Genomic DNA, 121076 nt, shown 5'->3' with positions numbered 1-121076 from the left:
CAAGCCGGCTACTTTCCTGTGCCTAGTGCGGAGATCGTGGACAAGGTCCACGATGTCCGCACTAGCCCAGGCGGGTGCCCGCCTCTTGCGGTCCCGGGCAAGCTCCCGGGAGCCTCCAGCCTGGTCCCGGGAAGAGGGGGAGGGCTGGGAGGCATCGGGTGGGTGGCTCGATCCGTGCCAGGTGCAGGGTCTGCTGGCTGGGTGCTGGCAAGCTTGCACCTGGCACGGGTACCGTAGCCAGCCCGTGCCCCTTTAAGGGGTCCGGGGCCGGGAGGGGGGCATAGAGTTTCCCTGGTGTTGGCCAGAGTGGCCACCAGGGAAAGCTGGGGAGGGCTAGCCTCCCACTAGTTCGCATTAAGGGTCTACACAGCCCTTAATTCGAACTAGCTAGTTCGAACTAGGCTTAATCCTCGTAAAATGAGGTTTTCCTAGTTCGAACTAAGCGCTCTGCTAGTTAGAATTAAATTCGAACTAGCAGAGCGCTAGAGCAGTGCCTATTAAAGTTAGTTCGAGCTAACGTCCGTTAGTTCGAACTAACTTTGTAGTGTAGACATACCCAAACAGAGCTCAAGCAAGTGCCCTCTGCCCACACCATTCTCAGCAACCAGCTGCCCCTGTCTTCACTTTCCCCGCTTATAGGCCCCACCTATAGGCAGGCTGAGCTGCTCCAGTGACTGCCGTCCTTGTCTCTGAGCCATTGCCTAATGATCCAGGGTCCTATAGCTGGGAGATTCCTGCCCCAGCCTCCTTCTGGACTGTCTCAGGCCACAGGTAGGTGCAGGGCCAATCACAGGCAGGGCTGGAATAGTGCAAAGCAACAAGAGCCAATAGGCGAATCCTGCCCATCACTTCCTTCTTAAGAAACCAACCCATTAAACCCCTGTGACACTAAGGCAGCCAACTTACCTCCATCTCCACTCTCTTGCCAACCCTAGCTGCTGCATCCTTGCCTGTCTGTGCCTTTCTCCTCTGCACCCAGCTTCTGCCTCTCCAGGGTGCCAGCTCAGCTCCCAGGATGGCCCTGACGCAGTGAAATGAGGCAGCTCTCTGATAACGCAGGCTGGGGCTCTCATGGGGCTGGAGTTTCAGCCACTAGAGAAATTAAATCTCCACTTCCAATGAAAGGAGACTCTCCATCAGTCACTGACTCCTCAGTGGGAAAGTCTCCTTCCTAAACCACCAATCTCTTCACAGCCTGGGTGGCATCAAACCTACATGAGAGGGCTGTAGTGTCTATGTGGGTCATTCCTTAACTAGCTGCAGTCCCGCCCCCTCCCACCTTGGCCAGAACAGCGCGTCTGCCATACACTACACTTCACCTACTGCTGAGGTTGCCTAAGAGGGGTGCCTATCATTCTGTGCTTGCACTTCTATGCTGGACATTACGGTACCTCCTGGAAGGTGGCGGAGTTCAGTCTGGCTAAGGCCTCACTACTGTGGGAGGAGAAGCCCAGGGAATTACCAAGGGACCTAGTGTGGGGCAGGAGCAGGGGGTAGGTCCCACCCCTCACTTTGGTGGCAGGAGCAGAGCAACTCAGCAGCCCACTGCCCTCCACTCCCTTGAAGCCGTCTCACTCGGGGAGCGGAGCCACCTGGGGCCGGGTCGCTGCATGTTCTGCTGCCGCAGTGACACAGAGCGACCCGGCTAGGAGACGGCGATGGAGCGGAGCAGGCTGCTGTGTGTGTCACTCCTCTTTCTGCAGCTTCCTCCGCCACAGTGAGTGCCCAGGGCTGCCCCTGCTGCTGGCCCCAGGCCCCCCAGGTGATCCCCTGCATTGCCCTGACCCCCAGGGGCTAACCTCCATATGGGAGACTATCCATTGGACAACTGGGGTGCCACCATGGGCCCCTCAAAGCCCGTGGCCCAGAGCAACTGCCCCGAACTGTCTTATGGGAGGGACAGCACAAAGGCTATCAGTATGTCAGGGATTATAAGGAAAGGGATAGAAAATAATCACCATGTCACTATATAAATCCACAGAACACCTGACCCCAGAATACTCTGGCCAGTTTGGGTGACACATCTCAAAAAGCAGGCAGTGGAGCAGGAAAAGATTAAGAAAATGCAGGTGTCACCAAGGTATGGGAAGAGGACACAAGGGAGGGTGAGGCAGTGACTTAACAAATGCTTGTTGCAAGACATTCACACATTGGGCAACAGTAACTTGAGACCATTGCTCCTTGTTCTGCCCTCGGTCACTATTGTGAACAGCCTTTCGCCATCCTCTTTGGAAACTCCCTTCAGGAAGTTGAAGGCTGCTGTCAAATCCCCCCTCACTCTTTGCTTCTGCAGACTAAACAGACCCAAATCCCTCAGCCTCTCCTCATAAGTCATATGCTCCAGCCCCCTAATCATTTTGGTGGCCCTTCACTGAACCCTCTCCAATGTGTCCACATACTTCCTTAAGTTGGGGGCCCAAAATTGGACACAATACTCCAGATGTGGCCTCACCAGAGTCAAAAAAAGAGGAATAATGACATCTCTGGATCTGCTGGCAATGCTCCTCTTAATGCAACCTAATATGCCATTAGCCTTCTTGGCTACAAGGACACACTGTTGACTCATATCCAGCTTCTAGTCCACTGTAATCCTGATACCCTTTACTACAGAACTGCTACTTAGCCGGTTGGTCCCCACCCTGTAAGAATGTTTGGGAGTCTTCCGTCTCAAGTGCAGGACTCCACACTCGTCCTTGTTGAACCTCATCAGATTTCTTTTGGTCCAATCCTCTAATTTGTCTGGACCCTATCTCTGCCCTCCAGTGTATCTACCTCTCCCCCTAGCTTAGTGTCATCCACAAACTTGATGAGGGTGCAATCTATCCCCTCATCCAGGTCATTAATAAAGATGTTAAACAAAACTGGTGCTAGAACTGATCCTTGGTGCACTCCGCTAGATACCGAAAGTCGAAAGAACAGAGGGTTTTTTCCAACCATGGTAAACGTCTTTCTATGAGGAAGAAGCCTTTTTCCAAACAAGCTTTTTCAGAAAAAGGCAAGTGGGGACATGGAAGAGAGTGGTTTTTTGACAGAAGAGGCCTCCAGGAAAAAGCACGGGTGCCCTGGTAGCCATTCTGTCCACCATAATCACAACTGAAATGTGAGATAGTGTCCAATCAATGTGGACACTATCTTTCAAAAAAGATCAGTTTTGTGTTGCGCTTTTGCTGTGTAGATGCACTCTTTCAAAAAAATGATTTTCTGGAAGATGTCCCTGAATTTGGCTCATGTGTCCTCTGTGCCTGGCTTGCTGATGCCAGGTGTAGGCAGGTGGACCCAACAGGCTGTAGGATCTGCGACTACAGGTCTGTGGGTTGGGAGTGTTCCTGCTGGGAAGGCAGAGACAGGGCAGGGCATGAGATTGACTTGAGTCCAGTTAATCTTCTCTGGGGTCAGTGGAGATCCTGGGACGTTAAGGGGACCATATCTCAACTCCTGACCCAGCCAAGTTCATTCCTCACCTTGGGTCCCTGTTTGTCCTCCTGGAGCTGCAGGGTATATGACTCCTGGACCAGGGGAGATTAGGAGCTGACAGGAGAATTCTGATGGAGCTCCCTCTCCTTCCCTTCCATTAGAGCTCAGCACGGTTCCCCAAAGCAGGGAGCTGGTGGCATAGTTGTGACTCTCCAAGGGCTGGGGAGGGGATTTACCAGGTCTACACACTGCTGCTCTGCTAGAGGTAAGGAAACCCAGCAGGGAAATGGGACTCAGTAGAAAAGTGTCACTGACAAGAAGCCAGGCAATGGGACTACTGAAGAAATGACCCACTTCCCATCTGAGACTGTCCCTCATCAGGTAATGGGAGCCCTGTTGAAACTCCCCAGATCCTCTGAGATTGGCCCAAGTTGGAGGATGAGTCTGTCTCCTTCTGTCCTACATCATTTAGAATCAACCCCCCACCCCCAGCACTAAGGACACTCCACCCACTGTAGGGAGCCCTGCTATTCTGTGTGGCCAAAGATGCAACCCCATGGGACTGGAAGAACACAGCCAGCAAACCCAGAGAGAGAAATCTGACAAGAAGCTGCTAAGAAAGAGCTGTTATGGGGAGATGGGAAGGGGAGGAGGGGGAGGCGGAGAGAGAATGGAGGCAGAGATTCCTCCTACAATGTGATGAGGAGGAGGTCTGGCAGTGGAGCTCAGTGAGGAAGAAGAGTTCATCTCGGGGGGGGCTAGTTGCTATTAATCCTCCCTTTCCCTGGGGGCATCCAAGTCTCTTACAGCCCCTTGTTCTCTTGATACAGGAGGACATCCCAGCCATGGCGACACACCAGCTCCACTCCATCTGAGCCTGTCACCATGCGATGCTACAAGGGCTGTGCCTTTTCTGGTGCTTCTGATGGGGGGTAGAACCCCACCCTGGGTGCAGAGGGGTTAGCAAGCAGGCCTGGGCTGCTGGGATCCCACCTCCACTGCCTCTGCAGAGTTTGGTCCAGCTGGAGGAAATGTTTCAAAGGGATCCTGTCATGGGGCATATGTTCCCGCACGCTAGTTCAGAAACAAAAGGGGTAAGCCAGGCACTGCCAGCCACTGCTGAGAGCAGCTGAGAGAACCAAGGGGCTGGGAAGTAGACTGGCAGAATGGCTAAAGAGCAGGTAGGAGAAAGGAACTTGGGTCAGCAGACTGCTTAGAGCCATCCAGGGACAGACCGCAGAAAGGGGCTGTCATAATCAGGAGTGCTGACCAGCACCTGGGGAATAAAGGGTTAACTCATGTACCTAGCCAAGGTGTCAGGCAGTCAGCCAATAACAAAGCAGGTAGGAATTTCAAACTGGAAGAGAGGGGTTTTCTCTCTGTCTCTTCTTTGTCTGAGGGCAGAGCAGTTTCTCCCAGGTATTAAGGGAGATGGGAGACACTTTCTCTCCAAGAACGGACTTCTTAAAATGTATAAGTAGGGAAAAGTTTCGATAGTCCATCAGGGTTTATTGTTTTCCTTGTTTGCAGGGTTGGAAATGATGTCTGAGCTTGCTCATTGGGGGGTTGTTTTGTTTTTTTGTCTCTTTTGTAAGTAAGTCTTACAACCCAGGGATTTTCCATCAATAGCTATATCAAATGGTGGCTCTTTCCATCTAGCCAACTTACTGTGCTTGCAACTGTAGTTTTGTTTTGATAATAAAAGATTGTGGGTTTTTTTATATTAACCAGTATTGGTTGATTGTGGTGTCCTTAGGACTAAGGGCCTAGTTCAGTGTTTCTTAAACAGTGCTGTGCCGCAAGGCAGTCCAGAGTTCTGAACAGAATTCAAAATGGCCGCCTTTAAAGGCGCCTTTAACTTTCCCCCCAACCCTTTTTCCCCCAACCTTTTTTTTTCCTTGACAAAAAATCCTTAGTGTTCCTCATTAAAAAAATATATTGTTTGGTGTTCCTCAGTCTTAAAAAGTTTAAGAAACATTGGCCCAGTTACAAGGGCAGAGTCCATTGCTGTCTGTGGATTCCCTCTGTTTTTCCCAACTCCAAGAAAACAGAGGTTGGAGCAGGGGGGAGCGGATTTCCTAAGTGATCCCTTCCCTGATTTTCTTGGAATTACTTGGGTGATGACCATGGGTCCCCCAAAATCTGGGTTTTAGGATTTTGTGGGGGGTAGTTTTTGTACCAGAGCCTATAGAAGCAAGCTGGGGACAGCTGCCCCTCCAGTCACCCAGTTCTGAAGGCCGGGAGAGATCATAGACATTCTTTTCATGTTTGCAAAGTCTGCCTGGATGGAGATTGGAGGACTAAAGAAAAGGCCATGGCCAGAAAACCCAAATGTACTGTGACCCTACTTGTGACTTTCCTGCACTTGCCTCGCTTCCCCCTTTTGAAGTGGGACTCCCAGTATAAGAAATGCTCTAGCACGGCCAGGAGTTCTTAGCAGACCCTGTCCCACAACTTCCATGGAAGTGGCTGTAGATTCTCAGGAAAATGGATCATATTATATATCTGTCTGGATGGAGACTGGAGGCCCAAAAAGGATGTCATGGTCAGAAAAACTCAGATGCAAGGTACATCTGTCAGCATTGCTTGCATTAAGTGGCCATATACTTCTTTGTACAAGGAAATCTTTTACTTACCTAGGAATAAGAATATTGGGTCTACGAGCTACTTGTATCACCCAGAATTTATACAATCTTCTACTAACTCTGCTGCCTCCTCCTTAATTTCCTGGAATAGCAAAAATTAAACTTAGTCTCCAAGAAATGCTGTGTCAGTGCAAAATTCTTTGTCCTGGGAGTATGGCCAGCCTCAGGAGGACCAACATCAGAAGCCAAATAAAAACTCATGAGACTGGCTTAATATCATGAGAAAGAAGGAGAAATAAACTTTCTGAGCCTTGGGGACACGCACAGGCCGGGTTTTCAGCCTTTTCTCTGCAAGCCTGAGGATTTGAAACACTTTTTACATGAAAGCTGAGGATGTGTCTATGCTCCAGACTCTAAGCTGACATCACTGTGCCAACAGAGCCCCCTCTCAGGGTATGTCTACACTGCAACACTATTTCAAAATAACTAGCGCTATTCTGAAAAAACTTAGTCCACATCTACACAACAGGCAGTTATTTCAAAAGAGTGCCAAAATAGTGTCAAGCTGGAGGACTTTCTACTCTGACTCCTGTAACCCTCTGACTCCTGTAACCCTCATTGTATGAGAAATAAAGGAAGTCAGAGGAAAAGTGCTCTGTTTTGAAATGTGCTGTGTAGATGCTCCCTATTTCAGACCTAACTCAATTTGTGTAGCTTATTTTGAATTAAGAGCTGCAGTGTAGAGACACCCTTAGATGCAGCTGACACCCACAGAAGGAGTTTTTCTGTGGCAAATAACACCCCCTCCCCAAACAAAGGCCTCTCAGACTCAGAGCTTGGGGAGTCATGCTGAGCAGTCAGAGAAGTGGCTTTCAGAGACCATAATTCAGAGACATGGGTTAGAGCTGGGGTCAGGAGTCCAAGAGCGAGCAAAAGGCAGGTCTCATTGACTCAGACTTTAAGGGCAGAAGGAACCATCATGATTATCTGGTCTGATCTCCTGCACGTTGCAGGCCACAGAACCTCATCCATCCTCTCCTGTCCTAGTCTCTGGCTGAGTTACTGATGTCCTCAAATCATGATTTAAAGATGTCAAGTTAGGTAGAATTCCCCATTTACACTCGCTGAAGCCAGCAAGTGACTGTTACAGAGAAAGGCAACCTTGCCCATAAAACTCCCAAGATCTCTGCAAATCTGACTCATTTAAAATTCCTTCCCAACCCCAACCATGGGGTCAGTCAGAGCATGAATATATTGGCAACATCCACCAGCCAAACACTTCGGAAATAATTCTCTGCAGTAACTCAGAATAGAAAGAAAGAAAGAAAGAAAGAAAGAAAGAAAGAAAGAAAGAAAGAAAGAAAGAAAGAAAGAAAGAAGTATATGGAGACACAGGGAACAGATGGGCTGTGTCCAGACTCAGGGGTTTTTTCGGGAAAAGTAGCCTTTTCCCGAAAAAACTTCCCCTGCGTCCAGACTCAAGCCGCATTCTTTCGAAATTATTTCGAAAGAACGCGGCTTTTCTTTTGATGGCGGTAAACCTCAATTTACGAGGAAGAACACCTTCTTTCGAAAGTTCCTCTTTCGAAAGAAGGCGTTCTTCAATGTAAATAGGGCTTCCTCGAAAGAGAGCATCCAGACTCGCTGGGTGCTCTCTTTCGAAAAAGCGGATTGCTCTTTCGAAAGATCCGCCTGCAGTCTAGACGCGATCTTTCAAAAGAGGCTCTTTCGAAAGATGCTTTCGAAAGAGCCTCTTTCGAAAGAAGCCTGCAGTCTAGACATAGCCATGGATAGAAGGGTGTATGTGGGGACATAGATTAGTATATGAGCACTGACAGACAGAAGGTTTCTGGTGGCTTTCCATGTCTATACCTTGATGCCTCTGACTCACGCGCTGATGTGGCTTTGCACAAAGCAAACCTGGAAATGGCATGTTCCCAGGCTGAGGACTCTACTGTGATTGATTCTGCTGGCAGGATGGTTAGACAGTGAAACCACATCATTGCTGTCATTTGGCAAACAGACACCATGGTGAAGCAAAAAGGGGTGCACTCCCCCACCACAAGTTCCCTCCTCTCTAACCCAGCAAACACCCAGATGCCAGTGCACCATCCATGTGTCTGACAGTTGACTGCTGTGCTGGCAGCAGCACCACACAGCCAGGTGTGGTGGAGAGGCAGGTGGGCTCAGTGATTAGAGCACTGCACTCACCCTAGAGAGAGCTTCATTCAGATCCATGCTCTGCCACAGACTCATTTAACCAGGTTTCTCTGTGCCTCAGTTTCCCTTCTGTACCCCTGGGAGTATAGACGGTTTCCCAAGGCCAGAGGAATTTGCAAGGGACTCAAATGTGAGGGACAGAGTAACCCCTGAGCTACTATTTATCTGATCACACTCTGTGGGGAGAGTGTACTGCAGTAAAAGACAAAGGAGAGGGAGCGGGAGGACTTCATAGGGGTTGCTGTCTCCCCAGACTCAGAGCTGGCCCCAGCATTGCACCAGGGCCAGGGGGGCTGTGGTGCAGGGTGGAGGTGCTCTGCCCTCGATTCAGGGCTGGCCCTAGTGACACAGTAGGGGGCGCTGTGGTGCAGGGTGGAGGTGCTCTGCCCTCGATGGATGGGCTGGCCCCAGTGCAGCACTAGCGGGGGCTGTGCTGTCTCACACATTCTGCTAGTGAAGGAGCAAGGTAAAGATCCCTGGAGTACCAGCCTATCAACATGTCTTCCTGAGGTAGGAATAAGAGATCCTCCTGAAAAGGGCTTTATTCCGGAGGATCGCGCCAGTCTAGACGCTTTTTTCCGGCTTTTCCCCAAGCCGGAAAAAAAGCGGCGGACATGTTTATTTAAATCCGCGGGGGATATTTAAATCCCCCGCGGATTTCCCTATGCTGACTTACCTGATTTGCATCCCTTTTCTGGAATTTGGGGCCAGTGTAGACGTAGCCCAGGGGTGGGGAATTTCAGACCCAAGGTTGGGATGCAGCCCCCAGCTCAGAGACTTATCCCCCAAGGCTCAGGGACACCCTCCCCCCAGCACTGGGGAGCCTGCGCTGGTGCTTAAGCCTCCTCCCCCCATATACACACACACACACACTCCCCTCCACAGGGCTGGAGCACACAAACTCTACTAGCCTGGGCCCCCCCAGGCTCTGGTGTGTGAGAGGAATGTGGAGACTTTCTTTCTCCTTCTCACTTGTGACTGATTTTTCTGTGGGTCAGTGGTCTCCCGACTCCAAAAAGGTTCCCCACTCCTGTCCTAATGGAAGCTGTGACACCTCTGGGGTTGGGGGTCAGATCTCTGTTCTTCTCATCTCTGGGGCACCCGCGTGGTACTGGGAGCTGCAGGGCTGAGCCGCTTGCCCCCTTCCTGTCAACACCTGCTCTGCTCTGCTCAGCTCAGCTCAGCTCAGCTCAGCTCGGCCTTTGACCCACACAAAAAGATAAAATGTAGGCCACTCGCCCACTGGGGTGTGTGCACAGAGGCTCGGTGCTTCCTCCTGAAGAGGAGTGAACTGATGCTTGCAGCTGCAGCCCTATGGCAGTGGTGGAGGGAAGGGGTGTGCAGTGTGTCACATGAAATTCAGCAAGGCCAGATCCGGCCCATGAGCTGTAAGTTCCCCACCCCAGTATAAATGAAGGACAACCTTTGCAGGGGATATCCAGGAACCCTGGGAAAACTTCATCTGCAGCCCTGTATTCAATGCTACCTGCTTTAATAAGTCTTGGTGGGCCCTTAATTCATCCTTTGGCAGGAAGGACCCATTGAGCATCAACTCATCCTTGAGAAGCAGAGGACGAGGTATGCACTGCCACAGTGTCAACTGCAGACTCTTCTCGGAGAGTATGAACATGGGGACCGGTATTTGTTCCCCAGCTTTGGTACCAGAGGTTATTCCTAGGTCAGTGCAGGGTTCAGAGCTGGGACCTGCTCCAGCACGGGCATCGGTACCAGAAATCGGTTAGACTTCTGTGCACTCCTGGTGCTGCAAGTCTCCAAGCAGCACACTGAGGAGGACCACTGTGAAATGGCTCCGTGGCCTGGCAGAAACCCCCACGATTCCAAAAGGGCCATTGTTGAGCTGCCGGACTCCAGTGCCCGGGATCACCCCTCTTCACAGCGTTCCCAATGGCAGAGGGTGAGGGGGATTGACACAGAGCATCCCTTCAGTACCAGCGTCTGGAAAAGTCAGATCCTGAGCCTAAGCTTGATGAGGATGAAGAGGAGGCAAAGGACCACGGTGGCCACAGCGTGGCTGATCATCCTGTTGCCAGAGATCAGTGCCATGGGGACATCTCTGGCGATGCAATGAATTGGGGGCTAGTCTTGTGACCGGCCATGTCATTGGGACCTTAGTGACCGTGCAGTCTTCCGGACTCAAGGCACCGCAAACTGGTCCACCCGGAGCCAACCAGCCAATGGGTCAATTTCTCCTGGAGACTACAGTGACAGCAGTGATGTCACTGCCGGCAGGCGCTAGTGCCTAGGACTGCTGCCCAGTGGGCTCTGTTTACATGCCAGAGCAAGGCATGTGCTGGTCCAGGGGTGGGCGCCTCTCCCAGTGCAGAAAGGGGTCTCCCCCGCAGGGATCCCGCTTGCCTGGGGGAGCTCAGGTCCCATTGTCGTGCAGAATTTTCATTTTTTCCTGCATAAAACACATTCTAGCCGCGAAGTGACGCAGTTCTGCCTTTTGCCCACCAGAGGGCGCCGTGGCACCAGAAGAAGCTGCTTCCTGAGCGCTGCCAGCAGTTCTGCTGCCACAGCGTCCTCTGGGGGCAGGAGGCAGAACTGCAACACTTCTAGGCTGACTCCAAGCCCTTTCTATTCAGTCATAGAATCATAGAATACTAGGACTGGAAGGGACCTCGAGAGGTCATCGAGTCCAGGCCCCTGCTCCCATGGCAGGACCAAATACTGTCTAGACCATCCCTGATAGAAATTTATCTCACCTACTCTTAAATATCTCCAGAGATGGGGATTCCACAACCTCCCTGGGCAATTTGTTCCAGTGTTTGACCACCCTGACAGTTAGGAACTTTTTCCTAATGTCCAACCTAAACCTCCCTTGCTGCAGTGTAAGCCCATTGCTTCTTGTTCTGTCCTCAGAGGCCAAGATGAACAAGTTTTCTCCCTCCCCCTTATGACACCCTTTTAGATACCTGAAAACTGCTATCATGTCCCTCCTCAGTCTTCTCTTTTCTAAACTAAACAAACCCAGTTCTTTCAGCCTTCCTTCATAGGTCATGTTCTCTAGACCATTAATCATTCTTGTTGCTCTTCCATCGACCCTCTCCAATTTCTCCACATCTTTCTTGAAATGCGGTGCCCAGAACTGGACACAGTACTCCAACTGAGGCCTAACCAGCGCAGAGTAGAGCAGAAGAATGACTTCTCGTGTCTTGCTCACAACTCATCTGTTAATGCATCCCAGAATCATGTTTGCTTTTTTTGCAACAGCATCACACTGCTGACTCATATCAGCTTGTGGTCCACTATAACCCCTAGATTCCTGTCTGCCATACTCCTTCCTAGACAGTTGCTTCCCATTCTATATATATGAAATTGATTGTTTCTTCCTAAGTGGAGCACTTTGCATTTGTCTTTATTAAACTTCATCCTGTTTACTTCAGATCATTTCTCCAATTTGTCCAGATCATTTTGAATTATGACCCTATTCTCCAGATTAGTCGCAACCCCTCCCAGCTTGGTATCATCTGCAAACTTAATAAGCATACTTTCTATGCCAATAGCTAAATCGTTGATGAAGATATTGAACAGAGCTGGTCCCAAAACAGACCCCTGTGGAACCCCATTTGTTATACCTTTCCAGCAGGATTGTGAACAATTAATAACTACTCTCTGAGTACGGTTATCCATCCAGTTATGCACCCACCTTATAGTAGCCCCATCTAAGTTGTATGTGCCTAGTTTATTGAGAAGAATATCATACGAGACCGTATCAAATGCCTTACTAAAGTTTAGGTATACCACATCCACCGCTTCTCCCTTATCCACAAGACTCGTTATCCTATCAAAGAAAGCTATCAGATTGGTTTGACATGATTTATTCTTTACAAATCCATGCTGGCTGTTCCCTATCACCTTGTTACCTTCCAAGTGTTTACAGATGATTTCCTTAATTACTTGCTCCATTATCTTCCCTGGCAGTGAAGTTAAACTAACTGGTCTGTAGTTTCCTGGGTTGTTCTTATTTCCCTTTTTATAAATGGGCACTAGATTTGCCCTTTTCCAGTCTTCTGGAATCTCTCTTGTCTCCCATGATTTTCCAAAGATGATAGCTAGAGGCTCAGATACCTCCTCGATCAGCTCCTTGAGTATTCTAGGATGCATTTCATCAGGCCCCAGTGACTTGCTGACATCTAACTTTTCTAGGTGGTTTCTCACTTGTTCTTTTTTTATTTTATATTCTAAACTTACCCCTTTCCCACTAGCATTCACTATGGGTATGTCTACACTACCCTCGTAGAACAAGGTGTACCGGTAGTTTGGAATAAGAATCCTAGTTCGAACCAGCAGGGTTTTAAAAATGGCGGCTCCCCGCTTATGCAAATGAAGCCCGGGAAATTCAAATCCCGGGCTTCATTTGCAAGTGCGGTATGCCTACATTACCCCACTAGTTCGAACTAGTGGGGTAGTGTAGACATACCCCTAGTTAGGCATTCCTTCAGACTTCTTGGTGAAGACCGAAACAAAGAAGTCATTAAGCATCACTGCCATTTCCAAGTTTCCTGTTGCTGTTTCTCCCTCCTCACTGACCAGTGGGCTTACCCTGTCCTTGGTCTTCCTCTTGCTTCTAATGTATTTATAAAAAGTCTTCTTGTTTCCCTTTATTCCCATAGCTAGTTTGAGCTCATTTTGTGCCTTTCCTTTCTAATCTTGCCCCTGCATTCCTGTATTGTTTGCCTATATTCGTTCTTTGTAATTTGTCCTACTTTCCATTTTTTATATGACTCCTTTTTATTTTTAGATCATGCAAGAGCTCATGGTTAATCCAAGGAGGTCTTTTGCCATATTTTCTATCTTTCTGACGCAGCAGAATAGCTTGCTTTTGGTAATGTCCCTTTGAAAAACTGCCAAGTCTCCTCAGTTGTTTTTCCCCTGAGCGTTGATTCCCATGGGACCTTACCTATCAGTTCTCTGAGCTTACCAAAATCCGCCTTCCCAAAATCCATTGTCTCTATTTTGCTGTTCTCCCTTCTACTCTTCCTTAGAATTGTGAACTCTATGATTTCATGATCACTTTCACCCAAGCTGGCTTCCATTTTAAAATCCCAACCAGTTCCTCCCTGTTTGTTAGGATCAAATCTAGAACACCTTGCCCCCTAGTAGCTTTTTCAACCTTCTGAAATAAAAAGCTGTCTCCAATGCAGTCCAAGAACTTAGTCTGTGACCCACTGTGTTATTTTCCCAACATATATCTGGATAGGTGAAGTCCCCCGTCACCACCAAATCTTGGGCTTTGGATGATATTGTTAGTTGTTTTAAAAAAGCCTCATCCACTTCTTCCACCTGGGTAGGTGGCCTGTAGTAGACTCCTAGTATGACATCACCCTTGTTTTTAATCCCTTTTAGCCTAACCCAGGATATGTCTACACTACAGCGCTATTTCAAATTAACTTAATTCGAATTAGTTAATTCTAATTAAGCTAATTCAAAATAACGCATCTAGACACAAAAACTAATTCGAAATAGTGTTTTTCTAATTCGAAATAGCGCGTCCACATTGAGTGAACCCTGAATCGAAGGTAAGGCTGGACAGAACCAGTGCCAAAAGGGAATTAGGGTCAGACTTAGTGTGTGGGGCTGCTGCCTGAGGCTAGCCGAGGGAACCTTAAAGGGACCCGACCCCCCCATCTTGGACAAACAGTTCTCAGGTTTCTCTGCTTTCTGGTCCACCTTGCTGAGGGACAGCAAAGCATTCGTGTCTCAGAGCACTCTGCTTGCCCTCACTTGGGACACCACGGCACTCTGCAACATGGAACCAGACCTGTCCCTGGGCACGCCGGTGCGTCTCGTGGGGTTGTTGCCATCAGCCCAGCTGCACTTGCTGCAGGCTGCCATCCAGGAGGTCCATCAGGGGGTTGTCAGGATCCAACAGGCCCTGAGGGAGAGCATCCACCCAGAGGAGCCCTCAGAGCCACACTAGTCCTCCCCACCGGGGCTCGTATCCCATTCCTCCCTCACGTCCTTCCACTTACCCTTCCCTAGCCCCCCCTTCCAGATGTCAAATAAAAGACACATATTTTCAAAAATATTAACTGGGTTTTTTGAACGCAATTTGGGTGATGGAATGAAACTCTGGGGAGACGGGAGAAAGGAGACGGGAGAGTGCAGGAGAAAGGGTGGAAGAGGGGAGAGGGAAAATTGGGAGGAGGGAGCTGGAAAGGGGAATCAAGGGGAAGAAGGGAGAGGGGAAACTCAGCACTCAGGACTGGGGGTCTCGCAGAGCCAACCCACCTCCCAGCAAAGGAATAAGGGATCTTTCGGAAAAGGCTTTATTTTCCGAAAGATTCCCGTCTAGACTGGTGCTTTTTGCCGGCAAAGCCCCGAGCCGGAAAAAAGCGGCAGCCATGTTTATGCAAACGAAGCGGGGAAGATTTAAATCCCTGCTTCATTTGCAATTGTGCTGTGTCTAATTTGCATCCCTTTTACGGAAAAGGGGTGCAATCTAGACACAGCCCAAGTGTATTCATTTTTAATATATAAGGCAACACCTCTTCCCTTTTTTTCCTGTCTATCCTTCCTGAGCAAGCTGTTCCCTTCCATACAAACATTCCAATAGTGTGTATTATCCCACCAAGTTTCTGTGATGCCAACAATGTCATAATTGTACTTATTTATTAGCACTTCCAGTTCTTCCTGCTTATTATCCACACTTCTCGCATTTGTATATAGGCATCCAAGATACTGATTTGACCTTGTCTCCCAGTTTTGCCCTGACCCTCTGTTCTCTCTGCCATTATAGCCCATGCTCCCTCCCATATCTGACCCATCTCCCAGGCCTCCATTTTCCTGTGAGCTTTGCTTACCTGTCCCCATCGAAACTAGTTTAAAGCCCTCCTCACTAGGTTAGCCAGTCTGTGTCCAAATAGGGTCTTCCCCCTCCTTGAAAGGTGAACGCCATCTCTGCCCAGCAGTCCTTCCTGGAATAGCATCCCGTGGTCGAGGAAGCCAAAGCCCTCCTGGCAACACCATCCTCGCAGCCAGGCAGCTGTCAGCCCTGGCCCCTATCTGCGACAGGAAGGATCAAAGAGAACACCACCTGCGCTCAAAACTCCTTCACCCGTACTCCCAGAGCCCTGTAGTCACTCTTGATCCTCTCAGTGTCACACCTGGCAGTATCATTAGTGCCCACATGGATGAGTAGCATGGGGTAGTAGTTAGAGGGCTGGATAATCCTCGACAATGCCTCCGTAACATCTCAGATACGGGCCCTCAGTGGAGAGCATACCTCCCAAGATGAAATGTCAGGGCGACAGACAGGTGCTTCCGTCACCCTCAGAAGAGAGTCTCCGACCACCACTATCTACGTTTCCTATTCTCAGTGATAGCAGCAGACCTCCCAGCCTTAGGGGTACGAGGCTTCTCCTCCTTCGTTGTAGGGGGTGATTCCTTCTCTCCTGTATAAAGAAGAGCATAATGGTTTCCTAGTACCACGGCGGGAGGGTTTGGAGCGGGGTGGAGCAGTGCCTGCTGCCAGAAGTAACCAGCTGCCAGTGTCCACCCTGAGCCGTCTCCTCCTCCACCAGCGGTGTGCCCACAGTCCTGTGTACTGGGACAGCTACCTCAGCTGTCTCATCATGAACTCAATCCAGGAACTGCTCGTGGATTCGGGTGTTCCTCAACCTAGCCACCTCCTCCTGTAGCTCTCCCACCTGCTGCCTGAGAGATTCTACCAGCAGGCACCTTTGTTAGGCACCTAGTTTTTAGTTCTAGACGCGTTAGTTCGAATTAGCTTAGTTCGAATTAACTAATTCGAACTAAGTTAGTTCGAACTAGCGCTGTTGTGTAGACGTACCCTAAGTTAGTTCGAACTAGCCCTAACATACCCTAAGTGGGAATTGCAAGCCACAGTCCCTGCAAAACCACACCAGGATCTGGGCAGAGGCATCCATGCTTAGGCGCTCTGTCTGGCTCCAGGTGCAGGTGGAGGAGACAGAAGCAGTGCTGGCACAGGAGTTGCAGATCTTCCTGACCATCGTAGGCCTCCCTCTGTCAAACTCCCCTGTCTGCAGCCCCCCGTCTGCTTTCGCCCTTGTCCCTGCTCCCACCATCCAGGCCCCAATCTGTCCCCCACTAGAGTCTCCTAAGTTCCTAACCACTGCCTGTGACTCCCTCAGTAACCTTGCATCGCCCCCTCTGCCTTAATGGGGCTCCAGAACAGGCTGCTCCTGAGGCATTCTGCAGCCTGGCTCTGCACAGGGGAGGCTCACAACTCCCTAGAAGTCCCCCCAAAAAACCTTCTTCCACCCACAGCCGGCACCCTTCCAAGTCCATGCCCAGGGTCCTCCCTTCCCCTCCCCTCCCCTCCCTTCCCCTCCCCCCCAAGCACTTGCACCACTTTCTAAGTTGTCAGATGGCTGAAACAAAAATACCAAACACCCCCGCCCCCCGAAAAAAAACCACCGGGAAAAAAATTTGAAGACTCCAAGAACCTGGATCACTGCTAGGGGTTACCAGGTAATCATTAAAAAAAAACGGTCACACTTCATGGAGGGGCGGTGGGGAGGACTGGCCAGGAAGGAAGCAGTGCTGTCCAGGAAGGGGGGGCCTGGAAACAGCTAATGGGGGGAGCAACAGGTCTGGCCAGGAGAGATGGGGGGCCAACGGGAAGCAGGGCTGGTTGGGGGGCGGAGTTGGGTGGAACGGGGCTGGCCCTGGGATATCAGAGGATGGGAGACCAGCCGGGAGGGGGCGGGGCTGTCTGGGAGTAAGGGGGGGTGGGAAGCACAGCTGGGGGGGTCAGGGCCTCAAGGATGGCCAGGAGGAAGCAGAGCTGGAGGGGGGGTGCAGCGGCGCTGGCCAGGGAGATCAGGAAGAGGAACGGGCCAACGGGAAGCAGAGCTGGGGGGGATGGTCGGGGGCCGCGGGGCTGGCCAGAAGGAAGTGGGGTGGGAAGCAGAGCTGGCGGGGGCGGGGAGAGGTGCAGCGGCGCTGGCCAGGGGAGATCAGGAAGAGGAACGGGCGGCGGGAAGCAGAGCTCGGGGGAGGTGCAGGGGGACTGGCCGGGGATGATCAGGAGGGGAAGTGGGGGAGAACCAGCTGGCTGGGAAGGGGGGGTGAGCAAATTGGCTGGCGGGGAGCGGGACTGACCTGGGCACTTGCTGTCTGTCCCATGCAGGCTCCCAGCGACGCGCGAGCAAGGAGGAGGCTTCCCCTCCTCCTCACACTCAACCAACTGAGGGCTCCCGGTGGAAATCGTGGCCCGCCTCCCAGCTGGGACTCCCACCCGCTCCCCCCGCCCACACCAGGCTTCCGTCTGGTGCGCAGCCGGAAAAATCAGCAAATACCGGCCAGTGCACGTGTCCGGTATTTTCTGATTTTTTTTACCGGACAGAGCGTGCAAATACTGACCGCTGGCAACCCTACTTCTGACAGGGGCAGGGGAAACAGCTCTGTGTCTTCGTTCAGTGAGTTATTCCAAGTTCAATATTGCTACGCCTGGCAAGGAATCTATTTGTCAAAAAACCTACCAGGATCGTAGTTTGTCTCTATTGTTACAGACAATATTTGCTGATGGATATTTTAAAATAATTGACCAAAATAACAGTAGCCCACCCCAGCAGGGAGAGGGTCCCAGACAAGCCAAAGGAGGCTTGTGCAGGCCTGGCCATGAGGGCTGGGAGCAGTCAGCCAATCCGAGCCAGGCTGAGCCCTATAAAAGGCTGCAAGGGCTGAGAGAAGCAGACTCTAGCTCCAGCTGTGGGGCAGGAGGGACCTGGCTGCTTGGTAAGCTAGAGAGGGTACCTGACATGGGCAGTGAGTGAAGGTCCAGCTGGGGAAAGCAAGGCTCAGTCCCATCCCTTCTCCCTGAGACACTGCCCCTTCCACAACCTCCTCCCCTGTGGAGCCAAACCCAGCCCCAATCCCAGGTTACTGCCCCAGCCCTCTTAGTCTATGTCTACACTGGCGGGTTCTTGTGCAAGAACTCTTGCACAAGAACATGTCCATATTGCCATGTGCTTTTGCACAAAAGCATCCATGGTAGTGTGGACACTCTTTGCGCAAGAAAGCTCTGATGGTCATTTTAGCCATAGGGCTTTCTTGCGCAAGAAACCCCTGTCACATGTCCACATTGCCTTCTTGCACAAGAGCTCCTGCACAAGAGGGCTTACACCTGTTAGAAAAGAGTGTAGCTCTTGCTCAAGAAGCCCTGTTTTCCGACACCGTACTGTAAATCTTCTTGCGCAAGAATGAATGGGCAGTGTGGACGCTCTGGTGGTTCTTGTGCAAGAATGACTGTTCTTGCACAAGAACCCACCCGTGTAGACATAGCCTTAATGTCCTCTGTCCCAGCAGGTGGCATAGCTCCCTCCCCCCCCCCCCCCGCCCCCGTCACTCTCCCGCTCTTTCCCTGGTGGCCAAAGCACCTAGGGCAGCCACACAGGCTTCCTGCACAGTTGGACAACCAAGCAGCCATGCCACAGTCCCAGACCACCTGAGTGGCTGGGGAGTCGGGCTACTGCCCAATGGCCCTGGAACTCCCAGGTGGCTAGGGAGCTGGGCTGCTGCCCCACAGACCCTGCCCTCCCAGGCAGCCAGGGAGCTGGGCTGCTGTACTGTGGCCCTGCACTTCCAGGCTGCCAGAGAAGAGCATAGGCAGTTTTGAGAAGGCAATGCCTTCCCTTGCCTACATTACACACCAGACATGACACTGGAGAGAGCAGTGCTGGGGAAAGACAGGCAGAGCTGGGGAGCTCTGACCTGACCCAACCCCCAGCCTGCAGGCCAGATTCAGGGGCCTGAGGGGATCTAGGGATGCAGGGAGGCAGCCAGAGCAGAAGGCAGCAGCAGGTCCACACCCCCTTGCCAATGATGAGTGGCCATTCAGACTAGTTTGCCCCTGTGGTAGGGGCTCGGGGATGACTGGCAGTGGTCACTGAGGCAAGGTGGGTATTCATTGGGGTTCACTGGGAGGGAGGGCCCCACAGTGCAGGGGGCACAGCTGCAAGGCAATATGGTAAAGAAAGAGCCCCATGGGCTGGAAGGGACATGGGACCTGAAGTAGCACAGAAAACAGGTAACAGAGGGTGTGTCTAGACTACATGGCTCCATCGATGGAGCCATGTAGATGAGTTTATTTAAGTTTAATACCAATGTGGACACAAGAACAAATGGATATAAGCTGGCTAGTAGGAAGTTTAGACTTGAGATTAGATGAAGGTTTCTAACCATTAGAGGAGTTAGGTTCTGGAACGGCCTTCCAAGGGAAGTAGTGGGGGCAAAAGATCTATCTGGTTTCAAGATTAAACTAGATTGGTTTATGAAGGGGATGGTTTGATGAGATAACATGATCTTGGTAACTAATTGACCATTCATTATCAGCGGGAATAGGTCAATGGAGGGATGATAGGAGTTACTATAGAGAACTTTCTGGGTATCTGGCTGATGAGTCAAAGTGCTGTCATAAGGGACCCCGTCGAGTAGGTTTGCCAGGTAGAAAACCGGACACCTGGCAACCCTACTCGACGGGGTCCCTTATGACAGCACTTTGAATTCTTGGCACCAGTGGGCACCACAGCTGAGCTGCAAGGGGAAATATCTCCAACGGCTGCCCCTGGAGTGTGCACACCCCGAATAGGAATGGACTTATGCGAGCACTCAGAGAAGGAACAGCAGCTATCAGCGGGAACAGAACTCAGACCTCTTCATTTGAGAAACATGGACTTTTTTATCTCTTCAAATAAAGCTACATTCAGATAGAAACAGGCAGATCCAATAAAATCACTCAATGAGGTTTGCAAAGGTGACTTTATTGGTTCCCAATCATGTCTGCAGGTTAATTCGTTTTTATTGACCATCAGAAAAAAGACTTTCCCACTCAATGGCCTAGCGGACACAAGCAGTCACGCAGGCTACAGCAATGGCACTGTGAACAATTCCTAACTAAGATGGCAGCAGATCCACCAAAGGGAGGGAAGATGCTTCAGCAGCCAGGGTTTGTTTAGATGCCACTAGAAAACAAAAGCAGAAGAGGAGTTAATCAGCCTCCTTCAGGCTGGGAAGAGGTCTCTGAAAGAATCCTTTGCCCTTAAAAGTTAAGGCCAAAAGGAGCATATGGGCATCTAGTCTGACTTTCTGCAGTGCATAGGCCAGAGAATTACAGTCACACTATCATCCCCATGGAGGCACCTATAGATCACCACAGAACGATTGGCGAAAAGGGCAGCCTCTGCAGAGCCACTCACCACCCAGAGAAATCTCCAGCCTTCCAGGCACTGACGACCTCAGTGATGTTCCTTGCAAAGCCCCCGCCAGGCAGCCGCAGGTCGTCGGAGATGTCGTCATTGAAGTTTCCACAGGATGCGCACAGCTTGTTAGCCAGGCTCTCGCCGACTCGCACCGTCACCTGCCCACTGGGGCTGAACAGAACCTGCACCCCCGAGGCCTGGACCACGGCCACACCGCCCTGAGACTCACTCACAGACACCGCGTCGGAGACCTTTGCCGGGAGCTGCATCGAGCGCCCGTTCACCTGGGAGACACAGATATAGGTCAGAGGAGAGCCAGGGAACATAGAATAGAGCTGGAAGAGACCTCAGGAGGTCATTAATTCCAGCCCCCTGCCCAAAGCAGGACCAGTCCCAACTACTCAGTGAATCAGAAAAGTTTGCTCTCCAGAGCACTGGCCATTGATTGGGGTGAATGAAATGGGGGCTGGAGCTGAGCCAGAGTTCACAGACAACATTACATGGCAGCAGGTTCTAGAGTCTACAGGCCCCATTATAATACTAGATCTAGAGTCCATGAGCCCCAATGCCAGGTAATGGGATCTAGTGTTTCTGGGCCACATTAAAGGTCTACACAGTTAGGAGGAGAAGTGCAGAAAACACCAAGGAGCCAATCAAGGACCAGTGCTCTGGAGAGCAAACTGTTCCAATTTGCTCAGTACCCTATGAAAGTGCAGCGATTTGCATGGACAACTTGATTGGCAAAAGTCCCTCCTGCCCTTAGTGGTACGGACCTGTGAGCAATTATGTCTCTAAGGATATGTCTACACTAGCCCCCTAGTTAAACCTGCAAGGAGGTTTAACAGATAGTTCGATTTAGGGGCTTTAATTCAAAATACCAGGTCCCTGCCGCGTGTAGACGCGGGCAGTTAGTCCAGACTTGTAAATTTCAAAAAATGGCGACTGGCCGGGAAGATGCAAATCAAGTGCGGATATTTAAATCCCAGGCTTGATTTGCAACTTTGAATGCCTACATTAGCCTCCCTAGTTTGAACTAGGGGGCTAGTGTAGACATACACCCAGAGAGAAAAGTAAAGAACTCTAGAGACCTTATGTAAATGATTTAATACCCTAATTTACACATAAATGAGAGCAGCCAATCAAGAGATAGACAAGGTGGGTGATGTAATAGGGGATCAACTTCTGTTGGTGGCAGCACAATTTCTCAGGATACACAGAGCTCTTCTCCAGGCCTGCCTAGCTCCAGGCCAGTCCCTTCTAGCAGCGGACTTTGGTTCAATACAAGATATTCCCTCACCCTGGGACCAACATGCCTATGGCAGTGCTGCAAACAGCCATTCAAGCTATCGAGTTCCGAATGGCCACCATGATACTTTGAGCAGGGGGTTGGACTCAACCTCCTGAGGTTTCTTCCAACCCTAAGATTCTATGACCATGCCTCTGACACCTCCCTCTGCTGTATTGGGTAATCATAAGGGGAAAGGATATCTCCCCATACGGACAGGTACGGCTGCAGTGGAGGGGTCTCTCCCTCAATGGTCAGGTCCTTCTCTGAAGCCAAGGTCCCCCACTGGGTCACAGTGTCCCTGCCTCTCCTCCAACCTTCCGCGTGGGACACAGCGAGGGAGGCGGAGGGGCAGAGGCTGGGAGGCAGGACTCCTGGATGGCATCCCCAGCTCTGGAAGGGGAGTGGGCTCTGGAGGGCTAGAACAGGGGGAAGTCAGGACTCCTGGGCTCTAATTCATTCTTTGCTACTGAATAATTGTTCATCCACCGCTTGCCACCCCCAGAGCCTGTACCCCACATCCTGTCAGCACAGGGGGTTCGTGCGGCTCATGAACTGGTCACCGAGCTGCCCAGATGGGCCTCGGTTATGAGGGTCAACATCCCTGTAATGTTCATCAATTCACTGGCCGCTGAATGAGCTGCCTGCCCCTTGGCCTGAGGCTGTTCTGACACGGGCCCCTCTTACCCAGGTCTCCTTGCTCCTTTTCACAGCTATGAAGGCATCTTGGAAGAAAATGTAGGCGGTCGTCCCAGCCGTGCGTCCCTCGTCACCACAGGCCCTGACCTCCACCACCAGCCTGAACCAGGAGGGGGTGCTGCTGTTGCAGAGAGACGCCAGCTCGTACGCTCCACTGGGGAGATCTCCACCAGAGGCGCCGTCGAAGGAGGTGAGCTGGCCTCCCGGGAGCAGGATGCACCGGCCCTTCTGCTTCACACAGCTGCGCACCCCCTCCTGTAGCGCACAGATCTCCTGGACAAGGCATCTGTGTGGCTTGCAGACGAGCCCGCCTGAGGCCTGGCAGGTGCATTTCTCTGAGCAAGTGCTGGAGATGACACTCTCCCCGGCCTGCAGGGAAATTCCCAACAAATTTGTTACAGCAAAGCAGTGCGAGAAAAATCCCGAGATGGGATCTACTTAAAGCTCCCTTTGATTGTTTAAATTGTGGGAGGCTGTGGAGGTCGGGGTCCCGTTACGCTGGGGGCTTACCTATCAATAGTGAGTGAGCAGAGTTATTTCGGGGGATCTTTCTTCTGCCCAAGTATCTTAGCCCAGGTGTGAACAGCCAAACTGCAAAATCCTACTCAAATTACTGTATCCCCCTCCCCCGTGAGGCTGAGCGCTACCATGTGTGCCACTGGGACCTCTGGGGGCATATCCCAAGCTGTTTTGTGCTGCAATAATCTGAGCAGAAACTGGGAATTTTAGTAATATTTTTTTAGCTCTATGTGTGCCTCAGTTTCCCTGGGTACATTGTACTTCTGTGCACTGTGTAAAGGAAAGGGAGTGGGGCATCAGACTCATATGCCTGTTGGACAGCTATATGTTAGTAACAAATGGAATAAAGTCCAGGCCTGTGAATGGAGGACCTGGAAGAGACAGTGGAAACCCCAAGACCCGGGACAGTCATCTGCACTGACCGACTACCCAGAGAAAGGAATGTAGCTACAAGGAAGCAAAGCAAAGGCCCTGAGCTGGGTGAAGAGCTGGGCTCGCAGGGGCTCTCTCCTGGGAAGAAGACAAAGGGACAGATGCACAGAGGGGAAGCGAGTTGGCAGATACTGAGGCTGCAGCGCAGGGTCAGTGGCGGGGTGGGGTGGTTGTGTCTAGCTGTGAGGGTTAACTGATGAGCCCGGGACATGCTATCATATCCCTACTGCCTGCCTGGGCTGAAAATGGACCATGATAAGCAGGCTGCTGACAGGAGGTGCAAAGGGGCAGATGCCCAGGAATCAGTGAGACAAGGGCCCAGAACTCCAGGCTGCTGCTACTGCAGAAGCGGCAATGGAGACCAGATCCACGGGCCCTTTCTGTCACAGTGGTAGCACTGCACTTCCCAGAGCAGGGCTGCCTGGGGGAGATGGGATTCTTCCCTGGCTGCCCTGAGGGCTGCCTAGCTCTCACCCTGCCCCTGGCCCCTGAGTATCTGCTCCTTATGGGAGCACTGAGAAGGGACCAACCCCCCTTGCCAGGGGCCCAGCGAGGCTCTCTGATAAGTGAATGAAGCTCCTAGACAGGAAAGGCCTCTCTCCCATTCCCCATCCTCCCAGCCTCCACTTCCCCTAACCGTCCCATGTCCCATCCCCCACTCGCTGAACCACCCAGTCTCCCATGCTAGGGGTGGACCAAAGATGGCGCCCCCTCGTGGGGAAGGGCTCCCTATCCCATTCTCCATCCACTCCAATGGATTTCCTGTGACCGGCCCAGGATATGGCATACGGTTTCATTTCCAGGTGCCAGGATCAGGCAGGGCAGGTGTTTGAAGCTCTTCTAGCCCAATGCTCTAGATGGCAGCGGATGGCAGGGGGGTGACTGAAGGCAGGGCAGCTCTAGGACACAGACACAGTCACTGGAACTCCCGCTGGGAAGCTGGGACAGTCCCAAAGCTACACAGGCAGCCAATGCAAAAAGCCTCAAGGCCGACAGCCTCCTGATACCCCAGCACCCACCTTGAGGTAGCGCCCGTCATGCAGGCAGCCGCATCCTTCCATGGACACGCACGTTTCCCCATTGAATGCGTAGCCAGCGTTGCACTGGCAGCCCTCAAAGCACTTCGCAGTGCACTGGGCAGGGGAGAACAAGCCGGCGCAGGTGAAATCGCAGGACCTTGTGCACAGCTCGTAGTGACTGTTGGCCGGGCAGGTGAAAGCTGGAGAGGCAGAAGCAAATGAGAGAGAGACAGGAAAATCTGAGGCGATGTTGGCACTGCAGCCGGTCCAGTGGCACAGCTATGGCATGGCAGCTATGCTGCTGAAACACCCTGCTGTAGATGCTTCCTGCATCTACAGAAGGGGTTCTCCCATTGGTGCAGTTAATCTGCCTCTTTGAGAGACGGTGGCTCAGTGGGTGGGAGAATTCTTCCATGGACACAGCTGTGTGGACAGCAGACTGAGGGTGACCTAGCTACCTCGCACCGGGGGTGGAATTTCTCACAGCCTGGAGCGATGTGACTAGAATAGAATCATAGAATAATAGGACTGGAAGGGACCTCGAGAGGTCATCGAGTCCAGCCCCCCGCCCTCAAGGCAGGACCAAGCTCCGTCTACACCATCCCTGACAGATGTCTATCTAACCTGTTCTTAAATATCTCCAGAGAGGGAGATTCCACCACCTCCCTTGGCAATTTATTCCAATATTTGACCACCCTGACAGTTAGGAATTTTTTCCTAATGTCCAATCTAAACCTCCCCTGCTGCACTTTAAGCCCATTACTCCTTGTCCTGTCCTCAGAAACCAAGAGGAACAAATTTTCGCCTTCCTCCTTGTGACACCCTTTTAGATATTTGAAACCCGCTATCATGTCCCCCCTTAATCTTCTTTTTTCCAAACTAAACAAGCCCAGTTCATGAAGCCTGGCTTCACAGGTCATGTTCTCTAAACCTTTAATCTTTCTTGTCGCTCTTCTCTGTACCCTTTCCAATTTCTCCACATCTTTCTTGAAATGTGGTGCCCAGAACTGGACACAGTACTCCAGCTGAGGCCTAACTAGTGCAGAGTAGAGCAATCGACTAGGCCAATCGGATTTCTAGGAGTAGTGTAGACCAGGCCTGCCTCACCCGGCCCATCCCCTGCAGTCACTCCTAAAGAGCCACTGACCCCTCAGAACGCTTGGAGAGGGGCTGTGACAGCGACACTAACTGCGCATTCAGAGGAAAACAAACTTACGGCAGAAAGAGGCCGTTCTCCAGGCTCTGACTGTGCCTCCAGCTGCCTGGCATGCGGCCACGTAGGCCTGCAGGCTCTGGCAGAGGATTTCCCTGGCTCCGTTGGCCGCACACATGTCATAGAGGCAATGGCTGAAATACTCGGCAGGGCTGACGAGCGAGTGACAGTCTTTAAAGGGACCGGCTGGAGCTTTGATCAGCCCACAGGAGCTCTCAGCCTGGTACGGCACCATCTTTGCTGCATCGCAGGCGGGGCACCTGTCCCCACAACCATGGGAGCACGTGACGCCCTCAACGGGCACCTTCCAGGCAGCCCCAAACTCATCCGCGTTCTGGGCGCTCTTCCCACTGGGAAGCAGGAAGTCGTCGTTCTTGTCGCCATTGAAGTTGCCACACAAGCCGCACACGTGTCCCTGGTAGGAGCTGGGGACGGAGACTAGGACATAATAGGACATATCGTAAAGGACTTTCGGGCCAGAAGCAGACTGGACAATGATGTTGTTCCCCTCCTGGTTGATCCAAAGTTTCCCATCATCGGTAGCCAGTGGGAGAGTGTAGAATTCCCCATCCACCTGTGCCAATGAGTGAGAAATGACTTCATCATCAGTGGGGACTCAGAAGCTGTGTTATGGACACACACACACACACACACACACACGTCACTCTAGGCTACAATGAGCGTAATCTCAGACAGGACTTACCGTGACTTTCCATTTCCTTCCCCTCTCCATGGTGACAGTGTAGCCATGAACAGAGACTCTCACCGTCCGTGCCACTGACAATTGGCCATTACCATAGATTCTATTTTCTACCAACACGGAGAAGTTGGCCAGCCCAGCGTCACTACTGCAGACTCTGGCTAAGCTGTAAGTGCAATTGCCCTGGAAATCAAAGGCCCGTCCATCGAAGGTCAGATAGTGACGATCACCAGATGCAACACATTTGCCACAGCCCTTGGCGTGGCAGCCCAGGACTCCGTTCTCCACCCTGCACTGCTCGCTGGCTCTGCACGAGGCCTCCCGGCACTCGACGGCCCCGTTGTCTTGACACCGGCACTGCTCCTGGCAGGAGGTGCTGGGGTAGAACTCCTCTCCCCTCCGGTAGTACCTGCCATGGTGCATGCAGCCGCACTGCGCGACGGGGACACACCGGTCTCCACTCAGGAGGAATCCAGCGTCACAGAAACACCCTTCGGCACAGGGGGCGTCACAGCCATCTGGCGCTGAGAGGCCGTGGCAGGTGGCAGGGCAGCCGTTCCCACAGAGCTCGTAGTGGGAGTTGCGGGGGCAGGTGGGGCCTGCAGGAAGAAGAGGAAACATGCACAGGAGGTGAGGGAAGGAAGAAATGTGCAGGTAAGTGGAGACAAATCATATCACATACAATAGCATTGTTCTGGGTGGTTGGGAGCCAGGCCTCATGGATTAGATGCTGGGAGGGGAGATGGGCCTACTGATTAGAGCAGGGGTCAGATCTCCTGTCTTGTATCCCAGGTGTGGAAGGGCGGTTGGGTCTAGAGGGTTAAAGCAGTGCAGACTGGGAGTCAGGACTCCTAGGTTCTGCCACTGGCTTCTCTCTGCCTTGCACCCGGATGGCAAAGCACTTCCAAGCCCTGGGACAAAGGTGCTGGCAAGTGGACGGGGCTCCGTTTCTTCAGCATGAGGTAAAAGCCTTGCCAAGGAAGTAACCCTTCCTGTCGGTGACCCGGAGGACATGCACATGAGCCAATTCATGAAGCAGCGTCAATTAGCGACACTTACTGCAGAAGGAGGCCGATCTCCATGGCCCCAGCGGGATGCCCCTGGCCTGGCAGGCCGCCACGTAGGCACCGATCGCGCTGCACAGGGCGTCACGGTGACCCTTGTACTGGCAGGTGTCCAAGACGCAGTCGTCGAAGAAGGGGGCGGGGTCGATGACTCTGTGGCACTCTCTGAAGGGCCCGTCCCCTGTGGTGAGGAGCCCACAGAACCGAGGGCCTTTGTAGGGTTGTTTCTCAGCTTCGCTGCAGAGAGGGCAGTTCCCGGTGCAGATGTCCGAGCACCCTGGGCTCTCCTCCACCTTCCAGCTCTCTGCGAACTGGACGGCGTTGGCCGCCCGTCTCCCGTCCCTCATGGTCAGGTCGTCACTGGCGGTTTGGTTGTTGTCGCCGCACAGGCCGCAGAGGGCGTTGGCATAGGTGCTGGGCACGGTGACCCGGACCAGGCTGTTCCAGTCAAAGGTCACCCTCAGGTCGAAGGCGGTCTTGATGAGGACGTGGGCTCCGCTGACATAGGCCTGAAGCTTCTCCTCATGGTAGAAAGGCAGATCCACAAAGACTCCGTCCACCTGGAAGAGACACGGCCGTACTGGGCTCACTTGTGAGCAAACACTGCGAGGAGAGGGGGGCACCCAGGACTCGGGCTCTTGTCCCAAGCTCTGCAGGGGGCTAGTGTGTGCTGGGATTGAGCAGGGTAGCCTGGGAGTCAGGACTCTATATTCTGTGCCTGGCTGTGCAAGGAGAGTGTGATCTCATCGCTGCAGCAGGTGCTCGAGCCAGGACTCCTGGACTGCATTCCTGGCTGTGCCAGGGGCGTGGGCTCTAGGGCCAGGAGTGTTATAGGAGGGTCGGCCCACAAACGCCATCCGTGTCGAAAAGCCCTGATGGTCGGAGCAGCCCTCCCAGAATCAACACAGCTCAGTGCCCAGGTGAAGGAGCGAGTGCTTTGGGTGCCCAGGAGGTTACCAGCTGAACTGCCCTTCCAAACCGAGCCCCAAGGAGGCGCACACGTACTTCCCAGGCGCCCGCCAGCTCAGTGTGCAGGGGAGGCCGGACTTGGCACTTCGATGGGGAGAGAAACCAGGGGCATTGGCTCAAGGGCAAGAGTTCCTGCTCCCAGCTCCCCAAGCAGCCCTGCGGCTCTCTGCCCCTACCTTGATCTTGCGGGGATGCTGCTGGCTGAGAGTGATGTTTCTGCCATACACCTCCAAGGTCACCGCCTTGGTGAAGGACACGGTCTTGCTTCCCCGGTTGTTATTCTCCACCTTGATGCTGAACGGGGTGAGCGTGGGGTCCTGGGAGCAGACCCCCACCAGTTGGTAGATGCAGGTGCCCATGAAGTCGTACTTCTTCCCATCGAAGGTGGTGTAGTGAGGGTCCCCGGAGGCCGTGCAGGTGGAGTAGCTGATTGGCTGGCAGCCCCGGACCCCGTTGACCACGGCGCATCTCTCACTGGCCTTGCAGCTGGTCTCCTGGCAAAGCACCATGCCCAGGCTGGGGTCACACCTGCACCGAGAGCGGCAGCTCTCATCGGCCCAGAACTCCTCGCTGGGTTGGTAGTAACGGCCGTTGTAGTCGCAGCCACAGCTCCCCACGGGGACGCACTGCCCGGTGCTGAGGACGTAACCGGCGTTACACTGGCAGGTCTCCACACAGGGCTCTGGGCAGGAGGCATTGGCAGTGCGGTCGGAGCAACTGGCCGGGCAGGCGTCCCCACAGGCCTCGTAATGGCTGTTGTCAGGGCAGGGCAGGACTGGGAGGGGCACAGAGAGGGGGAGATGTAACACCACAGGAAATAGACCTAAAACACTATCTTAGGGTATGTCTACACAACAGCGCTAATTCGAACTAACGCGTCTAGAACTAAAAACTAGTTTGAATTAGCGTTTTGCTAATTCGAACTGGCATGTCCACATTGAGTGGACCCTGAACCAGGCTTAAGGATGGCCGGAAGCAGTGCCGGCAGGGCATCAGAGGAGGACTTAGAGCGTGGAGATGCTGTCTCAGGCTAGCCAAGGGCTGCGCTTAAAGGGACCCGACCCCCACCCCGGACAGACAGTTCTTAGGGGTGCCCTGCTTGCAAAGCAGTCCTGGCTTGGAGTGCCCGGAGTGCCCACACTAGGCACATCACAGCACTCGGCCATCAGCCCGGCTGTACTTGCCGCAGGCTGCCATCTGGGGAGAGGGGGCAATTGGGGGGCTGCAGGAGAGCTTCCACCCCCAGAAGCCCGCAGAGCCAGCCCAGTCCTCCCCATTGGGGGCTCGTACCCCATTCCTCCCTCACCTCCTTCCACTTACCCTTCCCTAGCCCCTTTTCTTGATGTACAAAATAAAGGACAATTGTGTTCAAAAATGGAATCTGTCTTTCTTGAACAAAACTGGGGGAGACTGGGAAAAGGAGGTGGGAGAGGGGAAGAGAGAGGCTGGGAGAGGGGAGGGCAACTACAATGATCAGGGGTTGGGAACAGGTCCCATATGAAGAGAGGCTAAAGAGACTGGGACTTTTCAGCTTAGAAAAGAGGAGACGGAGGGGGGACAGGATAGAGGTCTCTAAAAGCAGGAGTTGGATGGAGAGGGTGCATACAGAAAAGTTCTTCATTAGTTCCCATAAAGAAGGACTAGAGGACACCAAAGGAAACGAATGGGTAGCAGGCTTCAAAGTAGTAAGAGAAAGTTGTTCTTCACAAAGCAAAGAGTCTACCTGTGCAACTCCTTGCTGCAGGAGGCTGTGAAGGCTACAACTAGAACAGAATTTAAAGGGACGTGAGATCAAGTCATGGAGGTTGGGTCTATGGAGTGCTATTAGCCAGGGGGTCGGAGTGGTGTCCCTGCCCAAAGTTTGTGGAAGGCTGGAGAGGAATGGCACGAGACAAATGGCTTGGTCACTGTCTTCGGTCCATCCCCTCCAAGGTCCCTAGGGTTGGCCGCTGTTGGCAGACTGGCTACTGGGCTAGACGGACCTTTGGTCTGACCCAGTATGGCCATTGTAAGCTCAGGGCTCAGGGTCGGGGGTCTCAGTGGACCCCCTTGATTTTCATGCACACCTGCTCCTGGGTGGCCAGGCTGGCAGCTCTCCTGCCCTAGATGGCCACTTTCCTGTGCCTAGTGCGGAGATCGTGGACAAAGTCCACGATGTCCGCACTAGCCCAGGCGGGTGCCCGCCTCTTGCGGTCCCGGGCAAGCTCCCGGGAGCCGCCAGCCTGGTCCCGGGAAGAGGGGGAGGGCTGGGGGGCATCGGGTGACTGGCTCGAGCCGTGCCAGGTGCAGGGTCTGCTGGCTGGGTGCTGGCAGGCTTGCACCTGGCACAGGCACCGTAGCCAGCCCGTGCCCCTTTAAGAGGTCCGGGGCCAGGAGGGGGGCAATAGAGTTTCCCTGGTGTTGGCCAGAGTGGCCACCAGGGAAATCTGGGGAGGGCTAGCCTCCCACTAGTTCGAATTAAGGAGCTATAAACCCCTTAATTCGATCTAGCTAGTTCGAACTAGGCTTAATCCTCGTAAAATGAGGATTACCTAGTTCGAACTAAGCGCTCCGCTAGTTCGAATTAAGTTCGAACTAGCGGAGCGCTAGTGTAGCGCCTATGAAAGTTAGTTTGAACTAACGTCCGTTAGTTCGAACTAACTCTTTAGTGTAGACATACCCTTAGATTCAGCAGGAGCCAGAGCCAAGTTCTAATATCACAGGCCCAATGTACTAGCAGCCACACTCAGGGAGCATCACTGGGGAGCAGCCAAGTGGGGACTGGGAGTTTGGTACCTGGGGCAGAAGAGAAGTGCCCCCTTCTTCTAGAAAGTCTAAGAACATTGGATCTCACTTGTCAAGGCTTCAGCTGGAAGCCTCACTCTTGCCAGATGCCTTGGGACAGTTAAGTAGATCCTGCTGGGGATTTACCCTGTATTTCCAGGTTATATTTTGGGTGTTTCTCCTCTTTCTATCTCTTTCTGACCCATCCCTCTCTTCCATCCAATCCACCCACAAAAGTTCCCACTATTTTTTTTCCATCCATGCAGGGAATAAATTTTATTATATGTACTAAGATCTGTGCAGATGTGCACCACCCACAGAAACACAGGCTCATCAGCTGAGAAGCATTTGAATCTCTCCAAGCACACTGCTACCCAGCAATCCATCTTCCATCCAGTCTACCCAGGCCCACTGGCAGGGGAGCAAAGGGGTCAGTTGCCCTAGGGCTCAGCGTTTCAAAAAGGCCTGGGGCTCCCAGTTCTGCCATCACTGCAATGACAGGATGGCTGCAGCCTGAGCCCCTGGGCCTTTAAATCGACACCGGAGCATCATGCAAAAGCTCTGGACAGGTCTGAGGGGTGCCTAGGAGATGAGGGGGCCTGAGCAGTGCACTGTGGGCAGCGCTGAGGACTGGCTTCCCCAGCCCATCCCCTTCTTCCCAAAGCCCCAACTCTTCTGGGAGCATGGAGCTGTGCCCCCCTCCACCTTGCCCAGGGGCCCGATAAGCCCACCTCAATCCACCCACTAAATCATTCCCCTCATGCCCAATGGTGACCCCCCCATAGGGAAGTAACCCTCCCTCCCCCCCCCCCACATTCACTGTTGAGAACAACACATATATCGGTGAGTACAACGACACAGCTGCCTCATTCAAAGGGGGGGGGTGTTTCCAAAGGGTGACAGAATATTTGACCTTGGGCATTAGACTACATGGGGGAGGATGTTATAAAATGTTCTGTGCCTCACAAGATCCCTGCCTTGTCTCCCATGACCTCCCCTGCACAGGGGGATGGAGCGGCTTTGGAGGGGGGTGGACCGGTCACGACTGACTGGAAGCTCATGTCCAGTTGGTTCTCCACTATGACCCCACATCTTTCTCACTGCCCCTGCTTCCCAGGACAGAGTCCCCTGCCTGTCAGTCTGGTTCTTGTTCCCACCTGCACCTTTTACATTTACCTGTATGAAAGCGCATGTGGTTTGCTTGCACTGCGTTTACCAAGCAATCCAGAGTGCTCTGAATCAGGAACCTGCCCTCTTCTGTATTTACCACTCCCCCAATTTTTGTGTCATCTCCAAACTTTGACTGTGTTTTCTTCTGGGCTGGGGCAGGCATGGGCATTTAAATCCAGCATTTTCACAGGGGCCTGCTCTGATGGGGCTGCACGACTGGAGGACAGCATGCCAGTCCTGCCAGGGTCCCACAGGACCCCGAGGAGTTCAATTATTGGGGGGATGACCCTGCTTCCCCCCCCCCCCATTTTGCATGCTCATCCTTATAAACCAAACCTAATCCATCAGTTTAATTTTGCTATCCATGCAATCTATCTGTCGCCCAACAATATATTGACTCCTTCTCTGATCTATTCTAGCCTAGCCTAACCTCACCAGATCTGATCTAATCTAACCTAATCTACCAAATCCAAGTCTCTAAAATCCACTCTCAGTCTCAGTAGTCTATTCTACAGATTTCTAATGCATGTGTCCCCAGAGTACCTACTTGTCAAGTCCAGTATCTACGCCTGGTACCTGCCTTGATACTTAGCCCCTCAGCATCTCCTCAAGCAGTTGAGTAAACAGCCTGGCTAGTGTAATTGCTGCCTTTGTCAATAAAGAAACCAAACCCCAGAGCTCACCACAGCCGGACGGTGTCCTCCAGTCATAGACGGTGAGGCCCTGTTTCTTGCAGATGGCAGCGTAGGCCCCCAGCGCCTGGCACAGGATTATCCTGGCTCCCCCGTTCAGACACACGTCATAGACACAGCTGTCAAAAATGTCCTCAGGGCTCACTCTAGGGTGACACTCTCTGAAGGGCCCTCCCGGTGCTTTGCTGATCAAACCGCAGTATTCGTCGCCCCCGTAGATCTGCTGCTTGCCCTCCTCGCAGGCTGGGCATTTCCCTTTGCAGTCATCCCAGCAGAAGGGGTCCCGGTCTGTGACTTTCCAGCTCCTGGCCCACTCCACGATGGAGGAGACCCTGGTGCCGGTAGGTGACATCATTTCATCTCCATGGTTTTGGTTGAAGTTCCCACAAAGGCCGCACGTGGCCCCATAATAGCTGCTGGGGAGGGTGATGATCAGGTGCCAATTCCAGTCATAGGACACCTTCAGACCGAAGTCTGTCTGCAAGACAGCACTGAGACCGCTCTGGTAGAGCTTGATTTTACCATCTTCCAGGGTCACCGGCAAGCTGCTGCTCACATCATTGATCTAGAGGTAGGAGGAAAGAGCCAACTGTTATTTCTCTTTCCCTCTCCCCCCTCACAAGTGGCACACTGCTCTGGGACAGTACAGAGGAGAGGGCCCAGAATGAGTGCTTGAGAGCTAAGGGACAAAATGTTCTGTCTCCAAGGGATCTGGCTCTGGAGTGAATTTCCAGTGCTGATTAGATAACTGTAGGAAATGATAATGATATTTGCAGCTTGAAACCCCCTCCACACACCACAAAATCCTTCCTCCAGGAGAGCTTTGTATAGCCTGAAAAGAGGAGAAACCCCTATGGATTTCATCAGGGATTTGCTCTTGTCAGTATGTGTTCTGCAGAGGATGTCTGGGTACGATTGTGGGGGCGGGGAGAGAGAATTGGTCAAAAAGTTTTCAATTATTTTCAAAATGAAAGCTTGGTTCTTCTTGGATTGTCTCTATCTATGGTAGTCAGCACCCTGCTTTGTGCATGGTCATCAATGTCTTTGTTCTTTGTGTTCAGTCACTGCAACCCTTTCTCTATTCAGCCATGGTCATCCTTGTTCAGATGTTTGGTTCTCCTCTCATTTATTGAGTGTGACCACCGGAGGCTCTGTTCATTCCATGGACATTCGTGATAGCCCTTCATTGCATTTCATTAGCACCATCCGTGTTTTTCATTCCGGCGGGTCCTTGTTGTCCTTGTTCTTCTTTGTGTCATTTCTCAACACTTTGTTGGGTTGGGCCACCTCATCCTTGTTCTCTGTGTTGTAAAGCAGGCTTTTTCTGTCCACGGCCTTCGCGTATAGCCCATCCTGCCACACAAGGCCCCTCACACAAAACCCAGATACTCAGAGGAGCATGGGAAGCACAATGCAGTTTTTGTGAATGGAATTTGACCTTACAGGCATCCTGGGACTCACAGGCACCAAAAAACAGGGAGGTGAGCATGACTAGATAGCGCTTAGCTGCAGTTACAGATAAGCCTCATTTGACCATAGCTTGACCGGTCTTAGGGGCAAGAGAAAAAGAAAACATAAGGTAATAAAACACAACTGTCTCACACTAACTATGCCCCATCTGGTCCTGTCCACGAGGGGATCACGCATACATCATGAAAATTCCTATAGGGCAGTATTGTCATACTACCTCATCACTAGCCTATCAGGCCCTGCCAAATGCAGACCCTAGCATGGCACAGACACCGAATTTTTGTATAAAAGACCCTCTACCCCTTTGTTCGACGGAGGTTCCGTATATTGAGGGCACGTGTCTTTTTTTGCCCGGCTAAAGGATTGATCACCCTGAGGCTGCCTCCCCACCCTTCAAATCAAATATATGGATGCACGAGTCCTGAGCATGCTCCGAGTTCTAGTGTGTCTTTCAGTTGTTATCGTTGCTGGATTTGTAAGTATTGCTTAAATGTATAAGTTATTGGTTTAATTAATAGTTAAATTGTGTTAAGTTTATACAATTTACACAGTGTGATTAACAGAACTTAGATACGCTTTACAGAATTACACAGTGAAATTGTGTTGTGTAGTAGTGTTGTATTTAGGTTAAGTATTTAGGTGTTAGAAATAGAAGCCCCGGAGTTGTTAAGTTGTAAAAGTACATTTATGACTAACTCCACCAGCTGCCCTAAAATAGCCATAGAGGGGCTGGCTTTGGATGGAGTTTTTATTATCATTATATTGGCTTTGGTTTTGTAATTTTCGTTAAGCAAATTAGAGTCCAGTGATTTGGTATAGTTGAATTGTAATCAAAGAAGTTTGTAATTAATTAAGTATAGCTAAGTTTAGGGTTTTCTACCCTGTAAAAGCATTGGGCAATTGCTAGTTTAAAAAAAACATTTGCTAATTGTTAGCTTTGATTAAAAAAAAAATCATTCCACTTAATAAAAATAATTTGTTTCACCATCATCCAATAGTTTTCACTGGGTAGTCAGCTTTAACCCTTGAGGATCCCATCACATCACTGAACCAAAGTGTAACACTCTATTGGATTTTGTCATCTTTACCCTGTACCGTCTCTGGTCCTCCTCATCTTTGTTCTTCTTGGTGTTCGGCTGTCATTTGCCCTGTGCTGCATCTGGTCATCACTGTCCTACACTGCGCTCCGTACATCCAAGGAACCAATTAGCCTGTGGAACTTGGAGGGATTCTGTGGCCTAGGGAGACTGGGGAAAGAGATCTAGAGGGACCAGGTGGCCAATGTGATCCTTGGAGACAAGATTGCACAGATGACTTGGTAGGGACCTAGAGCATATCACTTGAAGTCAGTTCATTTTTTTGGATGTTCAGATGCATGAGGATGTTTGGGATGGATGGATAGAAAAAGAGTTGTGTGGGTGGATAGACAGAGATGGATACAGGTGTATGGGGATGGATGGGGAGATGGTTTTATTCCAGCTGTAACTTTTCCACCCATGTGTGCATTTTGGACTCACTCTGATTTTCCCAGCTTCGTTCTTGTGGATAGAGATGTTGTGCCCGTAGACGTAGATGTTGGTCAGACGCACGTAGGACACAGCCTGGTTGCCCCCCCGGTTGTCGTTCTTCTCATTGATGGTGAAGGGCTCCAGGGTAGGGTCGCTCCCACAGTAACTGGCCAGGGTGTAGGTGCAGGTGCCTTGGAAGTCAAAGTTCAGCCCGTCGAAGGTGTGATAGTGCGGGTCCCCCCAGCCCCAGCAGGTCCCAGTGTAGTTGGGCACACACATTGCACGGCCGTTCTCGATCTTGCATGTCTCCTTGGCCCGGCACTTCAGGCCTTTGCAGGGATCTGAAAGGAGAGAAATCCCAGAATCCATGAGTGAGGGCTGGATGCCAGGCAAGCTTGGTGCAGCACAGACCCAGTTATGGTCCAGCACAAACTGGCCCAAAGACATTCAGCAGAGGGGCCAATCATGGAGGAGTCAGTGAGAGACAGTTTTCTACAGGTGAGAGGCCTAGACTACAACCCCATGCTCAGTGCCTGATGGGGGAAAAACTCTCTCGGCTTCCACAGAATCAAAGATCTGTATGGTTAAAGGGACCACAAGGCTCCTGCCATCCAAGCTCTGCCAAGAGGCAGGATGGAAGATCTGTCCAATGGGAATGAAGGAAATAGGCAGGGTAAGAACACCAGTGTTTGACCTAGATGGCAGGACAGAAGAGATTTTTTTTACCTTTTGACTGTCAAGTCCATGATCCAAATGCCAAGGATAAAATTACTTCCTTGATATGACATGTCCTGGCTCCCAACCCCCTCCTCCCACCCATATGACTCACCAGGTCCCACAGCCCACCCAGAGATACGGGCCAATCCCAGGACAACTGGCTCCCAGCCACCCTGCTCTAACCACTTGACCCCACTCTCCTCCTAGATCTAAGGACCAGACCCTTAGCCATGGTTGGGGGACTGCACACAAGTGAGAAACAAAAAAAGCCCCAAAACCAAAATACCCTCACCGATGTGACCTCCGACTGAGAAGGAGAAAGGCACGCCCCACACTCCCCTTGCACACCAGAGCCTAGGGGCCCCAGACTAGCAGATTCTCCAGCCCCGCGGGGAGAGAGTGAGGGAGCTGGAGCACCAGCATGGGCTCCCCAATGCGGGAGGGGCCCTGGATCCAGGCAAGCCTTATGTTCCCCTCCCCTGCTCTAAGTTGTGATTCCACAGCGGGTACGTCTAGACTGCAAGTATCCCGAAATAGCTACCCCACGCCCACTAGTTTGGCATCCCTATCAAGGGATCTTGAAATTGTGCTTTATTTCAAAATTTGGCAAAGCTTATTTCGATTTGAGTGTGCAGTGTAGACGTACCCAGAGACTGCTCTAATGTGCGGCTCGGTGATCGCTTCCCTTTCACTCCCTCCATTACCTTTGTTAACACACTGCATGGCCCCATCTCTCATCTCACAGCTTTCGTTGCTGGCACAGCTGTGGGGCTGGCAGGTGAGCCCTTGGGCAGGAATGCAGGTGCACTTTTCCTGGCACTCACTCCTCATAACCAGCTGCTGGGGCTGTTTGGAACAGGGGAAATAAGGCACAGCTGCATTAGGGGCAAACAGCGCTTTGGAGGGGGTAGGGCTACGTCTACACTGGCCCCTCTTCCGGAAGGGGCATGTAAATTTCAGCAGTCGTCGTAGGGAAATCCGCGGGGGATTTAAATATCCCCCGCGGCATTTAAATAAAAATGTCCGCCGCTTTTTTCCGGCTTTTAAAAAAGCCGGAAAAGAGCGTCTAGACTGGTCCCGATCCTCCGGAAAAAGTGCCCTTTTCCGGAGGCTCTTATTCTTTGAAGTAAGAATAAGAGCCTCCGGAAAAGGGCACTTTTTCCGGAGGATCGGGACCAGTCTAGACGCTCTTTTCCGGCTTTTTTAAAAGCCGGAAAAAAGCGGCGGACATTTTTATTTAAATGCCGCGGGGGATATTTAAATCCCCCGCGGATTTCCCTACGACGACTGCTGAAATTTACATGCCCCTTCCGGAAGAGGGGCCAGTGTAGACGTAGCCTAGATGTTCAGTTCTGCGTAGCCCAGACACAGGCACAGAAATCACAGCCTGGCTCTCAGCCCCCTGCTCTCACTCGCTCTTCTCCAGAGCCAGGAACCGAACTCGGGGCTGGGCTCCCAACTCCCTTGCTCTTTTCTGATCTTTGACTGTCAGGTCCCTGATCAAAAGCCAAGCTACAATCTCTGACTTCATTGGACACAGATCCACCCTCCTCCCAGAGCCAGGAGTCCTGGCTCACCACTTCCTTTTGCTTTAACCCATGAGATTCCCAGCCACCCTGCTCTAGCCACTAGATCCAACTCCCCCCGGATACAGGGATCATGGAACCAGCCTTGCCCCATCAGTGCCTTTTGTCTTTCCACTGAGATTCGGGCATTGGCCAATGGCAAGTCACAACAGTCTGGTCCCACGTGGCTGATGGGAGCAGGGCATGGAGGAGGCGAGCAGGTGGGTGTTAACACCCCTGCAGGGGGCGGTACCTTGTAATATTTCCCGTTGCTGAAGCACCCACAGCCCTGCTGGGCCACGCAGCCCTGGCCATCGAAGAGGAAGCCATCGTCGCACTGGCAGCCTTCGGCGCAGGTGATTGGGCACTTCCTGGTGTCGGTGAGCCTGGTGCAGGTGGTGCTGCACAGGTCGGCGCACACCTCGTAGTGGCTGTGGGCCGGGCAGCGCAGAGCTGAAACAGAGAGAGAAGCACTGGATGGGGGGGGAGATCTCACCCCATGGGCTGTAGGTACAGACATCCGGGAGAGGAGACGGGACGAGAGACCCAGGGCCCCCTTAGAGCGGAACTTGAAGTTGCTGGTTCCCACCCAAAGGCATCTCAGAAGTAGCCCAGTGGCCTGGCATGAGCTACCCAGAATCACTGCCCCTGCCCCAGAGGGTGAGGCATCCCGGCACTTACGGCAGAAGGAGGCGCTCCTCCAGGGCTGGATGGAGGCCCCAGCCTCCTGGCAGGCCGTCACGTAGCTGTGGATGCTCTGGCACAGGACCGGGGAGTCCCCGTTGGCCAGGCACACGTCATAAAGGCAGTTGTTGAAATACACGCTGGGGCTGACCGTGCCGTGGCAGGCGGCGAAGGGGCCGTCAGGGGCCGTGAGCACCCCGCAGTAGTGGCGCTGTTTGAAGACGTCCTTCTTCCTCTCCTCACAAACCGGGCAGCTGTTCCCACTGCATCCGTCCTCGCAGGCTGCCCCCGGGACCGGGACTTTCCAGGCCGACCCGAACGCCGCCACGTTAGGGGCCAGCCTGCCACCGGGGAGCAGGAACTCGTCGTCCCGGCGCCCGTTGTAGTTCCCGCACAAGCCACACATCTGCCCCTGGTAGTTCCCTGGGACGGTGACTCTGGCCTGGTAAACCAGGTCGTAGCTCACGGTGAGGCCGAAGTCCGTTTGCACCAGCACGTTCCCGCCGTGCTGATATGCTTGGAGCTGCCCCTCGGCCACGACCACAGGCAGGTTGTGGGAGACCCCGTCCACCTGGGAGAGACAGAGCGTTCCCTTGGGCAGGGGTAGGGGTGCTGCAGGGCTGGGTTAGGGACACAAGGGAGGGTCCCAGTGACGGCTGGGCAAATCTGTAGTGACTCCACTGAACTCAGTTACGTTAGGGCAGAGTCTGATCTCCTAGAGTCCAAGGTAAATCCTGAGTCACTTTGCTCAGTGTAAGGGGCTCAGGGCAGGATTCTGATCTCAGCTTTCTGGGGTTAATGTTGACTCATCCACTGGCTGCACTGGGGTGGGCGCTGGATTCTGGTCTCACTTTACCAGGGAAACCCAAAGGCCTGTGGTGTCAGCATGGTCACCATCAGACCCTGAGTCCTACTGGGAATTAATTGGAATGACTGACCTGTGGGACAAGTGGCCCTTGCATTGCCATGGCAGGGTTCGGCCCCATCGTCGGCAGAACTTACCATGACGAGCCCCTTCCGGTTCTGCAGCAGGGTGAGCGTGAGCCCGTAGACCTCCACGGACACCAGCCTGGTGACGGACACCCTGCCGTTGCCCCAGGGCACGTTCTCCACCTTCACGGCGAAGGAGGTCAGGTTCCCGGTGTCCGCGCAGGTCTTGGCCAGGATGTAGGTGCAGGTGCCTTGGAAGTCGAAGGCGACCCCGTCGAAGGAGATGTAGTGGGGGTCTCCGGCAGCAGTACACGTTGCGGATCCGACAGGGCGGCATTTCCGGACGCCGTTCACCAGCTTGCACTCCTCATTAGGGCGGCAGGACAGCCCCGTGCACACAACGTCTCCGCCGGCCCGGCACACACACTGCTCCTGGCACGTTGGGTGGAAGGTCTCCCCAGCCTTATAATAACGTCCCTGGTGCAGGCACCCACACTGGGACATAGGGACGCACTCGTCGCCACTCAGCACAAAGCCCTCGTCGCACACGCAGCCCTCCCAGCACTGAGCCGAGCACTGAACCGGGGCCAAGAGGCTGCTGCAGGTCGACTGGCAGCCCCGGGCGCAGACCTCGTAGTGGCTGTTTGGTGCACAGGAGACACCTGGCAGTGGAACAACCGGCGTTAGCATCCCACACAGAGGAAAGGAGACGGGGCTGGGAAACGCCACCGGGCACTGGCTGGAGGAGAGGAGCTGGGGGGGGGCAGTGTGGGACGTGTCCTGCTGTGCCCAGTCAATGTGCCCTTGCCGGCCCCTTGGCACAGGGGAGCCCCGTCTCCACGGCCCGCTCAGCTCTTGAGCTCGGGTGAGTTCCAGTGATTGGCCTGAGCTCCGGGACGGGCTCACTTCCCAGTGAGGACCTTCACGAGACCCACCCCCTAGGAAATCCTGGCCCATTTCCCATTCCCTGAGCCAGCCGCACCGAGTCAACTTCTCGCCCCCGCAGAGCCTGGGTTGGAATTCACACCCTCCAGGGGACAGACTCTGTAGTCCAGTCGCCCGCCCCTGAGCCAGCTAGTTCCCCTGTCTTAGGGCCATGTCACAGCTGATGTCCCCTGGAAAGGAGAAGCCCCACAGCCTTTCCTATGCCCACCCCGAACCTGACAGTCCCCCCTCCCTGGGCTGGGTTGGAGCCTGTTACTGCTATGGCAGAAACATCTCAAATCCCCTTCCCAGACCACCCATCAGCTCGTCTTTGCCCCAACCACACACGCCGCTTTTTCTCCCTTCAGCCCTGCAGGCGGTGCCAAGCTGCTCGCACTTACTGCAGAAGGAGCTGTTCCTCCAGGCAGAGACAGCCGCCCCGGCGGCCTGGCAGGCTGCGGCGTAGCTGGTGAGAAGCTGGCATGTCACAGCTTGTCGGCCTTGGAAGAAGCAATAGTCGTACACGCAGTCTTGGAAGTAGCCCTGCGGGTCGACTTTGCTGTGACACTCTCGGAAGGGGCCGCTCTTGTCTAGGAGGAGCCCGCACTCCTGACTTACTCCTCGTTGGCGTCTCTCCACAGCTGCTAGATCTGAGCACTCTTCCTTGGCAACCTCCGCACAGCCAGGGATATCCGCCACCTTCCAGCTCTGCCCAAAGGCCGTTGGGTTTGGGGCCAACCTGCCACCCCTCATGGTCAAGTCATCTCCCTTGTCCCCATTCAAGTTCCCGCAGAGTCCGCACAGGGCGCCGGCGTAGCTGCTTGGCGCAGAGACGGTGATCCGGCTCTGCCAGTCAAAGGTGACGGTGAGACCGAAGTCGCTCTGGATCACTGCTTCCTGCCCCCTCCGGTACATGGAGATCTTGCTGCTGTTGTGGCTGTACGGTAGGTTGGTCAGCACGCCATTCACCTGGGAGTAGGGGCCAAAGGGTCAGTGAGAACGGTTTGACACTGGGCAAGGAGCTTTGAACCTGCAGAACCTGCTTCCCTAAAGAACTTTCACAGTCGAGCTGACTGAAGAGAAACCCAGAGGGTGAATTCTGTAGTCGCTTCCACTTTGGTCAGTTTTTATTTTCCCTTTTTAAAAAAGGCTTTTAAACTATGTTTCCATTTCCTGTAGCAGGATAAAGGGGCTTGGGGTGTTTTAGAATTTGTATTGATTCCAAAACCAAACATTTGTGAAAACTGCCACCATTTTGTCCCCAGAACATCTGATTAAAATTGCTTATGCCAGTCTTCCAAATAGACCCACTGCGCCGGGACCGGGGATGGAGCGAGAAGAATAAGAGATGAGGATACACAGGGAAGGCAACAGCCGGGCTGGACCCTGGGAAAGGTGCATGTGTTGGACTGACTGTGCTCCCAGAAGGGACGGGGCCTCAGGCAGAAGCGGCAGGGACAGGAGAGCCAGACTCAGCGCCACCCTGAGCGCACCAGGCTCCCCCTGCTGTCCTAGCATGGCCTGGATTGCGCTGCAGGGCACTGCCATGGCGACTGAAAGGGCTGAGGGCTCCGGGCTCTGTGGAATCACCAGGCGCCGGGGCAGGTGCTCCCTCTGCCTGCCAACATGCTGCCTGTCAGCAGGCCTGTGGGTACAATGGCAGTGCCAGAGAAAGGTCATGAATCTGAGGGGAAATGACTTGCAAGCCATGGGGGTTGGCTTTCCCCTGAAGGGAGGATTTTGCAGCAGATTATGCAGTTTCTGAAACTTTAAAATTTAGAACAGAAAATTTTTATTTTGCTGAAAATGTTCCATTTTTCAGAGGGGAAACACCACAATGAAACATTCATTGTAGGTCAGTGGGACCTGAACTGGAATATTTCATTTTTTAACTGACCCACAAGGTTTCACTGTAAATCAGTTAAAAAGAAATGAAGAGTCTGGTCCCTGCTGTGCATTGCCTTATGGGAGTTGTAGTTCCACTCCCCATGCTCACAGACGGGCTGGGCTTCCTGTAATAGAAATCCACTGCCTTCAGCTTCTGGGGATCACATGAGCCTACTTCAGCTACAGTCCCCTGGGAACAAATGGTGTCAGGAGCTACAGCTCCTCTCAGGCAGTAGGGAATCAAGATTATGTTGAACGGTAGCTCAGCAAACTGGAGCAAAGCATTTCTCTTGGAGGGGCTTGACATGTCTGATTGACTCGAAGGCACCAGGATGTCAAAGTTCCACATTTCAGCTTTTTGCCCCACTGTGGGAGAGAGACAGATTTAGAAATGTCTGTGAGGCACACGTTCCACACCTGCCTCAGCTCAGCGAGCCAGGCCGACGGACATGGAGAAGGCCCCGTTTGGGCAACAATGCCGACACTGAGCTTGGGATGATTATCCACCTACAATTGTGTCTGGGCTGGGGGAACTAAGCTGAGCTGCCAGGTGCCCAGGGTTTGACTGGAGAGTCCACTCTGAGGGGGGACCTGGCAGTGCTCAGCTATGCTGGCCACACATGAACGGTAGGTTATCACGGGCGGGGGAAGAGGCAGCTCTTGTGGCACCGGCTCAGGTGGCCCCTTGGAGGAGCTGCAGCAAAGGACAGAGTGCAGTGCCCCCCATGAGCAGGCTACGAGATTCCCAGCAGATACGGAACATCGCCTGTGAGGGAAGGAACACGAGCTTCCTCACCAGCCAGTGCTTTCCCCAGCTGCGCGCTAAGGGCTCACCTTGGGGAGAAGAGGGCTGCTGGGCCCTGGAATGGACAGGCAGGTCACAGGGAAGCAAAAGGTTGCCGTGCAGGAGGGCTGTGTCCTAGCTCACCAGCAGGGCTGCTCATCTCACCAGGCAGCCGTCTGCAGGAGAGGTTGCAAGTCCCTTGGGGCTGCTCATGCTGGAGTTGACCGGGGAAAGCAGTAAGCAATGGGGGAGGGGCTGTATGAGAGTGCAAGGGATGGGGCCTTGGAGAAGAGGTGAGGCAGGAGCAGAACCTCAGGAGAAGAAGCAGGATGGGCAGGGCCTCAGGAGATGAGGGGGGAAGGAGTGGGAACTCAGGAGAAGAGGCGGGGCAGAGGCGAGAGTTCAGGAGAAGAGGTGGGGCACTTTTGAGGAAGATGGCAAAGGAAAACAGGTCTGAAGACCAACCAGGAAAGGGAAGAATGGTTTGATAAACTCACCAGGACTCTGCCGGGGTTTTCCCTTCTGATCACAATGTCGACCTCATAGATTTTGATTTGCACGACTTTGGTGAAGGACACGACGCGGCTGCCCCGATGATCGTTCTGAACAAGGACCTGAAAATCCACCAGGTCCTGGCTCTTGTTGCACAGCCCAGAGAACTGATACAGGCAGGTGCCCTGGAAGTCAAACTTCTTCCCATCAAAGCTGATGTAGTGGGGGTCCCCCGAAGCTGAGCAGGTTCCATAGCTTGTGGGGTAGCAGTCCTGGATGCCGTTCTGCACCTGGCACTGCTCCCCGGCCCGGCACCCTGCGACGTGGCAGCTTGCCCTCCTGGTTTGCGGGTCACAGACACAGCGTCTCGTGCAGGCACCATCTCCCCAGAACTGCTCCCCGGGCGCGTAGAGGCGGGCCTCAAACTCACACCCACATCCGGTCTGGATAATGCACCTCCCGGCATCCAGCACGAAACCCTCGTGGCACTGGCAGGTCTCCACGCAGGGCAAGGAGCAGTTCTTAGGGGCCACTCGGTCATTGCAGGTGGCAGGACACGCAGAGCCACAAGCATTATACTGGCTGTTCTCAGGGCAGGGCAGAGCTGTCAGAAGGACAGAAGGACACTGAGGTCACTGGGAATAGTGCTCCCCAGTAGCATGAAACCATTTGGTACAGGTCTGGGGGGCAGTGGGAAATTCTGCATCTAGAGCAGCCTCTTGCGGTATTCCTGGATCTGCAGTGAGCTCTAACCCATAGAACAGGGGATGTCACAGCCCCGATCCAGGGCTTGGCCCAATCTCCCTTTACAAGATAGAGGAAATGGGGCTCCCCCCTCCACTGGAGAAGGTGATTCTGCAGGCTGACAGACCTCATCATTTTCCTTTCCCTTCACCATCTCCCGTTACACGCCACTGGGACTCGCGTGAACATTCCCACCCTGCGTCTCACCTCTGAACTTCTGAGCGGCTTCTCTGTCCACTGCTTCTGCCTGCTCTGCATGCTCAAGGCATAGAGCTATAGCAGCAAACTGCCGCGTGGGACACTGCTCATACCAGCAAATGAGTTCCTATGTGGATCTAGCACCCGCCATTTCCCCAGTGCGTTAAGCTGTGATGGCAAAAGGGCTTTGCTATTTCCAGCCGGCGTCACCCATGTTCAAGAAAGATCAACTCAGCCTGGGGCAGGAGCAGAGAGGGGCTCATAGGATGGCAGGGGAACGGAGAGCCTGCTGTAAGAAGGGTAGACTAAAAGAGCTTGGCTCATTTAATGTGGCAAATGGAGGGGATGTGATCGCTCTCCATAAATACGTTGAGGCAAACACCTGAGGGGGAAGAGGCATTTAAACAAAAGATTGGCACAAGGATAAAGGAGGCCAGACCAGTGGTGGGGCAACCTGCATCCCACAGGCCACATGCAGCCCATCGGGGTTCTGTGTGTGGCCTGCGAGATGTTTTGTTTACTGTTGCCCACACGCAGGGTTGCCAAATTCCCCTGGTTTTTGTCCATGTTGGGTTTTTTCCTACTGGAATTACTAAAGTGACACACATATAAAGCAAGACTATGTGAAATGAGATGCGTGCTGATTTCACACAATATTGACAGTGAGAGCTGTGCGTTCCCTCGTCATCCAATCAAATTGCTGCTACGATTCAGTCAACATACCCAGCAAATTCTAGGTGCACAAGTGCTTTTGCAAAGCTACCCTATCCTGGGAGACTGTTTTGGTTACAACAGTCTTGTGACTCACTGAAATCAAGGAGGGCTGGTCATATGGCCACTCACTAGGCTAGGTTGTCCATCACTGGGCTAAACTGTCCATGAATCAGTTTAGACTTGAAATTAGAAGGTTTCTAACCATCCGTGCAGAGTGAGGTTCTCAAACAGATTTGTAATAGGAGCAGTTGGGTAAAGAACCTAAGTAATTTGAAGGTGGAGTTTGATAGCTTTATGAATGGGATTGTATGATGGGATAGCTGTAAGAGGAGGAACTGAATGCGATGATCCACAAAGACCCTTGTGGTCCTAAGTCGCTGTGTTTGTTGGTATAATTGAGTCTACTCTAAGGTTGTTGCTAATATTAAAATATCACAAGGGAACAAAGTCCACATTTCCATTATTATACCAGAATGTTTCTGGCATAGATCAGGCCTAAGACATCAGTTAGCCAAGCTTTGTACAGGCAGAGCTTTGACTGTCTCCTTCTTATTTCATTTCCTGTCTCTTTATTTATTTGCTTTGGCCGATTTTCAAATTCCCTCAACAGCCAAGGCTGAGGTTGGAATCTCTGCTGAAATCAAAGAATCATAGAATCATAGAACACTAGAACTCGAAGGACTCTCGAGAGGTCATCAAGTCCAGTCTCCTGCCCCCATGGCAGGACCAAGCACCATCTAAACCATCCCTAAGGGTATGTCAACACTAGCCCCCTAGTTCGAACTAGGGAGGCTAATGTAGGCATTCAAACTTGCAAATGAAGCCCGGGATTTAAATATCCCGGGCTTTATTTGCATGTTCCTGTCTGGTTGCCATTTTTAAATGCTACTAGTCTGGACTAACTGCCCACGGCTACACGTGGCAGTTAAACGGTAATTCGAACTAAGTCCTTAGTTCGAATTACCTGTTACTCCTCCTGGTTCAAACTAGGGGACTAGTGTAGACATACCCTGACAGATGTTTATCTAACCTGCTCTTAAACATTTCACAGCCTCCCTAGGCAATTTATTCCTGTCAGGAAGTTTTTCCTAATGTCCAACTCAAACCTCCCTTGCTGCAATTTATCCCACTGCTTCTTGTCCTATCCTCAGATACTGAAGAGAATCATTTTCTCTCTCCTCCTTGTAACATCTTGTTATGTGCTTGAAATCTGTTATCATGTCCCCTCTCAGTCTTCTCTTTTCCAGACTTAACAAGCCCTGTTCTTTCAATCTTCCCTCACAGGTCATGTCCTCTAGACCTTTAATCATTGTCTCCACTTATCTCCAATTTATCCACATCTTTCCTGAAATGTGGTGCCCAGAACTGGAACCATCTCATTATTGTTTATTTCTAGGTACCTAACAAACAGTGCAGCTATGAAAAGGAGACTGAGCTGTTCAACAGAAACAGCTGGGCACCACTACACAGAGGTGTGCTACAGAGTGATCAGTTCTCATGGTGCCATTCCAAAGGCATGACACACCTATCTGTGCAGTCCTACCACATCCATGCTACCCCTCCGCCTCCATATTTTCCATGCAGTTCTACAAATCTCTTTAGGCTCTTTAGACCTGGGGGTCTGTTCGACATTTACTTCAAACTCTGCTATTAAAACCTGCTGTCATTAACTCATGAGGCAGCTTCCATTTGTCACCCAGGATGTACTCACAGCACCCTGTGGGAGTCCTCCAGTCAGAGACGGCAGCGCCCTCGGCCCGGCAGGCATCGGCGTAGCTCGTCAGCGCCTGGCACAGCATCTCCTTCCGCCCGTCGTTCATGCACAGGTCATAGACACAGTTGTCCAGGTAGATTTTGGGGTCGATCATGGAGTGGCATCGGCTGAAGGGGCCGCCCGCCCCTTTGGTGATCCAGCCACAGAAGGGCTCCGCTTTGTACCTGCCAACCTGCTCCGGGGAACAGCTCTTGCACTGCCCATGGCAGTTGTCCCAGCAGAACCTGTCCCCGTCCTCCACCTTCCAGCTCCTCCCAAATTCAATGGGGCTGGCAGCCAGCACCCCGGCCGGGGTGGCAAAGTCATCTCCGGGGTCCCCATTGTAGTTGCCACAGAGGCCACACACGCTATCTGAGAAGCTGCTGGAGAGCTTCACCACCAGGTAGCTGTTCCAGTCATAGGAGACCCTCAGAGAGAAGTCAGTGTGGATGACCACAGAGCCCCCGCTCTGATACACCTTCAGTTTCCCCTCAAGCAGAGAGATGGGCAGGCGGGACCGCTGGGCATTCACCTAGGAAGGGAAACACAGGAAACGGACATTGGTTTGGGTGCCTTACCCCAAGGAATCTGGCACAGTGAGGGACTTTCTGGCCCTGCGCTGAAGTTGCTATATGCCACTGCAGTACAAGTAATAAATGATGATAGGTTGAGATTTGCAAAATTAACTAGGGGACTTTGCCACCAACAGGAGCCCAGCGGCTATGTACCTGCACACCCAAGTGAGCCATGAAATCTCCACCACAGATTTTTCCATACAAAGCCACCACATGGCTTGATATGCTCTGCTGAAGGCAGAGTAGAGAGCTGCAAAGCTGAACGATGCAGGCATGGTGAGGAATCCCAGAGCTGGTATAGAGGGCAGGGGGAGACTGTGGATCTGGATTAAAGAGCACCAGTGGAGCTGTGTGTATGTGGGGCGCCAAGCACTGGGGTTGGTCAGGACTGAGGGACATTGTAGAGCAGGGTGAGAACAGCAGGTGAATTGCTTTTCAGATCTACAAGTATGAATCTCTATAGTAAATTTTTGCAGCAGCCGTCTCTAGCAGACGTGGTTTCATGGTAGCATCACCAAATTCACCCATAAAACATGAACAGAAAACACAGTATCAGTATTCATTTTGCTCTCTTACCCTCACGAACCCTGTATCATATCGGACCACTGAGACAGTGACATTATAGACCTCAACCGTCACATGACCAACATAGGAGACACGTGTGTTGCCCCTGTTGTCATTCTTGGCCTTGATACTGAATGGCGGGAGAGTTGAGTCTGGGCCACAGGTCTTGGCGATGGTGTAGGTGCAGGTGCCCATGAAGTCGAAATTCTGCCCATCGAAGGTGTGATAATGTGGGTCCCCCTGAGCCCAGCAGGTGGATTCGGACTTAGGCACACATACTGGATAGCCATTGACAATCTGACATGTCTCTTTCTTCCTGCATTGAACAGTGCTGCAGGATGGAGTCGGGTTACCTAGAAAGATTCAACAAGGCAATTGTACAAGAACTCACTTACACCATGTACTCTGTTTGTTCGCAGTGCACTTTTACAAGTGCTAGGTGCTCTGTGCAGGGTGAGAGGGGCTGATAAACAAAGGAGAGAGGGCTGGTTCTCAGGCTATGTGCAGCCTCTTTGAATATATATGTTGTCACATCCCATTCTAAGGGGGATTTCTGGGGGAGCAGAGCTGGATTTTATATACATCCCAGAACGACTTACCGCATGCAGAAATGCCTGATGAGCCATATCCACCATACTGATTCACTCCAAAGCTCAGCAAACCAAAGGGAGAGTTCGGGTGCTGTATGGAATGTGCCCCAGTCCCTGTGCCGAAGAAGTACTGTCCATAAGAATATTCTGTGCCAGGGATCTGTCTCCACTGCACATTCTGTGTGGCTCTCTGATCAGCAGTGATCCTGGTGGACTCTGAGCTTTTCACTATGATCAGCACATGGTTCTCAAAGTCTTTCATCCCTTCAATATGGTAGGACTGGCAGTAGCTAGTGATGGGTGGGATGTTGATGAAGAATGGGTCATACGTGGATTTCCTATGTTTAGCACCAGTGAAAAAGAGAAGAACCTGGATTCCGGCGTTAGCAGAGATGTACAGTGGGTGAGAAACTCGGATTTCAAACATGACTATCTGCCCGGCTACCATATTGCGAGAAGCTGATGTGGGCCCTGACTGATAGTCAATGAGAGTGTTTTGAGAAGCAACGATGTAGGCAGTGTCAAATCTGGACTGGAAGGACACAGGAGGCACGATGTACCTGGTGCCCCAGCTGGAGACCGGCAGCAGCTGTTCAACAACATAATCACAAGCGGTGTTTTGGGCAGCACAGGTGTTCCCGCTCAAAACGGCCACATGTTCCCGAGACTCGATCTTGGTACCGGATAAATCCGCAGAGCTTTGCAGCTGCAAGGCTTGGTAGGGAGCAAGGGCTACAGTGAGTTTACTCCCAGCAGAATAGCGCTGTCCTTTGAACACCACAGCCCCTTTCAGATAAATATCTACTGAAGTGGGAGCCAGCCCTGCTATGACAGCAAACTCTCTGAAGACGTTTGAATGTTTACTAGGTGGCGTTACAATGTAATATATAGTTCCCAGCTTGTCAGTGGGGTACACGACAGTGGTATCAATGGAATTGGGTTTTGAGTTAACAGACAGGACAGAGATCTCTTTGTCAGCCCGAATCAGGATGGTGCTAGCGGATGTTGTGCTGCCAAACATCTCTACAGAGGCTGGGATCTGCACTGTCACCGTCTGTCCTGCTCCAACAGGTGTCACGCTCCGGAATGTACCCTTGTTCACCATCACAGTAACCATAGTGGAAGTGTGGTAACCAGTGACAAGCAGCTTGCAATCTGCTCTGACACTTTTGACATAGTTTTGTGTGAAGACCGTAAGGAATTCTTTGCCACGGACACTCGCTCTGCAAAGACCTGAAAGCAACAGTTTGTGGGTTAAGGAAGAAACTCAGACACCCCCCATGAACCCCATTGTCCCAATGTTCGCAGAGTAAGAGACCCTCCTCACCTACCAGAGGTGGGAGCCAAATGCTGAAGTTCTGATTCTCAGACCCTCTTGGTTCAACCTAGACCTCACATTCCATATAGACTTAAAAATAGAAACCAGCAGCCTTGTCTTCCAGACCCCTCTGCTCAGAGCTGGTACTAGGCCTAAGCAGACTAAGCAACTCCCAGATGGCTCCCATTTGCTTTTTATAATAAGAACTTGCCTTTGGGGGGGGGATGTTCTGGCCCCGGGCCCACATTGGACTATGGCTCTGCCTTTGCTGTAACCATTAGGAGGAGCATTGCCAGCAGATCCAGAGATGTCATTATTCCCCTTTATTCGGCTCTGGTGAGGCCACATCTGGAGTATTGTGTCCAGTTCTGGCCTCCCCACTACAAAAAGGATGTGGACGCATTGGAGAGGGTCCAGTGGAGGGCAACCAAAATGATTAGGGGGCTGGAGCATATGACTTATGAGGAGAGGCTGAGGGAGTTGGGTCTGTTTAGTCTGCAGAAGAGAACAGTGAGGGGGGATTTGATAGCAGCCTTCAACTTCCTGAAGGGAGGTTCCAAATAGGATGGAGAGAGGCTGTTCTCAGTAGTGACAGATGGCAGAACAAGGAGCAATGGTCTCAAGTTGCGGTGGGAGAGGTCCAGGTTGGATATTATGAAAAACTATTTCACCAGGAGAGTGGTGAAGCACTGGAATGGGTTACCTAGGGAAGTAGTGGAGTCTCCATCCCTAGAGATTTTTAAGTCTCGGCTTAACAAAGCCCTGGCTGGGTTGATTTAGTTGGGATTGGTCCTGCCTAGGGCAGGGGGCTGGACTTGATGACCTTCTGAGGTCTCTTCCAGCTCTATGGTTCTATTAGATTATTACTCTCCTCCCAGAGAAGGGAGAACCCAAAAAAGAGACCTAATGAAATATAAGTAAGGTTTGAATGAGCTCTCACTTGACAGCTAGTGATGAATTTTGGGGGAAAGTCATTGGGACCAGACTCTGTTTGCATGAACACACCCATTCTGCCTAGCTACACAGCAGACAGGGGTGTGTTGCCACAGTGATTAGTTTTGGCAGATGCTGGGTTTCAAATCACTTGATTATTGAGTGCGGGGGCAATGAAATGTTTTTCTCCTGATTGTATCAGTAAAGAGCAGCAGAAATGCACTTAGCCTGAATGCACTCCTGATTCAGGGAGTCACTTTGAACTGAACTGAACTGAACTGAACTTACTGAGCAGTAAGTTCAGAAGCCAGTTCCTAGTGGAGAGTGAGGAGGGTGAGGACAAGTGTTCCTGCCAGGTGGCATGAGCTTTGCCTAAGAGTTTTACATGCCTGTGATAAACATCCAATATTCTTTATGAAAATATGCGTGATATGAATATGATGTAACTGAGAATCTACGTTAGGCAAGGTGGCTCGTGTAAGGCATCATTGGAAAAGCTGTGTGTCTTGGTTGGAACCTGGCAGCAGAAGGTGTTAATGCAGGGCCATTGGTGATGGAAAGGTCTGAGTGACGGTGGAGTGAATGATGGCGTAATGAACAACAGCAGCAAAGTAAATAATGGTGCAACTGAATATGACCCTCTCAGTCGTATGCATACGTCATTTTTGTATCTGAACTCAAGAATATGACATTTCACAATGCTGCACTGGGTCACTCCCACTGCCGACACTTCAGAGACTACAATGAAAAAGTCAGACAGGGCTGATGGCCAATCGGCTAGTGCAATGGACCATCAATAGGCTTGGCCTTCTTGCAGATGCTCCACACTGCTATGCCCCCAAGGATGCTGTACCTGGTTAGGAGATTCTAAGCTGTATCTAGGATTGCCAAACTCTTCCAAAGGGGAAAAGGGGTCAGACAAAGGATTCCCGTCTTATGGAAATTCTATAGAAGGAGGAGGAGGAACTCAATCTTTTTACTGGCTTCATCTCTGCTCCCCATCCCAAAGAGAAACTTGAAAATATCTGGAAACAAAATGACTGTAACTGACAGGGGAAGAACTGCTGGACTCAGGTTAGAAAAGACACCTCTGGCCTGTGAAAAACTATCTGAAACAATCATTAGGGTGAGAAATTATTATGTGTAGTCATTCTTGGTAGTGAATCTAGTTTAGATTGCATGTTTTGTAATATTTTCTCAGTAATCTGCCTTGCTCTCTTTGAGACTCCTTTGACCACTTAAAATACACATTTTAAAGCTAATAAACTTATTTCTGGTTTATAGTATAACCCATTTTAAGCAATTTTTAATGGGAGGGGGGTAACAAGAGTCTGTTCATACCTTCCTCCACATTGAGGGGGGAGGTGAATTCATATAACTTGGGGTGTATATCTCCGGGAGGGGGTGAACATATGGGTGCTGGAGTAAGTCCCTTAAAATGACTCCTCCCAGAGCTAATCTCAGAGTTTATATCATTCTGCAGATGGGGTGATCCTGCCTGTGTGAATGCTGGAGGAGGTGGAGGCGCTTGGCTCAGCAAGACAGGAGCCAACAGGGCCCAGAAGGGCAGAAAAAGGGAGGCTCAGAGGTATCTTTAGCACCTCAGTTGACAGCACAGGGATCACAAGCTGTTACAATATCATTAACCTATTTAGAGATAGAGCTAACTGTGCTCCCATGAGAGCTATTTTGTTTTGCTTTGTTAAGTGGGCAATAGGGCCAAAATCACCAATCAGGAGCAAGCACCGTTTAGACCTGATGTAGGCCAGCGTTTCTGTGGAAGAGACTGCCAGCCTGCACTGGCCATGAGCTTCCCCTATCGTGTGCTCAGGTGGCTGGGTGCTGAAATCCCTGGCATCTGGCTGCAACTAAGGATGTTAACTAGCAGTTAGTTAACTAGTCGATAGGCACTTCCACATTCCTCCTTTGAAATGTACATGGGCCCCTTCAAAGGAGGAATGTGGAAATTTGAGTGCAGCCCAGGGCCAGCAGGAAGTCCCATTGACCCCGGGCTGCATGCAGGTGCCAGCTTTGAAATGCACAAGAGTCCCTAGCAGGGGCTCTAGTGCATTTCAAAGTGGCAGAGCAGCATGGAGCCTGGGGACAGTGGGGAACTCTGAGTCCCCCACTGTCCCCAGGCTCCATGCTGCACTGCCACTTTGAAATGCCACATGGAGCTGGGGTCAGCTGGGGACTCCCCAGCTAATTCCGGGCTCCAGCATGGCATTTCCGTGAACTCTGGGCGCCACATGCACAGCGCCACACAACGGTGTGGCCCTGCCATTTTGAAGTACCCTCTCTCTTCCCCCCCTCCCCCTCCCACCATTTACTGCCTCTATCTCAGAGAAGCAGCAAGGGAGGGAATTGATTAGTCAACTGATCGACTAGTCCTTAACATCCCTAGCTGGAACCTCAAGAGGCCGAGCTGGCAGCAGAAGGGGATGCTGCAAGGCCCTTGGGGATGGAGAGGGTGATGGCCTCAGGGGAGACTGGTGACTGAAGGAATGACAGCAGCAGAGTAAATGATGGTGCAATGGCGGCAGCAATGCAGAGTGAACGGCAGCAACTGTGAGCCGGTTGCCATGGCAGCTGCAGAGAAGGTGTTGCTTCACATGCGCACACCTCTGAACTCTGGTCTTCAGCTGCCATGAGTGGGGTATGGCAGAGAGAGAGGGGATTGGTTGTTAATGGGACATTTATTTACTGGACTTCTGCACCACAGGGTGAGAACAGAGGCAAGTGACATTGCCCCCAGTGTATCCTGGGATGGAAGTTTAGCTCAGTCAGAAGTGGTCAAATCATGGTTAGTTTGTTTTCCCAAATTAATGCCAGGTTCCTTTCTCCTATTTATTAAAACATTTCTCTGGTACATGTAGCCTCAGTGCTCGCAAGTAGGGAAGTGTTGCCTCTGAGAGGCACCCAGGGTAGCGTTTCATTTTCCTGGATTATTGGGTTGGGCTCAAGCTGTATGTTATTGTTAGGAGTATTGTTATTGTTCTGAATATTGAATCTGGAGCTTGCTGCTGCCAACCCCATCTGGCAGAAGGGTCACACAAGCATAAGAGAGAAAGCCCTAATACAAGCTAGACAAAAGAACGAAAAGGCTTAAGTGTGAAAAAGACCAGACCTGAAGAAAGCAACTCAGCCTCTATTGAAAACAAGGACAACGGAAGACAAACATGAAGAAAATGAAACACAAAGATATGTCACCAAACGCAAGAAAGAAAAAGACCATACGTGAAGAAGACAGAAAAGAAGGAAGATGACAACCAAACATGAAGAAACTAAAAAAAATGAAGGAGAAGAATGACTGGCAATGAACGAGAAAAAAGACTGAGCCAAAAGAATCAGAAAAAGATAAGAGTCAGCCTAAAGAAACCCAAACTTGAAGTCAACTAAGTGAGAAGGACAAAAAACATCATGAATTTGAAACAAAACATCAAATAAAAAAGGAATAAATGAACATAAAGAGGAAGCTGAGGAAGACAAAGCAAAAAGATGATAGCACAAAGAAGACTAAAAAGGAAGAGAAAAAAAATCCAAGAAAACAGTGGAAAAAACATTACATTTTTCTGTTGAAATTTTTCAAAACACAAAACAATTCAGGTTGGAGAAACCCATTCGTTTTGCAAAAAATATTTAAAAAAAATTTCAATGAGATTTTTTTTCTTTTAAGAAATCAGAAACCAGCCCTAGACCTCTCCTACTGTAACTTGAGACCATTTAATTGTTCTGCCATCCGTCACTACTGTGAACAACCTTTCTCCATCCTCATAAGAACATAAGAACAGCCATACTGGGTCAGAGCAAAGGTCCATCTAGCCCAGTACCCTGTATGCTGACAGTGGCTAATGCCAGGTGTCCCAGAGGGAGTGAATCAAACAGGTAATGATCAAGCGAACTCTCTCCTGCCATCCATCTCCACTCTCTGACAAACAGAGGCTAGGGAGACCATTCCTTACCCATCCTGGCTAATAGACATTTATGGACTTCACCTCCATGAATTTATCTTGTTCTCTTTTAAACCCTGTTATAGTCCTAGACTTCACAACCTCCTCAGGCAAGGAGTTCCACAGATTAACTATGCACTGTGTGGAGAAGAATTTCCTTTTATTTGTTTTAAACCTGCTGACCATTAGTTTCATTTGGTGGCTTCTAGTTCATATATTATGGGAACAAGTAAATAGCTTTTCCTTATTCACTTTCTCCACACCAGTCATGATTTTATATACCTCTATAATATCCCCCCTTTAGTCTCCTCTTTTCTGAGAAGAAAAGTTCCAGTATCTTTAATCTATCCTCATATGGGACCCGTTCCAAACCCCTATTCATTTTAGTTGCCCTTCTCTGAACCTTTTCTAATATCAGTATATCATTTTTGAGATGAGGAGACCACTTCTGTATGCAGTATTCAAGATGTGGGCATACCATGGATTTATATAAGGGCAATAAGATATTCTCCGTCTTATTCTTTATCCCTTTTTTAATGATTCTTAACATCCTGTTTGCTTTATTGACTGCCGCTGCACACTGCATGGAAGTCTTCAGAGAACTATCCATGGTGACTCCAAGATTTCTTTGGACCCTCCTTTCGGGAAGTTGAAGGCTGCTATCAAATCCCCCCTCACTCTTCTCTCCTAGGGTACGTCTACACTACAGCGCTAGTTCGAAATAACTTAGTTCGAATTAGTTAATTCGAACTAAGCTAATTCGAAATAACGCGTCTAGAACTAAAAACTAGTTCGAATTAGCGTTTTGCTAATTCGAACTAGCAAGTCCACATTGAGTGGACTCTGAACAGGGCTTAAGGATGGCCGGAAGCAGTGCCGGCAGGGCATCAGAGGAGGACTTAGAGCATGGAGATGCTGTCTCAGGCTAGCCGAGGGCTGCGCTTAAAGGGTCCTGACCCCCACCCCGGACACACAGTTCTAAGGGGTGCCCCGCTTGCAAAGAAGTTCTGGCTTGGAGTGCCCGGAGTACCCACACTGGGCACATCACAGCACTCGGCCATCAGACCGGCTGCACTTGCCGCAGGCTGCCATCTGGGGAGAGAGGGCAATCGGGGGGCTGCAGGAGAGCTTCCACCCCCAGAAGCCCGCAGAGCCAGCCCAGTCCTCCCCATCGGGGGCTCGTACCCCATTCCTCCCTCACCTCCTTCCACTTACCCTTCCCTAGCCCCCCTTCTTATTGATGTACAAAATAAAGATAACATTTCTTCCAACATTGACTCTGTCTTTATTGAACAAAACTGGGGGAGACTGGGAAAAGGAGGTGGGAGAGGGGAAGAGAAAGGCTGGGAGAGGGGAGGGCAACTTACATGATCAGGGGTTGGGAACAGGTCTCAGATGAAGAAAGGCTACAGAGACTGGGACTTTTCAGCTTAGAAAAGAGGAGACGGAGGGGGGACAGGATAGAGGTCTCTAAAAGCAGGGGTTGGGTGGAGAGGGTGCATTCAGAAAAGTTCTTCATGAGTTCCCATAAAGAAGGACTAGAGGACACCAAAGGAAAGGAATGGATAGCAGGCTTCAAACTAGTAAGAGAAAGTTGTTCTTGACAAAGCAAATAGTTAACCTGCAGAACTCCTTGCTGCAGGAGGCTGTGAAGGCTAGAACTAGAACAGAGTTTAAAGGGAAGTGAGATCAAGTCATGGAGCTTGGGTCCATGGAGTAGTCTTAGCCAGGGGGTAGGAGTGGTGTCCCTGCCCAAAGTTTGTGGAAGGCTGGAGAGGGATGGCACGAGACAAATGGCTTGGTCACTGTCTTCGGTCCATCCCCTCCAGAGTCCCTAGGGTTGGCCGCTGTCGGCAGACAGGCTACTGGGCTAGATGGACCTTTGGGCTGACCCAGGACGGCCATTGTAAGCTCAGGGCTCAGGGTCGGGGGTCTCAGTGGACCCCCTTGATTTTCATGCACACCTGCTCCTGGGTGGCCAGGCTGGCAGCTCTCCTGCCCTAGACGGCCACTTTCCTGTGCCTAGTGCAGAGATTGTGGACGAGGTCCACAATGTCTGCACTAGCCCAGGAAGGTGCCCGCCTCTTGCGGTCCAGGGCAAGCTCCCGGGAGCCGCCAGCCTGGTCCCGGGAAGAGAGGGTGGGCTGGGGGACATCGGGTGGGTGGCTCTGTGCCGTGCCAGGTGCAGGGTCTGCTGGCTGGGTGCTGGCAGGCTTGCACCTGGCACGGGCACCGTAGCCAGCCCGTGCCCCTTTAAGGGGTCCGGAGCCGGGAGGGGGGCATAGAGTTTCCCTGGTGTTGGCCAGAGTGGCCACCAAGGAAACCTGGGGCTACACACCCCTTAATTCGAACTAGCTAGTTCGAACTAGGCATAATCCTCGTAAAATGAGGTTTACCTAGTTCGAACTAAGCGCTCTGCTAGTTCGATTCAAATTCGAACTAGCGGAGCGCTAGTGTAGCGCCTATTAAAGTTAGTTCGAACTAACGTCCGTTAGTTCGAACTAACTTTGTAGTGTAGACATACCCCCACAGACTAAACAATCCCAAATCCCTGAGTCTCTCCTCATAAGTCATGTGCTCCAGACCCCTAATCATTTTGGTTGCCCTCCACTGGATCCTTTCCAATGAGTTCACATCCTTTCTATAATGGGGCGTGGGGGTCCTAGAACTGGACACAGTACTCCAGGTGTGGCCTCACCAGAGCTGAATAAAAGGGAATAATGACATCTCTAGATCTGCTGGCAATGCTCCTCCTAATGCAACCTAATATGCCATTTGCCTTTTTGACTACAAGGGCACACTGTTGACTCATATCTAGCTTCTCACCCACTGTAACCCCCAGGTCCTTTTCTGCAGAACTGCTACTTAGCCAGTTGGTCCCCAGCCTTGACCAATGCTTGGGATTCTTCCGTCCCAAGTGCAGCACTCTACACTTGTCCTTGTTGAACCTCATCGGATTTTTTTTGGCTCAATCATCTAATCTGTCTAGGTCACTCTGGACCCTATCCTGCCCTCCAGCGTATCTACCTCTCCCCTTAGCTTAGTGTTGGACTCCAAGACCTTTTCCACTTGGCTCATCCAGAGCCCTTGTTCAGTTCTGGGGAAACACCGAGATCCAGCGCACTCGGTTTGACTCTGGAATTCGCCACACGGGCTCCCTTATTTGGCACACAGCAAGGCTATGCTGTGTTGGTCAGACTCAAGCCTAGAGATGGGTATAGAGCAGTGGTCACCAGGCAGCAGATCGGGGGAGACAGAGGAGAAGGGTGCTGATGTCAGGGTGTCTCCCTCCCCTCACCCCTGTAATGCAGCTTTACAGAGAGGGGGCACGACAAGGCTCAGGATGGAGGGAGCTTGTGGGCAACTGCTCCCATGTCTGACCATTCCCTGATTACCTAAAGGGGCAGTGCATAGCTCTGTCACTCACACACTGTGTGCATCTGTCACAACCACATCATCTTCCACACTCACCTCACAACCCAACACATAGAATCATAGAATCATAGAACTGGAAGGGATCTCGAGAGGTCATCGAGTCCAGCCTCCCGCCCTCAAGGCAGGACCAAGCTCCGTCTACACCATCCCTGACAGATGTCTATCTAACCTGTTCTTAAATATCTCCAGAGAGGGAGATTCCACCACCTCCCTTGGCAATTTATTCCAATATTTTACCACCCTGACAGGAATTTTTTCCTAATGTCCAATCTAAACCTCCCTTACTGCACTTTAAGCCCATTACTCCTTGTCCTGTCCTCAGAAACCAAGAGGAACAAATTTTCGCCTTCCTCCTTGTGACACCCTTTTAGATATTTGAAAACCGCTATCATGTCCCCCCTTAATCTTCTTTTTTCCAAACTAAACAAGCCCAGTTCATGAAGCCTGGCTTCATAGGTCATGTTCTCTAGACCTTTAATCATTCTTGTCGCTCTTCTCTGTACCCTTTCCAATTTCTCCACATCTTTCTTGAAATGTGGCGCCCAGAACTGGACACAGTACTCCAGCTGAGGCCTAACTAGTGCAGAGTAGAGCGGCAGAATGACTTCACGAGTTTTGCTTACAACACACCTCTTGATACAACCTAGAATCATATTTGCTTTTTTTGCAACAGCAGCACACTGTTGACTCATATTCAACTTGTGGTCCATGATGACCCCTAGATACCTTTCCGCCATGCTCCTTCCTAGACAGTCGCTTCCCATCTTGTATGTATGGAACTGATTGTTCCTTCCTAAGTGGAGAACTTTGCATTTCTCTTTATTAAACTTCATCCTGTTTACCTCTGACCATTTCTCTAACTTGCTAAGGTCATTTTGAATTATGTCCCTATCCTCCAAAGAAGTTGCAACCCCACCCAGTTTGGTATCATCTGCAAACTTAATAAGCGTACTCTCTATCCCAATATCTACATCATTGATGAAGATATTGAACAGTACGGGTCCCAAAACAGACCCTTGCGGAACTCCACTTGTTATCCCTTTCCAGCAGGATTTAGCACCGTTAACAACAACTCTCTGACTACAGTTATCCAGCCAATTATGCACCCACCTTATCGTGGCCCTATCTAAGTTATATTTGCCTAGTTTATCAATAAGAATATCATGCGAGACCGTATCAAATGCCTTACTAAAGTCTAGGTATATGACATCCTTTATCCACAAGGCTCGTTATCCTATCAAAGAAAGCTAACAGATTAGTTTGGCATGACTTGTTCTTCATAAACCCATGCTGGCTATTCCCTATCACTTTATTACCTTCCAAGTGTTTGCATATGATTTCCTTAATTACCTGCTCCATTATCTTCCCTGGGACAGACGTTAAACTGACCGGTCTGTAGTTTCCTGGGTTGTTCTTATTCCCCTTTTTATAGATGGGCACAATATTTGCCCTTTTCCAGTCTTCTGGAATCTCCCCTGTCTTCCATGATTTTTCAAAGATCATAGCTAAAGGCTCAGATACCTCCTCTATCAGCTCCTTGAGTTTCCTGGGATGCATTTCATCAGGACCTAGTGACTTGCTGACTTCTAACTTTCCTAAGTGATTTTTAACTTGTTCTTCGTGTATCCTATCTTCTAAACTTACCCTCTCTCTGCTTGTATTCACTACGTTAGGCACACCTCCAGACTTCTCGGTGAAGACCGAAACAAAGAAGTCATTGAGCATCTCCGCCATTTCCAAGTTTCCTGTTACTGCTTCTCCCTCCTCACTAAGCAGTGGGCCTACCCTGTCCTTGGTCTTCCTCTTGCTTTTAATGTATTTATAAAAGGTCTTCTTGTTTCCCTTTATGCCTGTAGCTAGTTTGATCTCATTTTGTGCCTTTGCCTTTCTAATCTTGCCCCTGCATTCCCGTGTTGCTTGCCTATATTCATCCTTTGTTAGTTGTCCTAGTTTCCATTTTTTATATGACTCCTTTTTTATTTTGAGATCATGCAAGATCTCCTTGTTAAGCCAAGCTGGTCTTTTGCCATATTTTCTATCTTTCCTACACAGCGGAATTGTTTGCTTTTGGGCCCTTAACAACGTCCCTTTGAAATACTTCCAACTCTCCTCAGTTGTTTTTCCCTTCAGTCTTGCTTCCCATGGGACCTTACCTACAAGTTCTCTGAGCTTATCAAAATCTGCCTTCCTGAAATCCATTAACTCAGTTGTGCTGGTCTCCCTTCTACCTTTCCTTAAGATCATGAACTCTATTACTTCATGATCTCTGTCCCCCATACTGTCAAGTTCTCAACTAGTTCCTCCCTATTTGTTAAAATCAAATCCAGAACAGCTTCTCCTCTGGTAGCTTTTTCAACCTTCTGAAACAGAAAGTTGTCTCCAATGCAGTCCAGAAACTTATTGGACAGCCTGTGCCCCGCTGTGTTAGTTTCCCAACATATGTCTGGATAGTTGAAGTCCCGCATCACCACCAAATCTTGGGCTTTGGATAGTTTTGTTAATTGTTTAAAAAAGGCCTCATCCACCTCTTCCACCTGGCTAGGTGGCCTGTAGTAGACTCCTAGCATGACATCACCCTCATTTTTTACCCCTTTTAGCTTAACCCAGAGACTCTCTACACAGCTATCTCCTACGTTCATCTCCACTTCAGTCCAAGTGTGTACATTTTTAATATACAAGGCAACCCCTCCTCCCTTTTTTCCCTGTCTGTCCTTCCTGAGCAAGCCGTACCCTTCCATACCAACATTCCAATCATGCGTCCCATCCCACCAGGTTTCTGTAATACCAATGATATCATAGTTGTATTTATTTGTTAGCAATTCCAGTTCTTCCTGCTTATTACCCATACTTCTCGCATTTGTATATAGGCATCTAAGATACTGATTTGATCTTGCCTCCCTGTTGTGCCCTGACCCTCCTTTCTCCTTGCCATTATAGGCCGTAGTCCCCCCCATTTCCAACCCATCTCCCAGTCCCGCACATTCAGCACTTACCTGTGGGCTTTGCTCACCTGTCCCCATCGAACCTAGTTTAAAGCCCTCCTCACAAGGTTAGCCAGTCTGTGTCCCAGTGTAGATACTGTGATCAAGTCACCCCTAACCTTCACTTTGTTAAAGTGAATCAGTCGAGCTCCTTGAGCATGTCCCTAGCAGATATGATTCCAATCCTTTCATCATTTGCTCCGGTCTTCTCTGACCCTCTCCAGCTGAGCTACATCCTTCTTGAGCTGTGTACACTAGAACTGGACACAGCCAGCTGCAGAGGTGATAAAACCTCCCTATGGCTGTTGGACAGTCTCCTGTTTATCGCACAGTAGGTGAGTATGTGGGTGCAGTGAGGAGTCTAGAATCAGATCCCAAGGCAGTGGTGAGCCCAGAGCCCTGCTCTGTTGCAGCCAAGGGCGGCATTCTCACCACTAGACTGCACCAGATGGCAGAATAAGGCACTGCAGCTGCAGCTGCTTAATACTCAAGACACCCTACAAGTCAGCTGGGCTGCCTGATGGCCCATCCTGCCTGAGTGGCTGAGCAAGCCAGTGGGCCAGTTCTTACGCCTGGAATCAAGGCAGTTGGGGACTCTCTGCCTCCCTGTGCTCATCTCTTTGCAGGCCTCCTTCTGCTTTGTGCTTCTGTAGCACCCAGTCCTGTCCCAGCTCTGCTCCTTCCTTCCTGACTCCTGGTAATCTAGTTCCAGCCTCTGCTCCTGCTCCTGAGTCTGACTCTGTCTCAATGCGTGGCTCTGGCATTCAGACTCTGACTCCGGCTCTGGCCTTCAGCCCTGGTTCTCCATCTCCCCTTGGCTCTGGCACTTGCACTCCACCCCTGGGGCTGCTAAGCCTGACTGCCTGGGACCCACTCTCCTGATACCACACCACTTGCCTTCATGCTGCAGGCATATCGTCTGACTGCTACACAGCAAAGGAGGTGAATTACTAGCTTGTAACTTATTTGGAGGAGGGACTATTTTCTTCTGTGTATAGTGTAAGAGATATATAGGCCAGATATTATGAGAAATTACTATGGGATATTAAGAAAAAAATGTTTTATGAGGGAACCCAACTGATAGACAGGGACAATAATGAGACACCATCGTTGAAATGCATCGAACTCAGGCCGTGCATCAGCAGGAGAGCAAGAGAGCTGAAGTGTGAACCCCTCACCCATGGCACACACCTGGGAGGCTCACCTTTCCCTAACTCCTTTTACTCTCCCCATTCTAGGGCGAAGATGGTAATAAGTAGCATGAGATTTCATAGCAAAGACTGTGGCTACGTCTAGACTGGCATGATTTTCCAGAAGTGCTTTTAACGGAAAAGTTTTCCATTAAAAGCATTTTCAGAAAAGAGCGTCTAGATTGGCATGGATGCTTTTCCGCAAAAGCACTTTTTGCGGAAAAGCATCTGTGGCCAATCTAGACGCGCTTTTGCGCAAAAAAGCCCCGATCGCCATTTTCGCGATTGGGGCTTTTTTGTGCAAAACAAATCTCAGCTGTCTACACTGGCCCTTTTGCACAAAAGTTTCATGCAAAAGGGACTTTTGCCCGAATGAGAGCAGTATAGTATTTCCGCAAAAAGCACTGATTTCTTAGAGTAGGAAGTCAGTGCTTTTGCGGAAATTCAAGTGGCCAGTGTAGACAGCTGGCAAGTTTTTCCAGAAAAGCAGCTGATTTTCTGGAAAAACTGGCCAGTCTAGACACAGCCTGTGTGTTCCCTTCTGCTCTTAATATAAATAACAGTAAGTTACCTTGCTGAGTTTGCATTCTCACAAGGCCTCAGTAACCATATTTAGATTTCAGCTTCTTGTGATTGGGTAAAAGCGGCGAGGAGTCCTGTGGCACCTTATAGACTAACAGAAGTGTTGGAGCACAAGCTTTCGTGGGCAAAGACCCACTTCGTCAGATGCATGTCTGACGAAAAGAGATGCATCTGACGAAGTGGGTCTTTGCCCACAAAAGCTTATGCTCCAACACTTCTGTTAGTCTATAAGGTGCCACAGGACTCCTCGCCGCTTTTGCAGATTCAGACTAACATGGCTACCCCTCTGATACTTGTGTTTGGGTGAGCATGATTAACCCCACACTATGGCTACGTCTAGACTGCAGGCTTCTTTTGGAAGAGGCTTTTCTGGAAGAGATATTCCAGAAAACCTTTTTTTCAAAAGAGAGTGTCCACACTGCAAAACCATGTCTACACTCGCGGCTTCTTGTGCAAGTATGGCCGTTCTTGCGCAAGAATCTGCAGAGCATCCACACTGCCTGCCTGCTCTTGCGCAAGTAAATTTACAGTAGGGCGTGGTAAGAGGGGGCTCCTTGTGTAAGAGTTACGCTCTTTTTTGACAGGTGTAAGCCCTCTTGCGCATAGGGCAGTGTGGACGCTCAGCAGGAATTACTTGCGCAAGAAAGCCCTATGGCTAAAATGGCCATCAGAGCTTTCTTGCGCAAGAAAGCGTCCACGCTGCCATGAGCGCTCTTGCACAAAAGCACAGCGCGCACATGGCAGTGTGGACATTTTCTTACACAAGAACACTTGCGCAAGAAGCTGCGAGTGTAGACATAGCCCAAAAACACAACAAAAAAGGGATCTGCTTTTTGAAAGATAGTGTCCACATTGATTGGACACTACCTCACATTTCAGTTGTGATTATGGTAGATGGAGTGGCCACCAGGGCACCTGTGCTTTTTCCTGGAGGCCTCTTCTTTCCTCCACTCTTCCACGTCCACATACACACCTTTTTCTGAAAAAGCTTTTTTGGAAAAAGGCTGCTTCTTCATAGAATGAGGTTTACTGCTGTCAGAAAATCCCCTCCATTCTTTCCACCTTCTGTCAAAAGAATGCAATAGCAGTGTGGACATAAGTGTAGTTTTTCTGGGGGAAACTCTGCAGAGTAGGCATACCCATTATGGCCAAATAAAAAAAGCAGTCATGTAGCACTTTAAAGACTAACACTTCTTTAGATCATATTCTGAAAGTGAATTGGCATGACTCAATACAAAGGCTTTATCCTATTGGATTCTATTATATATTGGCAAACCTACTCTGTGAGGTTTCAGGTTTAAAAATCTAACTGGCACCCTGGCTAATTCATAAATTAACCCCCTTTCATATTTAAAATTGTTGGGGCACCTAAACACAACCACAGTGCAAATAATGAAAATTAATAATGGATAGGGCCATTGGCACTCTCCTGAACCACTTATTCAGGGCTAGAGAGAGTTGGAAAATTGTCAACACATGTTTTCTGTTTAAAAAAAAAATAACACACAGTTGTGAGGAAATGGAAATCTTTGCAAACAGGGGCAGCTAACAGGATGTTTCAAGAGGGTGTTCTCCAGGGCTGTGTCTAGACTGACCAGTTTTTCTGGAAAATCAGCCGCTTTTCTGGAAAATCTTCTCAGCTGTTTACACTGGCCGCTTGAATTTCCGCAAAAGCACTGACAATCTCATGTAAGATTGTCAGTGTTCTTGCGGAAATACTATGCTGCTCCCGTTCGGGCAAAAGTCCTTTTGCGCAAAACTTTTGCGCAAAAGGGCCAGTGTAAACAGCCCAGATCTGTTTTCCGCAAAAAAGTCCCGATCACGAAAATGGTAATTGGGGCTTTTTTGTGGAAAAGTGCGTCTAGATTGGCACGGATGCTTTTCTGCAAAAAGTGCTTTTGCAGAAAAGCGTCCATGCCAATCTAGACGCTCTTTTCCGAAAATGCTTTTAACAGAAAACTTTTCCGTTAAAAGCATTTCTGGAAAATCATGCCAGTCTAGCCATAGCCCAGGTGAAGGAGGAGCAAATTGAAGTAGATGGCTGTCTGTGGTGTGTGTTTGTATTTGTGGCTTACTTGCTAGATGCCTGAACTAAACTGTGTGCTGAGCTTGTGTTGGTTTGGGTTGGTTGGTTGGTTGGTTTGGAGATTCAAGCACTGAGCTGTTTGTTTGAACGACTGTGTGCTGTGGCTTGCAGTTGGAAGCTGTGAGTTTCTTAACAAGGATTTGAAATCTAGAACCCTCTGTTCATTGGTCGAGCCTTAGCCAGGGGGCGGGACTATCAGGAAGGCCAGGACTTTGAGTAAGCGACCCGGAAGCTTTGCAAGCAGGGCAGTTAACAGGGAGTTTCAAGAGGGAGTTTTGAAGGGGAGTTGGAAGGGTGTGAGGTACACTTGCCATTCTTTAATACTTTTACACTAAACTAAAAACAAAACTTCCTGGTTTAAATACAAAGCCTATCAATAACCTAAGTAGCTGTAGGAGAGAATGTAGGCAGAAGCCCAGCAGCAGAGTGGAGGCTATCCTGTTTATTGCATACAGTGTAGCATGTATACAGTGTAGCATGTATACAGTGTAGCACCCACCCTGTCCTGTGGGTGGGTGGCATATGTGTGCATTTGGTGCAAGGAGCTCCTGGACCTCAGAAACCGCGAACAGACTTTAGAGGCAAGGTTGGCTGAATTGGAGGAGCTAAGGGAGGCTGAGAGGTACATAGATGAGGCTTTCCAGGACACCGTAGAATTGTCCCAACTCTGGTCAGACAGCCCCTGTGCTGTTATGGAGGATGAATGAAAGGCTCAGGGAAGAACATTCAACTGGAGCAGAGGGAAATGATCCCATAGGTGGGACTGGAGGCTGGAGCACATGACCTATGAAGAGAGGCTGAGGGATTTGGGCTTATTTAATCTGCAGAAGAGAAGACTGAGGGGGGATTTGAGAGCAGCCTTCAACTACCTGAAGGGGGGTTCCAAAGAGGATAGAAAGAGGCTTTTCTCAGTAGTGACGGATGGCAGGACAAGGAACAATGGTCTCAAGTTACAGTACGAGAGGTCTAGGTTGGACATTAGGAAAAATTATTTCACTAGGAGGGTGGTGAAGCACTGGAATGAGTTACTAGGGAAGTGGTGGAATCTCCATCCCTACAGGTTTTTAAGTCTCGACTTGAAAAAGCTCTGGCTGGGATGATTTAGTTGGGATTGGTCCTTCTTTGGGCAGGGGGCTGGACTTGATGACCTCCTGAAGTCTCTTCCAGCCCTATGATTCTATGACCCTCCTTTCAGAGGATGTTATGGTATCCTCTTGCACTTAGGATACATCTCTGGGGGAGGGAACTCCAGTCATTAGGAAAAGGCAGGTGTTAGTAATGGGGGATTTGATCATTAGAAACATAGCTGGGTTTGTGATGACTGGGAGAACTGTATGGTGACTTGAGTGGAGGGATGGAGCAGGATTGGGAGGGCTGGCTGGTCCAGTGGGGCTGGACCATTGGAGCAAGTGGGGGAGGGCAGGATTGTAGGAGGAGGAAGGAAGTGGGGCTGGACAATCCTGCAGGGAGTGAGTGAGAAATGAAGCAAAGGGGTTTTCTTTGAGAGGCACTGGCCCAAGGGGCAGCACTGGATGATGCTGGGTGGGTGAGAAATGAATCCAAGGTGGGGGAGGGAGGGATCCCTCAAATCTGGACACTGGCCCTGGCTTTGATACTGGATGATCCTGGAGGGAGGGGGTGAGATGCAGTCCATGGGAGGGGGCAGCTGGTCAAGGGGGTGGTGCTGGAGGAGGGACTACAGAGGTGCCAGCAGGCTCAGGTAGTTGACTCCTAGTTTCATCAAAAAAGATGGGAGTAGAGTTTGAGGTGTCACCTTGAAATCTCTCACATTCAGTAGGGCCAGCCCCATTGACTGAGGCATCCCTATACTCAGCTCTTGGATGAGAATTTGCAGACCCAGCATGCCTATCTCCTACTTCCCTACCAAAAAACCATTAGCTTCTACAAGGAGAATTAGCAAAAATACCATCTGATAGGAAGCAAAACATTGCACTGTTGAAGAGCGCCTCCATATGCTTCCAGCAATGGTGAGGAAACAAGCCATGGTGATTTGGCGGCTCTCCCTTTCACTGTGCTTTTAATGACTCCAAGACTCATGACATGGGAAGAAAACAGACACAGTTTCTAATGTGACTATTGTATCTGTTTGCCAAGTCAAATAGCTCTGATTCTCAACATTGCAATGCCTCTTTGAGTCAGAGATTTTGCTTTATGCAGCAGTAGAAAAGCATGGGGGTCTGCCATAATGGCCAGATGTCAAGCACTGGCAGCTGTGGTGTGGCTGGAGGCTGTCAGGACCAGCTTCTGTTTCTCTAAATTTTGTTCCTTCGGTTTCCCGGGCAATGCCGGGTAAGTCCAGCTAGTAGTGACCACAATGTAATAAAATGTAACATCCCTGTGGTGAGAAAAACACCTCAGCAGCCCAACACTGGCATTTAATTTCAGAAAGGGGGAGATTAGCTAAACAGAAATTAAAAGGTACAGGGACAAAAGTAAAATCTTGGCAAGCTGTAAGGAAATGTTTCAAAGACACCATAATAGAGGCCCAACTTAAATGAATACCCCAAAATAAAAAATACGATAAGAGAACCAAAAAAACCAATAGTCATGTCAAACCAATCTGATAGTTTTCTTTGACAGCATAATGAGTCTTGTGGATAAGGGAGAAGCGGTGGATGTGGTATACCTAGACTTTAGTAAGGCATTTGATACGGTCTCGCATGATATTCTTAATAAACTAGATAAATACAACTTAGATGGGGCTTCTATAAGGTGGGTGCATAAATGGCTGGATAATAGTAATCAGTGTAGTTATTAATTGTTCACAATCCTGCTGGAAAGGTATAATGAATAGGGTTCCGCAGGGGTCTGTTTTGGGACCGGCTCTGTTCAATATCTTCATCAACGATTTAGATATTGGCATAGAAAGTACGCTTATTAAGTTTGCAGATGATACCAAGCTGGGAGGGGTTGTGACTGCTCTGGAGGATAGAGTCATAATTCAAAATGATCTGGACAAATTGGAGAAATGGTCTGAGGTAAACAGGATGAAGTTTACGGCAGAAAAGGATCTAGGGGTTATAGTAGATGACAAGCTGAATATGAATCAGCAGTGTGATGCTGTTGCAAAAAGCAAACATGATTCTGGGATGCATTAACAGGTGTGTTGTGAGGAAGACACAAGAAGTCATTCTTCTGCTCTATTCTGCACTGGTTAGGCCTCAGTTGGAGTATTGTGTCCAGTTGTGAGCACTGCATTTCAAGAAAGATGTGGAGAAATTGGAGAGGGTCGAGAGAAGAGCAACAAGAATGATTAAAGATCTAGAGAACATGACCTATGAAGGAAGGCTGAAAGAAATGGGTTTGTTTAGTTTAGAAAAGAGAAGACTGAGGGGGGACATGATAGCAGTTTTCAGGTATCTAAAAGGGTGTCATAAGGAGGAGGGAGAAAACTTGTTCATCTTGGCCTCTGAGGACAGAACAAGAAGCAATGGGCTTACACTGCAGCAAGGGAGGTTTAGGTTGGACATTAGGAAAAAGTTCCTAACTGTCAGGGTGGTCAAACACTGGAACAAATTGCTCAGGGAAGTTGTGGAATCCCCATCTCTGGAGATATTTAAGAGTAGGTTAGATGATTGTCTATCTGGGATGGTCTAGACAGTATTTGGTCCTGCCATGGGGGCAGGGGACTGGACTCGATGACCTCTCGAGGTCCCTTCCAGTCCTAGTATTCTATGATTCTATGAAAAGTGCCACTGTGGCTTGGCTTAACCAGGTAAAACAAGCAGACACAAATAAAAAGACATATTTTAATACATGGAAGTCAAATCCTAGTGAGGAAAATAGAAAGGAGCATAAACTTTGTCAAATTAAGTGTAAAAAATATAGTAAGAAAAGCCAGAAAGGAGTTTGAAGAGTGGCTAGCCAAAAACTCAAAGTAATAGCAAAATGTTTTTAAAAACATCGGAAACAGGAAGCCTGCTAAACAAACAGTGGGGCTCCTTGAGATGCTAAAGGAGCATTCAAAGATGATAAAATCATAGTGGAGAAGCTAAATGAATTCTTTGTTTCAGTCTACACGGCTGAGGATATTGGGAAGATTCCCAAACCTGAGCCATTCTTCTTGGGTGACAAATCTGAGAAATTGTCCCAGATTGAGGTGTCATTAGAGGAGGTTTCGGATCAAATTGATAAGTTGAAGAGTAACCAGTCACTGGGTATGTCTACACTACAGCGTTATTTCAAAATATCTTATTTCAAAATAGTTAATTCGAAATAAGTTATTTTGAAATAACGCATCTACACACAAAATGCATTTCGAAATAGCGTTTTGCTATTTCCAAATAGCACGTCCATATCGAGTGGACGCTGAATTGCATTTAAGGCCGGCCAGAATCAGGTCCGACAGGGCATCAGGTCAGGAGTTCCTTTGTGTGACTGCTGTCTGAAGCTATCTGAAGCCTCTGCTTAAAGGGCTCCCCCTCCCCCTTTCCGGACAGCCATTCTCAGCTTTCCCTGCTTGCTTGCCTACCTTGATGAGGGACAGCAAAGCATTTTGTCTCTGCGTGCTCTGATTGCCCTCGCTTGGGACACCACAGCACTCTGCAACATGGAGCCAGAGCTGCCCCTGGGCACTCTGGTGCTTCTCTTGGACGCATTGCTGCAAGCCTGGCTGCACTTTCTGCAGGTTGCCATCCGGGAGGTCTATCGGTCGGGTTGTCAGTATCCAGAAGGCCCTGCAGGAGAGCTTCCATCCTGAGGAGCACTAAAAGCTTCCCTGGTCTGCCCCACTGGGAGCTTGTGCCTCATTCCTCCCTCAGGGTATGTCTACACTACCCCGCTAGTTCGAACTAGCGGGGTAATGTAGGCATACCGCACTTGCAAATGAAGCCCGGGATTTGAATTTCCCAGGCTTCATTTGCATAAGTGGGGAGCCGCCATTTTTAAAACCCCGCTGGTTCGAACCCCGTGCAGCGCGGCTACACGGGGCATGAACTAGGTAGTTCGAACTAGGCTTCCTAGTTTGAACTACCGTTACTCCTCGTGAAATGAGGAGTAATGGTAGTTCGAACTAGGAAGCCTAGTTCAAACTACCTAGTTCGTGCCCCGTGTAGCCGCGCTGCACGGGGTTCGAACCAGCGGGGTTTTAAAAATGGCGGCTCCCCGCTTATGCAAATGAAGCCCGGGAAATTCAAATCCCGGGCTTCATTTGCAAGTGCGGTATGCCTACATTACCCCGCTAGTTCGAACTAGCGGGATAGTGTAGACATACCCTCATATCCTTCCACTTACCCCTCCACAACCCCCCCTTCCTGATGTGAAATAAAATACATGTATTTTCATGAACACAAACTCTCTTTATTTAACAAAACTGGGGGGGGGATGAAACTCTAGTGAGACTGGGGAAAGGAGGAGGGAGAGAGGAGAAGAGAGGGTGGGGGAGGGGAGGGGAAAACTAGGGAGGAGGGAGCTGGAAGGGGGAAGCAAGGGGAAAAAGGGGGAGGGGAAGCTCAGGGTTGGGGGTCTCAGCGGGCCATCTTGATTTTCATGTAAACCTGCTCCTGGGTTCGCTTGTGGCCTTTGGTGGCCAGGCTGGTAGTTATCCTGCCATAGACGGCCGTGTTCCTCCATCATGTGCGGCTATCATGGATGTTGGGGGCATCCCCCCCAAACCTGAATAAGGTCCATGATCTCCACCCTGGACCAGGAAGGTGCCCACCTTCTCTGGGCCCTGGAAGGCCCCTGGGAGCTGGCAGACTGGTCCTGGGGAGCGGTGGAGGGCTGGCTGCCAGTGGCTTGCTGGCTCATGTTTTGGGGCCACTGGATCAGGGGCAGTGATTGCTGGCTCTGGGCTGGCAGGCTTGGAGCTGGCACAGGCACTGTGGCCAGGGTCTACCCCTTTAAGGGCTCTGGGGAGGGGGGAGGGAAAGGAGTGTTCTTGGTTAAGGCTGCAGTGGCCACCAGGGCACCCTAGGAAGGCTGGAGGCCCCTTATTTCAATATAAATGTCTACACAGCACTTATTTTGAAATAGCTATTTCAAATTTGGCATTATTCCTTGTGGAATGAGGTTTACCAAATTCGAAATAAGCACTCCGCTATTTTGAATTAACTTCGAAATAGCGGATTGGCTGTGTAGACGCTAGTAAAGTTATTTCAAAATAACAGCTGTTATTTCTAAACTAGCCAATTAGCCCATTATAAGACGGGATTTTCAGGTCTCTCCTCCATGTCAGTCTTCTCTCCTGAGCCACTGGTCTCTCGCTCTGTTTCTCTCTCTCTCCTCTGCCTCCTGCCTCTCTCTCTGTCTCTCTCTTTCTTTTCTCCTCCCCCTCCTGCCTCTCACTTGGGGGACCACAGAGCCCAAATGGCCTTTTGGGCTCCGTACTCCCGGTGCTGCAGGGGGAGGGCAAAGCCCAAACAGTCGCTTGCGCCACTTGCTTCCATGCGGCAGACCAGCTGAGCGGCACAAAAGTCAGCCAAGTGCCATGGCAGGAGGCAAAGGGTGGGGGGGGAAATGATGTTCACAGCCAGGGGGCAGGGCCTGGAGGCGCTGTCATGCCACACATCACCGCCCCATCCCCTTTTCCCTCCCGCCGTGGCGCTCGGCTGACTTCTGCACCGCTCAGCCGGGCTGCCATGGGAGAGCAAACAGCTGTTTGAACCCCTCACTCCCCATGCAGCACAGGCCACACAGAGGGAACAGCCAGCATTGCAGCAACAGCGCCCCCCAGAGGGAACAGCCAGCATTACAGCAACAGCGCCCCCCAGAGGGAACAGCCAGCATTTCAGCGTTTCAGACACTGGGCTACTATATATATGATAACTTTGCTGTATAGACATACTCACTGGGACCAGTTGGCATTCACCCAAGAGTTCTGAAAGAACTCAAATGGGAAATTGCAGAACTATTAACAGTGGTTTGTAACCTATCCTTTAGATCAGCTTCCATACCTAATGACTGGAAGATAGCTAATGTGACGCCAATATTTAAAAAGGGCTCTAGAGGTGAGCCTGGCAATTACAGATCAGTAAGTCTAACATCAGTACCGGGCAAATTAGTTGAAACTATAGTAAAGAATAAAATTGTCAGACACATGGATGAATATAATTTTGGGGGGGAAAGTCAACATGGTTTCTGTAAAGGGAAATCATGCTTCGCTAATCTGCTAGAGTTCTTTGACAGGGTCAACAAACGTGTGGACAAGGGGGATACAGTGAATATAGTGTACTTAGATTTCCAGAAAGCCTTTGACAATGTCCCTGACCAAAGGCTCTTAAGTAAAGTACGTTGTCATGGGATAAGAGGGAAGGTCCTTTCGTGGACTGATAACTGGTTAAAAGACAGGAAACAAAGGTAGGAACAAATGGTAAGTTTTCTGAGTAGAGAACGGAAACTAGTGGGATCCCCCAAAGTTCTGTCTTGGGACCCATCCTATTCAACTTATTTGTAAATGATCTAGAGAAAGAGGTAAACAGTGAGGTGGCAATATTTGCAGATGATACCAAACTGCTCAAGATAGTTAAGACAAAAGCAGACTGTGAAGAGCTTCAAAAAGATCTCACCAAACTAAGTGATTGGGCAACAAAAAGGCAAATGAAATTTAATGTTGATAAATGTAAAGGAATACACATTGGAAAAAATAATCCCAACTATATATATATATACAATATGATGGGGACTAATTTAGCTACAACTACTCAAGAAAGTCATTGTGGATAGTTTTCTGAAACTATCCACTCCATGTGCAGTGGTAGTCAAAAAAAGCAAACAGAATATTAAGAATAATTAAGAAGGGATAGAGAATAAGACAGAAAATATCTTATTTCCTCCATATAAAACTATGGGATGCCCACATCTTGAATACTGCATACAGATGTGGTCTCATCTCAAAAAAGATATATTGGCATTGGAAAAGGTTCAGAGAAGGGCAATAAAAATGATTAGGGGCTTGGAACAGGTCCCATATGAAGAGAGATTAAAAAGACTTGGACTTTTCAGCTTAAAAAAGAGGAGACTGAGGGGGAATATGATAGAGGTTTATAAAATCATAACTGGTGTGGAAAAGTGACTAAGGAAAAGTTATTTTCTTATTCCCACAATATAAGAACTAGGGGTCACCAAATGAAATGAATAGGCAGAAGGTTTAAAACAAACAAAAGGAAGTTTTTCTTCACTCAGCACACAGTCAGCCTGTGGAACTCCTTGCCAGAGGATGCGGAGAAGGCTAGAACTTTAACAGGGCCCTGTCTTCCCCTCCTCACAAACAACCCATCAGACAACCCCACCCATCAGTTCTCCGGCCGCACTGAACACTCAGTAACCCATTGCTTCATTTCAATTTGTATCAGAAACAATTACACTGAAATTGGCATATTCCCAGAAAGTTCCACAAAGCTACATTTTCTGACAGAAACGTTCCATGGGAAAATTGCTGAGTAGCCCCTCCCCCCTTTTAAGTCCATAGCTAGGCACCTAGCATAGAATGTTCGATGGTATTTATGTGTTAAAGGAGCACCAGTCCCCACAGCTCAACCTGTTTAAGGATCCCAATCCTAGGACTACGTCTACACTGCACCTCTCTTGCACAAAAGCCTATGCAAATGAAGAGCAGATTAGCATATTGCCATGCTTCATTTGCATAATTAATTAGGGGCCATTTTTGCACAAGATGCTTTTGTGCGAAAAGGAGCTGTGTAGATGGCTCCTTTTTGCACAAAAAACCCCTCTTGAGCAAGAGCCGTCTACACAGCTACTTTTTGAGCAAAAGCCTCTTGTGCAATAACAGCCCCAATCAATTTTGGAAATGAAGCATGGGAATATGCTAATCTGCACTTCATTTGCATAGACTTTTGTGCAAGAGAGGTGCAGTGTAGATGTAGCCATAGTGTCAAACTTCAGACACCCAGAGCACTTTGACCCTTACTTACCACACAGCAGTGCCAGCCAGGCCCAGAGCAGCAGCATCCCCTTCATGGCCATTGCTGGAAAACATGGGGAAATGTGTCAGCTCAATGCAGGGACAAGCCAGGGCCATCAGCCTCTGAGCACACTGGAGAGGATCAGGTACCAAATGGACCACCTGCCTCCCCTGGGAAATGGGGACAGAATGGCCTGCCTGGTAGGTAGCTGAGTATGAGTCTGCCTGTGAGGAAAGTGAGGCACAGAGAGTTGAAGTGACATGAATAAAGTTGCAGAGTCAGTGACACAGCTGGGGATGGATCCCAGGAGTCCTGACTCCAGCCCTTCCTGCTGTAAACCCCACGCCCCTCCTGAATAAATACAAGAGAAGAATTTGAAACAAAGCAGCATTGGATTATTGTATCCAAAATCCAGCCTCCCATGCAAAGCAGAGGACCATGCATGGTAGGTATCGGTGCATCCATCTGTCTGAGGGAATCAAGTTGGGTCAGGGAATGTCCTTTACTGGGCCAATTTCTGTGGATGAAAGACTCAAACTTTCAAACTATGCAGCCCCAAAAAAGGTGGTCCCATCCACCAACCTCACCCACCTTGCTGTAATATCCTGGGACCAACATACCTACACACAGTAACAATATGTATCTTTTTATCCCCATTCACACCCCTCCATCGATTCCCATTCACACCCCTCTATCCACCTATCTCCCCATCCCCACCCCACCTGTGTAGCTGTGTAGCTCCCATCATCCTGAAATCTAAGCAACTTTGCTTCAATAGGGAAAGGACAAGATTATGCTCACCTGCCCCATGCACCTGGCTAGCCCAGTGCCCAGCACACACGGGTGTTATATAGTGAGAAACAGCTTGGGAAAGTAGCCAGCATTCTATGGTGACACCTATCTGAGGAGGGGCAGGTAGTAAATGCTACATTAGATCACAGCTGGCTGAATGAAAGACATTTATTCATACATTATATAAGAATGGTACAGTCAATATTTAATGTAATTATATATGAAATATGAATCAATAGTGTCACACTATGCAAAACAAAGCAAACATCATTAGCAGGAGCGTTCTGAGCAAGACATGAAAGGTAATTCTTGTACTCTAATCTGCACTGATAAGGCCTCGGCTGGGGTGTTGTGTCTAGTTCAGGGTGCCACCTTTGCGGAAAGATGAGGACAAATTGGAGAAAGTCCAGAGGACACCAACAAAATTGATCAAAGATCTAGAAAATGGGGCCTGTGAGGAAAGATTAAAATGACTGTGTCGGCTTAATCTGGAGAAAGAAAGACCAGGGTATGGGGCATGGTAGTTGTCAAGAATATAAGTGGCTGTTACAAGGAGGAGGGAGGTAATTGTTCCCATTAACCTCTGAGGACCGGACAAGGAGCAATTGACTTACATTTCAGCAAGGGCAGGGGGGTTGGCTGGACATGAGGAAAAACTTTCTAATCATCAGAATGGGTAAGCCTAGGGCAGCTGTGGAATCTCCATCATTGGAAGTTTTTAAGAGCAGGTTGAACAGACACCTGTCAGGGATGGTCCAGTTTAGGAATGGGCAAACTTTTTGACCAGAGAGCCACATCTCAGCATGGCAATTGTGTGGCAGGCTGTGAATTTTCCTGAGGGAAATTGGGGGTTGAGGTGCAGGAGGGGGTGAGGTCTCCAGGTAGGGATACGGGCCCTGGGTGGGGCCAGAGATGAGAGAATTTGGGGTTTGGAGCGCACTGCAGGCTGGAGCTGAAGGGTTTGGAGGGTGGGAGGGGGATCAGGGCAGAGGCAGGGAATTGGAGTGAATCCAGGCAGCACTTACCTCAAGCAGCTCCCAGAAGCAGCAGAGAATGCTAATGGGAGCTGCAGAGCTGGTCCTTGGTACAGGGGCAGTGTGTGAAGCTCCTCTCTGCCCCTGCTTCCAGAAGCCACACAGAGCCCTCGATCCCACTCCCTAAAGGGAGCTCAAGGGCCAGGTCTGGCAGTCGGATGCAGCCCATGGGCTGTAGTTTCCCAGTCCTGGTCTATTTTCCCTCATAGAGGTACCTAAAGTTTTCCCTTCACCAGCTGTGCTAGGCTGTGAGCAGTGATCTCCTTGGCTCTGTCCTGCTTTGGGCAGGGGTCTGAACTCAGTGCTTCCTGAGGTCTCTTCCAGCCTGAGGATTCTAGGAGTCTGGGACTCTATTGCTGAAAGCAGGTTTCCTAACCCTTCCATCATTCTTGTGGCTCTTCTCTGGACCCTCCAATTTCTCAACATCATTCTGGAGTTGAGGGCACCAGACCTGTCCAGCAGCAGCTGTCCCAGTGCCCAACACAAAGGTAAAATAACCTCGCTGCTCCTGTCTGAGACTGCCCAGTCTCTGCTGCCCAGGGTCACAACAAGTGATTGATTTTGTAGTTCTTATTTCCTGTCACCTCAACCGTGTGGTCTTTTCCTCAAGGGGAAGGTGGACCGAGAGACAAACAAATAGATGCAGTACTGTCTGTCTATCTTTCTGTCATGCCGATTTCTGCAGTGACTTGTCAAAGAGGTTATTCTGCTAATTCATAGAGTCATAGAGCTGGAAAAGACCTCAGAAGGTCATCAAGTCCAGCCCCTACCCCAAAGCAGGACCAATCCCAACTAAATCAACCCAGCCAGGGCTTTATCAAGCCGAGACTTAAACACCTCCAGGGATGGAGATTCCACCACGTCTCTAGGTAACCCATTCCAGTACTTCACTGCCCTCCTAGTGAAATAGTTTTTCCTAATGTCCAACCTAGAACTCTCCCACTGTAACTTGAGACCATTGCTCCTCATTCTGCTATCCGTCACTATTGTAAACAGCCTCTCTCTATCCTCTTTGGAACCTCCCTTCTGAAAGTTGAAGGCTGCTGTCAAATCCCCCCTCACTCTTCTCTTCTGCGACTAAACAAACCCAAATCCCTCAGTCTCTCCTCATAGGACAAGCGCTCCAGCCCCCTAATCATTTTGGTCACCCTCCGCTAGACCCTCCAATGTGTCCACATCCTTTTTATAGTGAGGGCCCCAGAACTGAACACAATACTCCAGGGCTACATCTAGATTGCATCCCTTTTTCGTAAAAGGGATGCAAATTAGACGTATCGCAATTGCTAATGAAGCGGGGATTTAAATCTCCCCCGCTTCATTAGCATAAAAATGGCTGCCGCTTTTTTTCGGCTCGGAGCTTTGCCAGAAAAAAGGGCCAGTCTAGACGCGGATCTTTCAGAAAATAAAGCCTTTTCCAAAAGATCCCTTATCCCTCTTAAAATAGGGGATAAGGGATCTTTCGGAAAAGGCTTTATTTTCCGAAAGATCCACGTCTAGACTGGCGCTTTTTTCCGGAAAAGCTCCGAGCCGAAAAAAAGCGGCAGCCATTTTATGCTAATGAAGCGGGGGAGATTTAAATCCCCGCTTCATTAGCAATTGCGATACATCTAATTTGCATTCCTTTTACGAAAAAGGGATGCAATCTAGACATAGCCCAGGTGTGGCCTTACCAGAGCCGAATAAAGGGGAATAATAACATCTCTGGATCTGTTGGCAATGCTCCTCCTAATGCGCCCTAACATGCCATTAGCCTTTTTGGCTACAAGGTTAACTGTTGACTCATATCCAGCTTCTCATTCACTGTAATCCCCAGGTCCTTTTCTGCTGAACTGCTACTTAGCCCTTTGGTCCCCAGCCTGTACCAATGCTTGGGATTCTTCTGTCCCAAGTGCAGGACTCTGCACTTGTCCTTGTTGAGCCTCATCTGATTTCTTTTGGCCTAATCCTCTAATCTGTCTAGGTCACTTCTGTACCCTATCCCTGCCCTCCAGCGTATCTACCTCTCCCCCTAGCTTAGTGTCATCCACAAACTTGCTGAGGGTGTCATCCCCTCATCCAGGTCATTAATAGAAATGTTGAACAAAACCAGCCCTAGAACTGATCCTGGGGGCACTGTGCTAGAAACCGACCGCCAACCTGACATCGAGCTGCTGATCACTACCCATTGGGCCTGACAGTCTAGCCAGCTTTCTATCTATCTCACAGTCCATTTATCTAATCCATACTTCCTTAACTTGCTGGCAAATTCATTCAATTTGATCTGAGGAAGTGGGTCTGGCCCGCGAAAGCTCATCATCTAATAAACCATCTTGTTAGTCTTTAAAGTGCTACATTGTCCTGCATTTTGCTCCTGTTAATGGAATCACTGCTGATTTACACCAGGGTGAGCAAGTGATCCCAGCAGAGTTACTCCTGCTATATGCCTCCTCCTGATCAAAACTTTTTTTTAACTGTTTGTCAGGATTGTAGGGCATGTCTATTCAGATAAGAACAAGAGTATCTCTGGGTCTACAGAGCCTGAGCCAGCCCAAGCTCAGAGACAACAATTGCTTTCTGGAGAATTGGAGCTATAAACACATTAATGCATGGAACAGCTCACCACAAGGCTAGGGTGTAAGTGGTGGAGCATCATATGTGGGAAGCCCTTTGTTTAACTTCCTTCTAGCTGGCAAACAAGAGGGAAAATATAACCAGTCAGCTGGGCTGAGGTTAGCAGATAACAGGGGAAAGTGTGATTTCCTCAGAAACAGGGGTAACATGTAGCAACTACCACACCCTACACAGCTGTACCGGGCTTGACCAGTGCACCAAGTCTCAAGTTCAGGATACCTTTGACTTCATGCTGGAAAGCCAATGAATCTCTGTATTGGATCTGCAGAGTGGACACTGCCAGAGCCCTCTGGGAGCAGAAGATAAGGAGAAGACAGCCTTCATCTGCACATTAGTATTTTCTCAGTTGGAACACATGCCTCAAGGGAAGTCTAGGGCACCAGCCACATTTCAACATCTTCTAGAGCGAGAAGAAAGTTGTGGGAGACATGAACTTACTGCAAGTCTTACTTTATTTGGAAGACCTGGTTGTATGTAGAAAGGCTTTGAAGGAGCATGAAGACAGACTTCTTGAAGTGCCTGACAGGTTGGGGGCCCATGGACTGAAATCTTCCATTGATAAGTGCCACATCTGCAAACCATTAGGGAAATATGAGTCACATTGGGTATGTCTGTACTGCGCGCTTATTTCAGAGGAAGCTATTTCAGAGTAGTATCTTCCCAAATAGCTATTTCAAAATAGCGCGTCCACACTACACATGCCCATTGATTTATGTCGAAGTAGCGCATCCGTGCTGATTGGAGGCTGAATCGCATTGAAAGCCCCCGGCCAGAAGTACCCTAAGCAGGGCCTCAGGACAGCAGTCACTTCCTGAAGCTGCTGCCTGAGGCTGGCTGAGGCTTGTGCTTAAAGGGACCCCCCTACAGCCATGTCTCAGGAGGAGGGTAGAGGAGGCTCTCAGGGCTGGGACTGGCACCTGCCTTGGGTGGTCCCACTGCCTCATGTGCGGGGTCCTCAGCACCCATAGCAAGGGGCAGGAGCAGGGGCAGGAGGGACTTGGGAAGGAGTGGGAGTGGAGAGGCATCTACTAGACTGCTCAATTGTGGCAAGCAGGTGGTCGCTGGTGGCTGTATATTCCACTCACATGCTCCAGGTCTGCTGGGACAGCTCCTACCAGGTGGTGTAGCGCAGCTCCAAGTTGGCATCCTACCTCTGCTCCTGCCGCTGAAGACACTGCTGCAGAGCATATAGTAGGTGATTTGCTCCCACTCCAGGTCCTTGCGGGATCATCTGTGGCAGCAGCTCTCGCGGGGTTGGGGGATGGCACAGGAGGTGGTGGATGCGCCTCACCTTGCAGCTGGCCCAGCTGTGAAGAAAAGTGAGGAGGGCAGTATTCCCAGGAGACACCTATGTGTATGAAGCCTAGCCCTCATCTCGGAGTTGCCACTGAAAGGTCTCAGTTCAGACGATGGCAATGTGCTTGGAGCAAGGCCATGTGTGGGCAGGAGCACAGATGTCCCAGGTGAGCCTCACTACCTCCATGTCCCAGGGACAAGCAGGCATGGGAAGGTGCTGGCCAGGCCAGGAGCCTGTGAGTGGTAGGGGGATGACAGGGCAGCTTGCCTTCCCTCTGTGCTGTGCATATGCCGGATCAGGCAGTGGCAGCATTCCACAGGGAGAGAACTTCTATCCCTGCCTGCTGCAGAAGAGTGAGGGAGGGTGCTAGGGGAGGTGTGTAAGCAGCAGATGCCTCTTGCCAGGGAGGGTGGTACTGGGGTCACTCCATCTTCCCCTCCCTCCCCCTGGCAGGTTCCCATACAGGGGATTGGTGTCCTCCGCTTCGCTGCACTTGACCAGGAGCAGATGCTGCTCTGAGAGTGCAGGCATGACCGTGTGCTGTGTGTCCATGACCCCACTCTCCTTAGTGGTGGCTTTTGGTGGGAAGGTGTCCCGCCATTGAGTCAGGAGTAAGGTAGGTGGGAGTAAGATAGCAGGAGTGCTGGCTAGCACCTGGTGACTAAAAGGGTAAACTTAGGTAGCTAGCCAGGGTGTTGGCAGGCGGCCAAAAGAACCAATGGGGAAACAGTGCTGAAATGTGAATTGCATATAGATACCTTGCCTGCTCTCTTTGTGTGAAAGAAATTCTAAGTTAAGGGTGGAGGCAACAAATGCAGTAATCAGCATTATCATGCCTATAGAAAATAGTGGACATGGGAGTGAACTGGGCCTTGACGTACAGATCAATGTAGATCATGAGTAGAAGGGAAAATGTGTATTTAGTCTCTATCAGGTTATTTTTCTTTATTTTGCTGTTAGGTAAAACTATGTAAAATCCATGTGCTCTTCCCCTCCCATCCACTATTTAAGCTGTGCCCATAGAACCTAGCAACCAGGTATGCTTTATCCAGGATATCTTTTTGTTTTTGTTAATAAAATCACCTTTTTTTAAGGCAATGATTTGATTCTTGAGTGCTGGAAAGGAACAGAAGGTCTGTGTATGCATGCCTAAGACTGAACGGTCAGCTACCAGAGACTGAAGTTTGTTTTCTCTTTTTTCCAAGCTCTCATAAGGTAAAAGAGCTTGGGGTTACCCTCTGGAAGAAGTCCAAGTGCTTTCTTCCTAGGTTCAAGAAGAAAGGGGTCTCTTTTGTTTCACTTGGTGGCAGCAACCTCCCAAGGCCAGGGAATCTATAGCCTTGGGGAGCTTTTAAGCAGAAGCCTAGAGAGGCAAGGTATTTTTCAGGTCTCTTGTGTGCCCCCACCTTCTACACTCGGTGTGCCAGAGTGTGGAACAGCCCTGACACAGGCCTTTCCAGAAAGGTTCCTTTGTAGCAGCCTCCTGCAGCTGACTGCTCCGGACTGGCGCGCCACATGTACTCACATACATGAGCTGCTGTGCAAGCTCCGGGAAAAGAAGGCCAATTGAGGAACAGGCAGACCCCCCCATCTGTCCCTGCCTGTGTCTGGGAAAGTGATGGAACTCATCTGATGGGCCTTGTCTCAACCCTGGGAGGGGGACACTGGCTTCAAGGAGAGGATGACCTTCTGGATGGTGGTCATCATCTCCTGGCTGGATTTGTCTTCCTCTTCCACCTTCTCCTCCTCCTTATACTCCTGGTGCACAGCCCTGCCCTCAGGAGGCTGATAATGGGCGTCTCCAGGCTGGAGTCCATGACAAGTGTGGGGGGGGATGGGACCGCCCTCCTTCCCAGGATGGGGTGCAGCTGCTCATTAAAGCAGCATGGCTGGGATGCCTCTTCTGAGCGGTAACTCAGCTCCCAGGCCTACCTAAGGGTATGTCTACACTACCACCCTAGTTCGAACTAGGGTGATTAATGTAGGCAACCGAAGTTGCAAATGAAGCCCGGGATTTGAATTTCCCGGGCTTCATTTGCATGTTGCCGGGTGCCGCCATTTTTAAATCCCCGCTAGTTCGGACTCTGTGCCCGCGGCTACACGCTGCACGGACTAGGTAGTTCGGATTAGCCTCTCTAATCCGTACTACCGGTACACCTCGTTCCACGAGGAGTACCGGTAGTTCGGAATAGGAAGCCTAATCCGAACTACCTAGTCCATGCTGCGTGTAGCCGCGGGCACAGAGTCCGAACTAGCGGGGATTTAAAAATGGCGGCGCCCGGCAATGAAGCCTGGGAAATTCAAACCCCGGGCTTCATTTGCAACTTCAGTTGCCTACATTAATCACCCTAGTTCGAACTAGGGTGGTAGTGTAGACATACCCATAGTTCTTTGATTTTCATGTGCACCTGCTCCTGGGTGCGCATGTGGCCCTTCCGGCCCAGGCTTGCATCCATCCGGCCATAGATGTCTGCATTCCTGTGTCTGGTGCTGAGATAGCGGAGGTTAGCCTCCTTTCCCCAGACCTCAATGAGATCCAGGATCTCCAGACCAGACCAGGAAGGGGCCCTCTTCTGCCCTTGGGCAGGGGCTTGGGAGTTGTCTGGTGGCTCGGTGAGAGCTTGGGGTCAGCTGTTGCTGCAGAAATGGGTCCTGCAGTGTAGCATCGGGCTGTCAGGGCCTTCCTTGAGCCACAAACTGTTTCCCCTGTGACTGCACCTTTAAAGGCTGCAGTGGAAAGGAAACTAGAGGGCTGAGGGATACTGATACAGGGCAACTCTGAGAAGCCCTGGAGGCCAATTATTTCAAAACTAGTCAATTAGCCCATCATAAGATGGGATTTTCAGGTCTCTCCTCCACGTCGGTCTTCTCTCCTGAGCCTCCGGTCTCTCGCTCCGTGTCTCTGTCTCTCTCTTTCTCTTCTCCTCCCCCTCCTGCTTCTCACTTGGGGAACCGCGGAGCCCAAACAGCTGCATGTGGAGCGTGGAGCCCAAATGGTCACTTGCGCCACTTGTTCCCATGCGGCGGCCCGGCTGAGCGGCGCAGAAATCAGCCAAGCGCCACGGCGGGAAGCGAAGGGGGGCGGGGCGGAGACATTCACGGCCAGGGGGCGGGGCCTGGAGTCGCTGTCACACCGCACGTCACCATCCCGCCCTCCCTTCCCCTCCCACCGTGGCGCTTGGCTGACTTCTGCACCGCTTAGCCAGGCCACCATGATGGAACCCAAATGGCCGCTTAGCCGGGCCACTCAGCCGGGCTGCCGCGGGGGAGCAAGTGGCGCAAGAGGCCATTTGGGCCCCGCACTCTCCATGCAGCACGGGCCGCACAGAGGGAACAGCCAGCATTTCAGCAACAGCGCCCCCCAGAGGGAACAGCCAGCATTTCAGCAACAGCGCCCCCCAGAGGGAACAGCCAGCATTTCAGCAACAGCGCCGCCCAGAGGGAACAGCCAGCATTTCAGCAACAGCGCCCCCCAGAGGGAACAGCCAGCATTTCAGCAACAGCGCCCCCCAGAGGGAACAGCCAGCATTTCAGCAACAGCGCCCCCCAGAGGGAACAGCCAGCATTTCAGCAACAGCGCCCCCCAGAGGGAACAGCCTGCATTTCAGCGTTACAGACTCTCAGACATTGGGCTACTATTATTTCAAAATAACCACAGCTGCACCAGCCACACACACACACTATTTTGAAATAAGTGTTATTCCTCATGAAATGAGGGTTTATTATTCTGGAATAAGAAGCCTGTTATGTCAAAATTATTTCAAAATAATGGGCTTGCTGTTTAGACACTCACCTTGTTATTTTGAAACAATGTTAATTCAAAATAACACAGCAGTGTAGACATGCCCATTGTGTCCCAAGAAGGTGTCCATCCAGCAAGAACAAGTCTGAGGCCAAGAGTAAAAGGAGGTTCCCAAGGCCTTCTGAACAGAGACACACTGGCCTCTTAGGGTATGTCTCCACTACAGAGTTAGTTCGAACTAACTTAGTTCGAATTAGTTAATTCGAACTAAGCTAATTCGAACTAATGCGTCTAGAACTAAAAACTAGTTTGAATTAGCGTTTTGCTAATTCGAACTAGCATGTCCACATTGAGTGGACCCTGAACAGGGCTTAAGGATGGCCGGAAGCAGTGCCGGCAGGGCATCAGAGGAGGACTTAGAGCGTGGAGATGCTGTCTCAGGCTAGCCGAGGGCTGCGCTTAAAGGGACCCGACCCCCACCCCGGCTGCACTTGCCGCAGGCTGCCATCTGGGGAGAGGGGGCAATTGGGGGGCTGCAGGAGAGCTTCCACCCCCAGAAGCCCGCAGAGCCAGCCCAGTCCTCCCCATCGGGGGCTCGTACCCCATTCCTCCCTCACCTCCTTCCACTTACCCTTCCCTAGCCCCTCTTCTTGATGTACAAAATAAAGATAACATTTCTTCCAACATTGACTCTGTCTTTATTGAATAAAACTGGGGGAGACTGGGAAAAGGAGGTGGGAGAGGGGAAGAGAAAGGCTGGGAGAGGGGAGGGCAACTAACATGATCAGGGGTTGGGAACAGGTCCCAGATGAAGAGAGGCTACAGAGACTGGGACTATTCAGCTTAGACAAGAGGAGGCGGAGGGGGGACAGGATAGAGGTCTCTAAAAGCAGGGGTTGGGTGGAGAGGGTGCATTCAGAAAAGTTCTTCATGAGTTCCCATAAAGAAGGACTAGAGGACACCAAAGGAAAGGAATGGGTAGCAGGCTTCAAACTAGTAAGAGAAAGTTGTTCTTCACAAAGCAAATAGTTAACCTGTGAAACTCCTTGCTGCAGGAGGCTGTGAAGGCTAGAACTAGAACAGAGTTTAAAGGGAAGTGAGATCAAGTCATGGAAGTTGGGTCCATGGAGTAGTCTTAGCCAGGGGGTAGGAGTGGTGTCCCTGCCCAAAGTTTGTGGAAGGCTGGAGAGGGATGGCACGAGACACATGGCTTGGTCACTGTCTTCGGTCCATCCCCTCCAGGGTCCCTAGGGTTGGCCACTGTCGGCAGACAGGCTACTGGGCTAGATGGACCTTTGGTCTGACCCAGGACGGCCATTGTAAGCTCAGGGCTCAGGGTCAGGGGTCTCAGTGGACCCCCTTGATTTTCATGCACTTCTGCTCCTGGGTGGCCAGGCTGGCAGCTCTCCTGCCCTAGACGGCCACTTTCCTGTGCCTAGTGCGGAGATCGTGGACGAGGTCCAGGGCAAGCTCCCGGGAGCTGCCAGCCTGGTCCCGGGAAGAGGGGATGGGCTGGGGGGCATCGGGTGGGTGGCTCGATCCGTGCCAGGTGCAGGGTCTGCTGGCTGGGTGCTGGCAGGCTTGCACCTGGCACGGGCACCGTAGCCAGCCCATGCCCCTTTAAGGGGTCCGGGGCCGGGAGGGGGGCATAGAGTTTCCCTGGTGTTGGCCAGAGTGGCCACCAGGGAAACCTGGGGAGGGCTAGCCTCCCACTAGTTCGAATTAAGGGGCTACATACCCCTTAATTCAAACTAGCTAGTTCGAACTAGGCTTAATCCTCGTAAAATGAGGTTTTCCTAGTTCGAACTAAGCGCTCTGCTAGTTCGATTCAAATTCGAACTAGCGGAGCGCTAGTGTAGCGGCTATGAATGTTAGTTCGAACTAAGTATCAGAGGGGTAGCCGTGTTAGTCTGAATCTGCAAAAGCGACGAGGAGTCCTGTGGCACCTTATAGACTAACTGAAGTGTAGGAGCATAAGCTTTCGTGGGCAAAGACCCACTTCGTCAGATGCATGTAGTGGAAATTTCCAGAGGCAGGAATAAATATGCAGGCCAGGATCAGGCTGGAGATGACCAGGTGGATCCAATCAAGGAGGATGAGGCCCACTTCTAGCAGCTGATCTGGAGGTGTGAATTCCAAGAGAATAGAAGCTGCTTTTGTAGTTAGCAAGCCATTCACAGTCTTTGTTTAATCCAGAGTTGATTGTGTCAAACTTAAAGATGAACTGTAGCTCAGCAGTTTCTCTTTGAAGTCTGGTCCTGAAGTTTTTTTGCTGCAGGATGGCTACTTTTAGATCTGCAATTGTGTGTCCAGGAAGATTGAAGTGTTCCCCTACAGGTTTTTGTATGTTGCCATTCCTAATATCAGATTTGTGTCCATTGATTCTTTTACGTAGGGACTGTCCTGTTTGGCCGATGTATATAGCAGTGGGGCATTGTTGGCACATGATGGCATATATTACGTTGGTGGATGTGCAGGAGAATGTACCAGTGACAGTATGGCTGATCTGGTTAGGTCCTGTGATGGTGTTGCTGGTGTATATATGTGGGCAGAGTTGGCACCGAGGTTTGTTGCAAGGATTGGTTCCTGAGTTCGAGTTATTATGGTGCGGTGTGTAGTTGCTGGTGAGAATATGCTTCAGGTTGGCGGGTTGTCTGTGGGCAAGGACCGGCCTACCTCCCAAGGCCTGTGAGAGCGAGGGATCATTGTCCAGGATGGGCTGAAGATCACTAATGATGCGTTGGAGAGGTTTTAGCTGGGGACTATAGGTGATGGCCAGTGGTGTTCTGTTGGTTTCTTTCTTGGGCTTGTCCCGTAGCAGGAGGCTTCTGGGTACACGTCTGGCTCTGTCAATCTGTCTCCTCACTTCCTCGTGTGGGTATCGCAGTTTACAGAATGCTTGTTGAAGGTCTTGTAGGTGTAGGTCTCTGTCTGAGGGGTTGGAGCATATGCGGTTGTACCTCAGTGCTTGGCTGTAATCAATGGATCGTGTGGTGTGTCTGGGATGGAAACTGGAGGCATGCAGGTAAGTGTAGCGGTCGGTAGGTTTTCTGTATAGGGTGGTATTGATATGACCGTCACTTATTTGTATCGTGGTGTCCAGGAAATGGACCTCCCGTGTAGATTGGTCCATGCTGAGGTTGATGGTGGGGTGGAAGCTGTTGAAATCATGGTGAAATTCTTCCAGAGTCTCCTTCCCATGGGTCCAGATGATGAAGATGTCATCGATGTAGCGTAGGTAGAGAAGGGGTGTAAGTGGACGAGAGCTGAGGAAGCGTTGTTCCAGGTCAGCCATAAAAATGTTGGCGTATTGTGGGGCCATGCGGGTGCCCATAGCAGTGCCACTGGTCTGGAGGTATATGTTGTCACCAAATCTGAAATAGTTGTGTGTGAGGATAAATTCACAGAGTTCAGCCACCAGTTGTGCTGTGGCATCATCAGGAATACTGTTCCTGACAGCTTGTACTCCATCTGCATGTGGGATGTTTGTGTAGAGAGCCTCTACATCCATGGTGGCTAGGATGGTGTTTTCTGGAAGATCACCTATGCATTGTAGTTTTCTCAGGAAATCCGTAGTGTCACGAAGGTAACTGGGAGTGCTGGTGGCGTAGGGTCTGAGCAGAGAGTCCACATAGCCAGACAGTCCTTCAGTAAGAGTGCCAATGCCCGAGATGATGGGGCGTCCGGGATTTCCAGGTTTGTGGATCTTGGGTAATAGATAGAACAACCCTGGTCGGGGCTCTAAAGGTGTATCGATTTGTTCCTGTGTTTGTTTGGGGAGTGTCCTGAGCAGATGGTGCAGTTTCTTAGTATATTCCTTAGTGGTATCTGAGGAAAGTGGCCTGTAGAATTTGGTATTGGAGAGTTGTCTGGCAGCCTCCTTTAGGTAGTCAGGCCTGTTCATGATGACAACAGCACCTCCTTTGTCAGCCTCTTTGATTATAATGTCAGAGTTGTTCCGGAGGCTGTGGATGGCATTGCGTTCTGCACGACTGAGGTTACCAGGCAAGCGATGCTGTTTTTCCACAATTTCTGCCTGTGCACGTCGGCGGAAGCATTCTATGTAGAGGTCCAGACTGCCATTTCGGCCCTCAGGAGGAGTCCATGTGGAGTTCTTCTTCTTGTGCTGTTGGTGGGAAGGTATCTGTGTGAAGGTATCTGTTGGTGGGAAGGTATCTGCTCAGGACACTCCCCAAACAAACACAGGAACAAATCGATACACCTTTAGAGCCCCGACCAGGGTTGTTCTATCTATTACCCAAGATCCACAAACCTGGAAATCCCGGACGCCCCATCATCTCGGGCATTGGCACTCTTACTGAAGGACTGTCTGGCTATGTGGACTCTCTGCTCAGACCCTACGCCACCAGCACTCCCAGTTACCTTCGTGACACTACGGATTTCCTGAGAAAACTACAATGCATAGGTGATCTTCCAGAAAACACCATCCTAGCCACCATGGATGTAGAGGCTCTCTACACAAACATCCCACATGCAGATGGAGTACAAGCTGTCAGGAACAGTATTCCTGATGATGCCACAGCACAACTGGTGGCTGAACTCTGTGAATTTATCCTCACACACAACTATTTCAGATTTGGTGACAACATATACCTCCAGACCAGTGGCACTGCTATGGGCACCCGCATGGCCCCACAATACGCCAACATTTTTATGGCTGACCTGGAACAACGCTTCCTCAGCTCTCGTCCACTTACACCCCTTCTCTACCTACGCTACATCGATGACATCTTCATCATCTGGACCCATGGGAAGGAGACTCTGGAAGAATTTCACCATGATTTCAACAGCTTCCACCCCACCATCAACCTCAGCATGGACCAATCTACACGGGAGGTCCATTTCCTGGACACCACGATACAAATAAGTGACGGTCATATCAATACCACCCTATACAGAAAACCTACCGACCGCTACACTTACCTGCATGCCTCCAGTTTCCATCCCAGACACACCACACGATCCATTGATTACAGCCAAGCACTGAGGTACAACCGCATATGCTCCAACCCCTCAGACAGAGACCTACACCTACAAGACCTTCAACAAGCATTCTGTAAACTGCGATACCCACACGAGGAAGTGAGGAGACAGATTGACAGAGCCAGACGTGTACCCAGAAGCCTCCTGCTACGGGACAAGCCCAAGAAAGAAACCAACAGAACACCACTGGCCATCACCTATAGTCCCCAGCTAAAACCTCTCCAACGCATCATTAGTGATCTTCAGCCCATCCTGGACAATGATCCCTCGCTCTCACAGGCCTTGGGAGGTAGGCCGGTCCTTGCCCACAGACAACCCGCCAACCTGAAGCATATTCTCACCAGCAACTACACACCGCACCATAATAACTCGAACTCAGGAACCAATCCTTGCAACAAACCTCGGTGCCAACTCTGCCCACATATATACACCAGCAACACCATCACAGGACCTAACCAGATCAGCCATACTGTCACTGGTACATTCTCCTGCACATCCACCAACGTAATATATGCCATCATGTGCCAACAATGCCCCACTGCTATATACATCGGCCAAACAGGACAGTCCCTACGTAAAAGAATCAATGGACACAAATCTGATATTAGGAATGGCAACATACAAAAACCTGTAGGGGAACACTTCAATCTTCCTGGACACACAATTGCAGATCTAAAAGTAGCCATCCTGCAGCAAAAAAACTTCAGGACCAGACTTCAAAGAGAAACTGCTGAGCTACAGTTCATCTTTAAGTTTGACACAATCAACTCTGGATTAAACAAAGACTGTGAATGGCTTGCTAACTACAAAAGCAGCTTCTATTCTCTTGGAATTCACACCTCCAGATCAGCTGCTAGAAGTGGGCCTCATCCTCCTTGATTGGATCCACCTGGTCATCTCCAGCCTGATCCTGGCCTGCATATTTATTCCTGCCTCTGGAAATTTCCACTACATGCATCTGACGAAGTGGGTCTTTGCCCACGAAAGCTTATGCTCCTACACTTCAGTCAGTTCGAACTAACATTGTAGTGTAGACATACCCTAAAGTGCTACCAGCCCATTTGTTGTTTCTTATGTTTTTCCAAAGGAAGGAGTCACTCTCAGTTGAAAGAACCCTGATAAGCCAAGGGCTCCAGTGTCAGAGTCTTGTGCCAATAAGGGGGCAGGGCAGGACTCCCAGGCAGGAGGTAGCATAGTCTCATCAAGGGTCTGCTCTAAGACTGCTTCCACGTGCTCTTCACCATGGTTCAAAGAATAGAGCTTCATTAGGCTATTTTATTATCTTGTTATTTGTCCCTTTGTGATTTTTAAAATGCTCAGTCAGTGCTGAAATCACCTGTGTTAGGACTGTTTCTGCTCAGAGGTGAAATCACTTGAGATGGGGCAGTGTCTGCCCAGCCTGAAAAAGAGCTGAAACTGACTAAGGGTATGTCTACACTACCCCGCTACTTCGAACTAGTGGGGTAGTGTAGACATACCCTCAGAGACTGATGTGCAGAGGTCACAGCCAAGAAGCGGATGGTGACAGAGAACCAGAAGAGTGGCAGAGGAGAGGTGCAACAAGGGGCCAGTGGAGGAGGGGTGCAAGGAGGGGCTAGCAGGGTGGTAGGGGAGGGGTGCAATGAGGGGCTAGCAGGGTGGTAGGGGAGGGGTGCAAGGAGGGGCTAGCAGGGTGGTAGGGGAGGGGTGCAATGAGGAGCTAGCAGGGTGGTAGGGGAGGGGTGCAAGGAGGGGCTAGCAGGGTGGTAGGGGAGGGGTGCAATGAGGGGCCAGCAGGGTGGTACGGGAAGGGTGCAATGAGGGGCTAGAAGAGCAGTGAAGGAGGGATGCCATGAGGGGCCAGCAGGGTGGTAGGGGAGGGGTGCAATGAGGGGCTAGCAGGGTGGTAGGGGAGGGGTGCAATGAGGGGCTAGAAGAGCAGTGAAGGAGGGATGCCATGAGGGGCCAGCAGGGTGGTAGGGGAGGGATGCAATGAGGTGCCAGCTGAGCAGTGGAGGAGGGGTGCTACGAAGGGCCAGCAGGGTGGGGGAGGGGGTGCCACAAGAGGCCAACAAGGCAGTGGGGGAGGGGTGCAATGAAGGGCCAGCATGGGCTTGGACTGTTACTCGTGGATCATGTTTCTGAACCCTGTCTGGGGTGTTTTCCCAAATTAATGACAAGTTACTTCCCTCCCCTTTCATTAAACACGTCATTGCCACACTCAGTCTCTGTGGCTGTGAGTGGGGGAGCATTGCCTCTCAGAGGCGCCCAAGAGTGGTGTTGTGAATTCCCCAGGACACGGGTTTAGGGCTCGAGCCGGTTCGGTGTTGGACTGATGGAAAAGAACCCCCAGATTGACCCTGATCCTGGCTGCTGCTGTCCCCAGTTGGGTCCAGAGGGGTTACATGTTGATTCAAGGGCCCAGCTGCATGTGCGAATGCCCAAGCCACCCAGGTTGAGAGAAAAGAAGATTTGAAATAAACCTAAACCCAACTCTGATTTAAAAACAACAAGGAAGTACGGGGTTTGAAGCCCCCAACCAGAAAGGAAAGCAGTCAGTCTGCCATCACTGGGGCTTCCAGACACAGGAAACCAATTGTCCCCAACCTAAGGTAACCCCCCCATCCAAACCCCACCTGCCACAACAAATGCCCCTGCCATTGCCCAGAGGCAGCAGCAGAGAATTCTAGGATAAGTCTAGACAGCAGGGCTAAAGTCAAATTAAGCTACGCAACTCAGCTACATCAACTGTGTAGCTTACGTCAAAATAGCGTAACTCAGCTTTGGGTGCTGTCTATGCAGCAGGATGTCGAAGGAAGAGCACTCTTCCCCCAACTTCCCTTACTCCTCATAAAATGAGGATCGTAGGAGTAGGAGTAAGAAGTCCTCTAGCTTGACATTATTTCAAAATAAAGGCTGGTAGTGTAGATGCACTACCAGAAGAAGGGCGAGAGAGGAGAAGGGCAGGCGCGAAGAAGTGTGTCCAGGAGAAGGGCAGGCATGGAGAAGGGTGGATGAGCAGAAGGATGGGTGTGGACAAAGGCAGTTGAAGAGGAGGGTAGCCAGGAGAAGAGTGGGCGCGATGAGCAGAAGAGTGGGGTAGATGAGCAGAAGGGTGGGTGCGGAGAAGGGCAGGGGAGGAGAAGGGTAGCCAGGAGAAGGGCAGTTGTGGAGCGGTGGCAGCTGGCCAGGACTTCTGTTCTCAAAGCAAAGCTTCCGCCAGTCACGGCACAGCTCTCAGCACAGCTCTCAGGATGGCCTGCTGTAGATTTGCCTGCTGTGGATTTGCCATCCTTACTTCTGCGCTGCTGCCTGCAGAGCTGGGCCCTCAGTCAGCAGTTGTTGGTAAGCAGCTGCCCAGCTCTGGCGGCAGCCGTGCAGAAATAAGGGTGGAATGGTAAGGCATCAACACCCTTGCTTCTGTGCTACTGCCAGCAGGATGCTGTCTACAGAGCTGGGACCCGGCCAATAGCCACTGCTCTCTAGCTGCCCAGCACTAAAGTCGGTGCAGAACGGGTGCCAATACTATGAGCCCCTAACATAATCCCCTGCAACTCCCTTTTGGGTCAAGACTCCCAATTTGAGAACTGCTGGTCTTACCTGTGTCAACTGAACAGAGCAGAGGAAAAGCAGACAAAAGCCCAGATTTCCTAGGGTGAAACCAGATTTCATGGGCCATGACATGTTTTTCATGGGCTGTGAATTTGGTAGGACCCTACATAAAGACTGGATAGGATCCATGTTCACTGAGCCCAGATAGCATGAGGGGCTGGCACCAACTGAAATTTAGGCCCAGCATGCCAGGTTTGCCCAAACCCAGGCTGGAATCAGAGTCCTGTTGTGATAGGCGCTACACAGGCCAACCGGGATCCGGGTCGCGTGGTGCCAGGTGCCAGTTCCACACCGGGTGAGAGTTTCTTTAGCCGCAGGAGAGCACGTTTCCTTTCCCAGGAGCAACAAGACTCTGCTACTGAGCAGCCAGCCTGCGTCTGCTCTTGTCTTGCTCTTGGCTCTCCAGCAGTGACTAGGCCCTCAGGGCTTAGGGACCCAGGTTCATGCCCCGGCGGGGTTTGGTGGCCTGTGGCCAGCAGTAATTTGTATTTCCACTCCACCCTGCTTGATGCCCACACACTCCTTCTGTTGTTTGGTCCCACACACTCCTTCTGTTGTTCAGTGCTTTGATCTCAGGGCCAAGTGAGCACTACTCAGGACAGCATCTGCTCTGTGTTTGACATGGTCTCCTCCCGTTCTGGGAATGATCTGCTCCGCCCAGGCAAAGCCAGGCGTGGGTGGGGCCCATAAACACCCGGCTTATCAGGCCACTTTCTCCAGGACAAGAAGGTTTTGTGTTTGTTTGGGGGACCATGTGTTGAACCTAGAGGCCTGCTAGGCGAGTCTGGGAGTTTCTTAGTAAGGCTTTGATCCCTACGCCCATTAGTGTCCATCAGCCCTTAAGGGGGGGGGGGGGGGGGGGCTACTCAGGGAGACTAGAACTTTAAAAAGTCCCTCCAAAGCAACCAGAGGAGATTCCAAACAGAAGTGGCTACTAGAAGAGTTGGGGGGGGGGGGGGGGAGAGGAGTTTGAGGGAGGACTAGATACACTTAACATTTTTTAAATTTAAAGCCAAACCCACCCACTGATAAAAACAAAAGACCAATAAAGGAACCAGCTTGCAGGGGTAAAAAGAGAATTTGAGCAGAAGTCCAGCAACAGAGTGGGGCTATGCAGGTCACTACACACGCCACGTATGACTATTTGCCCTATGGTGAGGTGACACATGTGTTTGATTCAAGGAGCGCCTAGCCCCAGAGTCTGTGTGGCTGCGTCTAGACTGGCATGATTTTGCGGAAATACTTTTAACGGAAAAGCTTTTCTGTTAAAAGTATTTCCGCAAAAGAGCGTCTAGCTTGGCACGGATGCTTTTGTGCAATCTGTGGCCAGTCTAGACGCGATTTTGCGCAAGAAAGCTCCGGCGGCCATTTTCGCCATCGGGACTTTCTTCTGCAAAAAATTCCTTCCCTGTCTACACTGGCCCTTTTGTGCAAGAACACTTGTGCAAGAGGGCTTTTTCCTGAGCGGGAGCGTCAAAGTATTTGTGCAAGAAGCACTGGTTTTGTACGTTACAAAGTCAGTGTTCTTGCGCAAATTCAAGCGGCCAGTGTAGACAGCTGGCAAGTTTTTGCACAAAAGCAGCGACTTTTGCACAAAATCTTGCCAGTCTAGACGCAGCCAGTGTGTACAGGCTTTGGAGACCAGAGTTGCTGAATAGGAGGAGCTAAGGGAGGCAGAGAAGCACCTCGATGAGACCTTAAGAACATAAGAACATAATAGCAACCAGGCTGAGTCAAGCCAAAGGTCCATCTGGCCCAGTAGCCTGTTTTCCAACAGTGGCCAATGCCAGCTGCCCTAGAGAGAAAGAACAGGGATGGACCTCTCCTCCACAAACTGATCAGGGTCTTTTTTGAACTCTTTTACAACATCCTGTAGCAAGAGTTCCACATATGTAAGGAAATAACACTTCCTATTCACTTTCTCAGCAGCCCTGGTTTCATACACCTCAGTTACTGCCTTAGTCGTCTCTTTCCCAAACTGAAAAGTCCCAGTCTTGTTAGTCTCTCCTCCATACCCCTAACCATTTTGTTGCCCTTTTCTGAAACTTTTTCAATTTCAATATATTTTTAAGATGGAGCGACCACGTCTACATGCAATATTCCAGCCATGGGCATACCATGGATTTAAGAGGCAATATATTTTGATTTATTCTCTCCTTTTCTTAATGAGTCCCAACATTCTGTTTGCTTATTAACTGCTGCTGTACATTGAGTGGATGTTTTCAGGAAATGACTCTAAGATCTTTCTTCTGAGTGGTAACAGCTTAATTGAATCCCCATCATTTTATATGTATAGTTGGGATTATGTTTGCCAATCTGCATTACCTTTAATATATCAACACTGAATTTCATCAGCTGTTCTGTTGTCCAGTCACCTAGTTTTCAGTGATTTTTTTGTAGCTGTTTGCAGTCTGCCTGGGACATAAGTATCTTGAGCAATTTTGTATCATCTGCAAATTTTGCCATTTCACTGGTTAAATCTTTCTCCAGATCATTTATTAATATGTTGAATAGAAATTGTCCCAGTACAGACCCCTAGGGAATACCACTATTTACCTTGCTCCATTCTAAAAACTGACCATTTATTCCTATCCTTTCTTTCCCATCCCATGCAAAGAGAGGACCTTCCCTATTATGCCATGACAGCTTACTTTGGTGAGGGACCAAATTAAGGAAGCATGGATTGGATAAAAGGACTAATCCTATACTCGATATAAATTATATCGACTACACAATTAGCCAATTACCTGCTTCTCAACATCTTTAATACACACACACATACATATGCATATATGCACAGATACGTACATGCACATGTACATACACATGTGGACACACACACACCCGCATATGGACACATACATAAACACACACACACGTACATACACATATGGACATGCATGCGCACACAGACACACACACACGAGCGCGTGCAACAGCAGCAAGAGCTGGGCTGCTGCCAGAATCACATGGGAAGGGAGGGAGGGAGGCGGGGGCTCCTGGTTCCCAGCCCTGGCCAGGTGAGATAAAGAGAAGCAGCAGGCTGGGGAGTTTCATTCTCCCGGGCGCGTCCGAGACACTGAGCAGGCGGAGCCCAGCCGGTGAGTGCCTTGTATCCCAGGGGCAGCTGGCAGAGATCAGGGCAACATTGTGCCCGGCACTGACCGGCGTCCAGCCAAGAGCAGGGCCCTGCTGTGCTGGAAGCTGCACAGACTCTGGCTGAGATCAGGCCCCCTTTGTGCTGGGCACAGCCCAGACCCCAACCGAGATCAGGGCCCTGTTGTGGCAGGCGCTGCCCCTGAAAAGCTCGCCACAGAGAAGACTGTTACTTCTCATGTGGTGAAACGGAGGCACGAGAGGCTACCTGACATAGCCGTGGTCACACAGGGAGGCTTTGTCAAGTTTGAGAGACACAAAGGGTATGTCTACACTACCCCGCTAGTTCGAACTAGCGGGGTAATGTATGCATACCAAACTTGCTAATGAAGCCCGGGATTTGAATTTCCCGGGCTTCATTAGCATAAAGCCGGCGCCGCCATTTTTAAAAGCCGGCTAGTGCGAACCCCGTGCCACGCGGCTACACGCAGCACGGGCTAGATAGTTCGAACTACGTAGCCATTCTGAACTATCTGTACTTCTCGTTCCACTCCACCCACAGCAATCAGAACATAAATGTGAGATAGCGTCCATTCAGTGTGAACGCTATCTTTTGAAAAAGCAGATCACTTTTTTGTTCTGCTTTTGCTGTGTAGACTCACTTTTTCAAATGAAGTTTTTCTGGAAGACCTCTTCCAGAAAAGCTTCTTCTGAAAGAAGCCTGCAGTTTAGACATAGTTTTGTGTGGTGGAAGAGAGACATGGTTGTGGGGAAGAGGGGAAATAGGGATGATGGTGAATGGGGAGGTATCGAAGGGTGTTACAGACACAGGTAGTGGGGCGTGCATGGGGGTTGAATGGAGAGGGATTGATGGGTGTTACAGACACAGGCAGTGGGGCGTGCATGGGGGTTGAACGGAGAGGGATCGATGGGTCTTACAGACACAGGCAGTGGGGTGTGCATGGCGGTGAACGAGGAGGGATCGATGGGTGTTACAGACACAGGCAGTGGGGTGTGCATGGGGGGGTGAATGGGGAGGGATCGATGGGTCTTACAGACACAGGCAGTGGGGTGTGCATGGCGGTGAACGAGGAGGGATCGATGGGTCTTACAGACACAGGCAGTGGGGTGTGCATGGGGGTGAACGAGGAGGGATCGATGGGTGTTACAGACACAGGCAGTGGGGTGTGCATGGGGGTGAACGAGGAGGGATCGATGGGTGTTACAGACACAGGCAGTGGGGTGTGCATGGGGGGGTGAATGGGGAGGGATCGATGGGTCTTACAGACACAGGCAGTGGGGTGTGCATGGCGGTGAACGAGGAGGGATCGATGGGTCTTACAGACACAGGCAGTGGGGTGTGCATGGGGGTGAACGAGGAGGGATCGATGGGTGTTACAGACACAGGCAGTGGGGTGTGCATGGGGGTGAACGAGGAGGGATCGATGGGTGTTACAGACACAGGCAGTGGGTGTGCATGGGGGTAGGTCACTAGATCGCGTTGGACATGCTGGTACCTTCCCTCACCCCCTCTCCTGGCCCCGCAGTCCTGCTGCTGCTGCATTTGCCCATCTCGACCCAGCGGGTCCCCGTCGAAGTCTGAGCAAGATGAAATCCCCCCTCGCTTTCCTGCTGCTGCTGCTGCTGGGTGAGTAAACGTCCGGCCAGCGCTGGGCTTGGGCTCATGGGGCTGGGGGCTGGGGTCCATGCGCCTTGCGGCTGACAGTCTGTTCCCTCCCCTCTGCAGGGTCAGTGCTGCCCACCCCTGTGGAGATGGTGGAAGGTAGGAACTGATCAGGATGGGAGGGGCGACCTTATTAGCTGGGCGGTGAAGAGCAGTTGGGTGGGGGCTGCATTAGCAATGGGCTGCAGACCCAGGCAGGGAGTGTGTTGAGGGAGGTTGATCAGGGTGGAGGTTTTACTGCTGGTTACACAGGGATCAGGGGCCTGTTCTAGAGGGGTGGGTGAAGAATCAGGATGGGCTCCCTGCCAGTCCTGGCTTTGTGCAGTTTCCCAGACTGTTTGGTCCCCAGGCATGGCGGGGGCGGGGAGGACCACAGAAGCTCCATGTATTGCCCCTGCCCCCAGTGCCCACTCTGCAGCTCCCATTGGCCAGAAGCCATGGCCAATGGGAACTTCAGGGGAGGCTGCTGGCAATGCCCCCACCTAGAAAAGAGACATGCTGGGAATTTCTGGGAGCAGCACAGAGCCAGAGCAGGCAGGGAGCCTGCCTTACCCCCCCCCCCCCGCACCACTGAATGGGGGCTGCGTGAGACGAGTGCCGCCTGGCTAGAACTCGCACCCTGAACCTCCTGCCTAGGTCAGAAGCGCCCCACACACCCTAACTCCCTTCCACACCCACACCTCAACCCACCACCCAGATCAGACCCCCACACACACCCTAACTCCCTTCCACACCTCACACCCCAACCCACCGCTCAGATTAGAACCCCCTGCACTCTAACTCCCTTCCACACCCCACACCCTGATCTACTGCCTAAATCAAAACCTCTGCACCCTAACTCCCTTCCAAAGTCCACAACCCAACCCAATATCCAGATCAGAACACCCCCACATCCTAACTCCCTTCCAAACCCCGCATGCCAAAACTCATGCCCAGGTCAGAATCCTTTCCCCCCCACCCCTCTTGCATCCTAACTCCCTTCCTAACCCTACATTCCAAACCACTGGCCAGGTCAGAACCTCCCCACACCCAAACTCCCTCTCAGAGCCTGTACCCCTTCCAGCACCCCAACCCCTTGTCCCAGTCCAGAGCACCTTCCTGTATCCCAAATCGCTCATATCCACCCTCCCTCATTCCCACCTCTCACCAGTCACCCAGATTCCCTCCTGGAGCCTATACCCCACACCACTTCCAGCACCCCAACTCCCTGACTCAGTCCAGAGCCCCTTCCTGTACCCCAGATCCCTTGTTCCCACCCCCCAGAGTGCCTAGATAAAGCCCTTACCCCCTCCCTCCCTACTGTGCCACTAACCAGGAGCTGCCTTGGCCCAGAAAAAGCAAGTGAGGGTGGACAGGAAAGATGGACTGATGGAGGGAAAGGCGTCTGGAATGGGTGGGGAGCAGGGCGTTGGGGAGGGGGGCAAACCCTTAATGAAGGTACAGAGAAGGCGTGGGCCAAAGGTATTCAGTTTTCTTCACTTAGAAAATTGGTAGCTCTCTGTGAGGATCAGGGTAGGGGCCTGAATTAGCAGTGTGGGTCAGGCTCTGTGTTGGGGTTGGAGAATTGGTCTGTACATGGTCTGGGATGCAGAATCAGGGTGAATTGGGGTGGGGATTGGAGTAGAGGTCTGTATTGGGGTGGGTGGAGAATTGGGGTGGGGATCAGGTTGGGGGCTATATTTGGGATGGGGAGGATTGGGGGAGGATCAGGAGGATTTGGTTTGTTTCAGTGTGGCTCTGGAATACAAAGACCGATGGGGAGCTCTCCCAGAGCAGCTCCTGATATTGTTCAGGAACATCACCAATCCCAAAGGGCATCAGGTTGGGATGAGATGTGAGGTGGCTGTCTGGAGGCCATTGGTACCTGATGGGGGAGGAGCCACTCTGAGCTCTCACAAGACACATTGTCCTTACCACAGAGTCCCTGCTGTATCCCTATGGCCCAGCCCAGAGTGACCGGCAGAATCCCAAAGCCGACGACGGGGCATCACCGGAGATCCCCATCTCCATGAGCTTCACCTTCTATGGCAAGGACCATCGTTCCCTGTATGTACGTACGGCAGGGCTGAACCCGCTGCCAACCCCACAGCACATGAGTTACAGGCAGCCAGTGACAGGGTGCCACACAGAGCTTTCTACCATCCCTGCCCATAGACTCTATCTATCTATCTATCTATCTATCTATCTATCTATCTATCTATCTATCTATCTATCTATCTATCCCCATAGACACACTCTATCTATGTAGCTATCATACAAACAGTATTTAGACAGGAAGCCCTAAGTTGCTCACTCTGCTCAGTTTCTCCAGAGAATGCCAGGAGGGGATCTGGCCTAGTCCATCAGCTCCTCCCAGGGGAGCAGATTGTTCAGTACAGGGAACTGGTGATGCCAGCAGGCCAGGGCAGAGTGAGCGCCAATAGCTGGGGGGGGGGGAGTGAAGCTACACAAACCCAGGGTGCAAACGCAGGGTAACTTTCCTCTGGAGCTGGGGGAACCAACCCTTGGAATGACTGCTCTGGTCAGGGCAGAGTTTCATCCTTCGCAGACTTTCCATGAAGATGGGGCGCTTCACTCTGAAAGCTGTGTTCTAGCGTGACCCCCAGATCTGGGCTGGAGGTTGGGACAAGGACAGGACAAGGAGTAATGGGCTTAAAGTGCAGCAGGGGAGGTTTAGATTGGACATTAGGAAAAAATTCCTAACTGTCAGGTTGGTCAAATATTGGAATAAATTGCCAAGGGAGGTGGTGGAATCTCCCTCTCTGGAGATATTTAAGAACAGGTTAGATAGACATCTGTCAGGGATGGTGTAGATGGAGCTTGGTCCTGCCTTGAGGGCGGGAGGCTGGACTCGATGACCTCTCGAGATCCCTTCCAGTTCTATGATTCTATGATTCTATCCCCGGGGAGGTTCTGCAGCCACAGCTTGACAGGATGGCAGAGCAGGAGGGCAGAATGGACCTGCTAGCCCTTAGTCTGTACTGAACTCTATGTCTGTGCCCCCCTCTCTGCTGAAATGCAAGGGAAGTGGGAGTACCATGCTGCTGAGAGATGCGATGGGGCACAGTAGAGTGCGCTGTGCTGTGAGGTACAGAGCAGGGGACACAGCAGGGGGCGCTGTGCTGTGAGGTGCAGAGTGGGGGGGCACAGCAGGGGGTGCTGTGCTGTGAGGTACAGAGCGGGGGCACAGCAGGGGGCGCTGTGCTGTGAGGTACAGAGCAGGGAGCACAGCAGGGGGCACTGTGCTGTGAGGTACAGAGCAGGGAGCACAGCAGGGGGCACTGTGCTGTGAGGTGCAGAGCGGGGGGGCCACAGCAGGGAGCGCTGTGCTGTGAGGTACAGAGTGGGAAACATAGCAGGGGGAGCTGTGCTGTGAGGTGCAGAGTGGGGGGGCACAGCAGGGGGCGCTGTGCTCTGAGGTACAGAGCAGGGAGCACAGCAGGGGGCGCTGTGCTGTGAGGTACAGAGCGGGGAGCACAGCAGGGGGCTCTGTGCTGTGAGGTACAGAGCAGGGAGCACAGAAGGGGGCGCTGTGCTGTGAGGTACAGAGTGGGGGGCACAGCAGGGGGCGCTGTGCTGTGAGGTACAGAGCAGGGGGCACAGCAGGAGGTGCTGTGCTGTGAGGTACAGAGCAGGGGGCACAGCAGGGGGCGCTGTGCTGTGAGGTGCAGAAAAGGGGACACAGCAGGGGGTGCCGTGCTGTGAGGTGCAGAGCAGGGGACACAGCAGGGGGTGCCGTGCTGTGAGGTGCAGAAAAGGGGACACAACAGGGGGTGCTGTTCTGTGAGGTGCAAAGCAGAGGGCACAGTAGGGGGCGCTGTGCTGTGAGGTGCAGAGCGGGGGGGCACAGTAGGGGGAGTTGTGCTGTGAGGTGCAGAGCAGGGGGCACAGTAGGGGGCGCTGTGCTCTGAGGTACAGAGCAGGGAGCACAGCAGGGGGCGCTGTGCTGTGAGATACAGAGTCGGGAGCACAGCAGGGGGCACTGTGCTGTGAGGTGCAGAGTGGGGGGCACAGTGGGGCGCTGTGCTCTGAGGTGCAGAGCAGGGGGCACAGCAGGGGGTGCTGTGCTGTGGGGCACACAGCAGGGGGTGCTGTGCTGCAAGGAGGTGTTAGCCATGCTCTGCTGTGCTCCTACAGACACCTCTCTGCTCCCCCCCCCACAGGTGAACAATAATGGCGTGGTGTCCTTTGGTGTGGCTGTTTCCCAGTACACCCCCGACCCCTTCCCCTTGGCTGATGGCCGCCCCTTTGTGGCCCCCTACTGGGGTGACGTGAACAATGCACTGCGTGGGGACGTCTACTACCGGGAGAGCCAGGACCCTGGGCTGCTGCGTCGCCTCACCAGAGACATGAACCAGTACTTCCCAGCAATCCCTTTCACAGCCACGTGGGCCTTTGTGGCCACCTGGGACCGCGTGGCCTACTACGGCTCCACCTCCCAGAAGGTATGTGACACCTCACTCCCCACGGCTCCAGCTGAGCACCTGGGGAGGGGAGAGGCAGGAGGGAGACAAGCTGGTGGGGCTGCTAGAAACAGACAAGATCCTCTGGTTCCTTCAAGTGTGCTGCTCCAGGGCTTCATTGCCATGGTCACCAATCAGGGGCTTTCCAGGGGAATGGCTAGCGGGGTGCTGGACCCTGTGGTTCCCATGTCTATGCAGCTCCCATGGTCCCCCTCACCTGGGTCTCCTCCCTCTCTGCTACAGGTGAACACGTTCCAGGCCGTGCTGGCAAACGACGGCCAAGTCACCTTCATCATGCTGAACTATGGAATGATCCAGTGGACCACAGGCACGGCGAGTGGCGGAAACGCCAACACTGGCCTAGGGGGTAAACCCGCCCAGGTAGGTCCCGTTACACAGCTCACATGAGAAGGTAGCATGAAGGAACATTATAAGTGAGGGTGGGGACCCAACAGGGGGCATTGGGCTGCAGGGAGCAGGGTGGGTGCTCAGCAGCGGACGCTGGAGTGTGGGGATTAGGGTGGGGCCTCAGCAGGGGGTGCTGGGCTGCAGGGAGTGGTGGGGGGCCTCAGCAGGGGGCGCTGGGCTACATGGAAAGATATGGGGACTCTGCTCAGTCAGTGCTGCCCCCACTACCCCAGTGACAGGCAAGTGCACTAACTTCATTTGCTCCCCGTGTCTCCGCCGTCAGGCCGGGTTCAACAGCGGTGACAACAAAAACTTCTACAACATCCCGGGTTCCCGCACGGAGGCTGTCCTCCGCATCGGGCAGACGAGCAACGTCGGGGTTCCAGGGCGCTGGGTCTTCCAAGTGAATGATTTCAAGGTGACAGGGGTCCCCACCGAGAGCAGCAGCGACTGCTGGCTGTAAGCCTCCAGCTCAGGAATCACGTGCCCCGTTTGCAAACCTCAGATCTCTGCCCCCACCCTACCTGAGCCCCCTCCCGAGGCCCATCCCCACCAAACACCACAGCCAGGCTCCCTGCTCGGGCCACCCCGTGTCTTCTCCACATGACCCCCTGCCTGGCTTGGAGGGTCCCTTCCTCAACCCTGCTGGGCATCATGCGACCCATTCCAGCTGCTGGAAGGATCCAGGCTGCTGCCCCAACCAGCAGGCGCCCCCGCAGCCAGCGCGGAGTGTAGTGTAGCAATAAAGGATCCTCTGTGAACTGCGGCTCGACTGTCTGTTCCCTGAAGGGCGGGGGACGCCTGAGGCAGTGTCTCTATAGGTGGCAGGGGGGGATCTGTATTAAGGATGTTACATTGCAGTTAATTGACTAGACACGTAGTTGATGTAATTTCCATGGACTGCTCAATTAGTCGATAGGCACTTCCGCGTTCCTCCTTTCAAATGTACAAGAGTCCCCAGCGGGACCCGTTTTGGAAAAAAACAAGGAGACTGTCCCTTTAAAAATGGGACCTCTGACCATCCTAGCGGTGGGGTTCAGTCACCCCTCTCATCCATGGCAGGTCACCCCGGCAGCTCAGTGCCCCATGGGATCCACCGACTCATCAGCACCATCTGTCCCCTGAGGGCAGGGGACGCCTGAGACAGCGTCTCTGAGGGTGGTGGGGGAGGGGAATTTGCGTGGAGGAGTCTGTATGTGTGTGCCTATGCACTGTCTCCTAGTGGGAAACATTGCAGTGTAGATAGCATGTGTGGGAATAGATGGATCTGTCCATTCACCCTCCAAATGCTCTCACTGCTATACCTCCCTCCCATGCCAGACCTAGGGACACCAGGAGTCCTGGCTCCCAGCTGCAGACACCAGACTCCATTTCTCTCCCAGAGCTGGGGATAGAATGCTGGAGTCTTGGCTCCTATCCCCTCCCTCCTCTATCACTTCCCCTGGCTAGAAGAGCCTGGAGCACAGCTTGGCTCAGCTCCTACACAGAAGCTGTGACACCGCTAGGACTGGGGGACAGATCCCTGGGCCCCCCACATGGGGCTGGGAGCTGCAGGGCTGGGCCTCTTGCTCCCTTCCTGTCAGCAACAACTGCTCAGCACAGATCAGCCTCTTCAAAGCCCCTGCCAGCTTTCAGTGGGAAGTGAAAGAGGAAACTCCATCTGGATGGGGCTGGGTGGAAGCTGCAGCATGATTTATCCAACCTGCAGGCCTGTGGCTTTGGACCATGCAGGGCCAGAAAGCAGAGTCTGTTTAAGAGGGGCTGTTTTGTGTCTGAGTGAAACGCAACGCAATGCACCAAGCATGGAACACTGTTTAGTGTGTGTGTCGGGGGGACAAGACGCTGCAAGCGGGCCAGATCCAGCCTTCCAAGCCACCGGATCCAACCCGCAGCCACCTCACTGGAACCTTTAGGCAGAGAACAGTTCACACTTTTAAAAGTCAGCTGCTCTCTGCTCTGGATGGCTGGGGAGGGAGGAGGGAGACTTCTCATGCTGTTCCCGCCCCCCCCCCCAGCAAAATATCTGAGCTCCCATTGGCCAACCTCTCAGTTTCCAGCCAATAGGAGCAGAGAATTTTTGCTGCAAGCAGGGGCAATGTGGGAAGTTTTGGCCCTCACTCCCCATCCTCCCCTACCCCCTCATGCCGGGGTCAGTGAGCAGCCTCAGGTTTCTGCAGGTAAACACCTCCCAGACAGAGCCTGCCTCTGGCACCCCGACCCCTCTCTCCCCCCTGTTTACCTCCCCCAAGCTACCACCCAAACCCTCTGTGCCCCTTTTTCCCCTTCTCCCAGGTCACAACTCCCTCTCAGACACTACACCTGCCCCAAACCTCTCCACAGGCCAGAATCCTCATCTGTACTCATACCCCATCCCTGACCCTGCACTCCATTCGCCTGCCTCAGATGACTACCCAAACCCTCTGCACCCCCTTCACCTAGGTCACAACTCCCTCCCAGACCTTGCAGCCCTTCCTAGAGCCCCTCCCCCAGGCCAAAATCCTCTCCTGCACCCATACCCCCACTGGACTGTGCATTCCAAGCCCCTGCCCCAGATCACAGCCCTCTCCTTCACTCAATCTCCCTCTCAGACCCTTCACCCCCCCTCCTATCTCAAGTTCTTTTCTGCACCCAACCTGTCCCAGACTGCACACCCTCTCCACAGAAGTGTGGCCCTTGAACACTTGCCAAAAGCTTGGAGGGGCCCCCATTAGAAATTATTTCCCACCCCGGTATAGTGGGTAGAGTAGGGGAGTCAGGACTCCTGGGTTCTGACCTGGCTCAGGAGTGGAGGGGATCTAGTAGGTTAAAGCTGGGGCCTGGCAGCCAGGACTCCTGGATTCCAGGGACAGGGCAGGGCATTACCAGTTGGATGCTTTCATACGGGCAGGGCGGCAGTGGTGACCCACAGCTCCAGCGTGGGGAGCGTGACCAGCAGAAGGATGCTCCCCAAGCACAAGCCATTGTGCAGAGAGAGACCCCTGGGAAAAAAACCCCTGCAGGACACTCCCCTCTGAGCAGGCCAACGCAGTGGCCTCCAGCTGTCCCATGGAACAATGGGGGCCCAGGAGGGGGCACTTGCCCCAGGGCTGTGCTAGGGGACCTGCTGCAGGGACCAGGGTGAGCTCAGTAGGGGAGGCTCTGCCTCACATTTAATGCTGTCCCCCACAACCTGCATGGGGCTAGTGGGAGCTGGATGGCAAGGGTCTGGGGAGGGGGTGCTGTGCTGCGCTGCTGGGGCAGCAGATGAATTCTGCCCCATCAAGACCCCGCAGCAAATATTCACCACGCTCAGCAACATAATGGAGAGGACAATGCTCCTCCAGCGGCGAGCGCGCCCAGGGCACTTCCAACAAGCCCCGCTCACCTGGGCATGGGAGCCAGGGCAATCAGAGGGCTTGGGGCTTCACCCCTCGCGCAGAGCTAGCGGAGGCATGGGCGGCTAGGAACCCACTGCCACATGGAAGGAGCTGTGAACCCTTCTTTGCCTTCCCCAAGTTAGGGGAAGGTGAAGTGGGGTGGGAGCCAGGGATAGATGCCTCTGGAAAGCATTTCCATGCCGTTCAGAATTAGAACTCAGCAAATAGCGGATTTTGCTGTTTGCTGCCATTTCCACAGATGATCATATTCCTTTCGGGTTGGCCCTTTGCTAAACAAAAAGCGGGAAATGGCATTCTTTGGGGTAAAATGAACCTGTACATTTTGATGAAATCTAAATCAAATATCCATAGTGCAATCATTCCTTAATGTTTTGGATTGTGCTTTTCAAAATAAAGGAAAGCCTGAAAGTGAATGTTGTTTCCAACCAAAAACTCCAAAAATTTCATTGTGAAAATGTTAAAATGAAACATTCTGATTTCAACCTTTTAACATTCTTGATTTTTTTCTTTTTTTGTTAGTAACATTGAAAGGATTTTTTAAAGGAATCATTATTTCCAAAGATTTTATTTAAAAAAGCAGCATTCCAATTTTGACCATTGTTTCATGTTTTTGAGGGGAAAAAATAACAGAAATTTTCAAAGGAAAGATTGTTCCCAATTGGAAAAACCCAAAGGCTTTGTTTCAAGAAATGACAAAATGAAATATTCCAATTTGACTGTTTAAATGGTTTTGAAACCAATAATATAGCTGAGCCTGGTGCCATTTTCACAGTGGGAGTTTCAACTGAAGAAAACCCTCCCATTCACTACCCTCCCATTCACTACGCAAGGAGTAACTCCTTGTGAATCAAGGAATACTAGCGCAGACCAGAGGCACTTTTGAGTGTTCAATTTAGGGGGTCTTAACTAGACCTGCCAAATCGAATACCCAAAGATCGATCTCCAGCGGGTATGTATAGATGTGCCCTTAGACTCCATGCTTGCGAGTGGAGAAGCATTGCCTCTCAGAGGCACCCAGGAGTGATGTGTGATTTTTCCAGGTTATGGGGCAGGGAAGGAGGGAGCCGATTCTGTCTTGTGTTGTTGAAAAGTAACTCCTAGATATGGAACCTGGCCCTGGTTGCTGCCAGGTAGAAGGGGTGGGCTGCATGGTTTTCTGTCTAGTTGGGGCGTGTGGGTCACTAGCTAGGAGTAAGTGGGTGGTGGCCAAGGTAAGGGAAGCTGTGCCCTCTCTGTTCCCCCAGATCCCAGCCCAGCCCCCTGTTAGTGGTAAGTGTGTTTGCCGGTGAGTCATTGGGGATCTCTCTGCAACATGCTGATTATCATGGGACAATGCCTACTTCCTAACATGCTCAGCCGGTCCACTCTATAGGTGGCCCTCCCTGGGGGTCCACAGGTAGCCAGACATCTGCTGGGGTCTCTGGCTTCCACAGCCTGGGATTCCAGCTGCTCCTTGGGCAGGAGTCAGTAAGGAGCGTCTTTCCTCTCCGATGGTCAGCCCAGACTGAGCTGGGCTGCTCCCGCTTATGTTGGTGCTACACTTGAAGCATGTCCAATAGGGATGTGGGGGCGGAGCCTCCTCTGCCCTCCCCCATCCAGTGCAGAGTGAGTTGCCCCCATCACAGGGGTGAAGCATGGTCCTAGCTGTGCAGATCGATCTCTACAGTTACACTAGCACAAGTGTGCCCAGGACTCTCTATCACCCTGCATGTTCCATGGCCTGTTTGTTTCATCCCCTTGCACTGGTCTCTGGGCTTTCAGACAAAACATCCCCATTCATTACTTCCTGCAACCAGCTTTTCCTGTGCCAGGCTGGGGTGTCTGTGTGCTGCCCTGCTGGGACGTGTCTGCATGCCCCCGTGCTTTAGCTGCGCTTGGCCACCAGTGCTGAGGTCATGTCCTGCACACTGGCTTGCAGGCAAACCTCTGCTTTTGACAGGCCCGGCTCAGAGCACAACTCAGTACACAGGCAATCCAGGAAGTTTTTGGAGAATGTTGGGGATAACTTCTTGGTACAAGCGCTGAAGGATCCGACCAGGGGCCGTGCACAGCTTGACCTTCTGCTCCCAAACAGGGAGGAACTAATAGGGGAAGCAGAAGTGGGTGACAACCTGGGAAGCAGTGATCATGGGATGGTAGATTTCAGGATCCTGACCAAAGGAAGTAAAGAGAGTAATAAAATACACACCTTGGACTCCAGAAAAGCAGATTTTAACTCCCTCAGACACCTGATGGGCAGAATCCCCTGGGATGTTAACATGAAGGGGAAAGGAGTCCAGGAGAGCTGGCAGTATTTTAAAGAAGCCTTATTGAAGGCACAGAAAGAAACCATCTCAATAGGTAGCAAGAGAGGCAAACATGGTAGGAGACCAGATTGGCTTACGGGGGAAATCCTTGGTGAATTTAAGCACAAAAAGGAAGCTTACAAAAGTGGAAACTTGGACAAATGACCAGGGAGGGGTTTAAATGAGCTCGAGAATGCCGGGGGGTTATCAGGAAGGCAAAAGCGCAATCGGAATTGCGACTGGCTAAGGATGTGAAGGATAACAAGAAAGGTTTCTACAGGCATGTTAACAAGAAGAAGGTGATCAGAGAGGGTGTGTGGCCCCTACTGGATGAAGGAGGTAACCTAGTGACAGATGATGTGGGAAAAGCTGAAGTACTCAATGCTTTCTTTGCCTCTGTATTCACGGATAAAGTTGGCTCCCGGACTAATGCGCTAAGTGACGCAAGATGAGATGAAGATGGACAGCCCTTGGTGGGTAAAGAACAGGTTAGGAATTATTTAGAAAAGCTAAATGTACACAAATCCATGGGTCCGGACTTAATGCATCCGAGGGTACTGAGAGAGTTGGCAAATGTCATTGAGGATCCTTTGGCCATTATCTTTGAAAAGTCGTGAAGATTGGGAGAGATCCCGGATGATTGGAAAAAGGCAAATGTAGTGCCCATCTTCAAAAAAGGGAAGAAGGATGATCCAGGGAACTATAGATCAGTCAGTCTTACGTTGGTTCCTGGAAAAATCATGGAAGGGATCCTCAAGGAATCTATTTTGAGGCACTTGGAAGAGAGGAAAGTGATCAAGAATAGTCAGCATGGATTCACAAAGGGCAAGTCGTGCCTGACCAATCTGATTAGCTTCTATGATGAGGTAACTGGCTCTGTGGACATGGGAAAGTCAGTGGATGTGAAATACCTTGACTTTAGCAAGGCTTTTGATACAGTCTCCCACAATATTCTTGCCAGCAAGTTATGGGAATGTGGATTGGAAAAACGGACAGTAAGATGGATAGAAGCTGGCTAGAAGGCCGGGCCCAGTGGGTAGTGATCAATGGCTCGATGTCAGGATAGCAGTCGATTTCTAGTGGAGTGCCCCAAGGTTCAGTTCTAGGACCAGTTTTGTTCAATATCTTTATTAATGATCTGGATGAGGGGATGGATTGCACCCTCAGCAAGTTTGCAGATGACACTAAACTAGGGGGAGAGGTAGATACGCTTGAGGGTCCAGAGTGACAAATTGGAGGATTGAGCCACAAGAAATCTCATGAGGTTCAACAAGGACAAGTGCAAAGTCCTGCACTTGGGACAGAAGAATCCCAAGCATTGTTACAGGCTGGGGACCAACCAGCTAAGTAGTAGTTCTGCAGAAAATGACTTGGTGGTGACAGTGGATGAGAAGCAGGATATGAATCAACAGTGTGCCCTTGTAGCCTAGAAGGCTAATGGCATATTAGGTTTCATTAAGAGGAGCATTGCCAGCAGATCCAGAGATGTAATTATTCCTCTTTTTTCGGCTCTGGTGAGGCCACATCTGGAGTATTGTGTCCAGTTCTGGACCCCCCATTACAAAAAGGATGTGGACGCATTGGAGAGGGTCCAGTGGAGGGCAACCAAAATGGTTAGGGGGATGGAGCATATGAGGAGAGGCTGAGGGAGTTGGGTCTGTTTAGTTTGCAGAAGCAAAGAGTGAGGGGGGATTTGATAGCAGCCTTCAACTTCCTGAAGGGAGGTTCCAAAGAAGATGGAGAGAGGCTGTTCTCAGTAGTGACAGATGGCAGAACAAGGAGCAATGGTCTCAAGTTGTGGTGGGAGAGGTCCAGGTTGGATATTAGGAAAAACTATTTCACTAAGAGGGTATGTCTACACTGCCACCCTAGTTCAAACTAGGGTGGCTAATGTAGGCATTCGATCTTGCAAATGAAGCCCGGGATTTAAATATCCCGGGCTTTATTTGCATGTTCCCGGGCGCCGCCATTTTTAAATGCCCTGTAGTTCGAACTACCTGCCCGCGGCTACACACGGCACGGACTAGGTAGTTCAGATTAAAGCTCCTAATTAAAGATCCTAATTCGAACTACCTTTATTCCTCCTGCAAGGAGTTATAACGGTAGTTCGAATTAGGAGCTTTAATTCGAATACCTACATTAATCACCCTAGTTCGAACCAGGGTGGCAGTGTAGACATACCCGGAGAGTGGTGAAGCACTGGAATGGGTTACCTGGGGAAGTAGTAGAGGTGTTTAAGTCTTGGCTTGACAAAGCCTTGTCTGGGTTGATTTAGTTGGGATTGGTCCTGCCTAGAGCAGGGGGCTGGACTTGACGAACTTCTGAGGTCTTTTCCTGCTCTATGGTTCTATGATTATATGATTCAGGCCACTGGGCCCATGCTTTCGGCTCTCTCTCTATGACACCCCGCTCTAGTATGACAGACTCAGCCCATCCCTGCAGCCTTTCCACTGAGTGTGCCAGGTATATGTGCTGTGTCTGCCTACTGCTGTCACTTTTAGCCTGCACTCTGCTCCCAGAGCCAGGGAAAAGCCACACAATGGCCCATCCAGCCCAGTGCCCCCTCTCTGATAGTGGCTGGTGCCAGATGCTCTAGAGTGAATGAACAGAACTGGGTACTTATCAAGTGATCCGTCCCCTGCAGCCCAGCCCTAGGTCCTGGCAGTCAGAAGCTTAGGGGCACACAGAGCAAGGGGTTACATCATTGACCCCTTTGGGTAACAGGACCTATTGTCCATGAACTTACCTAGCTTCTTTTTGAACCCATTTACACTTTTGATCTTCACAACATCTCCTGGCAGGGAGTTCCACAGGTTGATTTCACCATCCGCGAAGAAAAACTTGCTTATATTTGTTTTAAACCTGCTGCCTATCAATGACCCCTAGTTCATCTGTGCTACATGAATGGATAAATAACACCTCCCTATTCTACTTTCTCTATCCCATTCCCAAGTATATCCACCTCCCTTGGAGCCCTGCTTCGTCAACTCTTTTCTAAGCAGTGCAAAGGCTCTTGGGGGGCAGGCGAGTGGGGTGTAGTGGGGTTGGAGTCAGCACAGTTGGGTTCTAGCCCCAGATCTGGGAAGTCCTGTATCTATATAAGAACTAAACTAAACATTGTGACACTTGGCAGCACTTCTATCCATCTCAGGGGCGGTTCAGACCTGCCAGGGACTTTCATCACTTGGAAGCCAGGCAGCTGTTTGTTTAAGATAAAGTTACATGCAAACAGCCATAAAACAATTTGCAGAAAAACACCCCCAGGCAGCTGTGCAAAACTCAGCAACAACTCCGGTTGCACACTGACAGCTCTAGCCCCCCCAACCTCCAGTCACCTGACAGAGAGAGATGGAGCTCCGGCCAGTCACCACGGAGAGAGAGCTGGAAGCAAGAGACAGATTACACCCACTGGGGGCATCTGCTCTAATCCAGCCCCAGGGCAGGGACTGGCTGGCTCAGTGGGGTGGGGGAATGGGAACTGGGACCTGTCCCCTCTAGAAGTGCTAGAGAGTTTGCCTGTGGTCATGCCAGCTGCCAATCCATTGCAGATACAGCTCAGAATCCAGGCTCCAGGCTAGGAAAGGCACGTGCACATCCCAGAGGCCTGTCTGCACCATTCCCATCATGATTGGGGTGCCTTCCACCCCACGATGGGGGGCTGAAATGCCTTCCTTAGAGATGATCAGCTGGACTCAAGCAGAGCCGGGGTACTGGGCTCGGTTTCTGAGGGGAGTGGGTGTGAAGGGTCAGAACGGCAGGGATATTATCAGAGGTGCTTAGACACCACTGAGCCTCCCTCCTCTGTCAGCCTGGGCTGCCACTTCCCTGCTCCTGCTAAGCCAGGCTGCCGGAGACAGAGATGGGCTCTGGGAAAGCTCCCTCCAGCCTGAGCCCAGTCCCTTCCCCCATGCGGTTTCCGATGTTTCCAGCCAGCGTCTCGGGGAGGGTAGCCCAGGAGAACTGATGACCTCACTCCCCCGCTCACGTAGGATTTGCATAAGGCAGGAGTCTTCTGTTTCCTTGCTTGACTCCCTCCCAGCTTCTCATGGGAAAGGACAGAATCCAAGAAGGGTTCCACTGTCAGGTGACTTGGTCACATGTCTCTGGAGGGCGCCTGTAGCCATTCTGCATGGGCTGAGCCACATGTTCCCAGAAAGCTTCAGGGGGGAGCCATGTTAACAACGATTGGCCTAACAGCACCTCAGAGCTCACACACATCCCTCTTACACCCGGCTCACACAGCCCCCATGCGCAATTCCCTCGCACACCCACACAGTTCATATCAACACACACATGCCGTGCTTCCCCAGCCATACTCCCAGTCTTCTCCCGGAACCCCACCCACTTCACAAGCTCTGGGCCATCCAAGCAGGGGCCCCTTTATGGAGAGAGGTGCAGAAGCAAAAGACTTCTCTGTGTTTAGGTGGCTAACAAACAGTTTTTTTGATCAATAAGGCACAAAGTGAGCCAAACATGACCCCGGCAGAGCTGCGCCCAATAAGGCTGCTAATACAAATCAATCCTAGTATTTTATACCCTTAACCAAACAAGTCTGACGTCATGGCATCCAATTACAGAAATCATCAATTAAACTCAAAAGAGAAGACTGTTATCAGCAAGAAGAAACAGGTAGTAGGGAGTAAGAGCTTCAGCTCAAATCAGCTCAATTAACACATTCCAATAGCTCATCCTTCTGGCCTGTCTCACATCGGTAAAGAAGAGTTCACTCTCTAGCGTACGTGCAGAAGCAAGAAACTTAAATGGCTTCTGTTATATGAAGTGGCTTCTAGCTAAATATGAAATGGCTTCCACATAGGGGATCCCATGCAGCAGCTAGGTGCAAGCTGCTTGGAAGTGGATGTTTCCTTTCCATGGGGCTTGTGCCAAAACCTCTCTAAACAAAGTCCACATGCAGGTCGATCAGCTCAAAAACTGGCACAGAGGTTAGCAGCCGGAGACAGTCTGTGGAGCAAATTGGGGGGCCTCTGGGTGAGCCAGCCCCCCATATTCTTCGTGGCTGTATGTTTATAATAGGATTATGGCATAATTATGAAACGATTTGTGCAAGTTGGGGCATGAATGGTGTTGTTCAAGAAGTTATGGTTTGCTCCATAAGTATCTTTTTTGTATCTAAAGTTACTAGGGGGCTGTACCTCCAGCCCACTACACTCGCCAACCCCCCTTCTCTGGGGGTAGGTGTCTGGCTGAGGGAGGGTGCTAGAGCAGGGGAGGAGGCAGGAGTAAGCTGGGAGTAGGTGTCTGGCCAAGAGGAAGGGGGCAGGAGTGGGTTGGGGGTGCAGAGTCTTGGCAGAAGGAGTGAGGGGGCTGGAAAGGGTTGGGCTCAAATATTGGAGGAAACATGGGGAGGCCTGGGGTGACGAGTCAGGCTCAGATGGCAGAAGGGACGTAGGTCGGCCTGGTGGGGGAGGGGGTTGGGCTTAGATAGTGGAGGGGATCCGGTGCGGTGTGGCCTGAGGAGAGGGGGGTCGAGCTCAGATGGTGGAGGGGACCCAGTGCATCCCAGGGAATGGGGGGGTTCAGGCTTGGATGGCAGAGGGGACCCAGCATGGCCCAAGGGGGTTGGAGGTTGGGCTCGGTTGGGCTTGGATAGTGGAGAGGACCCACGGGAGTGGTGGAGGGTGGGCTCGGATGGCAGAAGGGACCCCATGTGGCCCATAGAGGGTGCGGGTCAGGCTCAGATGGTGGAGGGGACCTGGCGTGGCCTAGGGGGGTGGGTTTGGATGGTGGAGGGGACCCAGCTCCAGCAGCTCCTCCTCGGCACTTCAGCCTCCCCTGGGCATGAAGCTGGAGCTGGAGCTGGGGACGGAGGCAGAGGCAGGCGGCAGCATGAAGACACAGATGATGTGATGACGTGACTCTGTCGTCTCGCAGGAAATTTTTTAAAATATCTAGAGATGAATGTTGACTGTGTGTCTTATTTCAAATGTAGTTACACCTTCGTGACACCCACTAGGCAAGATGCTTCCAGTCAAGATAGCTGGTTGGGAATGTTCAGGGCAATGGGCCATCCAAGGAAACTGGCCTTCAGATAAGCTTATTCCCCCGCCCCGCTCACTCCTCCCCAGCCTGTATTTTCCACAAACTGGGCCAGGAACTTAGTCTGTGTCTACACTGGGAAGGTTTTGCGACCAAACTGCTGTCATCCTGCAAACATCACCAAAAGTAAAAACCAGACAGACCAGTTTTTCTGCCTCCCATTGTCAACATTTCATGGCTACACTGCTAGGTCCCCTGTTGGCAGAGCCAAGCACAGGGCAGGGCAGTGGGAAGGCAAAGCTGATCCCTGTGATTCTTGGAATTCCCTCATAGCTCTGTGAGCTCTCCATGCTGAGGAATGTCAAAGAGCACAGCAGTCTCTCCAGCCCTCCCTCTGCAGCAATGGAACAGGAGCATTGCAATGATTTGGTTTTTGTTTGTTCCCCAAATGGAGCAGCTCACTCAGCTCCCAGACACTTCCTGGGGCTTTGAAAGGGGAGGGCACATGCCTGGAGGGCAGCAGAGATCACAAAACACTGAGCAGCCCCATCAGGGCAGGCATTGTGGGATTCTGGCAGAAGCCAGTTCTCTCCACAAAACAAACCGCAGGGTGAAACAATTGGCTCTTTGTTGACAATAAAACGAGGGGGAAAGAAAAAAGTCTCTTGCAAGGTGAAAGTTTGTTGCTGAACTGGGTGTTTTTCCTGACAAAAGTGCCATTGTAGTCTGTACACTCTCAGGGTATGTCTACACTACCACCCTAGTTTGAACTAAGGTGGCAATGTAAGCATTCGAACTTGCAAATGAAGCCCGGGATTTAAATATCCCAGGCTTTATTTGCATATTCCCAGGTGCCACCATTTTTAAATGCCCCATAGTTCAAACTACCTGCCCGCGGCTACATGTGGCATGGACTAGGTAGTTGGAATTAAAGCTCCTTGCAGGAGGAATAACGGTAGTTCGAATTAGGAGCTTTAATTCAAACTACCTAGTCCGTGCTGCGTGTAGCCGCAGGCAGGTAGTTCGAACTACGGGGCATTTAAAAATGGCGGCACCCAGGAACATGCAAAAGAAGCCTGGGATATTTAAATCCCGGGCTTCATTTGCAAGTTCGAATGCCTACATTAGCCACCCTAGTTCGAACTAGGGTGGCAGTGTAGACATACCCTCACTGTTTAGTCAACAAAAGGCAGGTTTTGGCAACAAAACATGCCAGTGTAGACAAGGCCTAATTCTGAAACAAAGGATTTCCACCCTGGGAAAAGCAGGGAGGGAAAATAAGAATAACCCAGGAAACTATAGACCAGTTAGTTTAACATCTGTGCCAGGAAAGATAATGGACCAAGGACGTAAGGAATTCATTTGCAAATATCTGGAAGATAATAAGGTGATAGGTAACAGCCAGCATGGATTTGTAAAGAACAAATCACGTCAAACCAATCTGATAGCTTTCTTTGATAGGATAACAAGTTTTGTGGATAAGGGAGAAGTGGTGGATGTGGTATACCTAGACTTTAGTAAATCATTTGATACTGTCTCTTGTCACCTTATCAATAAACCACGGAAATACAACCTAGATGGAGCTACTATAAGGTGAGTAGTTATTAATTATTCACAATCATGCTGAAAGGGCATAACAAGTGGGGTTCCGCAGGGGTATGTTTTGGGACTGGTTCTGTTCAATATCTTCATCAATGATTAAGATAAGGGTGTCGAGAGTATGCTTATTAAGTTTGCAGATGATACCTAGCTGGAGGGGTTGCAACTGCTTTGGAGGATAGGGTCATAATTCAAAATGATCTGGACAAACTGGTGAAATGGTCTGAGGTAAATAGGATGAAGTTGAAATAGGTAAATAGGATGAAGGACAAATGCAATGTACTCCACTTAGGAAGGAACAATCAGTTTCACAGTTACAGAATGGGAACTGACTGCTTAGGAAGGAGCACTGCAGAAAGGGATCTGGGAGTCAGAGTAGACCACAAGTTAACCATGAGTCAACAGTGTGACACTTGCAAAAAAAGCAAACCTGATTCTGAGCTGCATTAACATGAGTGTTGTGAGCAAGACATAAGAAGTCATTTTTCCACTCTGCGCTGACTATGCCTCAGTTGGAGTTGGAATTTTGGGCACCACATTTCAAAAAAGATGTGGAGAAATTGGAGAAGGTCCAGAGAAGAGCAACAAAAATGACTAAAGATCTAGAAAACATGAGCTATGAGGGAAGACTGAAAGAATTGGACTTGTTCAGTTTAGAAAAAAGAAGACGGAGAGGGGATGTGATAGCAATTTTCAAGTATCTAAAAGGGGAAGGGAGAAAAATTGTTCTCCTTGGCCTCTGATGATAGGACAAGTAACAATGGGCTTAAATTGCAGCAAGGGAGGTTTAGATTAGACATTAGGACAAATTTCCTATCTGTCAGGGAGGTTAAACACTGGAATAAATTGCCTAGGGAGGTTGTGGAATCTTCATCTCTGGAGATATTTAAGAGCAGGTTGGCTAGACATCTATCAGGGATGGTCTACTAGATGATGCTTGGTCCTGCTGTGAGGGCAGGGGCCTGGACTCGATGACCTCTCGAGGTCCCTTTCATTTCTAGTATTGTGTGAGTCTCTTAACTATAGTTTGTATCCCCACTAGTGATTGTAGTCCTTCCCCCACCAACCCTGTTCATCCTGCCTCAATGCATCACATGCTGGTGCATAGCCACCTTAGCACAGATCCAGATAGGCTGATTTTTATTTTCCCCAGGGCTGCTCCATCCCCTCTGCCCGAGCCTCTTCCTCCATGCTGGCCCCTCTGCTCCAATACCTCCTCCAAAGCCCCCGCCTACTGCTTACTGCTCTCCTCCCTCCCACAGCAGCCACACAGCTGATCAGGGCAGCAATGCCAAACAGCTGTGGCTGGTGGGTACTGAACTATATTTTTTCATAGGAGCTCCAGCCCCAGAGCACCCATGCCATTGGCGCCTAGGCCCCGATCCACTCAGACAAACCACCACAATAATGTCTCGTTCTGCCAGGGAACACCGAGCAGGAGTCCGGTCAAGCTGCCTCCTCTCTGCTTGCTGGGCACAGCCAGCCAGCTTCAGGCCATCCTCGAGCTCCCTGCTGGGTGGGCAGAGGGTTCCTCTGTGAGAGCCAGGCCATGTGCCTGACATGCACCAGTTTGCCACCCACAACGTGTACGTCCATCACTGTCACTCAAGCACACTGGCCCTTGGGCTGTGCATTGGAGGGATTCCATTCTTGTCGTGCTCAGGACACCTTAAAAACTTTGATTTTTATTCAGTCCCACTCACTCATCTATTGCCTCTTTAGAGTGTCCCCAAAAATCACAGAAAAAATGTTAAGCCAAGGTCCCTGAGAGAAGAGAGCCATTCACTGAACCAGACTTGCCTTCCAGAATGAATGCCCACATCTATGCACTGCGGTGTGCTGCTTGCATATGGCCAACCTGTCCTAGCAAATGCTCAGTATTGGAATTGATACAGTGTATGTAACAGAAACTGCAGGTAGAAGGAAATTGCTGTTCTTCAGACACTTGGGCTACGTCTAGACTGGCATGATTTTCCACAAATTAGACGTATCACAATTGCTAATGAAGCGGGGATTTAAATCTCATTAGCATAAAAATGGCTGCCGCTTTTTCTCAGCACGGAGCTTTGCTGGAAAAAAGTGCCAGTCTAAATGCAGATCTTTCGGAAAATAAATCCTTTTCCGTAAGATCCCTTATCCCTTATTTTAAGAGGGATAAGGGATCTTTCAGAAAAGGCTTTATTTTCCGAAAGATCCGCGTCTAGACTGGTGCTTTTTTCCAGCAAAGCTCCATGACGAGAAAAAGCGGCAGCCATTTTTATGATAATGAAGCGGGGGAGATTTAAATCCCCGCTTCATTAGCAATTGCTATATGTCTAATTTGCATCCCTTTTACGAAAAAGGGATGCAATCTAGATGTAGCCATAGTGGGTTAGAGCAGGGGTTTGGGTTCTCTAACTGGCTCTGGGAAAGAGTGGGGTCTAGTGAGCTAGAGCAGCAGGGGCTGGGAGCCAGGACTCTCTGGGTTCGTTTTTTCATCAGCTCTGGGAAGGGACTGGGGTCTGGTAGGTGGGGCCTGGGGGCCAGGACTGCTGGGTTCTGTCCCCAGCTCTGCTAATTTCTCTCTCTGTCTGGTGCATATTCTGTCTCTCTCCCACAGCCCCCACCAAAGCTGCTTCCCTGCCGCCAAACCTCCTGCTGTCCTCCCAGCCCATCAGCTCCCCTCTCTTCTCCAATCACAGCAAGCTCCAGGCACCTCACCCCAAACCCAGCACACACTTTCTCTGACAGCAGGGAGTAGCAGGGACAGTCCAGACAGGCTCCTACAACATGGGACAGGGGCTTAGGATCAGGGGCATCCCACTGAGCACAGCAGTGAAGGAAATCAGGGCTGGGTAATGAGAGGAAAAGGTTTTACTGGAGGCGGCCTGGACATGTTACAGAGTGTGCGACCTGGGGCTGAGATCCCATCCACAAGGTGGGCTGGAACAAGCCATGAGACCAGCGGATCAATTGTGCAATGCTGTGTGTCTCCATTGGCAGTATAATCAGTGCATGGGGGCAGCAGGTGCAGTGTCAAGATCAAGGAGATATGACCAGTTCCCAAGCTGCTGCCTTGGTTTCCAGCAAGGCACAGTTGGGCACAGTATGTGGGGAGCTGGCAATCCAGTTCACGGGGTGAGGTCCTTGTAAGGGGCAGGAGTGCAGGCAACACCATCAGTGTGGGCATTGGTGGCAGTAGTGGGATTGTCTGCAGGCATCATGTTATGGTAAATGACCACAGTCTGGAGAAAAAAATAAGGACAACCTATTAGGACAGGACTCAAGCACACCTCTTAGCACAGCAATATCCCAGTCATATGTTCCAGCCTAACCCAGACCTACCCGGCTAGAGTCCTGGCTCCTAGCCTCTCCACCCCACCCCCTATGCACACACAATTTAACCTACTAGACCCCACTCTCATCCCCAAGCTGGAAACTGAACCCTGCAGTCCTGGCTCCCAGCAGCCCCAGCTCCCAGCAGCCCCTCTCTAAGTCATGAGACACCCCCCTCCCCTTCCACTGTGCCTGTTGTTAACACAGGCCCCTTGGCAACACATCATTACCACTTCAGTGTAGCTGTTCCGGCAGACGGTTTTGCACCAAAAGGCTGAAGTGGAGATGGAGATGAAGAATTCCAGGAAGGTGAACAGTAGCAGAACCAAGGTGCAGGACCTGATTAGTTTCTGCCAACGAGAAACCCGTGAGAATTTCCTAAGGGCAAAGGCCCTGCCCTATCGCCCAAAGCCAATCAGCCACTGCCCTGAAGCTGGATCAGAGCCAGCGCCCCCTTGAGAGGAAAGGCTCCATGTCCCATTGCCTGCCAACTGCTTAAGTCAGTCCCTGAGGTAGCCATGGGAGGCAGGATGGTCCCGAGAACACAGGGGTATGGGCGCACAGCTTTGTTCTGCCATATGAAGCACTCACATACACTCTGCAATGCTCTGGATTCAAGTCACACACGAAGTAGTAGTTGAACTCTATGGCTGCGTCTAGATTGGCATGATTTTGCGGAAATACTTTTAATGGAAAAGTTTTTCCGTTAAAAGTATTTCCGCAAAAGAGCGTCTAGATTGGCACGGATGCTTTTGCACAAAAAGTGCTTTTGCGCAAAAGCATCCGTGCCCAGTATAGATGCACCTTTGCGCAAGAAAGCTCCAATGGCCATTTTAACCATTGGGCTTTCTTGCGCAAAAAATTAAGGTGTCTACACTGGCCCTCTTGCGCAAGAGGGCTTATCCTTGGGCGGGAGCGTCAAAGTATTTGCGCAAGAAGCCCTGAATTCTTACATTAGAATGTCAGTGCTCTTGCGCAAATTCAAGTGGCCAGTGTAGACAGCTGGCAAGTTTTTGCACAAAAGTGGCTGCTTTTGCGCAAAATCTTGCCAGTCTAGATGCACCCTACGAGGGTGATAAGGTACAGGATCAGGGCACAGCCAGCCACCAAGGAGCTAATGATGTTCATTCCCAGGGTGCCTTTCACCTAGAAGGGAGGGTGCGTTGGGGTGCGCTGAGAGCTAAGTTCCCTCTAAGCTGCATGGCTGTTGCATACGAGCCCACGCAGGGCTCTGGGCAGGCACGCAGAGTGCTACCTCTGCCTGCTAGCCCCACACTGACCTGCCTGCTGCACCTGCTCTGGGCTGGGCTGGCAGGCAGGGGCCCTTCCTCACCCATGGCAGCTCTGTGACAATGGAGGGGGCACTCCCCGCCCCGCCATGGCTACTCTGTGCTGGGGCCATAGGAAGAGGCACCTCCCCAGCCTAACCCAGACCTACCCGGCTAGGGGACAGGCGCCCCTCCTCTGGCTGCCCCCACTGCAATCGTGGAGAGGAACCTCTTGCCTGGCCCCAAGTGGCTGCTGTGACAGAGCGTTGGGGCAGTCCCCTCTCCCTGGGACAGTCTGCAGCCCTGAACCCCTCATTCCCAGCCCACCCACAGCCACAGCCTGCACCCCAACCCTCTGCCCCAGCCCTGAGCTGCTTATCCACAGCCACAGCCCATGCCACAGGGACAGGCAGGGCCCCCTCCTATGCCCCAACCCTCTGCCCCAGCCCTGAGTCCCTTATCCACAGCCCTAGCCTGCGCCACAGCCAGACCCTTCTCCTATGCCCCAACCCTCTGCCCCGGGCCTGAGGCCCCTCCCACACTCAAACCCCCTAGGTCCACTCCTACCCCATGAATGTTGTTAGGTGCACCAATATGGAGGTGACATGCTGTGATGGATAGGACTGCAGGCCAGCACCCGGTGACTCAAGAGTTAAACTCAGGTAACTAGGGGGTGTTGGCAGAAAGCCAGGAAAGCCAATGGGAAAAAACGTTGACCTCTGAGGCTACGCCTACACTGGCATGATTTTGCAGAAGAACTCTTTTGCGGAAGAGTCTTGTGCAAAAATTCTTCCAGAAGAGAGCGTCCACACTGGCATGTGCCTTTGCCGAAGAGATGTGCTTTTGCGCAAGAACATCCATGCCAGTGTAGACGTAGCTTGAATGTTATTTAGATACCTGGCTGCTCCTTCCTGTGTACAAGTTCTAAGGGAAGGGCTGGAGGGAGCAAGGTTCAGTTCTCAGAATGACATTGGGCATGGGATGAACTGGGCCTTGAAGTGCGGCCCAGCCCAGCTGGTGAACAGGGAAAGCAATGCATGCATAGTCACCATCGGGGGATTTTCCTTTGGTTTGGCTGTTGGGTTAAGCTTCTCTGTGTTGTATC

The 121076-nt window shown here is 51.1% G+C and overlaps 2 protein-coding genes and 1 pseudogene across 5 annotated transcripts in view; 1 reads left to right on the top strand and 2 right to left on the bottom strand.

Annotated features, from left to right (window-relative positions):
- Positions 1-19983: 19983 nt before the first annotated feature.
- LOC102450492 (IgGFc-binding protein-like) lies at positions 19984-50455 on the bottom strand. The gene is made up of 20 exons (XM_075908266.2): positions 50449-50455; positions 49062-50285; positions 48475-48815; positions 47282-47855; positions 43920-44518; positions 41153-41720; positions 39900-40489; positions 38895-39468; positions 38467-38666; positions 37353-37494; positions 35941-36272; positions 32945-33518; positions 28505-29103; positions 27355-27919; positions 26299-26894; positions 25599-26169; positions 24383-24582; positions 22401-22781; positions 20426-20712; positions 19984-20191 (listed from the first exon to the last, which is right to left on the bottom strand). Exons 1-20 carry the CDS (start codon positions 50453-50455, stop codon positions 20182-20184), a joined length of 8934 nt encoding a protein of 2977 aa, XP_075764381.2. The 3' UTR covers positions 19984-20181.
- Positions 34541-102872, top strand: LOC102447923 (sushi, nidogen and EGF-like domain-containing protein 1). 3 transcript variants are annotated; one of them, XM_075907499.2, is made up of 7 exons: positions 34541-34898; positions 97123-97223; positions 97323-97358; positions 99179-99309; positions 101423-101704; positions 101966-102103; positions 102414-102872. In XM_075907499.2, exons 2-7 carry the CDS (start codon positions 97184-97186, stop codon positions 102591-102593), a joined length of 807 nt encoding a protein of 268 aa, XP_075763614.1. In that variant the 5' UTR covers positions 34541-34898; positions 97123-97183; the 3' UTR covers positions 102594-102872. The 3 variants fall into 3 exon arrangements, with proteins under 3 accessions (XP_075763614.1, XP_075763613.1, XP_075763612.1); XM_075907498.2 differs by lacking the exon at positions 34541-34898 and adding an exon at positions 41563-41695; XM_075907497.2 differs by lacking the exon at positions 34541-34898 and adding an exon at positions 95522-95580.
- Positions 102873-117762: 14890 nt separating this feature from the next.
- Positions 117763-121076, bottom strand: part of LOC142819704 (membrane-spanning 4-domains subfamily A member 15-like) — a 7787-nt pseudogene continuing 4473 nt past the window's right edge. Inside the window, exons 4-6 of the transcript XR_016347755.1 lie at positions 119772-119849; positions 118934-119053; positions 117763-118612 (exon numbers count right to left, since the gene is read on the bottom strand). The product of XR_016347755.1 is annotated as a membrane-spanning 4-domains subfamily A member 15-like (transcript). The remainder of the gene's footprint in view (positions 118613-118933; positions 119054-119771; positions 119850-121076) is intronic.

This window comes from Pelodiscus sinensis, chromosome 22 (assembly GCF_052426305.1).
Source record: "Pelodiscus sinensis isolate ZL-2025 chromosome 22, ASM5242630v1, whole genome shotgun sequence".
In the NCBI taxonomy this organism is placed as follows: Eukaryota; Metazoa; Chordata; order Testudines; family Trionychidae; genus Pelodiscus; species Pelodiscus sinensis.
Note: the sequence above shows the minus strand (reverse complement) of the source record. Positions and strands in the feature narration are given on the sequence as shown.

What these genes read in the sequence shown, in the direction of transcription:
- LOC102450492 (XM_075908266.2), bottom strand. An exon ending in GAGGACTCCCACAGGGTGCT is followed by an intron (nt 44,519 to 47,281) that starts GTGAGTACATCC and finishes TCCTTCTGACAG; the next exon opens with CTCTGCCCTGCCCTGAGAAC. An exon ending in GAGGAGCGCCTCCTTCTGCC is followed by an intron (nt 38,667 to 38,894) that starts GTAAGTGCCGGG and finishes TCTCTGTTTCAG; the next exon opens with CTCTGCGCTGCCCGGCCCAC.
- LOC102447923 (XM_075907499.2), top strand. Translation starts at nt 97,184, where the DNA reads ATGAAATCCCCCCTCGCTTTCCTGCTGCTGCTGCTGCTGG. An exon ending in CCTGCTGCTGCTGCTGCTGG is followed by an intron (nt 97,224 to 97,322) that starts GTGAGTAAACGT and finishes TCCCCTCTGCAG; the next exon opens with GGTCAGTGCTGCCCACCCCT. An exon ending in CCCTGTGGAGATGGTGGAAG is followed by an intron (nt 97,359 to 99,178) that starts GTAGGAACTGAT and finishes TCCTTACCACAG; the next exon opens with AGTCCCTGCTGTATCCCTAT.